Source organism: Megalobrama amblycephala, linkage group LG4 (genome assembly GCF_018812025.1).
Source record: "Megalobrama amblycephala isolate DHTTF-2021 linkage group LG4, ASM1881202v1, whole genome shotgun sequence".
Classification (NCBI taxonomy): Eukaryota; Metazoa; Chordata; class Actinopteri; order Cypriniformes; family Xenocyprididae; genus Megalobrama; species Megalobrama amblycephala.
In genome coordinates, this window is record NC_063047.1 from 56207783 (window position 1) to 56322751 (window position 114969).

General features: G+C 36.3%; 6 protein-coding genes and 2 long non-coding RNA genes across 16 annotated transcripts in view; 4 read left to right on the forward strand and 4 right to left on the reverse strand.

The window, feature by feature from the left end:
* Window positions 1–1013: 1013 nt before the first annotated feature.
* Window positions 1014–13255, reverse strand: coq4 (coenzyme Q4 homolog (S. cerevisiae)). 3 transcript variants are annotated; one of them, XM_048190136.1, is made up of 8 exons: window positions 13130–13255; window positions 9993–10139; window positions 9230–9326; window positions 8990–9092; window positions 8777–8906; window positions 8350–8443; window positions 5313–5504; window positions 1014–1365 (listed from the first exon to the last, which is right to left on the reverse strand). In XM_048190136.1, coding segments are annotated over exons 1-8 (882 nt in total). In that variant the 5' UTR covers window positions 13248–13255; the 3' UTR covers window positions 1014–1364. The 3 variants fall into 3 exon arrangements, with proteins under 3 accessions (XP_048046093.1, XP_048046094.1, XP_048046092.1); XM_048190137.1 differs by lacking the exon at window positions 5313–5504; XM_048190135.1 differs by lacking the exon at window positions 1014–1365 and having other exon boundaries at window positions 4936–5504.
* Window positions 13223–60515, forward strand: traf2b (Tnf receptor-associated factor 2b). 3 transcript variants are annotated; one of them, XM_048190125.1, is made up of 11 exons: window positions 13223–13353; window positions 41188–41408; window positions 48915–48993; window positions 49267–49365; window positions 51489–51650; window positions 52238–52312; window positions 52462–52536; window positions 54859–55212; window positions 56635–56812; window positions 58270–58439; window positions 58855–60515. In XM_048190125.1, exons 2-11 carry the CDS (start codon window positions 41188–41190, stop codon window positions 59071–59073), a joined length of 1632 nt encoding a protein of 543 aa, XP_048046082.1. In that variant the 5' UTR covers window positions 13223–13353; the 3' UTR covers window positions 59074–60515. The 3 variants fall into 3 exon arrangements, with proteins under 3 accessions (XP_048046082.1, XP_048046083.1, XP_048046085.1); XM_048190126.1 differs by lacking the exon at window positions 13223–13353 and adding an exon at window positions 13381–13529; XM_048190128.1 differs by lacking the exon at window positions 13223–13353 and adding an exon at window positions 18251–18399.
* On the reverse strand, window positions 21535–28100 carry LOC125268009. The gene is made up of 4 exons (XR_007184783.1): window positions 27785–28100; window positions 26556–26588; window positions 26335–26409; window positions 21535–21936 (listed from the first exon to the last, which is right to left on the reverse strand). It is a non-coding gene; the product is annotated as an uncharacterized LOC125268009 (long non-coding RNA).
* Window positions 60516–60618: 103 nt separating the features above from the next.
* On the reverse strand, window positions 60619–75182 carry fbxw5 (F-box and WD repeat domain containing 5). 2 transcript variants are annotated; one of them, XM_048190121.1, is made up of 10 exons: window positions 75035–75182; window positions 73242–73437; window positions 72847–73004; window positions 69544–69727; window positions 69306–69454; window positions 68635–68961; window positions 67203–67386; window positions 66943–67090; window positions 64648–64860; window positions 60619–62355 (listed from the first exon to the last, which is right to left on the reverse strand). In XM_048190121.1, exons 2-10 carry the CDS (start codon window positions 73426–73428, stop codon window positions 62085–62087), a joined length of 1821 nt encoding a protein of 606 aa, XP_048046078.1. In that variant the 5' UTR covers window positions 73429–73437; window positions 75035–75182; the 3' UTR covers window positions 60619–62084. The 2 variants fall into 2 exon arrangements, with proteins under 2 accessions (XP_048046078.1, XP_048046079.1); XM_048190122.1 differs by lacking the exon at window positions 75035–75182 and adding an exon at window positions 73965–74117.
* LOC125268007 lies at window positions 75165–76432 on the forward strand. Its single transcript, XR_007184781.1, has 3 exons — window positions 75165–75316; window positions 75949–76029; window positions 76126–76432. It is a non-coding gene; the product is annotated as an uncharacterized LOC125268007 (long non-coding RNA).
* Window positions 76433–78942: 2510 nt separating this feature from the next.
* alad (aminolevulinate dehydratase) lies at window positions 78943–90937 on the reverse strand. Its single transcript, XM_048190131.1, has 12 exons — window positions 90494–90937; window positions 89410–89532; window positions 89204–89254; window positions 86636–86732; window positions 86390–86525; window positions 83763–83846; window positions 83562–83650; window positions 83424–83479; window positions 83204–83291; window positions 82932–83018; window positions 79824–79953; window positions 78943–79667 (listed from the first exon to the last, which is right to left on the reverse strand). Exons 2-12 carry the CDS (start codon window positions 89526–89528, stop codon window positions 79609–79611), a joined length of 996 nt encoding a protein of 331 aa, XP_048046088.1. The 5' UTR covers window positions 89529–89532; window positions 90494–90937; the 3' UTR covers window positions 78943–79608.
* A 165-nt stretch (window positions 90938–91102) lies between these two features.
* On the forward strand, window positions 91103–92916 carry tmem203 (transmembrane protein 203). Of its 3 annotated transcripts, none has more exons than XM_048190153.1 (2): window positions 91103–91232; window positions 91909–92916. In XM_048190153.1, the coding sequence occupies exon 2, from the start codon at window positions 92135–92137 to the stop codon at window positions 92555–92557; it is 423 nt and encodes a 140-aa protein (XP_048046110.1). In that variant the 5' UTR covers window positions 91103–91232; window positions 91909–92134; the 3' UTR covers window positions 92558–92916. The 3 variants fall into 3 exon arrangements, with proteins under 3 accessions (XP_048046110.1, XP_048046108.1, XP_048046109.1); XM_048190151.1 differs by having other exon boundaries at window positions 91188–91377; XM_048190152.1 differs by having other exon boundaries at window positions 91228–91372.
* A 1284-nt stretch (window positions 92917–94200) lies between these two features.
* Window positions 94201–114969, forward strand: part of tprn (taperin) — a 33172-nt gene continuing 12403 nt past the window's right edge. The window contains exon 1 of one of the 2 annotated variants that reach the window (XR_007184786.1): window positions 94201–96460. Coding sequence is in view for 1 of the 2 variants with exons in the window: in XM_048190156.1 (XP_048046113.1) it covers window positions 94484–96460 (1977 nt within the window). In the remaining variant the exon portion in view is untranslated. The remainder of the gene's footprint in view (window positions 96461–114969) is intronic. The other variant, XM_048190156.1, reaches the window with a different exon arrangement.

The following is a 114969-nucleotide window of genomic DNA, read 5'->3' on the forward strand; positions in this document are numbered from 1 at the left end:
TGACAACCAAAAAGAATTCCAGTCAGCTCAGGCGGCGCGAGATTCAAGAAGCAGGGAGACGAAACATATAGACCTTATGTAGCCCCGCCCCTTTTCAGCGCTGCGCTCGTTGTCTTTTGACTTCCGGCTTGTATTTCCACAGCTATCTTATGTATTTATGAATGAACGGCTCATTTTAAAATCTTCCCGATCTACTGACATTTGTTAAGACATCTGCTTTACACATAACAACGCTCATGATAACTTTCATTAACTCCACTTCACCAGCTAATTATTCTTCAACAACTATGCCATAGAAATATACAGGGCTACCGCTAAAACGGAAGTTCAAAGACAATATTCTAAAGATGGCGGCGCACGTTTCTCTGGAAAATAAGGTCTATATAGAGCAAATAATAAAAATATTGTCTACCATCAAGGGGCATTGAAGTAAAAGAGTCCTGTACTCACATCGTGAAGCAAACCACCAAAATAACAGCAGAGAATCATTGTGTGTCATTAATCGCCGTTTGTAATCTTCCTATGAAGAGACTGTCGGATCAACGCTCTGCTACATTTCTCTCAGATAAGGTAAATACTTTACACAATCGGCGTCACTGTGATTGTGCATTGTTATTTTGGAGTGACGGTCGTGCGAGAGACGGGTAGATCAGATAGAGTTTGAAAGCTGCTGCCGTCGCTTCTCTATCGTCATCGTGTTATACCCGCCAATAGTGAGCAAGGTGGATAAGCCAGTCTGTGATTGGTTCCCGCAAAAGTGTAACAGCACAGCAGAAATGAATGCACGGGTTTCCAGACTGAGTTGCTGAGCGAAATCAAATCGTCGGCAGATCAGGCTGGGTTTACCCAGACTAATCTACAGCTATTTCTCAAAAGCTGCAAGTATAGGCTAATTTTATACCTTGAGTGTTCAATCAGTTACATCCATAATTGCATATACAACTTTAAATTGTTTAAAGTAAGTTATAGAATTGTTTGAAATGAAACAGAACAGAATGTTAAATGAGTACAACTTTTCAGGAATTTTGATTTTTTTTTAATGTAAAAGAGTCTAATGTACTCCATTCCAAACCAGTATGACTGTTCAGCTACAGTAGAGGAGAAGATTTTCATCAAATAACAACACAAAAGTGTTGCATGTCTTCAGAACACATATATTGCACATGAGTTGTATGGTCCATGGTACTTTGTTGTCAGTTTTGGGAACTCAATAGCCAAAGTCTAATAAATGTATTCTTTTATGTTCCGAAGACAATAAAAAACACATGGTGTAGAAAGTCCTGTGATGTACTGACCACCCTTCCACTGAATATTTTCCTGCCTTTGGTTCGAGATGCCAGGATAAGCTCCAGCACTTCCACAGCCCTTCAGGAGACACGGTATATAGAGAATACACGGATTAATGATTTGGCACAATAGTATTGAAGCTCATAAAGGAAAGCTGAATTTTTTTAAGTCTGTTTACAACCATATTCAAAAAACAATTCTGCTGTGTATAAAAATGGGCATTTAAAAAATACACAGGAAGGGAAACACAAGATAAGAAGAAAAGAAAAGCATGTACAGCCAATTTCAGACCATTGGGGAACACATTGATTTTTTTTTTTTTTTTTTTTTGTAAACAGGCAAAGTGCAAAATAAATTAATAAATTAATTTATATAGTAATAGTAATAGATTGATAAATTAAAAATAATAAATTAAAATATAGTAACTTTTGTTGTTTAACAATGTACACACAATGCATATAATAAGCTATTATGTAATTTCAATGTAATATTTACATTTTCTATTGTGAAACTGTTAATTGTGCCATCATTAGTAAAACAAAAAGTCTTGAAATTCCCAGCACAAATACTGCAGGTCTCTGTCACATTCCAGGAACTTTATGACTACAGCATAAAAAACCAAGCATATTCCAGCTTTGCAACAGATAAATAACTATTTACTCAACACTGCCCAGCAGGCACCTTCAGATTGAGACACTAGAGGGAAGCAGAGGACAATATTCTTTTTCTTCCGGTTCACAATCTGAGAACAGACTTCACTCATGCTGCAGCACATTTGAAATAGATGCAAAATAATACTCAGAAGGATATAGAGAAATTAACGAGAGTAAAATAATATGAAACAAAAATTAAAATATACAAATTACCAAAATACAAAATTGAACAGAGCATTGTATTGAGTAAAAATTAAAGATGCCACATGTACTGGTTAAACTCCAAAGTAAAAGCACCAATGAACACTCAAGAGGCCAGTGCTAATAGAATATTAATACAAATTCAATTTCCAGAAAAGTTGGGTGTCAGGACATTTTGTAAAATGCAATAAAATCAAGAATCTGTGATTTGTTAATTCTCTTCAACATTTATTTAACTGACACAAGTACAAAGAAAAGTTTTCCAATGTTTTCACTGAACAACTTTATTGTATTTTGTAAGTATAAACAAATTTTGATTTTGATGGCTGCAACACACTCCAAAAAAGTTGGGACAAAGGCATGTTTTTCATTGTGACACATCACCTTTCCTTTTAATTTTAATTTTTAAACATTTGGGAATTGAGGATACTAATTGTTGCAATTTGGCAAGTGGAATCTCGCCTGATCCTGAACAGTCTGTGGTCATCGTTGTCTGATTCTCCTTTTCATGATAAGCCATACATTTTCAATAAGAGACAGATCTGGACTGCAGGCAGACAGTCAGGTACATCCACTCTACTGTGCAGAGTGTCTAGAAACTACTCTGTTGTAGCATGTGCAGAATGAGGCCTGGCATTGTCTGGCTTCTCAGGAAAGATGTCATCTTGATAGTAGTATATGTCTCTGTACAATCCCAATATATACGCCTCCACATCAATGATTCCTTCACACATATGCAAGCCACCCATGCTGTTTGCACTGATGCATCTCCATACCATGACAGATGTTTGCTTTTGCACCTGTCGCTGATGAAAATCTGGATGAACTGAGAACTCGTTTTTCCAAAAACAGAACAGCTGAATCTCAGGCCCAGAGAACTCTGCAGCAACTCTGCAATGAACAGATGTATAGATTTCTCCTTGCGTAACAGACATTCGAGTTGCATTTCTTGATGCAGCGTCAGACTGTTAAGTGACAAAGGTTTTCCAAAGTACTCTTGAGCACATGTGGCTATATTTAACACAGCAGCATGACGGTTTCTCATGCAGTGAGTGCTCAAAGGTCATACAATTTCAGCGGAGGTCTCCTGCCTTGCCCTACATGGACTAAGATTTCACTGGATTCCCTGAATCTTTTTACAATATTATGTATGGTAGATGGTTAAAGATTCTCTCATGACATTTGGCACAAAGTGGTGTACCATGACTCATCTTTGCTTCCAAAGACTGAGAAGCTTTTACACCCAAACACGATACCCTCACCTATTACCAATTCATCTGCTAATTGTGGACTGTTTAAAAAAACAGTTTATTATATAATCTTTTCACTTTTATTTTGCCTCAGTCCCAACTTTTTTGGAGTATGCTGCAGCCATCAAAATTTGTTTATATTTACAAAATACAATTAAAGCTGCAAGCAGCGATGAAAGGGCCCTCACACCTGGGGCCACCGCCACCCGGTAGCCCCAGGTGAAAAAAAAGTACATTTCTATAATGTATTTACAGTGCTCTATTTTCGTGCACTAATTTTGTACTTAACATACTAAGAATCCGCCTTAGTACTTCTTAAGATAATCTTAAGAACATCTAAGTGTGCTCAACTGTACTATTTTGAGACAGCATGAAATATGGCAAAGTCATTTCGACGTGCCACACTTCCTGCTGCCAACAGGTAGCGAGGATGTAGATATATTCAGGTCAGGACTCTTACCAAACATGTGAAGTTTGGGGCAGATGGGACATTGTATGCCTGAGTTACAACAACTTCTTTTTTTTTCGTGGCGTTAATTGCATACTTTAGCACTTAGCCAAGTGTTGCATGATTTAACGTGTTTCTAGCATGTTTCGTACTTCATGGCATATTTAAATGTGTTTGTGGGAGTGAATTACAGTGCAAAGCAAGGCATTTCCTGTTGCCAGCAGGTGGCACTATGACTGTTACTGAATATTGCCATATAGATCTCTTCAGGTCATGACTCATAAAACATGTGAAGTTTGGGGCAGATCAGCCATTGTATGCCCGAGTTACAACAACTTCCTATTTCATGGCGAATCACCAGACTTTGTCAGGCCGCCACGGACACGCCCTTCAGCGAAAACTCTAGATCAGGGATGGGCAACTCCGGTCCTGGAGGGCCAGTGTCCTGCAGAGTTTATCTCCATCCCTGATAAAAACTCACTTGCCTATAACTTTCTACTAAAGACCTTGATTAGCTGGTTCAGGTGTGTTTGATTAGGGTTGGAGCTAAACTCTGCTGGGCAGTGGCCCTCCAGGACTGAAGTTGACCATCCCTGCTCTAGATCTTTGCAATTTAACGTCGAAAAGGCCTTTATGATGACCAAATATGATGTTTATCTGATAAAATCTCTAGGAGGAGTTCGTTAAAATACATCTGGAAATAGCAAAAACTGCAAAAATTTTGCATAGAAAACTCAAAATATCTCACTTCCTGTTGGATTTACAGATTTTGCACCCAGGGACTTTTTTGTAGGTATTGGACTGTTACATGTGTCTACTGAATTTCATACTTGTAGGTGGCGCTATCAAGCCATTTTGCCACACTTAATTCTTAAACCCATATCAGATGTAAATTTTCACCACTTCTGATGCGGGAGCAAAGTTTCATGAGTTTTCGAGCATGTTTAGGCCCTCAAAAATGTGATTCATTTCGGAGAAGAAGAATAATTGACTGAGCAATTAAAATAGGGTCCTCACACCATCACACCATTGGTCAGCAAAAACATTGGAAATCTTTTCTTTGTACTTTTGTCAGTTAAAAAAAGGTTCAAGAGAATTAACAAATCACAAATTGTGTTTTTTATTGCATTTTACAAAATGTCCCAACTTTTCTGGAAATGGGGTTTGTATTAATACCCTATAACAAATAGATGTTTACATTTTTTTTTTTATTAAACATCAGTATTAAACAGAATAACTTCCTTCATCTTCTTCCTGAATGAACTAATGAATTCACTATGCTTGCCATAGTATTTTCTCGTTACGTGACATTTATTTTTAGGCATCATTTCCCCTTGTAGGAGGAAGAAGGAAAAGAAAGGTGATCGTTGTTAACAATGGGATGTATGTAGGTTCCTTGTGGGGCTCTACAACAAGCTAAAATTTCCAACAGTTATTTCAGTTAGACAGGTACCGTCTATGAGTAGACCGTACTATGAGTTTGAAGAAGTATTCTTGCTGGATGGGATCAGATTGAGAGGGGGTGGCTCAATGTTCAGCTGGTCTCTGAGTTCATCGAGGTTCTGCTCCCAGCGCCGTTCATAAAAGATGCTCAGAACACATCGGGCACGACTGCCACTGCGCAGAGCCCAAGGTCCCAGAGACTGAACCAGCAACTGTAGACGACTGACTCCAAAAAATATCAAATTTGACACATTTATTCATTACTGTAACATGCTTTTTTATTAAAACAAGTTAAAGGCAATACAACAAATACTATCAAAATTTAAACATTTCTTGCATTACAGTAAATGTGCTTATATGTCATTAAAATTATGATTTTGGGGTGAAATATGATTGTGAAATATGATTGAAAGTTCTTATATTCATGCCAAACATTAAATATTTCCATGGTACATTACCTTTTAGACTAATGCAATGATACCTTAAAATCTAATTAAAATCAAATTAATGTACTAAAATAGCCATCATAATTAATTGCCCAGATACAGAAATATCTTTCTAAGGGTCTTTAGAAAAGACATCTTCTAAATTGGTTTACAGACATAATTTCCTGCATTAGGAGGAAGCAGAAAATTAACAGTAGGATGTATGTAATTTCCTTGTGGTGACATCAGAGCCAGTAAAGTGCTAGGAAGTCATCATAATGAAACCTTTCAAAATGACCATAATGAAACAAGAACTAAACCATAATGACACATGGACATAAGAATGGGAAATACTCAGCGAGGACAAATGTTGGTTGTAATCATGGAAAATTTCAGCAGATTTATGTATTCCTGTTATTTTACAACAACATTTCAATTAATAATTTCACTTCAAAATCAGTCCAAATGATCACTGTGCTATTTGAATACATTTATCTGATTTTAATTTGTTATTGGTTGTACATCTACATAAAGGAATTTTTGTGGTTTCATTACAACTTAAAGAGTTAGTTTACCTAAAATAAATAAATGAAAAAATTCTGTTACCAATTACTCACCCTCATGTCGTTCCAAACCCTTAAAACTTTGGTTTATCTTTAGAACACAAATGAATATATTTTTAATGAAATCTAAAGTCCCCGATATACTTCAAAAGAAATTGAAGAATGAACTGATGTGACATCATTTCGAACAAAATCAGGCCAAAACAAAGTTTGTTTTGTGTTCTTTTTGGAAGTTCGAAACGGCTTGCCAAAGCGAACTTTTAGGAAAAGTTCACTCCAGCGGCAAAACACCTTCGTACTACCAGTGGTCCATGACGATAACGCAATAGGAGGTGTGCGTTGAGGCTCCGCCTTCATTCGCGTGGAACTGTTCTCTGACTCATTTCGTTTGTAGAGTTTGTTGAAGTAAGATCTCCGCGGGTGAAAACATGAACACACTGGATAGCCTTATAGCACAAAATGAAGTTGTGCTTATGATAAAATGAGGCACCTACACCGTTTTTCTATATTTGATACTGTAAAGCTTCTTGCTTTTAAGCAATCTATTGAATGAAGTGCTATAAAAATAAAAGTGACTGGAGTGTTAACTTGCAGAGCTCGTGCTAACATACCAATGTTATTATGATCAGATGCTTTTCTTATGCTTTTTATAAAAAAAGGCTTGCCGTTTTTTCATTTTTGTTGGTTATTTTATTACTGAGTAGAAAGTATACAGCACGTATTTACATATATCTAACTGTCGCACTCAGCAGTGAGGGCGGCGTCAGATGTTCAATTACAGTATATCGCTGGTAACACATTTTGAACTTCGTTTTACTCCTAAACGAAGAACAAATAAGAACTTCGTTTGAAGTATACGGGGGCCTTAAGAGATTTCTGTCCTTCCATTGAAAGTCTATTTACCCATAACTCTGGTCTTCAGATGTTCATCAAAAGATCGCAAAATAAACCCTTATGAATTAAGTGGTTTAATGAAGTGTGAGAACCAGTGAGGTTTATTCTTGCGTGTCAAGCAGTACAGTTGACTTTTGTTTACCATATTTGATGTGCTCTAACTAACATGAACTTACAATGAGCAATACGTTTGTTACAGTATTTATTAATCTTTGTTAAAGGTGCTCTAAATGATGTCACGCGTTTTTAGGCCAAATCATTTTTTGTCACATACAGCAAACATCTCCTCACTATCCACTAGCTGCCTGTCCCCTGAACACACTGTAAAAAACACGGTCTCTGTAGTCGCCACAAGCTCCGAAAACAGCAATAAAAACAAACTGGTGCAGCCTGGACCACAAAACATAATAAACATGCTCCAGCCAATAACTGACAAGAATGATTTTAAATGCGCGTTCATGACTGTTTCAGGAAGCATGGAGGGTAGGGGGAGGAGGAAGAGGAGGGAGGGTCTAGCTAGCCTCTGTTTTGTTTGACAACACTTTGAACGTCAACAGGAAGTTACTCCACCCAGGATCACTTAGAGCAACTTTAATGTTAGTTAAAAATATAGTCATTCTTTGTTTGTTCATGTTAGTTTACAGTGCATTAACAAATGTTAACAAATTTAACTTTTGATTTTTAACAATGTATTAGTAAATGTTGAAATTAACATTAACTAAGATAACTAATAAATGCTGTAGAAACATTGTTCACTCTTAGTTAATATTAACTAAAGTAGTTCACTAATGTTAACTAATGAAACCTTATTGTAAAGTGTTACCAAAATATCTTAATTTGTGTTTCGAAGATGAACAAAAATCTTTGGAACGACATGAGTAATTCATGACAAAATTTTAATTTTGGGGGGAAAAAATCTCTTCAGAGAAAAAAGCACTTCAGACCTCTAACTTTCGGTCAGTTTCCACAGACAATAATGTTGACTCCCAATAATGTTAATCGCTTTGACAGTAACACACTTACAATGGAAGTCTATAGGACAAATAATTCTGGAGGGCTTATGTTAACAATTAAAGCACTTATGTTAATAATTATTACTTTTATTAATATTAATAATTGACAACATGTACAGTTGCTGTCCACACAGCTAGAAAATTTGTAATGAACTCAGAACATTGAACTCACCTGACAGACAATCGGAGGGGTCCAAGCGTTGCCCCAAGAACACACATGGGCAGGCCAGTCTGTGCAGCTTCAAACCATTTCACAGCAACCTCACCTGTGGGTAAAGAACAGCAAGAAAATCTTTCAAAAGATGAAAAATTCATTCTATTATTTGAAGCTTCCAGCATTTGTGTTGTGTACTGGCTGTCAGCCTGGAATATGGCTAATGGATGGTAAAGATCACAAAAAGAGATTTTATTGATGATGATCTAGGGAGCTCAATGTACCTCAGTGGCAAAACAGCTCCAATACAGCATTTTATTTACATAAAACCAAAAGCCTAAAACCTGAACTTACCTAAAACCTCTAAGGGGATGCATACAATAGATCAAATCTCTAAACACCTGTAAAAGTGGACATGTTTTGTGTTATCGTACAAAACTCTCACCAAGCATATTGGTGGGCATACCAAGCAAGGTATGCAACAGGTCATGGACTTCACGATATCGTTGCATGACATACGCTAGCTCTTCATTGTCAACAAACTTCACATCAGCCCTGGAGTCGGGGGTGACTCTCTGAAAAAAGGTGAGATGACAATGGTTAATTTGGCCTATTCGCAAATGTTACATGAAAATGTGTGTTTTTTCATTTGTCTTACATTTTCTTCTAAAAAACGGAGATACTCTCTTCCTAAAGTCCCATCTGGCAAAGCTGACATTTGTGTGAGGTCTAATGTAGATAAGCGGATCCTTGGACGCTCTCTAGAGACAAAATTTGAACACAAAGGTGCAGTATTAAAGTAGTATGGATTACCAAGGAGATTTGATGTCCGTTATGGATGATGATAATGTGCCATAAACAGTTTTAACAGTAGTCAAAGAAAACAAATGTGACATACACAAGAATAGTGCAACCTTCAGAGTCATTTTTCATCCGATCTCTTAACTTGATCAGGGCCTGGTGCCCTGTGGTTTCCCCGAGCACAGCAACCATATCTGTTTCGGTAAAATATGTTAATATACATGCAAGTATTGAATCATGGGGATTACAGTAATTCCAGTTCACATGATTTAGGAAATACCATCCACAAAAAACACCTTTCAACCTTTTCAAAGGCTACTGGGGAGTGATGTTTGGTTACATAAATGGCATGCTTACTGCCAACAATATGCTTATCCACAGAAAGCGTCGCAAATTTCCACAGAATTGGAATATCCGTCATACAATGTTCTACACATTACCCATCTCTTGTGTTTGTATATTAAATTTGTATATTGTCACTTTGAATGTACATTCAGTATAGGTACCAATAAAATGTCTCCCCATTCTACCATATTTAAATCCATTCCACAGAATGGATTCTGCAGGTTTTCCCTCAAAAAGGTCTGCAGATTCCATCTGGGTCTGGTGGTGTGTCAATTGCTAACATCACTGTAGCATTTCAGGTTCAAGACTCAGGGCACCCAGAAAATGAATGAAAATGAATGACAAAGTGTTGTTTTTGTTATTAAGTATTGATTTCACCAAAAAACTGTGGACTTTCCACCTACCAAGACTGAAAAAGAAACTAACTAGCTGTTCTTTACAGAAAGAGTGATCAAGAAGCCTGATATGCAGTCATCACTATAGGTTGACATCATGCAGGGTTATTACAGCCTCACCATGTCTGTAGGGATTCTTTAGAGCAGCCACTCCAGAACCTACAGCCAAAATAGCCTTTTGGACAGAGCTTGTTGGGATGTGGCTTGGATACAACCTTCCATCGTACTGCTGTGAGTCTGAGCTTGTGTACTGCTGTCCGGTGAGTACTGAGTACAGGAGAGAGAGAGAGATAGAGAGAAAGAGTGATGACTCTGAAGTTGAACAAATCCTGAGACAGTGATCATAGTTAACAGACTCAAGTACTCTAAATCCATAGTCCTGTCATTAAGTATCATGCCTGCAACTTTACTGTTGTCATTGACATGAAGCTTAAACTTCTCAGAAACCTACTTGCTGCTGAGGGTACATGGTATGCCCTAAAGAGTTACAGGTTGTAACAGATTACATTTCAAACCAAATTCAAAAGAAGGGGGAAAAACATATATTTTGTAGAAAGAAAATAAAGCCCATTTTAAAACAATTAATTTTTTTACATAGTAAAATAATTTTCATAACAATTAGTATATCCTCCAAATGTCATTACTGTAATGTGTCTGGATGTTTCTTTTTTTAAATGATTTTAATTTTTCTCAATAATTTGCATTACTTTCCAGTTACTGTAATGCAATAATGATAATCTTCCTCTTCCTCTCAACTTTTTTCAAAATTGAGCTTATATATTTTTTTAATTTCTTATTTTTCTTGTCAGGAAAATAATGACACTACACAAAAAAATCTTAATGGTCCACATCATCATTTCTTATTTTATTTTTTGATTTTGGTTAAATAATGACCCAGGCGTCTTCTTGACACACACAAAAAAGGTATCTGTCTCATATTCAAAATAAGATGTTGGTCGGTTACCATTTGGCTTGCTTAGTTGGGGACACTTAATATTCAGTAATATTACTGATTTGGCATCACTGTTTTCTGCAGAGATGCTTATAGCTGAATTGAACTCATTTCATAATTGTAGAACTTTACACAGTTATTGAACCGAGTCGAATCAACACTGAACTGACTAATGAATAATGACACTATTGTCTTTTTTAGCAGAGACTGTGTCTGTTCCCCAAACTAGTAAATACGAAAAACTCCTGAACCCATTTAAGTGTAATTATTTAATTGATGTTCAACAAATAAAAAAAGAATAGAGATAAAAATGATAAAGCTTGATTTGCTGAATATTAGATCATTTTCTAGAAAAGCTCTGTTTGTAAATCATATAATCACACACATACCATAACATAGATGTGCTCTGTTTGACAGATACCTGGCTAAAACCAGATGATTACATTACTTTAAATGAGTTTACCCCCTAAGATTACGGTTATAAACATGAGCCTCATCTGAAGGGCAAATGGGGATGTTGCGCTGCAATTTAATATTTTCAGTATTACTCATACGTCTTACTCAGTATAATACTTTTGAAGTGATGGTGTAATGTTTATGCAACATTATCTAGTGTAAGTAATAAATACTTTTTGAATTTTGTACTGGTTATACAGGCCAACAGGGCACCATAGAGACTTAGGAACTCAAAATCTTCATGGACAAAAAGTGCATCCCAAAACTTTGCATGACTTATAAAAATGAGTCAGTTACATCAGAGGTAATTTAAGTTTCAAATTAAATTGTTTTCTGTATAAATATATATTTTTTAGAAAATTGTTTTGATGATTCACAGATTTATTGGTGTTGTGAGGTATGACTATTTCCTAGTTGAATTGACTAGCATTTCCCAAAAACACTGTAACTCCAAACAGATCATAGAAACCACTGGCACCAAGTGTCATTATGATATACTTGGCCTTACAATGCTTTTGGGAAATGCAGCCTAGTCTGTTTTACCGAGCTACACTTTGGATTAAAAAAACAAATCCCTTGTAGTATAGTAAATAAAACACTTTGAAAACTTTTTTAATTCTTATAATTCAAAGTTTTCTTGAAAAGGTAAACTCTAGTATGATTACAGGTAGCTTTATATTAAAAAATGGATGTCTGCAGTATGCGTTCTGTATTAGGGTGGTAATGTGTTAACTTTTTTGAGGATCAAATTACAAAGTTATGTTGGAACACTTAGCAACAAATTTCTCAACAGAATTCATGGATTCTTTTCAGAAGCATGTGATGACACATTTCCGCAAATATTAACATTCTAAATCTAGCAAAGTTTTTAATATTTTCATTTTTCATTTTGTAATGTACAATTATAAGACTACACGTGTGTTGTTTTACATCATTGTTCCACACCTGTATGCATTTCCTCTGCAGAACACAAAAGAAGATATTTAATTTTGAAGAATGCTGGTAAAAGTTTGGGTGTGACTTCCTCTGGATGGACAAACACCACAGACCTTTCTCAAATATCTTCTTTTATTTTCCTCATAAGAAAGACACACATACAGGAAAGTCATGGAAACGCAAAACATTTTTTTTTTTTCCTTTTGATGTTAGAACAATTTGTTATGGTCTCCAATTAACCATAGACGTTTCCCCACCTACAACAAGAGACAGGCGTTGCTATAAACCGAAGCAAGTACCAAGGAAATATTAAGTCATTAGGAGATGAACAAAAATAAACGAATAAAATAGCTTAATGAAATCATTAAAAAAACCTAAAACATTACATTAAAAATCAGACATTTGCTTTTTAGATATTTGTAAACCAACGGCAGAACCAGCACAGATCGCTCAACACGTTTATATTCTATAACCGTGAAAATATAACATTTTTAGCTATAAGCGACGATCGCGCGAATGGTCTTAAAAGATAACTATCAAACAGCATGACAGACGTGGTCGTGCATATGCGGTTTGTTAGATGAAATAAATTATATGGTGCTAGCCGTCAACTGGTGTAGTTTAATCGGTACGATGCAGTTTAAAGCTGTCGCTTGTTGACATGAAAGGCAACCCCAAACACTGCATTTCAACTAGTACATTTTGTAGACGATCAAGTAAGTTGTGCTGGATGACAGACTGACCAGCATATTGTTGATCTAAACGCTTTCACAGTACTGCTTAGCCAGTGAGCTACTTGCAAGGTCAGACATTTTTGCAATAAAACACGCTTGCTACCCCATTACACCGTGCAATTTAACAGACTGCATTTAACTATGGACGTAGTTGAACTCTAAAAACGTATTAAAAATACCTCCATATGAACGTCGACAATAATATCCTCGAGAGGTTTTTAAAATACTAAGGAAAGAACCCGGGAGATACCGCATCATGGTTTGCAGGGGTTTTACTGTCTGCTTGCTTGTCACCATTGGCTTATGCGCACCGTGGGCGTGACTTTATAGGGCACAGCTATTTGTTCATAGCAAGAACACTGACGGTTAGTTTTTTTCCCCCACAGTATTTGGTAGTATTTTGGTGAGTAACTTTTACATCTTTTCTTGGTTGATTCTGTATTCACGTTGAGCGTATAGTGTGCCGAAATCGCGACAGTGTAGTTGGACAGTGTGTGCGCAAACTCAAGCCAGTTGCCATTTTACTCTCTCACTCGGAGAGTCAGGAAGCAGTCTTGATACACTGCTTTCAACTGCTAGGTCAGTTTTTTAAAAATTGGTTTATATGGTTTTTGTCGTAGCTATAAAGGCACTTAATAAATATAATATCTAGTATAATACGTTGGTTTTGATTATTAATACCGTTGAATGGATTAGTAGTTGCAACATATTTTGTTTAAACCAAGGTGAACACTCGCAGGCTACAATTGAGGCCTACACTAGATGACTTTTGACAAACACGGGATTATTTGGTGCGAGATGATTTAAACTGAATAAGGTTGGCGGTTTAAAGTTGCGCAAAATGTCTCAGTTGATATGTGGAGCTGATCATACTTCCTACTTTAACAGAGCTTCAGATAATAAAAGGATTAAAATGGAAGGTTTGAAGTTAATAACTAAAAGCAAATTGCAACTGGTAAAAACAGTTCTAAAAAGTGTTATTTATGTGTTTACTTTTTTTTTCTTCCATTGAACACAATATATTCTATTTTTAAGCAACTTATATTTGGAACAGTAGTAAGTCAGGTTAAATAATTAAATAAGATAAATAACTAAATTCTAAAATAACTTGCAAATGATAACACAAATACAATTTTTCATTGTCAGTTTGGTAATAATGAATGAACATGTTAACTAATGAAGCCTTATGTGTTACTGAACAATAACAAATTGTTCAGAACATCAGAACATTTTCAATTATTATAGGGCAAGTTGTAGTCCATTAAACTAGATGAGTAAAGTTCATAGACAAACTTTAAGTTGGCTTGAAAAAGCCTAGCCAGAAAGTTTGGAGTAGTTTTAAAAGCTTTTCAGTTTGAAATAGTTTCAGTTTGGTAGTTTAAAAGATAGATAGATAGATAGATAGATAGATAGATAGATAGATAGATAGATAGATAGATAGATAGATAGATAGATGGTTGCTAAGGTGTTGCTATGCGGTTGCTAGGGTATTTGGGGTGGTTGCTAAGGTGTTGCTATGCGGTTGCTAGGGTATTTGGGGTGGTTGCTAAGGTGTTGCTATGCAGTTGTTAGGGTACTCAGGGTGGTTGCTAGAGTGTTGCTATGTGGTCGCTAGGGTACTCAGGAATATACACTACAGTTTACTGTAGTAAAAAATAAAGTATACTACAGTATTTATTACAGTTTATCAGTTCACTGTAGTTAATATTACAGTATGCTGAAGGATTCTTTACCAAACTGTTGTAAATACTATAATTTATATAGTATACTACAATTTACCATATTAGTATGGTTCAAAAACACTATTTACTATAGTATTTTTTCACCTCGGACCTATTGGTAAAGTCATCGCGTCACTGCAGCGGCCATTAGAAGCTCTGGTTCCTATAGAAACAGTCAGACCCGCGCTTCCCATAGAGACGGTGCATGCGCAATAGCTTGAGCTAGCCTGAAAAATGCAGTTTTTTGTCATAATTCGAGTGTCTAGAAACAAAATTTTAGACAGTTGTTGTCAGATTTAATTGGTGATTTCAAATATGAAATTTAGTCAAAGCTTGGCGAACAGCTTTGAAGAATTTGATGTTTCCCCATTCAAAGAGATAGGAGCTGCTCTTGCATGCCTGAGAGGCTTTTCAAAGATGGCTGCCGAGTGAAATGACTTGTCTTAAAGGGACTTTGGTATGAGTGTGTGAATGAGTGTGTGTGTGTGTGTGTGCATTTTTGTGACATATCAGGACACAAATGTGTATAATGACATGGGTATGACATAGGTATTACAAGAAGAGTTGACTTATGAGGACATTTGTCCCACATGTCCCCACTTTTCAAAAGGCTTATAAATCATACAGAATGAGTTTTTGTGAGAAAGTTAAAATGTGCACAGTTTCCTGTGATGGTTAGGTTTAGGGGTAGGGGTAGTGTAGGAGGATAGAAAATACGGTTTGTACAGTATAAAAACCATTACGCCTATGGAATGTCCCCACAATTCACAAAAACAAACATGTGAGTGTGAGTATGTGAGTGTGATTGAGGGAGTGAGTGTGTAAGTATGCACGTGTGAGTAAGTGAGTGTGTGAGAGTTAGTATTGTAAGTGTGAGTGAGTGTGTGAGAATTAGGGGTGGGAATTACAGGGTACCTCACGATACATGGCTCACAATAATGATAATATTGGGATTTTGCGATAATCGATATCTATATAATCCTATAATGATACATCATGATATCTGTCTATCAAAACAAAATGCCAGTGAACAGGTTAAGTGCAGGTTTTCTCTCTTTATTCACAAAACAGATAAATCCGATCTTCGGTTCCCACGCTATGTGCAGATTTAATTGGGTTCAAGTCACCGAAAGCAACAAATATGAGGTGCATTTTATTGACCATCAGCTAATTTCAAAATCAAATACTGCAATAGGAGAGAGCGGCAACAGCACTGGTAAGGTGTCATTACTTTAACTCTCACACGTTTCAGTTTTAGTATTTTTGGGAGAAGTAAAATTTACATATGGAGCTTCAACAACCAGATGCATTTAGACTGATGCATATACAGTTTGACTGGAATGCATCCCAGACCACCTCCTGGGGTCTGTTCTTTGTACATTGCTTAATACATCTGAGATGATTTGACAAATGCTAGATCTTCTAATTGTGATAACTGAACTCAAGATTACTGCGCGTTCTCGTGTTCCCTGAAAAGGGTAGATGTATCGATACTCAAACCACGATCAGCAATGCAGCGATTGGCTAGAGTCAAGATGGCAATGTGACATCATATATTTAAAAAAAAAAAACACCTGATGAAAAACTTGACGAATTTTATAAACATTTATAAGGAAACAGCCATACGAATAAAATGACAGAAGAACGACATAAATGCTATAATAGATAAATGAAATGTGCACTGTTTTTAAAAAAATGATTACCCAATTATTTAGGCTATATTCACGATTTCTAGTATTTGTACAGGCATTTTTTATTTCAATGTTGTAATTAGCAATTAATTTACCTTTGAAACAGATTTGACAGCATTAAAGTTTCTTAAGGGTCAAGATCAAGTTATCTGCATCTCCTGCGCTTCAATAAGCTACTCCCATAGTAGCTGTCGCGATTCAAATTAATGCACGCACAGCATAGACTATCTGTTCATCATGTGTGTGAAACTCCAATAAAATTATTAGGTAATTATTTTTTTCCTCACGATTGAATCTCTCAATGAGTAAAACTGGCTGTGTCTATTATGATATACTACACAACATTATAATATTTACAAATTTATTTTTAAATCATTATTGTCTCTGGTTTACATTAGGGTACTCTTGTGGGAAAGTAGCAGTGGGTGGGACAAACTTTGAGCATCACTTCCGCTTAAAAAGATGCAATCTAATCCTGTTTGTGAAATAAGCCTGCTCCCGAGCAGGTTTAAGCTTACGGACCTGTTGCTATGACAGCAAGTCCAGGATGAGCATTGAAGAACCAAACAATCCAAGATAGTACCAAATCGTCATCAGTCAAATCCAGCTAACTGAGTTAGCAATGTATGAAGAACGGGGCCCTGAAGTGGTTTGAGCGATCGGATTTAAATCCATCTCAAATGCGTTTCGGAGAGCATTTAGAGTTTAGACCTGGTCTTTTCACGATTGGATAGCTATCCGATCAGAGAAAATGCATGAAGTGACCAGGTGCAAACAGACCCTTTGACGTTCTTCACTGAGCGCTTGCATAGATATACACGGGAGCGTTCGAAAGCAGGCATCTATCAGCGGATCCCTAATATATGCTTTCAAACGCTCTTATGTATATCTAAGTGCTCGGTGAAGAACGTCAAAGATGTCTTCGTTTGTCATAAAAGTTGTGTAAAAGTGTGTCAAGACTTTGAACTTAAACATGGCTGGGGCATCTATTTTACTCACACTGCTGTTGTCACGCTGGGTTGCAGGAAGGCAGACACAGATGAAGATAACAAATGCAAATACTAGTTTAATGAAGACTCCAACGGGCAGAAAAGCAGGTGCAACACAACATGCATGTATGGTGATCAGACAAAGAACTGAATATACACAAAGGGAAATTGACTAATGACTTGCAGCTGTGATGGTGGTTAGTGTCCATGGTGATTGATGAGTGGCAGGAACATGGAACAAGGAAGCACACATGACGACAGAACCAAAACAAACAGAACCTGAGGGTGACTGTGACGTTACATCCCCCCCCCCGGAGGGGGTTCTGGAGGTGGGCGAGGTGATGGTGACGAAGGAGTGGTGAAGGGAGGATGACAATCCCCTGGCGGCGTAGGTGGTAAACAGCTGATGGCACAGACCCAGAGCTCCCCAGTGCTGATAGCCTGCGGAGGAGATGAGGGAGGGAGGAGTCCAGATGGTGATGTGGCTGACGACAGCTGGGGGACGACCGACGGAGGCGTGGCCGATGGATCCGCAGGCGCAGACGGAGAGGTATTGAAGACCCAGGTACTGGAGACCCAGGCGATGCCGCGGCAACGACCGGAGTTGCCAGAGTACCCGAGGGCTGAGGTGGATTCTGAGGTGCAGCGGATGGACCGCAAGTCCGAGTCCTGAGCCAGGACGATCACTCTAGCCCTATCGTCCATTGTGGGCGGTCTGATCATCTGTCACGCTGGGTTGCAGGAACGCAGACACAGATGAAGATGAAGATAACAAATTCAAATACTAGTTTAATGAAGAATCCAACGGGCAGAAGAGCAGGTGCAACACAACATACATGGACGGTGATCGGACAAAGAACTGAACACAAACAGGAACTGATATACACAAAGGGAGATTAACTAGTGACATGCAGCTGTGATGGTGGTTAGTGTCCATGGTGATTGATGAGTGGCGGGAACATGGAACAAGGAAGCATGTATGACGACAGAACCAAAACAAACAGAACCTGAGGGTGACTGTGACAGCTGAATGCCATCCTGTTAAAGGGTAGTTTACTTATGTTCACATTTCCCCTCATTCATTCATGTGTTGAGCGCTGCCTTGAAGTAGTGACGCTTTGAGCAGAGAAATCTATTTATAGCGCCTTGTTTTATTAATTAAAATATTGATTTTTGGCGCAGCGTATCGGTTCTCATGTTGCACAGAAAAGGACGAAAATATATCGCCATATTGATATTTTGTCCCACCCCTAGTGAGTATGTGAGTGTATATGTGAGTGTGTGAGTAAGTATGTATGTGAGTGTGTGAGAGTGAATAAGTGAGTGTGTGAGTATGTGAGTGAGTGAGTGTGTGAGTGGTTGAATTTATGAGTTTATAAGTTTAAATTGCTTTAGAATGTAGGGGTGTAACGATACACAAAACTCATGGTTCGGTATGTACCTCGGTTTTGAAGTCATGGTTCGATAATGGTTCCGTACAGCAGGTGGGGACAAAACTAAACATAAAACTCCTTTTTTTTTTATTAAACAGTGGTTTACTGAACAAACTGCATTTTTGTCTTTGTATTAAATTAAATTATAACTAAAAGTTTCTTAAGGATAAAAAAAATGATCTCTGATAATGTTATAAACTATGTAGGGAGCCCTTACTTGAACATTATGCTACTATAATATTAAAGGTTAACAACTGAGCTTAAACTATTAGCCTAAATTCAGTTGCTTTTTATTTTTAGATAAAATAATCATCACTCAAATAACAAGTTGTAGGCCTATGCAAACATGTAAGCTGCACTTAAGGCAGTTTTTGCATTAACTTCTAAATATTTTTACTCCAATTCGTTGTTGAAATATAATCATTTCTACATAGTGGCTGTCATTTTCAACAGATTTATTTAAACATACATTATATAGGACATCACTAAAAGGTTAAGTAAAATATAATGATTATATAGGCTAATACAGTGCATATATTAAAGGTGTTCTATGTAAGTTTTTGACTGTACTAAAACATAAAAATACCATATGTTTGCAGATATTTATTAAACATGCTTAGTTCACATACTGGTTTCTCTGAAAACCATTGCTGCAGCCAGTTATTTTACTTGGAAATTTGTGTTCCGTGTCGAAATTTCTGTTTTTTTTTTTTTTGGTTTGTGCAAGACCGCACATTGCCAATTTACCCAATAGTATTTCGCCACCCCAGGTTGCCAGTTGGCGGAAAACACATGCAGCAAATTGCAGCCATGGAAGCCAGCGAACAAACTGGGTCAGAGATCGCAGATTCTACCTGACCTAAAAAGCCTTAGGACTAAAAATCTAAAAATCTCTATGAACCGGAGCATATTAAAACCACAGACTGTAAAAAAAATATGGACGTAGCGTCCGTGACGTCACCCATAGAGTTCTGAACAGCAGTTTTGACGCCTAAATGAGGCCGCGGCCATCTTAGCTGCGCGTCACCGCACGTCACTCCCGGATAACTGAAAATGGGCAAAGAGGCGGGGAGGTGGTTTGAGCTGATATGACTGGTTGCTGAAACCACGCCTGCCTAGCTCGACGTGACCATGTTAGCAGCAAAGGAGCTATATATCTATCTAAGATACGATCTAAAATATTAATGAAGATAAGTTTTATCATCAGAACGTTCTAAAGGTTTACTGTCAATCTACGGTGTTTTTTAAGATATAGATGCTCCAACAGCAGTAGTGTTGGTTGTGCAAATAACAACATGGAAAATCAAATGGGACTTCATACCTTTATAATGAAATAGAGATCGCGAGATGAATCCAATCCGTGGCACTTGGGTAAAATATGAATGTCCATTGCAAAACAAAAAAACATGTCACATTTCTTCTGAATGATCTGCTCTCTGTCATCGTTCTTCAAGAAAGGATGCAATCTGAGCAGCGATCGTATCTAACAAACAAATGAGCCTGTGTCCAAAGTATATTTTTTTAAAAAAAATTTAAAAACCGAACTGGAACGCAGCCTTATTTGTGCATCCTCGTTTCCTTTCCTCGCTTCCTTTCCTCGCGTCTTAGCTCCACCCCTTCAGGATGCGAGGGAAGGACGCAAGGAAAAGATGCGAGGATGGAGGAATTGAATCAAGTGAAATGATATATCCTCGCTCTCTTTAGCGTCACTTCAAAGCGTCATCAGTTGCACTCGAGGAATCTATCCACATGTTGTTAAAGTTTGGTTATTTAAAAAATTATAATAAATATTAATAAAGCAACCCAGCCAACATTTGTATGTGGGGCCCATATGGGTATGAAATGGGCTGAAAAATGGGCCCTATGTAGGATTGTCCGCGGGTTCCATAATGGCCCCATGTTAACTGCCCACATGGATTTCATGCAGGATTGCACCTGCCTCTAGGTGGGCCCCAAGTGGGCAACTTGTGCAAGACCCATCTCGGTCCCAGCTTTAACCCAGACACTATTTTTATGTGGGGCCCATGTGGGTTTGAAATGGGCTGAAAAATGGGCTCTATATGGGATTGTCCGTGGGTTCCATAATGGCCCCATGTTAATTGCCCACATGGATTTCATGCAGGATTGCACTTGTCAATAGGTGGGCCCCAAGTGGGCAACTTGTGCAAGACCCATCTCGGTCCCAGCTTTAACCCAGATACTACTTTTATGTGGGGCCCATGTGGGTTTGAAATGGGCTGAAAAATGGGCTCTATATGGGATTGTCCGTGGGTTCCATAATGGCCCCATGCCAATTGCCCAGATGGATTTCATGCAGGATTGCACTAGCCACAAGGTGGGCCATAACTGGGCAACTTGTGCAAGACCCATATGGGTCCCAGTTTTAAGTTTTATGTGGGTACTACATGGGCTTGAAATATGGGTTGTAAGTGGGATTGTCCATGGGTTCCATGTTGGCCCTTTGTCAATTTCCCATGTAGATTATATGCAGGATTTCACTGGGTGTTAGGTAGGGCCCAACTATTTAACATATGCAAAACCCATCCTGGTCCCATCTTCAATAAATCTTCAAAATAAGATAAATGCATTCCTCACTAAGACAAACTACCATGTTAACAATGCACAACTTTTATTTTTATGTTATTTTCTACCCGAATAGTAATCTGAATAGCAAAACCACACAAATAAAATAGCAAAAAATTACCAGGGCAGAATGCAGTAGAGAACACAGTGAGACTGAAATCCTTTCAATTTCAGTTTTATTTAATGGCACAAAACTACAACTATAATAAAGTACTTCAATACAAGAACTACAACAGAAGCCATACAACTCAACCATAAAGGGATAGTTCACCAAAAATGAAAAGTCTGTCATCATTTGCTATCATCTACTTTTGTCATCATTTACGAAACATCATTTCTGTACAGCAGAACAAAGAAATTTATACAGGTTTGGAACAACTTGATGTAGAGTAAATTATGACAGAATCTTCATTTTTGGGTGAACTATCCCTTTAAGCTACAGCCAACTTTTGGTGCATTCTCGCTGCCCTCTGTCTCTTGCTCCAGTAAACCACTTCGACAGTGCCCTCTCCGCTTCTTGCAAGTTAACCTTGGAGTTAACCCCATCAGGGGGTTGTTCTTAAGAGCCTCTGCAAAAACAAATAACAATATACATGCTAATTAATATTACAAATAGGGATGGTCTGGGGTGCGTTTCCTGAACAACGATGTTACTCGCTGCTGAACTACCATAGTATGATGCATCAATGAACAAACCAACTAGCTAGTCACGACTGTTTCCCGAAACCATATTGTCACAAACCTGTCGTTCAACCACGTAGGTGAATGACGTCACAAAGTTGGTGAGTTATAACTTCTTTAAATGAATCCGTTTGAGATTGAATTAATGCTAGATTTTCTGCTATAAACTAAAATATATAAATGACATTTGTATATATTCAAAATAAAATATATACATTGTACTTAATGTCAGCTTGCTTATTTTGCTCAAGATAACGATTTATTAAGTCCACATGTCATAAAAACAGGAAACTATGATTCTAACTGCAGCTCAAGAGCTGTCGTTTCAACCAACAAGTTCGCAATGCAGTTTGCGAATGTTCATTTGAACAATGGTTTCGGGAAACACCAAATCGTTGAACAATGTAAGTAACAACGGAACTTGTGATGTTAGTTGGCTAACGATGCTTTTGGGAAACGCACCCCTGATCGGTTGGCTGCAGTTCAGTGTTTGTAGATAATCACATTCAGTATGACTAAATCGGTAGTTACTAGGGGTGTGCAAGAAAAAGTGCAGTAAAATACACTTTATTTTAGTACACTTCCATAATGTACTTAAAGTGCTTTATTTTTGTGCACTTATTTTGTACTTAATATACTATAAGTTTTAGTTTATATTCATGGTGTCTCAAAATAGCACAGTTGAGTACACGTAGATGTTCTTAAGATTATCTTAAGAACTACTAAAGACGAAATTTTTGTATATTATGTACAAAATAAGTGCACGAAAATAGAGCACTTTAAGTATATTATGGAAGTGTACTAAAATAAAGTGTATTTTACTGCACTTTTTCACCTGGGTATAGAGTTTACTTAATTCATTTGTACTGTATTTTTCATGAAAATCCATTCAAATAGATCTTGTGACAGAATATATAAAAATACAGTAAATGTTTATGTAAAGCGTTCATAGCACACTTTTAAGTAATGCACTTATAAAACACTGTATATTTGGTATACTTTATCTGACTACACCTAAAATCATTTGAAGTGTTGGCGCTCAATTAGTGCATTTATATTAAATGTACTTAAGTAACACAGTTAGAAAATGTACTTAACTAGTACATTAGTAACTTATTTGAAAAACATTTAAACTTTTAGATAGTAAGTAATTTTTGTAAAGCTTAAAATTTTTTAACGTGTGTTCTGAGCGCAAAATTTAAATCATAAAAAAGAGCTAAGGAATATTCTACAATGTTTAACGTGTGAAAACATTTAATTGCCTCATGTACTTACTGGTTTTCTAAGTTGAAATTCAGTATACAAAACCGTTTTATTTTATTTACTTATTTATTTTAAATAATAATGGCGGGCCTCGTTTACCCTTCCAGGTGGACGTAGGAAAAAAAAAAAGAGGTTTTGGAGGCAAGTTCAGTGATTGGTTTAAAGTCTTAACAGGCTGTAAACCAATGGGCGACTGGCACTGCTGCAACCGATTTGACCCCCGGTTTCACAGAAAAGGCTTAACCCTCTGGAGTCTGAGGCTACGTTTACACATGGGCGGCTATTTTCATAAACAGATATTTCAACCTCTCCGGGTTTCAAAAATAACATTGTGCACACATGTCAGTTTTCAGAAAAGTGTTCATTTACACGTACCCGTGTATATATGACGTCAAGAGTGTAACGAGCAGCTCAAGCCCACGTAAGCCAATCAGAATCCCAAAAAAGAATCCCGAATTCCTCTTGAAGTGATTCGAAGTTGTTGCAAAATTGCTGATCTCCGAGCACTCATTCGTCTCTGCTCCTCGACATAATGGAACAGCTGTATTTGCAAATGCAAACACACGAGAAGAGTTTGCACCAACATAAATGCGACTGTTACTCTAAACGCTTTCATGATCACATGTAAACATAGGTCGCACTTTTTGACATAGGTGCGAGCTCTGGCGCATACTGTGACGTTGGCTGCCTAAACACCAGTTTGTCTCAGTTTACATGCAAACGTGCAAACGAAGATTTTCAAAATCTCCACTCTGGCCGGAGTTTTTAGAAAGACTCGTTTTCAGAGGCGAATTCTCCGTTTGCGTGTAAACGAAGGGCGCAAACGAAGGGAAATGTCTCCGTTTTTCAAAATAACCATGTACGTGTAAACGGGGCCTGAGGCTGATTTGGGGCTTGGAGAAGTTTTGACATGCCCTGACATTTGTGCTTTTTTCAGTTGTTCATAAACATATAAATGTCAAAAGTGTCATTACACTGTATTCAGCACAAACTAGGCTACAATAATATGTGAGGAACATGTATGTACATGTTTGTGTTTTTGAAGGAATAATGTTTATGCATGGTTATTGAAAAAACAAAAACTTAAGTCACTGAAATAAGGCCAAAAAAAGTATATTAAATCTGTGTTCACAAGACTTTTGGGTATTGGAGGTTGTAGACTAGAGTTTTTGCTTCAGAATTATGTAAAAATTATGCTGCCTACTCCTTCATATAAAACAATATATTGATTTAGTTTTTGTAAGACACTTTTTGTCAAGAAACACAGTATGCATGGGGGCGTGAATTTGCATGAATAATGGGCCATTTACACCTGAGAAGACAAAAGAATCACATAGTAATGATCTGAAATGACTTGCATATTAATGAGGCCTATCAGTCAGATAGGCTGTGAAAAAAACCCTCTGTAATAATGTCTCAGCTCATCATAAACAGCAATACTGTGAAATATACAATTTAAAATAATGGTATTCTATTATATTCTTTAAAATATAATGTATTTCTGTGGTGCAAAGTGTCTGAACAATTATATTATATATTTTATTATAATAATATATTTATGTAAATTTTCTATATTGAGAAATAATATTTATTGTCATCACTATGAGTGCTGGATACTGTGTTTTTAATTCATACTTGCAGCCGGAGGGCGCTCTTTACACCTTTAGTCCACAAATTCATAATATAAAGAAGAAAAGGAACTAGGAACTAACGGCATGTCTTCTAGAGATCACTAACCATTGCTTTAACATCCAAATAAACACTTTTCAAGACAATAAATACACGATTGAGACGATGAATGCATGTATTGCCTCTGAATTTGCGTCTGAATAGCGCTGGCTTTGTGAGCGTGACCGCATTAGCGGATAATGAGCTGAATCACAGACTTCTGACATGGCTCTCTTTTCATACAGATTACATAAACACAGAATGTTTGTTTTCGATTTGACTTGCACGATTTAAAACCTGACATTTCAACATTTCTTCAGACGTAAGTGTCATTTTTTTTTTTGTCATTAGTATTCATAAGTTACAGTTCATTTTCTGAGAACTATCAGATTGAACTTCGTTCAGAGGGAGAGGAGAGATCACGCATCATGTTAGTTTTCTTTATTTTACAAAAAGCACAACATTGTGTTTTTACTCTGAGTGTACACAAATAAAAGAAGATATTCTATAGTTTCAATTGATATATTACTTATGTCTCTATGACAAGAAATGACGGAGTATTTTAAGTCTGTTTTGCTGCAATGTGAAAAAAAACCTGCAAAACGCGACGGCGCGTTTTCAGACCTCAGGGAGTTAAGCTAGTCCTAGACTAAAATGCATGTTTGAGCCGTTTTAACTGACTGACATATCTTATATGTAAGCGCCATTGTTTTGTCTAAAGATGCACAAAAGTGATGATTTTTATCTAAGGTACTTTTATAAAAGCCACTTAAATGGCCTAATAGAACTAAGGCCGAATCTAAGCCCTGTCAGTGAAACCAGGCCTACATCTTGGCAAAGTAAATTATTTGTAAAACGTATGTTAAAATATGGTTTCACCACTTTAGTTTGACTGACAATGTTTTATGCTGGCTGTATACTTAGAAAGAGAGGTAAAAAAGGATATAAATACTGTTCGGTTTCTCGCACAAACCGATCGTTTCGTGTCTTAGGACATCAATGTGCCGCCACGAGCCACAGGGTTTCATTTGGATTCGTCTCTGCATGTTTATTGACTCTTATAATCTGTGTGACCATTGACTCGCATTATAAGACTGACAGACATCAACGGTTGGAGTTAAAAATCATCATTTATGTTCTGAAGAAACAAAGTCACCTACATCTTGGATGCCCTGGGGGTAAGCAGATAAACATCACATTTTCACTTTTGGGTGAACTATCCCTTTAATATTATAAAGAGACAAGACTATTTTTGGTGAGCCAAAAAAACCAAAATAACGACTTATTAAGTGACGGCCGATTTCAAAACACTGATTCAGGAAGCTTTGGATCATAAATGAATGAATGAGGTTTACCGTATTCAACCGGATCCGGGCCGTATCCAGCTGAGACGAAGGACCGGCGCCCTGACACGACCCCATGGCTTCTGACTACTCGTTACATAGACAATGGTGGACAATTTGCAACTTAATTTCTAACAAGATGTGATGCAACATGATTTACATCATCTGATTTTAATATCCTTAGCGAAACTTTATATTTGCATATGGCGAAATAATAAATTCAAATTACTTACATGGTAGAAGAACACCTGCCAGCTATTCAGGATCTGAAAAAAAATCCAGAGAAGTACATGTAATAATGATCATTGTAGAAAAGGTTTTTAAAGTTAAACTAATGTTTGTTTAGAAGTTAGGGTTGCCACCTTCAGTGGGGCAAAATAAAGGACACCCATAAATGGCCCTAAAATAATAAATAAAAATCATGACAGACTTTAAGGACACATATGCTCTCAATGAAACCAATGGAGCTACGATCAACTTAGGCTTACGATGCTTTTGGGAAATGCTGCCCTGGGCAATTAACATGGGGCCATTATGGAACCTGCATACAATCCTACATGGGCCCCATTTTTCAACCTTTTTTATATCCCATATGGGCTCCACATACAAATGTTGGCTAGGCTCCAATAATGTATGGGATATTATAGGTATTAATATTTGTCCACCGTTTGTGACTATGGTTTTTGGCAAACTGCAGTTCACCTTAATGGACAGGCGCATTGACAACTTATATTTGGAAAGGCTCCACTTCTATAACGGGCGGACGCGTTTCAAAAAAGCGCGGGTTTACAATGCATGATCTCCAGACTCTGTTGCTTTGGAAACAAAGACATTAAAATGCAATTACGTGCAAATGGGCTTCTCTACTACGTATTCTTATGTCGATTTATTTTTATTTGCTATTATTATTGTCCAAACTTCAAAATCCATGCGTTTATTCAGCTATGTGTAGGCCTATGTAAAAGGGATTGATACGGGACGCATATTTCACCTCTCAATGCGATTCCGTAAATAAAAAATAGAAAAATTTCGGAAAGGGTGTTTGCCTTAGAAGTCTATATCTCAACATGTAAAGTAGAATAAATATCTGTCTAAATAATGCAAATAAAGAAAAGAAATGTGCGCCAAAAAAGACAAAAGGGCATCAAATTAAATCATAAAAGGCTTAGAAGATCAAATGATATAAAGTAGCCTAATATTCTTCTGATAAACAAACGTTTTGTGTTTAAACTTTTAACTATTTGACCTGACTATTTCTCCGCGCCATGAGATAACGTAGCTTCAAATGACGTGTATTTTACATTTCACTAATCGATTAATCTAACCATTAGTTAATTAGCTAACTGACCACTTCCCCCTTACAGCTGAAGAAACGTATTATGAAATACCTGTATTCTATTCTGTTATGATTAGTTTAAAACACTTTTACATCATCACATCATATAATTAAAGATGTACTCACCGCAGTTGTAACTTAGCCCGCTGCAGCGCACTCCAGCACTCCTAGAAAAAGACTGCCAACTAAGCCATCACAAAATGGCGCAATATTTTTTTTTTTTTTTTTTTTTTTTGACGCATAATGCTGAACACATTTCTTACTAAATGTACAATATACTGCCTTTGGCAAACAGCAGAAATATATACTTTGTTGTTATTTAATTTTTATTGAAAGCTACAGAACACAAATAAATTGACCTTTTCACAGACTGTGATGATGCGTTTCAACCGTCATCAGCAATGTAAATCCAGCAAAGTTTTTTTTATATTTTCATTTTTTTTTTAAAGGTACGTACATTTATAAAACTATATAACTTTATATTACCTTTGCATAAATAAAAAAAAAAAAGTTTGGTTTTCTGCATTGTCATAAAATTGAGATCTTCAAAGTCAGACGAAACACAACGTGACACACTACAACACAAACAATAATTTTGAGAATGCATTTCACTGTTCTTATTAAATTTGACTAATATTGAATCTGTTTTTTTGTTTTGTTGTTTTTTGTTGTTTTTGCAAGTGAGATGAGTAAATGTCTGCTCAAATTTATTCTAAAATTACTAACCATCATATTTACACAGCGCACATAACGCCTCTGCACTTACTCCCGATTTCTATCAACACTGGGACAGCTGCCTGTCAATAAATGTGAAAAATTACTTATTTGAAAAAGTAACTCATATATTTTGTTGTAAATTTAAAAGTAGGCTAATGTGTTACTTTACTAGTTAGCCTGCTTGAAAAAAAGTTATCTGATTATGTTACTCAAATTAATGCATTACCCCCAACACTGATCTCACTGGTCTCAGATAATGAACCATGTGTGGTAGGTTTTCATGGAAATATTTTTTTCTAAATATTAACATTTATTCACTTCATAACTTAATTTGTGTCAGCTCCATCAGACACACTAAAAAGCATGCTGATTTAATTTAATCCATCAAACAATGAAAGTCTTCACTCATGTAAGAATGATGTTCAATAAAGGAGCTATAATGATAAAATAAATTCTGTTTTCCCCTGTTTTCACACTATGAACAATCCAGTTCCTGTTTTCCTTAATTCCCCTCCATCCTTTTAATATTACACATCTACCCAATGTTCTTAGGTAAATAATACATAATATCATGTAGTTCCATTGATGTTTTAACATTTTTACACAATAAATTGAAAAAAGATATCTTTCAAAATTAACAAAAACCTTCATCTGATAGTGTTAACTTGTAACTTGTTGACAAAGGTCCAGCTGGGGCCTAATATACAGTACATGTAAATAGAATCATGAAACAAAATTTGAAGAATTAAAACATAATAAAGGTCCTGCACAGAACACTTAGCGCACATACATAGATACATGATTCACAGCTTCTTCAAGGCTGAAGTTGATCTGAGCTCTGGTCTCAGCAGGAAACTTTCCCAAAACATACTTATAACATGTTCTTTTCTCTCAGTCAGAGGTAGACAATATTCAAAATTATTTTATAGTGTTTGAAAAAGAAAATAAATGGTTTAACATACATTGAAGAAGTCATTCAAATAATTTAACAGAAAGATACATTTTGATTAATAACTTAAAATATATATATTGACGCAGCAGTGGATTCATGAATCCATTCCTTCAATAGCGTTTTTGAGAGCACTTGTCAACCATCAGACAAAATCGGGAGTCGATAAAATATTTAGAATATGGGTTAGTTCACACAAAAATGAAGATTCTGTCATTAATTACTCACCTAACCTGTAAAACTTTCATTCATCTTTAGAAACACAAATTAAGTTAAATTAATCTTTTTGATGACAGCCTAAGCTAAGGAGCCCAGCACATGACATGAAGGAGAAAAATAGTAGGCTAAATCGTGTGCACGCTTAACTAATTAATTCCCTTGATTTACTAAATTGTGTGCACAATTTATAAATCGAAGGAACGAATTAGTAAATGTGCACACAATTTACTTTTTTCCCTGCATGCCATGTGTGGGGCCCCATACTAAGCAACTACCACTTCAACGCTTCAAAAAGTTCATAAAGAGATTATAAAACTAATCCATATGAATTGAGCAGTTTAGTCCAAATTTTCTGAAGAGAATCAGTAGCTTTATATGATGAACAAGTACGAGAACCAGTAAGGTTCATTCTCGTGTGTTACCCAGCACGTTTGAGCTTTCGGAGGAGGTTTGTTCTCGCGTGTGAAGCAGGTTCGGTTGAGCTTTTGTTTATGTTCGCTGATCAATGTTTATATGTGAATAAAAGCCTAAATTAAATTAGGTAATGAGGGTGAGTAATTCATAACAGAATTTTCAGTTTTGGCCGAACTATCCCTTTAACCATGCTGTCACAATCACGTTTGTTTGGATCTGTATATTTGTTTGGCTTTGTTTCAGTTCACTGTCCAGTGTCATCACTAAACAAATGTGTTGTACATGTATGTTGCTCTGTTCCTGTTCCACTAGGATTATGTGTTGGATTTATTAAATATTACCTATTTACCTTCATCATCATCTTCGTTTATGTGTATGCAACCACCCTCGTGACACACACGTTATACAGTGGAGAAATTTAGCTCCCCCCTCAGTTGTACCTGGCTTAATAAATATATTTAAAAAATGGCAAGATTATTTACAGAAACTATTGCAATGGGATGATGGAGTTGACATGTAAAAGCTGTGACTGCAGAGACTTCAACATTGTTTGTTTAAAATATAAATAATATATAACTTTCAGGGCTATGTGTCCTACTGTGAGATCCACAATGAGCAGGAATTAGGAAAGCGTTCCTCAGAGTTAAAGATGACCATGACATTTCCTGATTTATTCAGAATTATAAAAACTCCTGACGACGTTGACAAAGCAGGCCCCATATGTATTTCCCCATTCAGATCATATGTAGAGATTACCTATGTGGGTACTACCTTGGGCCCATGTAGACAGCCTACATGGGACTGATTGTGTTTGCCCATGTTTGACCCATATGGTTTGGCCATGCGGGCCCCATATGTATTTCCCCATTCAGATCCCATATAGAGATTACCTATATGGGTACTACCTTGGGCCCATGAAGACAGCCTACATGGGACTGAATGTGTTTGCCCATGTTTGACCCATATGGTTTGGCCATGCGGGCCCCATATGTATTTCCCTATTCAGATCCCATATAGAGATTACCTATGTGGGTTCTACCTTGGGCCCATGTAGACATCCTACATGGGACTGATTGTGTTTGCCCATGTTTGACCCATATGGTTTGGCCATGCGGGCCCCATATGTATTTCCCCATTCAGATCCCATATAGAGATTACCTATGTGGGTTCTACCTTGGGCCCATGAAGACATCCTACATGGGACTGATTGTGTTTGCCCATGTTTGACCCATATGGTTTGGCCATGCGGGCCCCATATGTATTTCCCCATTCAGATCCCATATAGAGATTACCTATGTGGGTTCTACCTTGGGCCCATGAAGACAGCCTACATGGGACTGATTGTGTTTGCCCATGTTTGACCTATATGGTTTGGCCATGCGGGCCCCATATGTATTTCCCTATTCAGATCCCATATAGAGATTACCTATGTGGGTTCTACCTTGGGCCCATGTAGACATCCTACATGGGACTGATTGTGTTTGCCCATGTTTGACCCATATGGTTTGGCCATGCGGGCCCCATATGTATTTCCCCATTCAGATCCCATATAGAGATTACCTATGTGGGTTCTACCTTGGGCCCATGAAGACATCCTACATGGGACTGATTGTGTTTGCCCATGTTTGACCCATATGGTTTGGCCATGCGGGCCCCATATGTATTTCCCCATACAGATCCCATATAGAGATTACCTATGTGGGTTCTACCTTGGGCCCATGAAGACAGCCTACATGGGACCGATTGTGTTTGCCCATGTTTGACCCATATGGTTTGGCCATGCGGGCCCCATATGTATATCCCTATTCAGATCCCATATAGAGATTACCTATGTGGGTTCTACCTTGGGCCCATGTAGACATCCTACATGGGACTGATTGTGTTTGCCCATGTTTGACCCATATGGTTTGGCCATGCGGGCCCCATATGTATTTCCCCTTTCAGATCCCATATAGAGATTACCTATGTGGGTTCTACCTTGGGCCCATGAAGACAGCCTACATGGGACTGATTGTGTTTGCCCATGTTTGACCCATATGGTTTGGCCATGCGGGCCCCATATGTATTTCCCTATTCAGATCCCATATAGAGATTAACTATGTGGGTACTACCTTGGGCCCATGAAGACAGCCTACATGGGACTGATTGTGTTTGCCCATGTTTGACCCATATGGTTTGGCCATGCGGGCCCCATATGTATTTCCCTATTCAGATCCCATATAGAGATTACCTATGTGGGTTCTACCTTGGGCCCATGAAGACAGCCTACATGGGACCGATTGTGTTTGCCCATGTTTGACCCATATGGTTTGGCCATGCGGGCCCCATATGTATTTCCCTATTCAGATCCCATATAGAGATTACCTATGTGGGTTCTACCTTGGGCCCATGTAGACATCCTACATGGGACTGATTGTGTTTGCCCATGTTTGACCCATATGGTTTGGCCATGCGGGCCCCATATGTATTTCCCTATTCAGATCCCATATAGAGATTACCTATGTGGGTTCTACCTTGGGCCCATGAAGACAGCCTACATGGGACCGATTGTGTTTGCCCATGTTTGACCCATATGGTTTGGCCATGCGGGCCCCATATGTATTTCCCCATTCAGATCCCATATAGAGATTAACTATGTGGGTACTACCTTGGGCCCATGTATTCAGCCTACATGGGACTGATTGTGTTTCCTCATGTTTGACCCATATGGTTTGGCCATGCGGGCCCATATGTATTTCCCCATTCAGATCCCCTATAGAGATTACCTATGTGGGTTCTACCTTGGGCCCATGAAGACAGCCTGCATGGGACCGATTGTGTTTGCCCATGTGTGACCCATATGGTTTGGCCATGCGGGCCCCATATGTATTTCCCCATTCAGATCCCATATAGAGATTACCTATGTGGGTACCACCTTGGGCCCATGTAGACATCCTACATGGGACTTATTGTGTTTGCCCATGTTTGACCCATATGGTTTGGCCAAGAGGGTCCCATTTGTGTTGCCCATTTTGTGCCCATGTACTCATTTCCCATTAATGACCCAGCTAGGACCTACATAGGGAGCCCACATGTTTTTGCCCATGTGCGACCTACTTGGCTGACCCATGTGGGCCCCAGATAAGATGCCCATTATGAGACCATGCCCACTTGGTACCCATGTAGCCCAAGCATATACCATGTGGGGCCCACATATACATGTTGGCTGGGAAGATGTCCCGTTGAAATATATGAGGTATAACGTTTATTTAAACTGTAAAAGTAAAGCATACATTTAAATTATTGTGACAGATATGAAGGGGGAGGAGAATTTATGCCTGCGTCAGGTTTCTCGACGAGAAGGACTTCCGCAAAGGATGCACCGGTGTATCCTCGCTCATGACTCCTCAGAAAGCCTCCTCACTCCTCGATCCTCGCCTCCTCGCGGTGCAATTAGAGAATTGGTATGTCCTTCAAGATGGCTGAGCTCGATCGTTTTCCGGGTCATAGGATGGAGGACGGAGGAGCGAGGAGACGAGGAGGGATATTGAGAAGCACCCACATATCCTCTTTCCTGTGGCCTCAGGGGATAATAAAAGGTGCGTTCCATTCGACCGTAAGTGGACTGCGAAATGGACTTCACAGGGTATTCTGCCATCTTAAGTGAGATTCCATTCCGAAGGGAGCGAACATGTTCAGTTCGAAGGGCACTGCGAACGGCATAGGGAATAAGGGAACATCGATACATCACTTCTCAGGAAGTAGAGAGGTCAAATTACCCAACTGTCATTTCGCACCACGTCACCAGTCAGAACTACGATGAAGCAGAGCCATTGAAAGAGTTTAACGGCTCTCTGGTTTTGAGTATTCATACATTTTATACGAACGAAAGTATGAATGGTTATGGCGATGAGTGTTACATATTTCATTGTATGAATAGGCATGACAAAGTAAAAGTGTTGAAAAGCAGCTAAGGCTCTATAATTTATTTTATTTTATTTAACGTTACCTCAGGAGTGTTTATGCGGCTGCGCGTGGAAAAGAAAGCGCACGAGACCATGGATTAAGAATACATTTATACAGTTAACCAAATGAGAATTTATTTTCATATGGCATGACAGTTACAGCTTCAAATCTGTTAAGAGTCAATTTTAAATTCGAAAGTAAATTAAAATATCTATTTATTTATTTATTTATTTATTTATGTTATCAATCTGTGCGACACTGTTGTTGACTTTCTTTGATGACGTTTGCAGGGCGTTCCAAATGAACGATTATTGTCAACGAAGTCCACTTCAACTGATATACCGTGCTCAGGGAGTAGGGAGCAGTGAACACTGCGTAGGGACCCTGTCGAATGGAACGCAGCTAAAGTGTCCATCGTATGCACATTTCAGAATCTCACCGGAATTAGTAAATCATCCGGGTACTTTTCGCCTACTGTTTTTCGAATACTAGGAATTCGGACATACTACTCTGTTCACATATATCATAAAGAAGTATTCGATTTCGGGCGCAGTTATAGCAACTCAAGTCAGAAGAATAGTCTGAAGGTCTGAGCCGAGTTTGGTGGTTGTAGCTTTAAAGCTCTAGAGATATAATCTAAAATTAGGCTCAGAAGAAGTAGTTTGTGAAGCTAGTTGATCAGTAAATTGTTGGCTTTTTCAAGCCAACTTAAATATAAAAATGTTTAAGTTTGAAATTAAATAACCTATTAAGTCTAACCTATTACGAGCCACCTCGTAATTCCTGTAATTATGAGATTGTAACTTGTAAAAAGTGTTCACGTCCTGTCAGAGCTCATAATTACAGTTTGTAAGTTGGGAGTTTTCTGAAAGCTCCCACGTGTACCACGTGGCCGCTGTACCACCTGACCGCTGTAGATTCATTTAGGCCGTGAACAGCTCCAAATATAACGTCACGTGTTGTCATCTCATCTCAAGATTCTGGTAAATATGAGGTGGCGTGAACGCAGCATAAGTATTTGGTGCTGTGATAAACAACATTGTGAATACAAAAAACTGAATGGCAGTTTGAAGCATTTTAAATACTGTTCAGTAGCACAGCTGTTGAACCAACCAGTCAGCTTCTGTCTTTCCGTAACAACATCGAAAGCTCAGCCGAACAGCTGATCATAGCTGTACAGGGCGGGTTTTATTTCTCATCTCCAATATATCTAGTAGTAAAGCTAATGCAAGGGCTAGAAATCACCGTTGACCGTTCGCAAAGACACGCCCCCTTCTGTTGCTGTTGCTCCAACAAGCCTTGCCACTCATGCCACACATCATGTCACACATCATGTTCTCACGCAGTGAAAAATACATCGTGGAACCGATCATCTCTTCCTACTAGTTAATTTATAGTATCAAATAAACATGAATGAACATCATAAGGAAATTAAGGAATGTTGTTTTAATTGCAGAAAGGCATCAGTACACACCTTTTTTTCAAGTTCAGATCCACATACATTAATCTGCTGACTTTTTTTTTATTTTTATTTTTATTTTTTTTATTGAAACAACAGTAGGGGAATACAAAGACATTTGAATCTATAAAACAATTAAATGTAAATTCTGTATCTTATATTACAAATCAATCATGTTTCTATTATATTAAGTATCACTTTTAATGTAAAAAGCGCAACGCTTTGGAAAGGATTGGCGCAGCCACGTTTTCCACGCCTTTTTAGACGTGACATGTGAACGGCCCCTTAAACACAGTGCATTCCTGCAAATTAATGCATAGTTGAAGCAAAAGTCATTGCCATTTGTAATGAACTGCGCATGTGCGTGATAAGATCTTTGTCTCAGGTCCTAGCAGATAGATACAACTGTAAAATGCTCACTGCCGTTCGCCGTGCGAGAATGACTGAAAAAAGTCAGTTTTTTTTTTTTTTTTTGGAGTCAGGGACCCCTAATAGGATAGAAATTTTTCCAAGGACCCCCTTGTAATTATTACATTGATTAAACCCAAAATTGATGTGGGTGAGAGTAATGTGCTTGTTTTATTGGTGAAAATGGTCCCCATTTGCAAATGTACTTTTTTAAAAATAGGCTACAGCTCAAGTTTATTATTTACCGTATTTTCAAGAAAATAAGTCGCACTTATAAGTCGAACCAGGTCAAACTTGCATTGTTGAGAGAAAAACACAGATAAGTTGATTCGTGTAGAAGTCACAATTTATTATTAGATTCAGAAATAATGTAAAATACTGGTAAATAAGACAAAACGTTAAAAAACTCTAAACACTGTAAACATGTATTTTACTTCAGGGTTCCACAAATCCGTTCCTGGAGAGCCACTGCCCTGCAGAGTTTTAACTCAAATCCTGATCAAACTCTGATCCTGAAGACTAGCTTGGTCAATTAGCTTGGTCAGGTGTGATTGATCAGAGTTGAAGCTAAACTCTGCAGGGCATTGGCCCTCCAGGGCAAGATTTGAGGAACCCTGCTCTAAATCCTAGGTAGGCCTATTCAGAACAGAGAAAAAATGAAAAATATATGTATAAAATAAACATAAATTATAGTGCCTTTCATTATAAACATTTATTTTAAATGCCGAGCCTATAACAAACTAGTCCCATTTAGAGCAAAACTGAAACTGAACCCCGTTGTGGGCTCATGTTCGGCATGAATTGTTTCCATGAATGAGTCATTAGTCGCGGTGTAACATATTGTACAAAACACAAATTAAATTCAGTAACCAAATAACTTTTCTCTGTTCAGTTGTCTCATAAGAGGCTACGATGTCAAGTTAACAATGTGAGAAGAACTGATATGTTTGTGTGCGCGTGAGGCGCCGACACGATCACTGGATTAAATCAGTGGAAATACTCCTTAAAATACTTAAAGATTTAATTCAACAAAAAATGAAAATTCTGTCATTTACTCACCCTCATGTCCTTTCAAAACAGCAAGACTTTAGTTCATCAAAGATCTTAAAGATCTTCTTGATGAACTCTAAGAGCTTTCTGTACTTTCCATGGACAGCTACTCAACTACCACTTTGATGCTTTAAAAAGTTCATAAAGAAAACATGAAACTAATTTATATGAATTTAAATGGTTTAGTCCTTGGAAATTTTCTGAAGAGGCTCAATTGCTTTATATGATAAACATTTACTTTCAAACATTGATCAGTGAACAAAATGAAAAGCTCAACTGAACCTGCTTGATGCGCGAAATCAAACCTCATTGGTTCTTCCGGAAGCGCAAACGTGCTGCATAATACACGAGAATGAACCTCATTGGTTTCTGCAAGTCAAGCAAACATGCTTGAGCTTCCATTTACCACAAGTGATGTGTGCGATAATGAATGTTTATATGTGAATAAAAGCCAAAATTCAATCTGTTAATCATATAAAGCGATTGTGTCTCTTCAGAAAATTTTGACTAAACCACTCAATTTATATTGCTTTAAAACTTTATGATCTCTTTATGAACTTTTTAAAGTTTAAAGTAGTAGTTGCGAAGTCAACGGAGGGACAGAAAGGTCTCAGGTTTCATCAAAAAGATCTTAATTTTTGTTCTGAAGATTAAAGAAAGTATTATGGCTGTGGAACGACATGAGAGTGAGTAATTAATGACAGAATTTTCATTTTTGGGTGAACTAACCCTTTAAAACTTAAAGGTCACGTTTTTCGTGTTTTTTTTGAAGCTTTGATTGTGTTTATAGTGTGCAATATAGCGTGTTCATGTTTCGCGTGTAAAAAAGACAGTATTTTTCACATAATTTACTTATCTGTATACTGCTGTTTCCACTGTCATAAAAACGGGCTGATGACTTCCTTGTTCTATGAAGTCCCTCCTTCAGAAATGCGTAACGAGTTCTGATTGTGCCAGCGGTTCCTGTGTTGTGGTTCGACAGCAGTTTGGCGCATCTTGCCCGGAAAGGTCACGCCTCTTACCATAACGTGGAGATGCATGCACTCAGTTTTATTGTAAACATGTCTTTAATTTTACCCTATCAATTTGATTGGACTTCGGGATGAAAATAACAGCGTTTCGACGACATGGCGACAAACACACTCTACAAACGCAACTCTTGTGTATTCCTGTGGGCGGAGGTTAGTCAAAAAACTGTTTTAGTGACGTCATTAAAGAAGGAAGTAGAGGGATGTGGTCCAAACTGGCCGTTCGATGTAGGCGACTTCTGTTAAATAAAATATCTCGCTTGGCATTGAACTTTGAGCTTTAAAATTTTACAGATTTTATTTATACTCTAACAACAACATTACACACTAACTAAAGTTTGAAACATGGGATCACGAAGAACGGGACCTTTAAAATACTCCCATCAGATAAGGGTAAGGCATCATTCAAAATGTTAAAAGTAGGGCTGTCAAATGATTAAAATTTTTAATCAAATTAATCAGAATTTTCAGTGGATTAATCAGGATTAATCACTATTTGCAATTACACCTGAATCCTAACCATTTTTTTTTCTGAAATGCATACCAAAAGATAAATAACATAAATAACAGTTAATTTAGTCTTAGTCTTGTGCCAAATGTCCTTGTTAGTTTTAGTCATATTTAGTCATTCACATATCTTTTTTTGTTAGTTTCTTGATAACAGACCGCTGCTAACTATAACACACCGTCGCCATGAAAAACAGAGCGTTGCCATGGACACACAGGATTCTAACCGTAGAGACGGAGCGCACTATTTTCTTTAGCGGAAGCAATACAATCGTTTTTAAATCAATAAACTCCTTTTTAAATCATAATTTTGTGTCAAATTATTGATTTATTTGGTAGGTAGCAATGTAATAAACGGGATCCGAACTCGTTCTGAATATTTTAAAGGTGTAACAGCTGATGAAAAAGCAGAGACGATTGTAGACGAAAATTAAGAGAGTAGTTATCTTAGTTTTTATTTTATGCAAAACATTTTCGTCTCGTCTTTTTTCGTCAAATTCATGTTAATTTAGTCTTAGTGAGCGTTTTTGGACAGTGGTGCAGTCTTGCCATCGTCTCGTTTTAGTCATGAAAAAAAAGGTCGTTGACGAACATATTTCGTCTTGTCTGACGAAATTAACACTTGACTTGGTTTAATTCATTCCAGAAAATAATCAAAGCAATGTTATTTGATAAGTTACAGACTGATTTACCTGCATGGGTAGGATTTACCATAGGCTACAAGCTTGAACAGCTCCGGTGAAATTGAAACTCCTTGTTACAAATCTTGCAAATAACCTAGTACTTGTTAACTGTACCATCATCATTCTTTTTATATTTGAATCCGTCAATAGGCCCACTTTGCTCACCTTACTCCATTTCGCCTCTAGCTCCCAACCACTTCCCTGACTTTCCGACTTTCCTGACCTGAATAATTTGTCACACTGCGCATGCGTGAAATGCGTTAAAACAATTTACGTAATTAACAACAAACAACTAATTAACGTCGTTAACGCGCTATTTTTGACAGCCCTAGTTAAAAGGCCTATTTTTATTTGTGTACCTTCAAAATAACAGCAAAATGTTGTAACATGTAACAAAAATGAACCAAAACTCAGCAGAGTTGCCTACTTTTCAAACAGGCATGAAAATATATCTACAGAAACCTTGAAGTTCCTACTTTTAAGTGTATACCTTTTGCTTTTTTGACATTAAATGCATTATAAGTGACTTTGGAATATAAAGAGTAGCACGTTTCAGATAAAAAAAAAAAAAAAGTGACTTGAAGTCGGTACGGTATAGCAAATTATTTTGCGGACCCCAGGCAATGGGTCACAGACACCACTTTGAAAATCCCAGAGAAATCCATGGTTGCATTACCTCAACAAATCAGCTAAAAGATTAACAATTGGGTGTTAAAGAAATTGTCAAAAATACATTTTCAAAGAAAATAGGGTGCTAAATAAAGCTTCAGTTTTAGTATATTATAAAACTAATAAAAAGTGTTAAAAACTAAAATATGTTATTCAAAAACCTGGCTAGCTGTACTCATCCTGGTAACACAACTGGAAAAAAGTAACATACATATACGTTTTATATGTACAACTTGGTCACAACTTAAATTAGGTGTCTTTAACTATATTTTTTAAATATAAGTACAATGTAAAAAAAAAAAAAAACATAAAACAATCATTTTTGCTTTTCATTTTTGCTCTGTAATGGTGACTTGTTTTTTTTTTATTTGTTTGTTTGTTTTGTTTTATTACTCATCAAAAGGTTGATTACATATGGTTGAACAATCCATGACGCATATCCTGTCCAGTTTTCTTTTAGTGTCTCTTTGCATTTTTGTCCATGCCAAAATTCTGATGGGCTTATATGATATATACACTGATGATAACAGAATTTGTGCTTGTTTGATTTTAATGTAATTATCTTCTTACATGCATTCAAGACAACATGAAATTAAAAGGGAGCCTATTTACTTTCTCAATACACCTTCTTGATCTTACTGTACACAATTAATCAGTTCACATTTTGTAACCTTTCATCAAAATTATTTAGGCTGATAAATAATTATTTTCTCTTACTTTGAAATCGCAGAGTAATCCTCCTCAATCAACTGTAAATTCACATTATGGTCTGACTTGTTGTATATACTCTTTCCCTCATTTGACATATTTCACAAAATATTTCATATAATGGAAGTAAAATGAGTTTTAAATGTAATTTTATGTTGTTTATCCACTTCAAAACAAACAAATTACTCTTCTTAAAAATAGTGCTTTAGCATACCTGCATGTTTGTGCTTTTGAACACTGACCAGCTTACAACATCATTAATACATCATATCTGATCATTTACTAAACTGATTATTTACTAATGGTTTGTTCATCATTTGTTCATGATGAACAATTGTTTATTGAGATAATGATACTAAAACAGTTTTGACAAATACTTAAATGATTTATAAGTTGTAAATAATGTATCAACTAATAATTTATAAACCATCTACTAATGATCTGTTTGATTTATTTCATGATTTACACATTTTTAAAGATAATTTACAACACATTAAATAGTTAGCTTGCCACTTAATCATTTTTGAAAGTATAGTCATGTTTCGTAAATGATTTGTTCATCATTAATAACTTATAAGTGACTTATAACTGAATTAATAAAACATTAATAAAATGTTAACATCACTTATTAAACATTTATGAATGTAAAGTCATGTTTTGTAAATGATTAGCTCATCATTTACTAATAATTTATAAATTACTTATAACTAAACGTTATTATAAAGTGTTACCAATTGTTCTGTTCTTATAAGTTGTGCTCTACATTTTTACAGATGATCAGCACTACTGCCACTGTGGGTAAATGGAAGGCAATGGCACGTCCATCTTTACCATCCTCATTGGACTCCACATTGCCTGGGATATCTCGAGAAGTGTTGTCAGTGTCCATGGAACCAAAATATCAATGCCAGCAATGCAAAGAGATTCTTAGGAAACCTTTCCAAGCACAGTGTGGACATCGCTTCTGTGTGTTCTGTTTCAAACAACTCACCAGGTACCCAGGGCAACCCTCTGCCTCATGCTCTGCATTAATTGCCACCCTCTCCATGGACATTCCCAATCTCTTTAATCTACTTCTGCACTGTAGCTAGATGGAAAATTATTCCACCTTTTGCTTGATGTTGATCCACTCTTTTGCATCTTAACCCAGAGGGTTCTACTTGCATCTGAATATACTTTCTCTGTGGATATGTCCTAGGATATTTTCAGTCTTTGGTGAGCTTTACCTGGGTGTCAGTCATTTGGCTATAATTATTGTCAACGTTTAGTTGTTATCCTTTTAGGACAAGTATTTATATGATATAACTAGGCCTTTCACTAACAGTTATTTTGGTAATTGAGTAAGTGATTGATTACTTTGACGATTAATCGAGTAATCTGATACTGTTTTTGTGGTAATAAAATACACCTAAGTGAACAATAGCCTTTATGCTGTGTTCACACCAAACGCGAATAGAGCGTCTGGCGCGAATGATTTCAATGTTAAGTCAATGTAAAGACGCGTTTACGCGCGTCTGGAGGTCTTGCGGCGCGAATGAGGCGTTTAGCGCGGCGCGAATGACGCGAATTGAGCGTTTCGCGCGATACGCGCGTTACGCGCGAATGGTGCTTTTTGTGCATTTAGCGTTTGACGCGAATTCGCGTCTGACGCCCGAGTTGAAAAATTTGAACTTTGGCGTAAATTCGCGCCGCGTTAACCAATCAGGAGCCTGCTTGCTGCTGTGGCGGCAGGCCCGCCCGGAGTCACTCATTCAAAATGGAGGAACGATTGATATTATCAGTGAGCAGTCACCCAGAGATTTATGACACAAGTTCATACTTCAGACAGGAATAAAAAGGACCTCGCTTGGAAGAGTGTCGGTGAGGAGATTGGGCTACATGGTAAGTTGTAAATACACATTTTACTTTTGAGTCACGTACACGTTTATCGACCCGCGGCCTTCCCGCGACGCTGACCCCTACGCCGCTGTTCTGCTCTCCAGAGCAAATACAAAGCGGTAGCTCTCTCGATGAACGCACGATCAACATCAGCCATCTTGCAAACAGACAACCGCCTAGCACTTGCCCCTCCCACAAGAAGCGGATTTCGCCTCAGACGCGCGTCAATTTCGCTTCAAACGCTTGTTTTTTACGCGCGTCTATTTCGCTCTAGACGCGCAAATGCATTCAAAATGTTCAAGCGGCAAACTAGACGCGGTAGACGCGAATTTGACGCTCTATTCGCGTTTGGTGTGAACGCAGCATTAAAATGACTTAATTTACATATATAATAACAATTAGGCAGTAATAATTGTTTCAAATAAAGTATCAAAAGCAAGTAATCATTTGGTTTTATTCAACAACACTTAAAATACATAATATATATCAGGGGTGCAACGGTTCTCGGTAAAAAATCGAACCGTACCATTCTCAACTTACGGTTTGGCACGCACTTGCACCGCGGTCCATCTCGAATTATGACGCATCTATAGGCTAATATGGTTTGTTTAAAATAGCAACGTGGAAAACTGACAGACAGAGTTCAGATAATGTATGTTTCAGTCGATGGATGCGCATTCTGGCTTCTAAAAATGTTACAACAACGATAATCAGAAAGCGTGGACAAAACAGTCACTCTTTGTAAACTTTGTTCAGTGTGAGTCCTGTGTGCTCTAATGTCCAGTCACTTACACCGTCATCACCCGGGTGTTGATAGCGCGCGAGCACAGGTGAGACTTGAACAGCACACGTTGCTATCTGTGTTTAAACTAAACTCATTTAAGCCTTGCTAATTTAAACATTAAAGAGCAAGACTTGAAAGAGAACTCGCGCGCGCTGTTAAAAGATTTGTGTGTGCGCTCATCCGAATCTTTCAAGTCTTGCGCTTGGCGAGTATCCTAGCAAACATAGTCGGTTATGTCTTGAGTGTAATAGTCGAGAGAAAGACAACGAATGTGTAACAGTATGTGTACTGGATCGTGCATGTCTTATTTGGAAAAAAACTATTCCTGCTGCCTGTGTTTTTAATGTTAAATCAAACAACAGATGACAAAGAAATCACTCACTGCTCTTGACTGAATAGCTTTTGTAACTAAATAATGATTAATATTTATTTAATTTATACAGTGAAGATAATATGCAGTGTTATTTTATATTTGATTACTTTATCCATTTTCTGTACCTGAAACCTACTGTTGGATACCTGAAAAACCTGAAAAGCACTGTTTTTGATGTTGCTTGTAGTTTGATTATTTGTTCTTATTTTCTTTATTTTTGTTTGACAGTAGTCCTATTTTCCCTGAACATTGCACATACCGAACTGTACCAAAACCATGGGCCTAAAACTGTGATGCAAACCGAACCGTGAGCAGTTTGAACCGTTGCACCCCTAATATATATAATATAAACATAATCAAGTTATGAAATGATGTAACACTTTACAGCATGATAAAATTCTTGTTTAATATTGGTCTTCAAACAATTCAAATGTCTACTTAATATTTATTGGTCCACTTCTTTATGATATAAATGCTACAGCCAATGTAATTTCTTAAACAAGAATATGTTGACACTGGACATCAAAACATGCAAATTAAGGTTTAAACTTTTATTTTAAAAATCGTGATAAACAACAACTGAACGATGAACAACCCAATCTCATAGCATATGCAGAGATGAAGTTTATTAACTGAGCTGCCGAGACATGCTCCACGCATGTAAATGATAACAGTGCAACACTTATGAAACACAAAGCAAGTCAGACTTAAAATGTGTTCCCAAATGCACATTATTGGAAACCCAAACAAACAGCACATGCAGAGACAGAGTTAATGAGGAGCAGCATTTACTGTGAATGGAGCCGCATGTAAATAATTAAAACTGTCGTGTTAATCGGCATGGGTTATTTGCAATCAAGGATTTTTTTTTTTTAGTTTAGCACTAAAATTTAATTGAGGCATCATGACAGCCCTAGATACAACTAATGCTGTGTTTATAGTTATTTATTTATGAATGGATATTTTATTACCCACTTTGTAGCCTTCATGCTGAAATTACAACCATTGCAAATAAAATAAATAATAATAATAATAAAAATTAAAAGTGGTTGAATTAATTGTCCATGACTGAATTAAATTAATTAAATTTAATTTAATTTAATTTGAAAAGCCTGTTATTTGTCTAGATCCTGGCAATATGTTGGATACATACATAATATGTATTATGTGGAGTAAAACAACTTTTTTAAATTAAGAGATTAATAAATCAAATGCAAACTGATAGGATTTTTTCTTGATGCTTCTTTTGATGCTTAACAACACATGAGCATGATGTCCCTGTCAAACCCATCCTAAGTCATCACCTGATGCATTACCTGACCACCACACATTTTTTTATGTCTTCCTCATCTGACACACCTGATTCCTGATTCAACATATCATCTCTGACAGTTTATTAATAGAGACTGAAAACCTGAATTGAGCATTATTGATAAGGGACATATTCAGGATCAATATGAGAAGTACTGCACTAAGCAATCTGAATGTAAACCCAGTTGCGAAGCTGTCTTACTCATAACATCTTACATACTGTAGGTCTGACATCAGCTTGGAGATGAATGGATTGGAATGTGTTTTAAGTACCTGTTGTCCGAATAAGGTGTGGTATGTCAGCGTCCTAATCCTAAAGAAAAAAAAAAAAAATGTGGTTCCTGTCTTGGCTCACAAGTTGCATTCAGAGTTTCTCTGATTTCCTGGATTCCAAATCCCCACTGCTTTGGAAGCGAGGAAGGATGAGGTAATTTTGCCAAAATCACCTGCTTCTGTGAGTTTGGTGAGAAATTGAGAAGCTGTTGAGCATTTCAAATTTAGATTTTAGATGCTTTTATCCAAAGCGACTTACAATAGATTGACAAAAGCAACAACAATATATTAGAGGCAGAGGCAAAATATTAACTGTATACAATGCCATGTTTATTAGAAAGCTAGATTAGGAAATAAATCAAAGCAGAGGAGAAATACAGAAAAGAGAGAAGAGGATTTTTTGTGCAAGTAAATTGGTTTAGAGTTGTGGAGTGGCTTAGTGCTGGCACAAAAAAAGTTGTGTCTACAGCTGCTTCTTGAAAAGTTTGAAGTTTCAGCAGTTTGGGTGGAGGTTAGCAGATCTACCAGAGAGGAGCAGAGAGGGGGAAGGTTTTGGAAAGTGACTTTGTGCCTTGTTGTGAAGGAACAAGTCATGACTTATTCAGTGTTAAGTGGGTAGGGTGGGAGTAGGGCTGGGCGATATATTGCATGTGATTGTCACGCGCATTTCGTCAGTAAAGCCGGTTCCCTGATTGCCGCTAAATCGCCATCACCTGCTTTCAAATGGAGCGGCATTTAATAGACAGAGCCGTAGTTCACTGACAAGCCACACAATATCGCGTTCATTATCGAAGGCGATTCATCTGCGATATGAACGCGATATTGCGTGGCTTGTCAGTACTACTTTACTGATGAAATGCGCGTGACAATCACATGCGATATATCGCCCAGCCCTAGGTGGGAGTTGGGCGGTGACGGGGCACATTGCGATATAGGTCATCTTTGGCTGATTGAAGACAAGATGTGCTTCTGCCATCAGACATTCACTGGTGTGCACGTCATGGTTTCAACTCATAACGCATGATCTCATGCGCCATCACCTTTTGGCCTGGTAACAAGATGCTTGGCCAGTTTCTTCTTGTGGAAAGTGATGTCAGCAAATTTACGAAATATTTCCATTGTGTAAGTTGCCCGCACTAGTTATAGTGGAGCAGATGAGGTGCAGACAATGAGATAATTTTGAATAAAACCAGAGGGGCACTTTATTAAAGAATATGGTTAAGGTATAGGTGAGGAATCCTGGTGAAGGGAATGGCCATCAAAAATCTGTGGTCTCCATTCATACCAGGATGAATGTGTAATGTTTGGGGCAGGAGCTTGTCTGAAGTCTGTGTGCTGGTGATTGTGGTTTCAAAGAGCAGTGCTGGTTTGTGCATGCATAGTCAGCACGGCACAGTCTCCTAAGAAAATTCCTGTCGGTTTTCTCCAGCTCTTGCCATTTTTGTGAACTAATTTGATCTGATTTCTTCGCTGAATTATTCAGTGACTTTCTGTAAGTTGCATGATTACACCAGTTGGTGGTGACCAAGTGTCATTCCAAAGAGTCGTTCAACTGACACAAATGTTATTAAAATGTCTACAGATCAAAAAACTCAAGAAACTGCGAAAGGAAACTGAAAAACATGCTATGACATCAGCTTACATTTAACATGCATATATCACATGCCCCCTTTCGTGCAGTCATTGGTTTTTGTTCACGAATAGAATTATTTAGTTCGTTGACATGCCTTGTTCAGTTGAATGACAAATATCAGTGTATTAACATATTAGAATCTGCATTTTAACAAAATGTCTATGTTCACTGTCCTTTTCAAAAATACAAAAAAGTCTTTAAATTTCAAGAAAAGTTTTTCAAAGTCTCATTTTCAATTGCAAGAAATGTCGGCATTAAATATATGCGTTTGTTTTACCCCTTTTATTGACTTTACTTGTGCCTGTGGACTACTATAGTCTGATAAATTTACTTATCTTTCGTTTACTTGTGGCTCAGATAAATGTCAGTTTGTATATAGCCCTTGAAGCCTTTTATAATATGTCAGCCAGAGGTGCATTTCCCAGAAGCATTGTTAGCCAACTATGGTCGCAAGTTCTGTTGTTATCAGCATAGTTCAATGAGTTGGTGATTCTTGAAACCATAGTTCCAATGAACATTTGCAAACAGCATCGCAAAGTTGTGTGGTTGGAATGACAGACCTGTGGTTAGAAGCATAGTTTCTTAAATCCTTAATAAATCCTTATCTGGAGCAAAATAAGCAAGCTGACATTCAGTACAATCTATATCATTCATTTCGAATATGTACAAATTTCATTTATGTCTTTTAGTTTGTCAAGAGATTTAAAGCGCTGTTTTTGAAGAGTGCACTAGTAAGTAAGAAGGAGCCTATGATTAAATCTGGAAATAAAGCAAAATAATTAGTCTGCAGATGCCAAATTAATTGAAAAAAGTTATTATAAATTTGCGGCAATGCGGATTCAAGAAACAGTCATAACTATCTAGTTAATTTCTTCAGCGATGCATTGTATTATGGTAGTTGAGCAGCGCATTACATCGTTGTATGGGAATGGGAAATGTACCCCAGTATAGGATGTGGCCAAAAAAGTATTGTTGTCATGATACCAGAATTATGACTTCGATAGTATGATAGCTACTTGACTAAAATGTCTTGATACTACTACTGAACCGATATGTATAAAGTGCACGGCCAGTGTGCCTGTATGGAGAGGAAGCAGAGCGCTGCACACACATTGCTTTGCTGTCGCACATCAATGCAACTCAGGAAATATGGCTCTTATTAAAATGCTGTCATTCTTAAAATACCGGTACAGTAAAATGAGGTATTGCGATATAAGCAGGGTATTTCGTACAACACTAATAAAAAGAGAAGATATGTAATATGGGTAAACATTCTTGAATGCTACACTACATTTCTTTTTTTTTATTCAAGGTTTTTTTATTGAAAGAAAAAAAACATTCACAACAAAACAGAACACTCCACCAATTTCAGAAGAGAAAATAAAGGACCCCACCCCAACCCCATGTAACATGTCAGACCATTAAGAAAAATAAATAAATAAAAGAGGAAAGTAATGTTAATAATACATAAACGTACATTCAGAACAATTCATTTGCAGTAGTGTTCTCCGCAAAGGTCAGAAAAGTTTGCCAAGTGGTAGAGAATCTCTTGCCTCCTGGCAAGAAGTTAACAGAAAGCAATAGCATCAGACTATTCTTCTTAATCTGCTTAAATTATAATTTTGACTAACAACTCCAAATATTACTGTCAACATGGCTGGAGCAATGGGTTTGCCAAACGTTTTAGAAAAGGTCTCAAAAACGAAACCCCAGTATTCTAGCAATTTAGGGCATGACCAAAACATATGATATAAAGTGGCAGGTGCTTGTTTACATTGGTCTCATGTAGTATCCACATCAATTTTAATCTTGGGCAATCTGTCCTTGGACCAATGAAGACGAAGTAAAATTTTAAACTGAACAATCGTGTGCCTAAGACTGACAGAAGACGAATGTATTCTCTGGATTGCTTCCTGCCAAGCATCATCTGATATTTGATCCTCCATTTCTTTTTCCCATTTTTGTTTTAAAGATTCTAAGGAAATGCTACACAACATTTCTTGCAAAACACTTAGGGTCTACCCTTCTTCAGAATTTTTTCACTTCTGTTTATTACTGCACACATGCTGCTTTCACTTCAATTTTACCATTATCAGAGCACTTCTTTTTTTTGTTTAAATAGCCTGAGGAAAGAGAAGGCTATATATTAATGGTTTCCCAAAATTGTGGCATTTAAAGTCTGCTTATTGTTTTCCCATGCTCTCCTTTGAGGCTGCACTGTTAAAGTAAAATCTTTCCTCTTCATTAGCTCAGGGCCCATACCCTGCGAAGCCTGTCGTGCTGAGGGTATATTTGAAGAGGCAATGTCTATGCTCAATATTACAGTGGTAAGCTATGTTTCTTAAATTATACCTCTTGGAAATCTATCATAGTTTTTACTTCCGCGTAACTCTTATTTAATGTTTACATTTCTGTTATTGCCAAATGTACATTGTGAAGGTAGAATTACTCAGTGGGGGGAAAAAAGAAAGAAAGAAAAAAAAAAAACTCCAAAATGACATGTACCTACTGGCTCTGGGAAAATGTTTAGCAGTTACCGGAATAAAATTTCAAAAGGTATTCATTAATGAAAAAATCCATGGTGTTTTACTCCCCCATAGGCATTTCCTGATAATGCAGCACGAAGAGAAATTGATAGCTTGCCTGCCAAATGCCCAAATGATGGTTGTAGTTGGTCTGGTACACTGAAAGACTATGAGGTAAGAACATAGTTCACCTGGCTTGTCATATTGAATGTTCTTTATTTCTAAATGCCAACTACTATGATAGGCTGCCTCACAGTGACTTTGAACATATTTCAAGCTAAACCCAGCAGTTAAGAAAATAACTTCACAATAACTAAGCAAATAACCTAATACTAATAAATATTTTGTCTGTTTACAAAAGAATAACGCCTGCTCACAACCGCGAGTTTGAAAGTCAGCAGGAAAGAGGGGGTTGGGCGGAAAGTCCCAAAGCTAGCTGGAAAGTACCAGCATTACCATATGAAAAGCCAGTTGTTTTCAAAAGCTTGTTATCTTGTTCAGTGTATTTTTGTTTTTTTAAAACCATAACAGATTTTGATTGCTAACAAAAATGCTTGCCAAGTTTACATTCTGACTTTCAGTCTTGTTTTTAAAGACCTGAAATCAGTTTAACTTTGTTAAAGTAATCAAGTTTAACCTTGTCTTGGTTTTTTACTTCCATTTAGCTGGTAGAATTATCAGTCTCATAGCATTTTTCCGTTCTGACTTATTTAGTGACTAAGTAACCTTAACCCTGACTAGAGCTGTTCTGACACATAACTCAGATGAGTCAGTGTTTCAGTGTGTGGAGAAATTCCCCTAAATGTTCTTGCAATAGATATCCCAGATATTAACAAGAATTGTTGTTAGCAACCCATTGGTTTTTATCCACTTGGAATTAATTAGATCAAGAAACTATTTATTTTCTTTTGAATAATGTGTAAAATTCAATGTTAAATTCATTATTCCTTATTGTCTATTGATCTTTGATACTGTGGTCTTTGATGTTTCACATAGAAATATGTCACATTATGGAAGTAAAATATGTTGCGAACAGCATTTCACATTAACTCTGAACATTAACATTAAATTGCACAATTTGCATCTAACGAAACATTTTTTTTGGTGTGTAGTTTGGTAAGTTGATACTTATCATCTTGTTTGCTTTTTCTGAGTAACAGATATAACTGCCATGACATGTACCACACCCTTTCTGCTTAACTCTAGCATTATCGTATATAATGTTCCATGAATAGGCAGCACATTTGCACGAGACATACGCAGTACAATTGTTTGACCTTTGATTTAGACAACTGAGAAGGGAAACTAAAAGTATGAAGAGGTAGTGAAGCATTAACTATAAAAAATTACATTGGTTGCCTGTAATGGTTGTAATGGCTTGAATAAATGTTCAAGTAAAACAAAATAATGAAATATAAAACAGCAACTATATATGCATATACAGATCAGATGTATTATTTCTGGAGTAATAAAAACTAAAATCCCGTTACAAAAAGCAGTAATGTCTCGCGCATAGAAAATATAGTAAATCAATGTTAAAATAATGTTTTAGAAATTTTTCTCACCCTCATGTTGTTCCAAACCATTTCACTTTCTTTCTTTTGTGAAACACAAAAGAAGAAATTTGTAAAAAATATACTGATCGCCCTTTTCTGTGCCGTTATCTTGAATGGGGAATGAAGCTTTTAGGATTTAAAGCTTTTAGCTTTTAGGATTTTTTTCATGCAACTTGAACTCTATATTCCAAGTCTTCTGAAGCCATGCGCTAACTTTGTACAAGGAACAGACCACATTTTGAAAACATTTTAAAAGCGAGACCAGTACATTATTAAAATATCTTTTTTTTGTTTCATGGAAGTCAGTCATGCTGGTTTGGAACAACATAAAGGGGAATAAACAATGACAGAATTTCAATTTTTTTTTTTTTTTTATAAATTATGCCTTTAAGCACATCTCAGAGATTTCTGAAAAAATTTAAATTAACAGGAATTCTGTTGGGTAATGCACACACACTTGTTCTGTCTTGTTCTAATCACAAGGTCAGTATGTGCTTTCAGCCAGTAATGTCTTGTGACCATTTACTAACTTGAAAACAGGAAATGCATACAAATCTCATGGGAATAAATGGCATGAACAACAGCTATTATATAAAAAGCTGTTTTAATGCTAAGATAATTGTAAATGAGGCACATGGAAGACAATTTAAGAGCTGACAATTAGTCATATACATTAAGCTAACTATGATATTGTTCCATTCAACAGTCCTGCTAGACATTTACAATTCTTTTCTTCACTAGGGTCAACATGAAGGTCGTTGTGACTTTGAACGTGTAAAATGTGAAGCATGCCAAGCAGTCATCTTGCTTAGCGAGAAAGATCGCCATAATGAGCGGGAATGCGAGGCCAGAACCCTGAACTGCAAATACTGCAAAGTCACATTCAACTTTAAGGAAATTAAGGTAAGCACCCTAGAAGTGGTCCATCCTCAAGTTTACTGCTGATGGTCTGTGGTTTGTGTACAGTACATTCTGTACTATACTATTAATCTTTGCTGTGCCAACAGACTCAATGTGTTGCAATATTACATTACCACTACTACCTTGCTATTAGGGCAAAGTGTAATGAACTTTTTTTTAATTTTCTTTGTTTTTAAACTCCTCTAAAAAATTGCATAAAACATCTGGCATTTGGCTGAATTCATGATGGAATTGTCTTATACAGGGTAGTTGAACCAAAATTGATCATTCTCTCTCTGAATGGCAACCAATGACTGGCATTTTTAGAGAGAAAAGGACAATAGCAACTTTCTTTATGTTCCTCACACAAAGTTATCATGCAAGTTATATGGACTATTTTTATGGTACTTTTTATTATTTATTACTGGAGCTTGAAAGCCGCTGATCACTTTCATATATGAAAGTAGCTTAAAAATGATGCATAGGTAATTCATAGGGTTTGAGCAACATACTAGAAAGGGTGAGCAAAATATTTGTTGTTTTATCATATTTACTGATTCTCCCTCTTGCACTACTCTTTTCTGTCTCAGGCTCATGATGAAATCTGTCAGAAATTTCCCATGCAATGCAAAGACTGTGGTAAAAAGAAAATCCCCAGAGAGAAGGTTAGTCTGTGTTCTCAGCCATAATTGTTTCTGATTGTCATCATAAAGTACATCTGCTATGTATGTCAGTTTTAATAGAGGAAGAGACATACCTTATTTCATTTTCATTCTTAAAATACTTTTTTATCTGACTTTTTTTTTTTTTGCAGTTTCAGGAGCACACCAAATCTTGTGCAAAGTCCAAGTCGGCATGCCAGTTCAGTGAGATTGGCTGCAGGGCAGTGGTGTGTATTTGTTTCTCATGAATGCATTTTAGATCAGAATAGACCTTGTGTCAGTTCTAAATAGAAGGGTGGATATGGTTTGTGCTTCTCACGAAAACCCCAAAGGGTGGATTTTAAAAATAATTACATGCTTATGTAACAGCATAACTGGCACATATCAGACTGTTGATTAAATGCTAAAGCTCTTTAAAGTAGGATGGATTCTAAATGGCTGTCAGTGTTTTATCTTTCATCTGCTGGAAAAAATCATTGTGAAACTGATTCCAACGATATTGTTTCTCTATTTTGTTACAGTTGTGGTGTAGACTCTGCTATTCTTTTACATTTAGAATGATTTTTAAAATTAGAGAAATATTTATTCTTATTGTTATTGTTATCGTCTTGGTGTGAATGGGCCTTTAGTCATTCTGAAATGCTTCATAACTTTCAAAAGCCTTCAGATTGTTTTGTCTGACTTAGTCAGACCAGTGGAATCTTTTTGAGTCTCTCAGTTTGCACTTTTCCCCACATGACTTTAAAATAAAATGAAACTATGTAAATAGTTTGGAGTGTGGGTTAGAAAAGTACCAAACTCTCAGTTACGACATATTTGTGTATTAAAATGTATGCAGTACATTTGTGAACATGCAAAGGTTGGTGAATCATTGAGGGAAATGCATTTCAGATGGAAACTTATGTAATATCATAAATTTACACCTCTGTTCTCTACGTTGAGTTCACAGTTAGTAAGTTAAAATAAAGTGTTGCCTACCTCTGAAGTCTTCAAGAAAAGTCAAAGGATTTCCCCAGTGCACCTCTTAAAAAGAAGGTGCCCTCTACTGGTCAGAGAATAAACTGGCACAAATGGAGAGCTGCAGTAGAAATATACCAATATGAAATGAAACTCACAACTTGAGTTTAATCATCGTCAGTTAGATCATCAAGAGGGTGGGCGCAGCCGTGGTGCAGTGGGTAGTGCCTGTGCTTATCACAGCTATTGTGCTCTGGGAATGGAGCAAGGGTGTGTCCAGGATTAACAGTGTTATTGAGCTCAGGCAGCATCAAATCAGGAAATGGAGCTAAACATTTGTTGAAAGTGCTAGATAAATGTAGAGTAATGACATCACAATATTAGTTCACTCTGACGTTTTAAGATGACACCTTAATGTTTGCTTATTTTTCTGCTAATATTGGAAATGTCAAAAAAAAAAGAAAAAAAAAAAAGAAAAGATTTGGCTAATGCAAGTTCTGTCTCCTGAAATCACAGTGATTGGAATGAGATTTTATATGATAACATTACACCTGCCAGAAAACACAACTCAACCTGTGGATACATGCTTTGATCAGACAGCTCATCTGGCAAACTAATAATATTATTCTGCCAAAAATAATATCAGACATTTACCAAAAGTATTGCATATCAGAAATGTGCTTTAAAAGTGAGTCAATCGCAGTAGATAATTATTTATCACAATTATTTATTTACATCAATATGCAGACTGTGATTTTGCAATCACCGTTGTTTGGGTGGATGCTGGGATGGCAGAGCTCATTTTTAGGGTGCGTTGTCATTAACCCTTTTTTAAGACAAGACACTACAGGCAAAACCATTGTTTTTTTTTCATGCACTGGTCAATTTTGAGATTTTGGGTTATTTTGCTTACATAACATGTCTTCTTTCAGACTGCAGTTTATATTTGTGTCTGTAGATTTCAATTACAATAAAGGCCATTTTTTTTCTCATGCAGTGAGCCTGAAATCTCCACTTTAGTAGTACACACATAAACCAAATGTTGCAGTTTCATTCCTATCAATTATCAGAGGGGTTTATTCATATATCATTAATGTGATTTATATAACATTTTATTTTTAAAAACATGGTATTTTTTCCCCTTTGGCTGTTGACAGTATTTTCTGATTTATGGAGTGATAAAAAGATCTATCCAAAACCCTCTTCTGTAAAATCCTTTAACCCTAATAATAACAAAATGAAACAAGAATGTTCAGATTTCTGTTTTGGAAATTAATACAATTTTAATTCGATAATTCCTCACTTGCACATTTAAACATTCAATTTCAGAAACTTTGTAATACAAAATTTAATATCCTAATGTACTGTGATTAATTAACTGGGGAAGCATAATGATATCTATTAGTTATAATATGTACCCTATTCACCTATGGTGTCTTGCTTTAATATTTTTAACCCTTTGTTTCTCTTTGATAACCATATGACATTTTTCAACATAAAGAATTTTAACAACAAAGAAATGACACCACTTTCATATTACAATTTTTTTAAAATTTAATGTAACCTTTTTAATAAAGTATTAATGTTTTTAGGTTGACAATGGTAAGCAGCAGGAGCATGAGCAGACCAGTGTGATGGAGCATTTGCGTCTTATGCTATCTGTGCTGTCCTCTATGCGCCTGCGAGCCGAGGGGGCTGGAGAGTGGCAGGAAGATTCCGGGCTGGGATTGTATCGTGGACCTGAAGATGCACCTCCGGCGGGACCTCATGCAGCCGCCCATAATGCAGGAAGAGGAGGTGGTCCTGGTGTGCAGCAGAAAGTCACAGCTTTGGAGAACATAGTGTGTGTGTTGAATAGAGAGGTGGAACGCTCAGCCCTCACCCTGGAGGCACTATCCCGGCAACATCGGCTAGACCAGGAAAAGATTGAGAATTTGTCAAATAAGGTACTATGCACACCTTGCAGGAAATTATACACTTAAATAGTTCAGAATAATAAAAAAGAAAAAAAACGCACGCTAAGTTGGATTTATAGGATTGTTTTTTCTTTCGGACAGCAGAGATGGTTTTGATGCTCTGCTATGTGTCCGAAGGTGATGTGAGGCTCTCACCTTGCAGGTAACCAAATAATGACGTATTGAACAATCTTGCTTTATAACAGGCTGGTGGAACATTTACTTCAAAAGAATAGTTTACACAAAAATGGCCTGATACCTTTTACTCACCCTCATGTCGTTACAAACCTGTATGGATATTTCTCTCTCCATGGATAACAAAAGAAGATATTTTGACGAATTCTCTACTTTTCCATAAAAATGAAAGTGAATGGGGGACAGATGTTATCAATTTCCAAAAATGACAGAAAGCACTATACATTGATGGTCCATACAACTTCTTAACCATATGATATGTTTGTGTAAGTGAATTTATAATTACTGAAGGTACAATTTTTGCACATTTTTTCTGATAGTGCTGGTATGTTATGGGCGCAACATGTTCTATGGAAGAAAAAAAGTCATGCAAGTTTGGAACAACATGGAGTGTGTAAATGACAGTGTTTTTATTTTTAGGCAAACTATCCTTTTTATTGAGAAGGTTAATAGTCAGTTTATCATTTTCAGTTCAGGTGTTTGATTGCCAGTGGAACCTTCACTACGAAACAGTTGTTAGTAAGATTTTTTTTCCATTCGACTGTTACTTGTGAAACACGGATGTGTGTTTTTCCTCCCTCAGCAGAAGAGCCTCCGCTGTCTCTGCCATGATCCTTAATTCACACGGGATATGAAGTGGGATCCATCCTGGACTTTCTGCTAATTGATCAGTTGATCATTGCTTTAAAAGAGTAGTTTAACCAAAAATTTAAATCAAATGATGACGTTTTTATTATTTAAAATTTTATTTGAAATATTATTTATTATTATTATTATATTATATTATATTAATTTATATTTTTCAACCTAAATTTTTCCTTTAATGACAGAACTACGCATTTAACAGTTACCATAGAACCAAAGACACCAATGAACTAAAAACCATGTACGGTACCAATGTTGTCAACTTTGAGATGGGGAAGAGGAACCCATGAAATTTCAAGAAAGACGCAATATTGTTTACTTATATTTCATATGTCAGTATATCATAATTTTACTACAGCTCCATTGCTGCTTAGGAGTTAATCGTTTTCATTTTCATTTTCATCTTCATTTTCATTTAATGACTGAACTACTCCATTAACATATCATAGAACCATAGACACCTGTGTAGGTGTAGATGTATCCTTCAAATGTTAGCATCAAATGTCAAATGCTACATTCCTGTTTGGCAGTTCCATAACCCTGTTTTTCATCTGTGTTTGTTGACTCTTGAAGGTGCGACAGCTGGAACGGACTTTAACTATGCGAGACCTGCAGTTAGCAGAATCTGAGCAGTCTTTGCGGGAGCTGCAGTTCTGCACATACGATGGAGTTTTCATTTGGAAAATTGCAGACTTCTCTCGACGCAGACAAGATGCAGTTGGGGGCCGAGCACCTGCCATGTTTTCACCTGGTAAGGTTAAGATCAGATTAAAGGGCTGTTACAGGTTCAATACTGGTTAAGCTCAATCAACAGTGTTTGCTGCATGTGCATTATTTCCAATCACCATTTGGTTTGTTTTTAATTTTTTTAAAGCAAAAATCAGGGTTACTATGAGACACAGCAGTGGTCATAAACAGTACCAGTGTCCGGATGGTTTAAAGGCAAAAATATGAATCGTGTATGTTTGATATGCTCTACTAAGAACCATAAAAGAAAGTTACGTCACCTCCCTTTTTGGAATCTATCGTATGAAAGTTCACTTCAGAATTCATCCAATCCTCCAAGATGTTTATGTCTTTCTTTTTTCAGTCGAAAAGAAATTATGGTTTTTGATGAAAGCATTCCAGGATTTTTCTCCATATAGTGGACTTCAACGGTTAACAGTGGGTTGCAGGTCCAAATTGCAGTTTCAATTTCAAACAAGGAATAAGGGTCTTATCTAGCGAAACGATTGGTCATTTTCTAAAAAAATAAAAATGTATACATTTTTTAATCACAAATGCTTATCTTGTACTAGCTCTGTGATACGCCACACAAAGGTGACGTGTGACGTAGGCGGAAATACCGCCTATATTAAAAAAAAAAAATGACCGATCGTTTCGCTAGATAAGACCCTTATTCCTCGGCTGGGATCATGTAGAGCCCTTTGAAGCTGCATTTAAACTGCAATTTGGACCTTCAACCCATTGGTAGCCGTTAAAAGTCCACTAATATGGAGAAAAATCCTGGAATGCTTTCCTCAAAATCCTTAATTTCTTTTCGACTGAAGAAAAAAAGGACAAACATCTTGGATGACATGGGGGTGTGTAAATTATCAGGAAATTTTAATTCTGAAGTGAACTTATCCTTTAACAGGTGCTTTACAGTTGTTTGCCATGATAACAAAATTAGGTTAGTAAGTCATTCTATCATGCTATTTAATATTTCCATTATAAGTGTGTTATTGTAAGCATTTATTATTTATTCATTTATCTATTTATTTTTTAATACCAAGGGGTGATTATAGGAGAATAATCTATATAATAATATAATTGTAAATTATTTTCTGTGGTATTCAACATCGTCACAAATGCTGTTGATTGAACTTGTGTCCTGGAATGTTCTTGGTTCAATATAAATGTAATCATACTTCGCATTTTGTAAATAGTAAATAGTGTTATGTAGAACTTGTCTGGAACTTGAGGGCCTTGATCCTTTGTGGGACTTAGAAAATGTCCTGACCTGGGAATTTTTCAAGCTTATGTGAAGGTTCAAATTTACAACATATGTGTCTGAGTAATAACAGTGTTGTTTGTATTTTATGTCAAATTTCAGTTAAATCTATTAATTAAAATATTTTTGAATGTTTCAAAATCATTTCATTGTTTTTGGAGCTGATTTTAGTGAAGTATTTTCATTTTGGTGATATTTCTGACCCTGCTGTTTAGCACCTTTCTTCTGTTCTTCAGCATTCTACTCCAGTAAATATGGGTATAAGATGTGTCTGAGACTCTACCTGAATGGTGATGGCACAGGTCGGGGCACTCACCTCTCCCTGTTTTTTGTGGTCATGAGGGGCAAATATGATGCACTGCTGAAGTGGCCCTTCAGCCAGAAGGTAAATAAATGAGCCGATACTCTTTCACTCTTCTTTCAGGCGTTCATTTACTCTTTTAATCATTTATTTAGGGTTTTTCTACCAACTAAAGCATCACAATACCACTTATGTTTATTTGGATGAATCACTTTTATAGCAGGGACTGAATGTTGTGACTGTTCTGTTGTATTTTACAGTTTATATAAAAATATTATATTGAATATTACATGTAGTTAGAATATTACATCTTATGAATAATTGACTATTAAATGTTAAATGGTTGAGAATTAATGTGGTGGTTGTAATAACTATTTTATCTAAGGCTTAGTACATGTATTCTGTCAAGAAATATACGATGTCCAATATAACCTTTAGAACAAGAGCTTGGCATTACATTGATTGTAATTCTTGCCACCCTCCTGTTCTTTCCTTCCAGGTGACATTGATGCTGTTGGACCAGAACAACAGAGAGCACATCATTGATGCCTTTAGGCCTGATGTAAGCTCCACATCCTTCCAGAGACCCATCAGTGAGATGAACATTGCAAGCGGTTGTCCTCTGTTCTGCCCCCTCGCCAAGCTGGCAGGCAAAAGCTCGTATCTGAGAGATGACACCATATTTATTAAAGCCATAGTCGACCTCACTGGCTTATAAAGCATTGGAATTATTCTTGATAACAATGGATGATAATATTATTATATCTCATATCTCAGCTGCGGAAGCCAAACTATTTAAATGATACAATATAAAGAATAATATAAATTATAATAGCATATATTTATTCATTGATTTATTTCAGGAAATATTTTCATTGATTATAATATTAATATGTGTATGGAGTGGCAATGCTCAAACAGACTTGGGCACCAATAACTACACAATTTTGATATAACTAAATATTTAATATGCACTATATATAATACATATTTCTATAATATATATGTATAGTACACATATTTGAACTATACCTATTTTCAATTGTCTATGTAATAACAAAATATTAATTATGAGATTGAGATTTTTGTTTTGTGTAACCTAAAGCTGGCAGGATTTTTCATGCTGTTAAATCTGGGATGTTGTTAGGATGCTAACTGCATTTTTGAGGACATTTTTAGGGGCATGGTCACTTTTGCTGTAAGTATAGTCTATAAATAGATACGTATGTCATCAGTCTATTTTTATCTTATGAACTTGACTACCTTAATAATAGAGCAACTTTAATATGCATAAACTGTTTATTCATTCATTCAGCTCATAGAAATGAATCATTGTTCCATTTGACAAGATCTTATATACAGCATGTGCATGAGGCTACAATATTTAATAAAATTTCACTAAAGTAAGTTAGGAAAATGTAAGAAACCTTAGCAAGATTGAAAGGATGTCCAAACATCTTGACTAACCAGTGCTTAAATTCACTGTAGTTCTAGCCTATTTGTAAACATCATCTGATCGTAGGTCTGGCTCTTTTTGTTTGGGCTTGAGAATTAAATGGCTTCAAAGAATAGAGCTGCAGACATTTAATCAGCTTCAAACCCTTATAAAAGGGACCAGGCATACTAATAGCTCCTTTTTTTATGTAACATCACTATACTTTAGGTTAGCATGGGATATTTCATCATCTGGTGAATTGGATGCAATATAAACCCTATTCAGTTAAATTACAGTCCACGTTATTTGGATCATTTGAAATTAGTTGTTTTTGCTGGAAAGAAATAGAGAAATGAAAGAGAAAAACATGATTTTGTCTGATTTTGATAAACGAATAAAAATTCAGATATGTCTTTTTATGTAGTTCATTTATCCATTTATATTAGTTTGTATTTTATTATTCATATAGCTATTTAATCAAGCAGTAAAAGTAATTTTTAGTATTTTTAGTTAGTAATATGCCCTTTATTTTATTTTACAGTACTATAATACAACACATGACGTAATCATTTTGTTGTTGTTGTTTTTTTTTTACCTTCGATTATTCATAGTGGCTGGTTTGGCAAATTTTTGTGAAATTTAGTTATTCTCTCTAATGTATAATTGTGTTGTGTGCTAACCATATATTTGTAAAACAAATAAAGTTCATTTAAGTGTTCTCTAAAGATGTATATATATTTTTTCCAGTCCTACTCTTCAGTAAAGGTAAAAACATGGGATATTAAGACATGGTACCTGCTTTGGGTAAAATAAGAAATTCCCACTGTATCTGGTAAAAGAAAAAGTTTAATGGGTCAAACAAATTATAAACATTCCACAATACAAAATCTAATGATGGCAAAAAGCCAAAGGGCAGGTGGGAATATCAGATTCACAAGCTCAAATAAATGTCACACAGAGATCTAGGTCCATTAAAAACAAAACAACTGATGTACTAACAACTACAGAGAAGAATGCTGCATATTGTAATCCAAACTTTGTCATGTGTTGCCATAACACAAGTAACAGATATTCCAGAGGAGCTTCACAGGTATTGATCATATATGTGAGCCATGGGGAGCATTTATTTTTTCATCTGTATGAGATAACAAATGAGCACCTTTGCTGAACATTTACTGCTGGTAAACAATGTAAGCTTATGACACAAGAAGGTGAAGTGCTGGAGGTGAGTTATGAGTATAAAGTAGCAAAGCACCCTTATGCTGCATAGTGTTTCAATGCTGTACAGTCATAGAGCTCATCTACATTAAATATATAACGGAGAATGAAATAGCCTGTGGTAAACCTGTTTGGTAGTTTTAACAATCCTATAGAAATAAATGTGAATCCAACCTGCACATCATGTCATGACATAAGTCATACTAGATGTAAATATAAAATAAATATGACACCATAACAGAGGTGTGTCACTGGTTCATTGTTAAAACTGAATGATTGTATAAAGGTGACGACTAAAGGTTCAACATAAAGGCTTTAAATTTCTTTGGAATTTTTACATTTTCAGTATAGTATGATTGTTAAATCCATATGCACATTGGATAAGATTGGTTTCAATAATAAAGGCATAGATGGAGTAGAAATAAACATGGTCATTCTGTAACTGAACTGCCCTTTCATTACATAAAACTGGACCACATATAAAACACCAGAGACACATAACTGTTGTAAATTTATAGCAGAATTTTGATTTTTCTCCCTTTTAGTGAGTATTTAAATACTCTGATCATGGTCTTGTTCTGATCATCAGGTTGTCAAGCTTTTTAATAATGTACAGAGAAAAAAATACTTATAAAATGTATGAACGTGCAGACATGCACAGGCGGTGTTTCACTCACCACAACTGGGTTAAATGGACTTACAACTGCACACGTGACACACACGTGAATGTGACCTTTACATCTTTCTTAAAATTCTTGGTTCTTTGCCCTTTGAAGTCACATATCCTGTTGATGTCCATCTTGTGCGTTTTCTTGCGCATCAGAACTGATCTTTCACAAATATGGTGATCCAAAAAGCCCATTTTCTTTTGTTTCTTTATGCAAAGATCACTTTTCATTTTTCAGTGATTTGTTGGTCACGGTACATCCTGCAGGAGGGCCACTAAGGAAATACATGTACCCTTGTTGTTGTCATAGACACCCATGTGCAAGTCCATAGTTTCTTGACCTCACACATGTCTCTCTGCTCATGGAGTGTCTTTCTGTAATGTTTTGATACACCTGCCAGAGTCCAGGTCAGGGTTTGCCATTCAGATTAGCTCTTCTGTGGCCGAGCAAGGAGGAGAGCAGTTTGTGAGCCCGTGGTGGGTGTCGGGGGGCCTGGGTGAGACGCACCATGCGTGGCGAGCGCCACACTTTAATGGTGGAGTCATCACTGGCAGACAGCAGCAGCTCCTGGTCTGCTGGGCTGAAGGCCACAGAGTTAACCACATCATCATGTTGCAGGCGTGCCAGGCAGATGTTGTAATGTCGGTCCCAGATGTAACCGTGCTTGTCCTCTGCGCCACTGCACAGACAATTACACCAATTAGATAATTAGAGAACACTTCTGGTGCGGCTATGACTTAATCCTTATGATCTTTTGTTTGTCAAGCGTTGAGAGAGAACTCTAATTGGTTCTTCAGCTTAGTGATCGAGTCAGAAAATAAAAGCATAAGTGATGAAAGCGAGCAAAAACATCAAGCTTTTGTCGCAACTAATCATTTTACGTTGGCCTGGCGTGTCATGGCCTCAAAAAAAAAATCATAAGATGCAACCATAAGATGTGATGTGGAAGAAAGGTATGACATTTATTGGAGAAATAAGAAATATACAACTGGCACAATATTCTTTCATTGCATTGAGCACATATAATTCACAATATTGTGAATATTGCCATGATTTTAATACGATTCCAAGTTTCCAAATAATTGTGCCAGTAGGGTAGTTTCACTGTCATTCCTTGACTCATAAGTATGAGAGAGATTTTGAATACCATCTCACCAAGAGAATATTTAGCTTAGTAGCAAAAATGTAAATGCAATTGGGAAGTTCAAATTCATTTCTGTGAATCAGTTATTCAAACTATCCATTCAATGAATCAGTCCAATGAACAGTTATTTAGTGTCATTCAAATATTGCTGAATATTACCATGTACTGTATTGCAGATGTAAATTTAAATATTCTTTTGTTCAACAATGAAAAACTGGTTATTAAATGCTTATAGTATTTTAAAACTATTTTAACTGTAATTTACTTCAAAAATAATGACTTGCATTAAATCATGTAAACTGGAATACACCACAACTTTTAAAATCTGAAAATAAATAAATAAAAATAAAACAATAGACATCTGTCATACGACTTTTGTAAATGGTTAAAGAAAAAAAGTCGTTCTGATCACAAACTCATCAACACAGAAACAAGTGGCTTGTTGCTAGTAGACGTGTAACAACTTAAAATAGCCTTAAAATATCAAACATGTTTGATATTCTCAGACTGGATGGAATCATAAGCTAGAAAATATCTGCAGAATGGCTCTGACTCGCCAACTAGCGTTGACTCCTCCAGACTGTACACTGGGCAAAAGTCATGTAGTGTATTTCAGCCTTAAAGGAGAAGTTCACTTCAGAATTAAAATTTCCTGATAATTTACTCACCCCATGTCATCCAAGATGTTTATGTCTTTCTTTCTTCAGTTGAAAATAAATGAAGGTTTTTGAGGAAAAACATTCCAGGAAGTAACGCAGTAGGGCAGAAAAACTCATCTCATTTTCTCCTCCAACTTCAAAATTGTCCGACATCGTTGTTTTGCCTTTTTTTGTAAAGGGCGTTTGACTTAGTCTTTGCGCATTTGCTTTATAGATACTGGAATGGTACTTCCACCTACGTCACGCGTGACCTTTCCAACGTTATTAAGTAATGCGTGGTGCATCGCAGAGCTAGTGCAAGATGAGCATTTGTGGTTAAAAAGTATATAAATAATTTTTTGTTTTAGAAAATGACAGATCGTTTTGCTAGATAAGACCCTTATTTCTCGGCTGGGGTCGTGTAGAGTCCTTTGAAGCTGCATTGAAACTGCAATTTGGACCTTTAACCTGTTGTACCGCAGTGAAGTCCACTATATGGAGAAAAATCCTGGAATGTTTTCCTCAAAAACTTTAATTTCTTTTCAACAGAAAAAAGAAAGACATAAACATCTTGGGATGATATGGTGGTGAGTAAATTATCAGGAAATTTTAATTCTGAAGTGAACTAATCCTTTTAAATCATTTTTACAGATTGTCTTTTTGTTTTTTAGAATGAATTTCACCAAAAATTATTCTCCTCTTGCAAATTATTGCAAAAAGAAAAAGGGGAAAATAAAAATATTACCCTTTAATGCCATTTCAGAGCCAATGCCTAAATATAGCAAAGTAATATCCAATATCCTCATATGGTCTGAAAAATACCAAGATATCCATTTTATCACAGAGCTGCAGTACTGTGTTGTCCTTGTTCATACATTCTGGCACAGACTTTATCTTATGTCTTTTTTATTTCTATTGACTTCAATATCATTATGGCTGGTACAGATCACTATCATACCCCGCCAAGTGGAAAACACTGACGTGTTGAAATTCATATTTGCTTTTTCATCATGTCAAAACATGAGGGTAATTACCAGCTTACAATTAATGTAAAAGCTTAATTAGTCATGCAACCAATTGATGGTTAATTTGGCAATTAACATTCCTGTTATTAAATACTAAAAAAAGCAAATGTGTGTGTCAGGGCCTTTCAGCAAATACAATGTGCTAGTACTGGGTTGTAAATTACCTGGCGACAAAGTCTCGGCTGACATCAAGGAAGATGAAGAAGCATTCATCGTTGGGTGTGAAGGCCCGGTGAGCTCGAAGGCTACGGCGCTCCTCTCTAAGACTCTTCAGATCAATCACATGCAGGTCGATCTCCTCCGCGATGGGAGGAGGGGACATAGGGTCAGAGATCACACAGCCCGCCGGCCACGCTCGACTGTTCACGTACAAGTACCTATGTGCAGACAAACACTGAATGACGGCAGCCACTTTAATTGATAATGCTTTAATTTCAGCAGGGTTTATACATTTTTAACCACTTTCTCATTTCAGCCATAAACCTTTTTTTTTTTTTTTTTTAAAAGGACGAGTCAAAATTATAAATTATTATATTTATATTAAACATAAATGTGTGGTATTCAAACTGCTCTGAAATCTGTGCAGTGTTTTTACTTTGGAATGTGCAGTGATTACATTTAATTAAATCATAGCCTTTTGAAGTTTAATAATCAGTTACATTAAAGGTGGGGTAAGCCATATTTCAAAAAAACTGGTAGTTAGTCGGACCAACACCAACAACAAACGTGTAGCCAATCAGCATTAGGGGCATATGACAGTCGAAGAGAGAGAATGAGCAAGAGGGAGATTTGATGAAAGACTGCAGAAAGAGAGATAACACACAATACAAAAGAGCTCAAAAGAATATCACTGGAATTAAGGTTTATGACTGGTCAAGCGTTTTAGGACCCGCATTAATATTAGAAAAGCTTTCCAGTGCTGGAGAGAGCTAAGTGGGAAAACCTTAAAACAGACACGGAGGCTGCTTTGATTCCGCTTCACACGTGAGTAACATTGGGTTTGAGCGTCATTGATTGTCTGGAGCTGCTGTTGGTGACTAACAACAAACTCCTGTTTGTATTTACTCTTGTGTATTGTACATATTTTGTGCTTCTTTGTCATTCGTTCATCATCTGCGCTTTATTTTTCATGAAGAATTATTTTGTTGCACGTCAGCTGTGATAACAGACATCCACTCTCGCATTGCGTGTGTAACAGTGGCCCAGCTAGTAAAAGTTGTGGAGGTAAACCACTGCGCACTGACGACCGCTATAGAAAATGCGGTGTTTAGCATCATTGTTAGCATTCGCCTCGCCTGCCAGCAGCGATCGGGGTTCGACTCGGAGCTGGGTGGATAGGATTGGAGGGTGAGTTTTGGAGGTGGAGCAATGAAGGGAGGGGTATGTTTGTTTTGGTTGATTTCAAATATCAATATGTCCAACAGTATTTTTGAAACATGGCTTAGCCCACCTAATCGTCATACAACGATTCTTATTTTTCTGTCCCCAAAATTTAAGACCTCTTGAAATAATAATTAAGACTTTTCTTATACCATTTAAGATATTTAAGGCTTTTTATGGCCTTAAAGGATTAATTCACTTTCAAATGAAAATTACCCCAAGCTGCTGATGAACACAATCGGAGAAATATTAATAAATATCCTGATGCATCCGAGCTTTATAATGGCAGTGAGCGGGATCAATGAGTATGAGCTGAAGAAAGTGCTTCCATCCATCATAAACATACTCCGGGAGGTTCATAACCACCTTCCTATTCAACTTACGGGACAAGTTTAACTGACGCAACACCAGTTCCATTTTTTTTGTAATTTGAATACGGAAGGCGGTCTGGTGGAAACTAGATATTTTGCTTCATAAATTCTTGAATATGGATTTTTTTTTTTACACAAATGCATCACTTCGCTTCAGAAGGCCTTTATTAACCCCCCGGAGCCATGTGGAATATGTTTATGATGGATGGATGTGGATGGAGACACTTTCTTCAGCTCATACTTGTTGATCCACGCTCACTGCCATTTTAAAGCTAAGATGCATCAGCATATTTATTAATATTTCTCCGACTGTGTTCAGCATAAAGAAGAAAGTCATATACACCTAGGATGGCTTGAGGGGGAGTAAAGCTTAGGGTAATTTTCATTTGAAAGTGAACTATTCCTTTAAATTTGAACACAGTACAGAATTCAGCTTTCTAAGTCTGCTTGTGCCCCCTGAAGGAAAACTTTGTGGTCTTGTATCCCATAGAAAGCAACATCCTGGCTCACATCACTCACAGCACTCTAGCTTTGTGGTTGCATGACTTGCAAGGTAAATTTAGCCAGATAATATTCTACACAAAAACCACAAATTTGTTCTCGATTAAATTTCGCTGGCCAAATGAACTTGCTGAGTAAACTGCTTTAGTCCAAAGTCAATTAAAAGCTCATGTATGTTAGTCATCTACTGCTGCACAGTACACATACCTATGGTCAGGTGACAGACCCATGCCGATAATGTGGCCGTGTATGTCGATCACATGATCCAACGAGTCAAAGAATTCCTCTGTACTGCGCTCCTCTCCTAACACAGGACCACACGTTGTCATTTGATCAGGCATTATCCGCTTGATACCTGAGACACACATAAACACATGAATTTACCATCCAGACATGTACTGTATGGAATTAGCAGATTAAGTAATCATTCGTACAGTGTCCCATCCAAAACACAAATGCAGACTCACCTATTTGGTGAGGCGAGTAGGTAAGGCTGCCAGTGGTGAAGAGGAGGTAGGTCTTGTCCTCTCCTTCTCCCGGAGCTGAGGGAGACACCAGGTTTGGATCAGGAGCTTTGGTGCGTCTGCTGCCCATCAGCCTGGCCACCTTTGTCTCCAACTCTCGATCACGAGCAGCTATGCTCTGACATCCCTAACAGCAGCAAATATAGCACACATAACTGACAACGTACAAGTTAAAGAGGAGTGCTCTCAATGCATGGTTCATTAAAAAGTTTTCCGTCAAAGTTGATCTTTTGCTAGGGTCTGTTATGCTGAGAAAATACACTTCAACAGGAAACTGCATTCCCAGTCCGTTTTACTTCCATAATGCAGGGATGCAAACAGGTAAGGCGGGAAAAAGTTGAGAACACTGCGTGGGGCAGGGGCATGCTCCGAACATTTTTTAAAGATATTTGCTTTACATGCTCATTTGTAGTTACTTTAAGGGATTTTTTTATTTATTTGTTATTACCTTGTATGTCAAAAACTGTAATTTTTCACACACACACACAAAAAAAAAACAATTGTTGCAACATTTCACCAAAATCAAGATTTAATAGGCTACATTTGGTCAAAAAAAGATGAAGTGCTATGGAGGCTATTTAAGACAATATTGGCTGATTAGACGGCAATACTGAGCTAAACTGCAAACTATTTGCCCTCTCTCTCTTCACTGTTCCCACATCTCAGACCCCTCTTTCTCTTTCTTTGGAATAACAAGGCCAGATGAGTAATTCACAATTAGGCCTCGAACATGTATCAAATACTGCAAATTTTGATTGCATGCAATGAAATTTCAATGAAATGTTAATTTTCAGTATTGAAAGGTGACTTTTTTTCAACAATGGAAAACTGACAGGTTATTTACCGGAATCTATAAATGAGGAACCAAAAATATTTTGGTCTTCATCAGGCATAATTGATTCTATATTGCATTATACTCACTGCTTTTGTATTCATAGTTTTGTTGCTGAAAGACTTTTTATAAAATTAAAACAAAATTCCCATTTTCAAAGAGAAGACTTTTTCCATCTATGTATTCTGTATCTTTACAAGCATGAGGGAATTGCCAAAATACTGGTTGTGTAAACTTAAAGAACTGTTCCTACATTTGAAATCTGATGCAAACAAACATTAAAATGCATATTTGCAATTATGCAGCAAATTGTATGTGCACATCTAACTAATTCCAATAGAATTTTAAATTTGAATTTTAACAATATAATGACTGCAGAAAGGTACAATTAAATTCAATTAAACACTAATCATTTTCAACGTATGCTGCTCTTTATGTCAAAGTTTTCCAAATTTACATTTATTAATTCAGCATTCTAGGCTTTCTTCATGATATCACTGGGATCATTTTTCACATGAGATGCTAGCGATTTCTAGATCTTACATGTATTACATGCTGCAGCCCAGATGGGTTAAATGTGGGCAGATGTGCTGACACTCTTTTTTCTCCTCGCTCCTCATCCTCCTCGTCCTCATTATCTTCTTCCTCCTCCTCCTCTTCACTGTCTGTGTTTCCTAGATCAAAGAAAAGAGGCTGGTGCTGCTGTGTCCGCTGAGCTTGTGCCTGTGACTGAGCTTCATAGTCCAGGAGGAGGTCAGGAGAGTCATGCCGACGGCAGTGGGCCACCATCACTGTGCGGATAGTGCTGGCATTGATGTTCTGGATCTTAAAGAGGCGCTTCACCACATTCACGTTTTCTGACTCAATGTCCTAAACATGGATGGGGTAACATTTGAGTAGTTAGGACAAAAATGTTGTCTATATCGTCTACAGCTAGGTAACTTCATAACCATTAAATTATTAGTTTTTTATTGTTAAAACTTAATGTGGTTACAGATATTTAATAAAGCACCACAATGAAAATATGTCAAAGATCACAATGGGTCTCATTAACATTTTTTTGTGAGAAAGACTATGGAATAACACAATAGAAACCACTGTTTTATCACTGGGTAAAAAGCCAGAAAGCAACATTTTCTCAATTCATCAATTACAGTTAATTTTGGACCCAGCACATCACTTTGAGACCATACAAGAACTGAACACATCTGGACCTGGAAGGCTTTGTTGAGCCAGAGCACAGAGCAGGAGGTCATGTTGCCAATCCAGTGCAGGTTACCAGAGATAAGGTGGGTCTCATTCAGCCAGCAGCCGAACACGTCATAGGGCTTATTTCTCACGCGAGACAGTAGAGTGTAGTTCTCTACGGATCCAAAACAACAATATCAATCAAAACTCAACTTAAAGTGACTGTGGGTGTGTTCAGTCGATGTATATAAAAACAGTATCTACCCAAACTGAAGACTGCAATCTCTCCAGAGGAGGAGTGATGTGGGCCCAGGTAGACCCCTGACACCAGCAGGAGTGTGTCATCCGCATTAAACTGGGAGAACTGAGTGTAGCCCCAGTTAAACTGTCGCATACTATAGCTGTGAACCAAAGAGATGGTGCCATCTGGTTTCTCTGTGTCCCAAATCTGTAAAAACACCAAACATATTATTCAGTGAATAGCACTGAATACAAACTTTTTATTTTCAACATTAAGATTTTAGTTTACATGTTATTTATATATGTGCTTAAAAGGAGCTAAAAGGAAGTATATTTATTGGTAATTGCTAAAGTGAGCATCACTGTCACCATTGCTCATGGAACAACGACATAAGAGTGTCAGAGATGAAGGTAAGGATTGTCTTGCTTTAAATATGCAGAAATGCACTCTGCATCATGTTGGTTTCATATGGTTGTAAAAACTTTTAAATGAACAAACATTTAATAATACTAACTTTAATAACATTAAAAATAGCATGTAGTGCAACCATCAATTAGTATATAATTTCCTTACACCTTGAAAACGTGAACCTACACATCAGAACCATTATTTAAAAAAATGTTTAAAAAAAATCCAAGGTAGAAAGTGGTAACACTTTAAGGTGTAGTTACATGTACTTACTATAGTAATTATGCATAATTACAAGCAACTATACCAAACCTTAAACCCAACCATAACCCTATAGCAAGTATATGTATATTTTTTATAAAATTAGTGCTTAATTGTGTAACAACCTCACCTTAAAATAAAGTGTAACCTAAAGCCAGGGACATACTTAATGACTAGCTGAAATATTCTAAGACTGAACTGAACACACTTAAAGACTGTTTACTTTGACTGGAGTAGATTTTAATCTTTCACAGTTGGAGAAGAGCACAAACGTTTACGACTGAGTCAGACTGCTACACAGCACATTCAACGATTAGTAAGTCACAAACATGGATATCAAGAGACAAGCACCACTACTTATTTGCAGTGCAATTTGTGCATAAAAACAGGGGGAAAAAACCCTGCCAACACTGGTGGTTTTATTTATGAAACATTAAACATAACTTGAATTAAAAAATGTTTTTCTCTATTAAGTTTTCTTTTTGTCTTTATTGCCTGAGTAGACATTTCATTATGCTTTTCCTTATTAATTTCATTAATTACAACATTTCTAGAGCTATTTTTAAACCTATAATCAAGCAATAATATACACTATTATTCTCAAATCAGGAATTAAAAATGAATTGGTTCGTTCTGAGCAAAAATGGTGGGCTATTTTTTTGTTCCATTTCCAGAGTTACCAGTTACCAGTTAGAACGAAATAAAATACTGCTTTATTTATTCCAAAACAGGAGTCATTCAAAATGTTATTTTAATTTTCATTTTATCAGTCTAAAGTAAATGTACAACGCTCCCAAATCTATTTAACGTGACTGACAACACTGGAAACACTGAAAGAATGGCTTCATTTGACAGAAGAGATGCAGAGATATTCAAGGAACTTTTACCTCATTATATTTCTTTAAATATAGGCTACTATTAGATATAATTAGTGTATATATAAAATTATTTTATTGACAAATGTCATGTTTGTATTTTTTTATTTGTTAGACTATTTAAATTAACATATACTTCCTGAACAAGCGCGCACCCTAGTCCGTGCCGCTTTCACATTCATGTGAATGGCGGCACAGCTCGAATGCAACCAAACCTCACAACACCTCCTCTCATGTTCGGTACCTTGGTGCGCACCCATGTCCATATGACAGCTTTCACATTTCCTCCATTTTTTCATGCGAATTGTTCCGAACAACTGTCAGTGTAAAAATGCCCTTCATGTTATTTTTAAAATATGCAAAATCACAGCTTATTCTGAATTTTTTTAGAATAAAGTTTCACTTTTTTTTTTGCAGTTTCACTTTTTTTCTGCAAAACAAAATGAATAGCCTAAAACAATTAACTTGTAGGCTAATGTTACCTTATGAAATAATACAAAAAAAACATCAAAAAAAAAAAAAAGATTGTGTTTGATAAAATTACAAGAATGATTTTTGACAGGGAACGCTAATCCTCAGCATAATCACTGACGCCAGTCGCAAAAATTATGTTAGAAACTTTGTGAGGACGACTGGCAACAGATGGTTCTTAAATTCTAAGACTAGCATCTGTAGACACCGTGACCGCACAGTACATGATTTTTAACACCGACTGTAAACACCGACTGAAAGCAACAGGCTCTGACTTGGTGTGTTTGGACATGATCAGTAGTATTAAATTATATTCATTATAGGCCTTTCAGTCATTAAGTGTGTCCCTGGCTTAAGAAGTTTTTTTTTTTTTTTTTTGAATATCATAATTTATTAATCCAAAAAGATCATTAAATGTTTTGGTGTGGCAACACATGACATTTTATCATTTAAACTTACCTTGCCTGTCATAAAAATGTCAAATTATATGATATTTTTGGCCCTGACACAGTCCTTTTATATCATCAACATCCTGTTCATATATTTTTTTCATGCATGTTGGTCAAAACATGTGACTGATTTGGTTGTGACTGGTTTGTCAAATATTTTTTGTATCAATATTTGATAAAAGATTATGCTGAACAAACGTACATGGTTTTGTTTCCAAGAAATTCATTCTTTTATTGAGGCTTTTTTTCTTCACTATGATATCAGAAGTTTTCAAGTCATTATACATTTATAAATACATTAAAAAAGCATCATGTCATTGGCCTTCATACTTACTGTTATTTGATTTGAAAAAGTATTAAATTCATAACTTGTCCTATATCATTTGCTCTAAGAACATGAAAATGTTATTTAATAAATTATGATTTTAATTAATAATAAGCAAAAAATATGATTATAAAACATTTTAGACATGCCATGACATGACATGACAGATGTCCCCTGCCCAGATGTCCCTTTTTTATATAAATATAACCAAAGATACTATATACTATAACTGGCAAATCAAATAATTTTTTTCATTCAGACATTTATTTGCTCATTATAAATCATGAAAATTAAGTAAACATTTGAAACGTGCATTTGCAAGTTTTTGTCATGATTTGAGCGTTTTGAAACAAAATTTATGAGACAGTAGTTGGCAGATTTTATTGGCGATTTCAAAAATGAAATTGAATCGTAAGCTTAGTGAACAGCTTTAGAGAATTTGATGTTTCCCCATTGAAATAGCTGCCGAGAGGCATTTCAAAGATGGCCGCAGAGTGAAATGACTTGCCTGAAAGGAACTGCAGTAGGCAGTCTTACCTTAACAGTACAGTCTTTGGAGCAGGAAGAGAAGCGATGTCCACGGTGAGAGAAGGCCAAATGCAGGACCTGATCATGATGTTCCTTCAAAATCTGAACCTCCACACAGGGGATGCAGTCATACAGCCGCTTGAACTCCCTGTACCATGACACAGCCGCTGCACACATGCAGGAATCGCATTGTTACTTTGTACTGCCACACAGTGTGGCATTCATACATGACAAAGAGAGTAAAAAAGTGGCAAACTTTAGACACTGTCACACATATTTTACTACTATCTGGATTATTAAAGGCCACATGTACACATTCCACTTTAGTTGATCTTCACAGAAGTGTAGGTGTGTGCTACTATATTTTGCACATGAATTCATTAACTGCGGTGCAGCTGCAGTACCTGGGTGGCGAGGTACAGAGCGTGGGATGCGGTAGTAGCTGTAGAAGAGTTCCTTCCAGAGGAACTCATCACGCGACACAGCAAACCACTGACGGCAGGTAAACCCAGCACTCAGCACTGCCTTATGAGGGAGATGCAAGAAGATTTCCAGCACCAGGCTGTCCGGCAAGCCAGGGCCACTTGCCATCCTGACATCCTGAGAGAACATAACATTAACAATGTTTCAATCCAAACACGTAAGAAACAACTCAGAAGTCTCAAATTGGAAATGTTCTGCAGCCACACTTCCCTTGAACTGAACTGAAAAATAGAACTGAGATTTGAACCCTTCCCTTTAGAAATTGCCCCTAAAAGTGGAATTTTGAACAATCTTGATCATCATTACATTTGGACTCAAGTGTAATGTGTCTAAGTGTCTTCTAAGTGTAAAGAACAAGAAAGTGTTAATATATGTCCATGTACCATGTGCTCTAGAGATCAACGAGCTGAGAATGAGATATTAAGGTTTCCATAAACACCTGTATAACCCAAATTTATTGTGTGCCAACATGACACAAAGTCAGTCGCAGTGGTTAAACCAAGTAACATAAAAATTACCACCAATACATAGAGTTAAACACACCAATTAGCTAAAAAATGTTTAATATAAATAATAAAACAAAGAAATAAAGCGATTTCGCACATAACAGACAATGTCCATCTCTAGCAAGTTTGGAAGCTTACCTTTCAAAGAATATCGTTTGACACCCTCTACCTGCAACTCCATCCACTTTAACGGGTAAAAAATTGTGGCTCACCCATCTCATTTTTCTGTTCTAATTTAAGATCTGACAGCTGTGAATTATTAGTAACAGAGTCTGGCCTTCTCCACCCATTTGTTTATTTTTAGAGGTAAAGAGTAAGGAAAGGAAACTATGTAGAAATTATTTTTCTCCATTTTTTTTTTTTTAAATATAAAAAGGTACCACTTTGGAATCTGTAGTTTGTTGTTTTGCTGATTTTTGAACACCTTCTTAAATGATAGTCAACTGATCTAAGAGCATTCAGCAAATAAAGAAAACTTTATTTGCACATAAAGAGAAGTTTCTGTGAATAAATGATTATGCATACTCTTTTAACTACTAAATGATTAGGAAAGCTAAAATAGTCTGTGTTCTAGGGATGTATTCATGTAGAAATTATGATCATTATTTTTGTTATTATTGATAACTGATAAGATGGCATAAATCTATATTGTCTATATTGTTGTTTTATGGGAAAAAAAACAGCATTCACACTAAAGTTCAAATCTACAATTCAGTCAATTTATACAACAAACTAAATAAAACAGGAAAGTATGAAATATACATAAGATAAAAATAACTACGTTATTTTTGTACACATGCAAAGATATAGACATTCTGGGTTACCAACCAATATAATTGATTTTTATTTATGACTAACGTTATCCCAGAACGTCCAGATCAGGTTAGATTTATAAGATTTATTGAAATTATTTCAAGCAGTGCATCCACCCACATACAAATTTGGTAACAAGTTTTGATGTTTTAATATTATGGCAGATATTGAACATCTGTACTGTACTGTCTGTCTTAAACTAAACTGCTTGAACGCACATAATAAGCCCGATATAATACCGATATATCGCTGTTAATTGTTATTTTTCGTTAGCAGCTAAAGCAGCTAATAACACAAGCTAATCTCATTACCAAAGCTGAAGACAAACAAATATCCACAGGACATGCTTTGTGAAACTATATTTCAGATAAATATTTAATTAATTTTTACATTACCTGCCAAAGGTCACAACCTATGGAATAAATAGCTGGTTTACAGGCAAGAAAAATATATCATTCTCAATTTGTTTCAGCTCCGGTTAAACGACTAGCACAATCCCCAGTCTACAAAAATCGAACTCCGATGCAATACGTGCTTGGAATAGCTCAGGTAAAAAAGTCGATCGCAGAAAATGTTTACTTCTGGTGTGTCGTAGGATGTTCTCATGTTGATTTTTAGAGCACCTCTTTGGATGAGACAAAGACAGGCAACAATGTTACTATGATTGATTATGAGCGGTAAGTTTAACCCAAAAATTTGAAGACAGTTTTTTTTTTTTCTATTTAATTATTAGAAACAGTATTTTGCTCTTTGGAATTAAAATGTACACGCAGTTACAACAAGGGAGTACACATAGTGAATATGTAAACAAATTGTTAAGAGCTTAATTGATGTTTTATTTTAAAAATGTTAGATAATGGCTCAAATTTAAGTTAATGGCTATGGATAAGAAAGCTGACTGGTCATATCATTTTACATCTTTTACGTTCTTTAAAGGTCAAAGAAAAAACCTGAATTCCTATTGTAATTTCTAATTTTCCTAAAAGATATTGTGTCATATTTATCATAACCCCACTATACTTATTGTATATCGTCTTTATACTGTATAATGTCCATTAAGAGTTCCTCCAAATTATGATAAAATATTTCTGTACATATTAATTTAGATAGTAGTTCAGTATTTGTTCATTTATTTGTTTATTTTGTTGTGAGAAGTCAGGGTTGGTGTATGTAAGTTACATATGCACCTACCAAACCATGTTTTTTCACTCTCCATCCAATGTAGGTGAACTTGAAGTAGTGCTAATGTAAGCAGACAGGAGATACTGTACAAGTGTTTAGTAATGTGAAATGTTATTTTTGGTTTTAGGACTGTCTTACTTGGCTGAGAGGTTGGCTTCATGTATTACATCTTCAAAAAGAGTCACAAACACAGGGTGACATGCTAACAGTAAGTAATATATGCAAAAAAAGAAAAAAGGATTTAATAAGGATTCAGCTTAGATTGTAGACACTAAATTTGAAATTCTTATTTCTTCTCCTGCAGGACAGCGAGTTTGGTCAGTCTCAAGGGCACCTCTATCAAGTGACCCCTCCTCATTCAATGTGGTTCCTATATAAAAAAGCATTTTTAATAATCAGTTAGGAACGAAAGCACTAATCATAAATCAATATTTTTTTCCTATACTGACAGCAATGATGAACTGCCTGTACACTCCGTTAAGGGGATGGGCATTTCTGATAACCCGTTCAGTGCATAAAGTATAATACAAAACTGAGTGGTCAATATATACAAATACAAACAATGTTCCTATATGACCCTATAATAAAAACAAATGATGGTTCAAGTTCAAGTTCAAGTTCAAGTTACTTTATTTATACCCGAAGGTAGATTTTGTTTGCAGTAGAGTCCTCATACACACATATGAAACAGAGCACATAAAAACTACAACATCAAAAAGTTCTTGTCGGTCCAGAATAAATAATACATACATGACTCCTCATACACAAATAGAAAATAAAATACATAAAAACCAAGTACACAATAAGCTTTAACTCATTCCTCAAAGTAATGGCTGCTGGAACAAAACAATTTTTGTATCTTTTTGTTCTACACCTGGGGATTCTAAACCTACGCCTTGACGGTAGAAGCTGGAATTCTGTGTGCAAAGGATGTGAACTGTCATTTAAAATCGAACTAGTTATGCGCTGTAACTGTTTTGTATACAAGGTCTCCACATTAAGCTGCGTATCACCTATCAGCCTGCTGGACCACTTTACTATTTTATTAAGTGAGTTTTTATTTTTCAAAGTGAGGTTCCCAAACCAGGCTGCTAGCACAAATGATAAAATTGACTCAATAAAAGCATGATAAAAAAGGATCATGATGGATTTATCAATATGAAATTGATTCAGTTTCCTCAAACAAAACAAACGCTGATGCCCTTTTTTACAGACTTGTTCACAGTTCGTTCCAAATGTAAGTTTAGAGTCTATTACCGTCCCCAGGTATTTATATGATTCGACACATTCAACAGTTTGACCTTTGATTGATGTAATTTCTTGTGTTTGAATTGTTTTTTTCCTAAAGTCAATAAGCATGTCCTTTGTTTTAACTACATTTAGTTGAAGGTGAGACCCCTCACACCATTCAACAAAGTCATTGATGACTGGACCGTGACCTGTTTCACTATCTTGGAGCAGGCTAACAATTACTGAGTCATCTGCATATTTAATTATAGTCCTGTTTTCCCACCTGCTCTGGCACATATTTGTGTACAGGATGAAAAGAAGAGGTGAGAGTACGCATCCTTGTGGGGAGCCTGTTTATGAACAGACTTTTTCTGAGAGACTGCCATTCACTCTCACTCTTTGTGTCCTGTCTGTTAAAAAGTTAAGGATCCAACCGACCAGATTATTACTTAGATCAAACTGTTCCAGCAGCCTTGTGGTTAAAATACGAGGTTGAATTGTATTAAAAGCCGATGAGAAATCAATGAATAAAAGTCTGGCATGAGAGCCATTATTATCTAAATGCTTAAAAAGTAAATTAAGTAAGGTGACTGTGGCGTCTTCCACCCCCCTACGGGGTCTATAAGCGAATTGCAGAGGGTCAAGTGAATGCTCCGTTTTCCTCAATATTTCAGACCTCACTTATTTTTAAAAAACTTTCATTACTATTGATGTGAGTGCCACTGGTCTGAAATCATTAAGATTTTTAGTGTTGTTAGATTTGAGGACAGGAATAACTACAGCATCTTTCCAGACCTCAGGTACTAATTGTGCCTCTAAAGATTTATTAAAAATGTAGTGGAAGGGAATACTCAATTGTTTTGCACAGGTTTTGAGTGTGCGCCCACAGATATTATCTGGACCATGACTTTTATTAACTCTTATAGAGAGGAATGCTTTGTGCACTTCTGTTTGTGTTATATTAAAATGTTGAGTGTCTGCAAGCTGTTTACTCAAATTATCGATCTCATCGCTAAAATCTAAAATATTAAAACTATTGTAAAATTGAATAAGAGCACTGGCCAGCTCAGTATCTGAGCTGAAGCCATCCAGGGTGACTGGGCTGCTGCTTTTTAGATTCTGGAGGCCTGCTATGGTTTTCATACTGTCCCAGGCTGATCCAAGATTGTTTGTTGCCATCTGGTTCTCCAGTTTATATTTATAGTCTCGTTTTGCTTTGAGAATTCCTATTTTTAAATCCTTTTTTGCTATTTGTAGTTCAGCAATGTCACCCCCCTTAAAACATGATTGTTTTTTCCGTAACCTATCTTTAACAGTTTTAGTTATCCATGGTTTGTTATTAGGATACATTTTCACCTGTTTATATGGGACAATCATGTCCCTACAAAAGGCAATATATGAGCATGTCACATCAGTCCATTCATTTAGGTCTATTATTTATTTAGTAATAAAAACAAATGATGGTTCACATGGCTCTAGCATTATTCTTATCTTTTTGGTTATAAACAGAAACATTTTGCATATGAACATGAAACAATGTAAAGCTTAAAATGGAGATGGCAAATGAACTTCCAATATTATTGTGATTATCAGTATATTAATTTGAGAACTTAACAGCTGTGATTACAAACCTGATATCTATTTTCAAATGCACATACAGCCAAAATTATGTTTCCTGCTATCACTGTAAATCTGCTTTGAAACAATCTGCATTGTAAAAAGTGCTATATAAATAAAGGATACGATTTGACATTAAAATTAAAACATGTACATGATGTACTCACAGATAAATGCCCATAAACCATTTCTGTTCACATCTGTATGCTACAAAAATGCTTTTTTCATGGAAAAAGTTTTCTCTTCTTTGTAAGAAATCACTCGAGTCACAAAGTTCCAGATGCCAAAACTTCGACTTTATTGGTATAGACAACAAAGCAGAGATGCTGGGGAACATCTAACAATCTCAGTCAAAACTCTCATTTTCTCTTACACCTTGCCCCCAGCTTTGCTCAACCAATGGGTGTTCGTCAGGTCTTTAATTTTTATTAACTCATCCTCTTCTTGTTCTCCCCAGTTAATCATCACTTTTCTTGGCTCCATTTCTAATAGTGGTGAGCCATCACTTGGTTTATCATCAAAGTAACATATAAAAACAATTTTTAATACATGGTTTACCGTGTCATTTGCATCATTGCTCTTGATATATGGATCTTCATATTAAAACACCTGATGTTCCACAGTGGCTGGAACAGATGGCTGGGTGTTTTGTTCAGAGCTGAACAGAGTTTACAATGTAGGCTGTTGAAACATATCTTAATGAAAACTCTTTTTTAAGAAATACACTAAACGTGGCAAAATTTGAAAAGTAGAAAAATCAAAAGCTGGCTGAATGCGTTTCTAACTAAATACATAAATCATATAAAAAAATCTTGTGAAAAGGCCGATTCAGATACTAATATTTGCTTGTGAGTTTTATTTCTAACCCTAAGTGTCACTCTCAGGGAGAGACAGTAGATTTGCTTTAATCCAAGTTTATTCACATAGGAGAACCAACAGATTATTCTGTTAACCATGAGAGCAATTGTGGAGTGTAGTAGGTGATAATGATGTCAGCTCCTGAAAATAAGAATACATTGAAAAATTACTTAAAAATTACTTAGACACCAAGGTCCTGCCCAAAGGCACTGCAATCATTAATTTTATACAATTTCAAAGAACCTGGCCTCAACAGATTCAGTTAATTTACTTTATCTTCCGTGTCTCCCTTCTCACCTGCTCGACGGAAGGCAGTCATAGCCTCCATAACTGCAGTGCGCAGCTCAAAAGCTCCAGCTTCAGCTCCATGCCACAACATGGCAAATTCACCTGATACATTGTACACTGCCAGCGGATAAGTAGGGTGCTGATGGAAGACAGAACAGGAAGACTGTGATAATGCGTTTTCACAGTTAGCCACATTGCAAATCTAATAAAGTTTTTCATATTTTCTTTTTTTTATGCTACACTTTGTGTGATATTACCTTGGCAGTAAATTGGCAGTAAAATAATAATAATAATAATACAAACAAATTAACACCACTGTGAGAGTGTTTCTACTGAAAAATAAAAGCTGGTTGAATGCGTAAATCATATGTATTTAGGGAGTGATGGCAAATTTCACAATTCTCTCTCCTGACTGCTGCAATCAATCTCTCTATATTTATTCCCTCTTTTGGGAAGTCGTGGAAACATTATCATAGAATTTTTATTTGGATATTGGAGCAAATGGGAATACAAAAATTATATTTGCTGTTGTCTCCCATTCACCACTATAGAAGTTTACCCAACTATGATGACTTCCGAGAACCCTGGAAATGTGAAGAGTCCAATGGAGGAGTTGTTTTTCTCGCTCCATCCTCCTGAGACGCAACAGGAACGAGCGCAATTGACAATGGAATGAGACGAGCCTTGAATTTAAGTTGATCAGCTAATGTATACGTTTGCAATGTTTTCATTGCTGATGCATCGGGTAGAATCTACATCGGGTAGAATCTGCAGGCAATACGCTGGCAACACTCACACAGTGACCCGTGCACCCGGGGTGTCAAAATACTATTGGGTAAATTGGCAGTGGGTGGGATCACACAGACGACAGACCAAAACAAAATCAGACATTCACGGAAAGCACATTTCAAAGTAGAATAATTGGCTGTAGCATTGTTTTTCAGAGAAACAAGCATTTGAACTTAGCATGTTTCCTAAATCTCTGCCAACCTACTATGGTATATTTATGCTTTAGTATATATAAGAACATCAGAAGCAAATTGTTTCAAAGTGACCCAAACAGTTGTAAAGGATATATATATATATATATATATATATATATATATATATATATATATATATATATATATATATATATAAAAATGAAATACAGCACCTTTACAACTGTTTGAGTCACTTTGAAACAATTTGCTTCTGATGTTCTTTATATGGTTAATTAACATTTCAAATTTCTTGATTTCTGATTGTTGGGTTTTTAATGTTTGTTCAGTTAAAGGGGAAGCTATATGCTAAGATATTGTTATGTAGATATTGTAAGATATGTTGGAAATTAACATTTATTAATATGTTTAATAAATGAACATTTATTAATAAGTTTAATGAATAATAATTAAACCTTTATTAAATTGCTTATTAATAAATGTTCACCATTTGATTATTATTACTGCATCTAGCAATTATGCATCTAATATTTAATTTCCAACATATTTTAGGTTAATTTTAAGCCAGCCATATAGTTAGTTTTAAACAGTAGTTGGGTTAAATAAAACTGCCCAGCATGTTGGGCAAACATTTAACCCAATCGCTGGTCTTGTCCATTTTCAGCTCAACTTGGTTTGTTTTTTTAGTGTGATTGAAATGTCTACAGTAAAGTATTTGATTTAATGGTTACTAATATGTCGAGGTGACTTTAACATACGTTTAAACTCCAAGTTAGACTGTTCTAGAAGTAATATGGAAGTAAAACCATTAAGTAATAAGGTGAATGGTTTGTTAAAAGAGACAGGAATAATAGATGTATGAAGAGAATTACATCCCAAAAGTCATGACTATACCCACTATTCTCATCTTCTTATGACATATCCTAGAATAGACTATTTTTTATCTTTAAAAAGGAGCTGCATTTGATTGATAACTGATTTGGGAACAATGGATATTTCTGATCATAGTTCTATATGTATAAACTAGAACTTTAAATAGAACTTTAAACAGGAAATCAAGGTCAACAGTTTGGAGAATGAATTGAGATATCTTAAATAATTCTCAAATCAAGAAATTAAAAAAAAAAAAAAAAAAAAAAAATGGAGATAAATGACAATGGAGAGGTCTCTCTGTTGACTTTTTGGGATGCTCTTAAGGAAGTAGTAAGAGAGTTAAAATCATAGCATGCACATCTAGCTTAAAGACACTTAGAAGGCAGAAATTACAAGACCTTGAAATTAAATTAAAAAGGTTACTTGAAGAACACAGGGCTACAATGAATCATGAGGTAATGTAAGATATTAAGAAAACAGTTAAAGAGATTGAGGAAATATACTCTAAAGAACAACAAAAAAACTCTTGTTCTTTAAACAAAGTTATTATAAAATGTGTGTGTGTGGGGGGGGGGGGGTCATTTAAAGAAACAACAAGCGGATAGGGCTATTAATAGAATTATACATAATTACATAATAATTTAGAGCAAATACAACAGAAATTTGTCCCAAACAGAGCAGACGATAGATTTCGAATTTGGGTTAAGCAAGGGATTTCTAATTATTACACTTTCTTTAGTAAAAGTAAAATCCAAAGTTTTGAATCATTAAAGGTTAAATATGGGCTCAAAATATTTTTTATAGATACCTTAAAGTAAGACATTATATTGATTGTAATACCAGACCAGTATTAGAAATTGCAGAGTCAGGAATATTAAAGGTATTCTTAGCAGTAAGTAAGGCTGAATCAAAAATTACAAAGGATTTCTCCAAGCAGTGCCTGATAATATGATTTGTTAAAGACAAATGGAGGAGGGAGGGAAATCTGAATATCTCAAATGATGACTGGGAGAAAAATTACAATGGAAATCTACAAGCTCAGCCATATGGGGAGAATTTTTATATATGATTGTGTTTAGATGAAGAAAGTCATATACATCTAGGATGGCTTGAGGGTGAGTAAATTATGTGATAACTTTCATTTTTGGGTGAACTATCCCTTTAAGTGTCCAAATACAGTTTTGGGACTACTGTAAATATCTACAATGTAAGATCAAATTTTCAAGCTGAAATGTAACATGAGGTATCAGAAAAGGATTCAAAATTCATAAATATAATTATACACTGACTCTACAATTATTACCTTATTCTTGACCTCTCTCACAATATCAAGGTATGGTAATCCAGGTTTCACCATCAGCATGTCAGCACCTTCTTTCACATCCCGGTCCTACCAGCAAAAAAAAAATTCTTTCCTTATACTTTTACTTCACTTGCAGTATCCCATAAAATATACAATAGGAACAAAACACAGGTCTAGTCAATGTGGCCATTTCTGTAATTCAAAATTTGCTTCAGTGTCCTGGATTGCTATATCATTGCTGTTTAAGTAGTTCAGATTCAACACTCTCTTACACAGGCCCGAAGTGCTAGTCCTCTGGCACCAGGGGGCAGCTGATAGCATCGTCTGTCTCCAAAAGCAGGTTTTGACTGGGCAGCATCCCTTCAAATGTTAAGTAAGGAGACATTTTTTCAATTTTGGTTTACAAAGAATAAACACATCCTGGTGATCTCATCTTATAAGAATGTATAAGAACTAAGAAGAAATTTGGTAAAGGGAATATTTGTACACTACCTGAATGGTCCATAGTAGCAGGAGGCAAATTTAGCACTGTAGCTCAGCACTGACACCTAAGAAAGGGGAAAGAACTTGAGTCTGTATCTGCTATATTCTATTTAACTATATTGTGTGACACAAGCGCGTTTTCTCTACCTTGTTGCCAAGATCATTAGAGATTAGTGCTTGCTTAATGGCTGCAATTCGTCCATCCATCATATCTGAAGGGGCGATGATGTGGCAGCCTAAGGGGAGAAAAAGTGTGATCTAATATGCTGATGACTTCTATAGACCTATTATTCAAAAATTCTAATATTATGTGTAATTGACTATAAATTATTATAATTTTGGACTAACCTGCTCGAGCATAAGCCAGAGCTACTTCAGCCAACCTCAAACAGCTTGCAGCATTATCCAAGCTGCCATTTTCACGCAGGATTCCTTAACGGTGCCACAGAGAAAGTAAAAAAAAAAAATAAAATAAAAAAAATCACACTGTGGTAGCTTCACTGTAAAAGGTTCATTTAAAAATACCAGGTAAAAAAACAGCACAGGATTGATAAAAGACAAGACTAAAGGTGTCTATGATAGTAGTCATCCCACCTCTGTTTATGATTAAAGGAGCATTTGTACATGTTCAGAGGTGTTCAAAGTTCTGTTCAAAGCTTAACATGAACATTGTTGGGGAAAGTAATTATTAGCAAAGTTCTATTTTTAGCAAATGTAAAGGCCCTTTCACACCAAAAGTGAATAAGCCTAAAGCCTAAAGTATACTTCACTTTTTACACGTACACGAGGGTCAGCGTAAATTTACTCCCAAGCGAATTTTGCCATCAGAAGAATATGCGTGTACTCTACATGTACTGCCGGATTTTTGTAAATCGGTCGCATATGCGCTTTTAATTTTTTTTGTTATTATTATTAATTAGTTTATCCACAAGATGGCAACTGTGCCCTGGGGGCGTGAATTCACAAGGTACTCGAATAAAACCTGCATAAACAGAACAGACCAGAAAGCATGCAAGCTACAGCGACAATGGATTCCTACACAGACGACAGACTGTGCGAAGAGGTTAGAAAGTACTTACTCATTTGTACAACTCTAGAATGAAAGAATACAAATATATTTGCATGGGTTGTAACTCGTGGTGAGAGATGCTCAAAACTGCACATGCGTCGAACACCTGTGTACACATACGAGTCAAGTGAAGTGTACTTTGCAAGGCTGTGCATTCGGCAGTGTGTAAAAAAAAACAAAAAAACAAAGTATTCCCAGGGCTTTAGGTAGAAGAAAATGCAAATTCACTCCTGCCCAGAAGAGGGCGCAGCTCAAACAAACCTTACAGCTGTGCTGCCATTCTGGTTTGCAGAAAAATAGGACACAGTAGAAGAAAGTTCAACACTCTTACTTAAAGGCAGGGTAGGTCATTTTCATAGAGGCTAGCAATAGCGAGCTAGCTTTGAAAGCAAAAGATCCCACCCTCCCTTCAGAGGGTCTCCAAAGCCACGCCTCCTCCAAAACATATGAACGCGCACAGCAGGGAGCAAAAGCGTCATGAGAGATGGTGTTAAACTAATATCTCATGTCTCAAAGCACGTAACGTCACTGCGGAGTCGTGAACGCGGACTGACAACAGACCCGGAAGAGAAGACAATGCTGAATAAAGTCATAGTTTTTGTTATTTTTGGACCAAAATGTATTTTCGATGCTTCAAAAAATTCTAACTAACCCACTGATGTCACATGGACTACTTTGATGATGTTTTTATTACCTTTCTGGACATGGACAGTATACCGTACATACATTTTCAATGGAGGGACAGAAAGCTCTCGGACTAAATCTAAAATATCTTAAACTGTGTTCCGAAGATGAACGGAGGTCTTATGGGTTTGGAGGGACATGAGGGTGAGTCATTAATGACATAATTTTAATTTTTGGGTGAACTAACCCTTTAAAGAGCACTGACCTGTACCACCTGACTGCTGCAGATTCATTTTGGCGTTGATTGCCATGTTGCCAGTGAAACATATAAATTCGAGTCACAACCCGCTCCGAATATAACGTCACAGGTTTCCAAATTTTGGTAGTTATGGCGTGAATGCAGCATAAAGTCATTGTTTTAATTCTGAAGGAACTGTAAAACGTGGCTGCTGTTTTGGTTGTAGTGCTTGTGACTGGCGTCTGTCTTAACTCTGCACATCATGAAATGCGCTGATGACGCGTGAGGTCTACGCGAACAGGGTGCGTGAGGGTATGTAAAATCATACGTTGACAAGCAGGTAGGATATCCTATCATATGCCTCGGATCGATACGCCTTCCATAGATGATATAAATACAAATAAATACAATTAGACTGCTCAACTTAGTGATTGCTATCGGGATGTGACGAGACTTTTAACCAGCATAACAAAAAAAATGTTTTTGAAGCTAATCACCTATACCCTGCCTTTAAGCAATAAACACACACAAAAAAAGAAACAAATGTGATGTTTAACTAAAGTCGTTGTTGCTTTTTTGTATGGTTGAATTGGATCATCGAAGGTCAGCAGCAAAGAAATTGGTTAATAAAGTGAGATTAAATACGTAAAGTATATTTGTGTGATTTAACATATTTCATTATTGCAGGCTTGCATAGTATTTAGTTTGCATTCCACTGTTTTTATTCATTTTGAGCAATACTGAATATGTTTTTGTGCAAGTGAGATGGTTAAATGCATGCTCACATTTAGTCTAGAAGTACAAACAGTGCACACAACACCTCTGCATTTACTCCTGATTTCTCTCAACATAGGTACAGGAGAGGTGTCATGCAATAAATTTGAAAACTTAGATTTAAATTTAAAAGTAATGAGTTACTTTACTAGTTACTTGAAAAAAGTAATCTGATTACATAACTCTCGTTACTTGTAATGCATTAACCCCCAAAACTAAACATGAAAACAATAAAAAAATTATGTAAGCAGATCCAATACAGAAACTAACCACAGTGGCCATGAGAGGTGTAGGGGCAAAGGCACACATCACAGGCCAACACAAGATCAGGGAATGTGCTCCTAAGTTTCTTCACAGCCAGGACTGCAGGAGTATCATCTGTGTCTGCACCAGAGCCCCTCTCATCCTAGGACAGGAAATGAGAAGACAAGGAAACAATATTTAACTCCCTCATAAAATTCTATGATTTAAATTAATTACAGCAATATTACTGAAACCATTTGACTTCTCTATGACCTTCGCAACATTTGCAGGAACTCCAAAAATCAGCACACACTTCAGGCCTTTATCCACAAGGGGACGAAGTAAACCCTCTATCTTATTAACGCCATATCTGAAATCAACAGAATAAACATTATGTGTCTTAAAGATTTCTTAACTACAATGCCATTCATTTTTGTTTATATGACACACTAACGCTATCTGTAGTCCTGAGTTTCATGACACTAACAGTTTCTTCTAACAGCAGCTGCAATGGCACAATGACTCTGTCAATTTTATTTAGAAACCAGGACTTACTTTACAAGAGCTTTCTTTATATTTCAAAATTCTCTCAGTTATAGTAACATAAGTGAACTATCATTGCTATTTAGCAATTTATTTGATCAGATTTCAAATAGTTAAGACATTTTTTTTTTTACACAAAATGTAAAGTTTCTAAGTCTGAGATAACTAGGCATCTCACTCTGAATGAAACATGCAGCATAATCAGGGCTCAACACTAAGGATTTTTTCTACTGGCCCAGTCGGGACAGTGGTTCAAATTTTTACTTGCCCCGCCAAAATTTTCACTGGCCCCACAACAAAAAATTAATAAAAGTAAAAGACTAGAAAATGGGCCTATAAAATAAGCATAGTTATTGTTTTTGTTGTCTTTGTTATATTTAACCTCAATAAATAAGGTTATGACACCAAAAGCTACTAGATGTAAGTTAAAGTAATAAAATATGAACAAATAATCAAATTACGAGTAATAGCACAAATAAACAGAACAAACATAAAAATGAAATAAATGGTGCTTTTCAAGCTTTTCATGTAAAAAAGTGGATGTATACAGTAGCTTTGCAGGTACAGAAATTGTAATCTTATGTATAACTATATAACTGTAGAATAGATTAAACTTTACAGTTAATCAGTCAGGAGCAGTTACAGATGCATAAAAATGTTTTTAATGTTGAAAATATAAAACGCTAAGTACTGTTATTTGAAATTATAAAAAAAAAATGAAGACACTTTAAATGTGAAATTAAACCCGCCAGTAGGTGGCAGCGAATCGCTGTTAATGAGCGAATCATTGAGATTCAACCGATTCATTCAAACGGCTGATTCATTCAGGAAGTGTTGCTCAGAGACGCTGTGGACTTTGGAACTATTTTAGTAGCGAAACAGTCGATTTGGTGTCTTAAACATAAGTCACTTGATATGAAGTGCTTGTTCATTAATCTGTACACTGAATAAAATCAATATCAGATTTGTAATCATGCTAATATTTGGAGAAAAATGGCGCTCTTTGTGTAATATTGGTTAACTATATTAAATTATATAAATATAAAAGATATACTGGGGCATTTTTGCCCCTAATCTTGAATTCTGGGGGCATTATAAAGGCATTTTAATAGACTAAATCACGCTGTGTGCACTCTAAAAATGCACGCACACTAGTCCAACCTTCCAGAAAATGTCATGTAGTGAATGCGTGCACTCAATGGGTGCGTTTTTGTTTTGTTTTTGTAAAGTGAGGACAATACATGATAATATCAGATCGTTAAATCAACAATTACGATATCATAGACGATATATAACGCACACCCGACAGCACTGGCCCGATCGGGCAAGTGACAGTTCCGTCTACTGTCCCGAGCGTCGTTCACACTGGCCCCGGGCCATCGGGCAGTCCTTATTATCAGCTCTGATAATGTTCTATTATGTCATTTAATAACAAAATACTGTTTATTACTAACTGATGCATAATGTGCTTTTTTCACGTCGTTTTTTTTTTTATTTTTTTTTTATTTTTTTAAGAAAGCAGCAACCAGCATGATAGTATTCGTTTTTGAATGCAGTCTATATTACATTACTATGTAACCAGACCTCACTTAGACTGCAAAAGCAACAAGAAGACTTAACCACCCAGAATAAACGGATCCTTTGCTTATCTTTGTTCTTTGTTGGCTACCTCCAGCTCCACCCTGCATGAATTTTATCTCAGACCACCAGCCCAAACTTTACATGCAAACTCCATCTTTGTTATATCAACTATGCACATATTGTATATTTCAATTTTTTTTGCCCACAGTCATTCTAGAGTCTCATGCAAGTTTTATGCAACACATCAAAGACTAAATTGATTAAACTAGTATAAAAATGTATATATTAATTAATAATAAAATAGGCAACTACAAATCAACCTCTGGCCCCAAACTAGGTACCCTATTGAATGACAGCTTAATTCTGCTAAACTCAGGGTTTTAAATAGAATTCGTCCTTGTCCCAAACTTTTATGACAGGGTTGAGGTCCTGAGCAAGATAAACACTTTCTGAAGGTTAAAGACTTTACACTTTGTTTAAAAAACAACAACAACACACTATTAGGAACATCATTAACGTCAAGTGCCAGTTTTCCTTTAAATGTTTAAAATTGATCATAACAGTCTAGCTTCATGTTAAATTCCATTAGTAATCCATTATATTCCTTAATCCAATGTCAATTCAATGATACTTGTTACTTTGGTAACAGTTAAGAAACGAAGATGAGAGGATAAAAACAAATTTAAAAAAAGAGTGTTTGACAATAAAGGATAATACCTCGCTTGACCAGGTAGACTTGCAATTGGTTCCACTGCATCAGGACTGTCACTGTTAAAATCAGTTGGAGAGAGACATAACTATTTGTCTTCAATCAAACAAACGGACAATAGTACCTTTAAACAAGCAAATTTAAACAACTTTAAACAAGCCTTTAACTCCTGAACCTATATACCATCAACAAATAAATATGAGGGGGGAATTACGTAATGAAGATAGGATATATGAGGTTATCTGGTCTAAGGTCTGCAGCACAGGTCTGCCAGTATCGGAGCGTGGGGTGAAAGTAACCGCTGTGTAGAATAGAGTCTGCCGGCTGTGTCATCGTCCTGTAGATTCAAATGGAAGACAAACACTTACACGATCTGTTCCACATGTGATGTAACTGCAAAATTATATATCATAGTTACATACACTGCAGAAAAAAAAAAAGATTATTAGTTTTGTTGTCTTGTTTCCCAGAAAACCATACCCACCCGCCTCCCCCCCCCACACATTTAATCATCCTTAAAATTAAAAATAAATGAATAAATAAAATAAATTCACCTGAAAAGCAAGTGCATTAGAGGACATATTAAGGCTATATATATACAGATAATATATGTGAATTTGAATATAGTGTTGTTCACCTGTAAGCCTACTACATTTAACATCTTACCTTATATAAAATCATTATAAAAATGCTTAAATTAGTTCATTATTATTAATTTAATTATTACTAATTATTATTCAATTATTAGAATATAAAACAATTAAATCATTTAGCATTTTATTTTGACATTTACATTATTAAAAATAAAAATGATAATCATAATTTAAATTATTTAAATATATTTTTTAAAAAGAAAAAATGATCTCAATTGAATGAACACATCCTGAGTGGTTGGGAACTTGATGGTAATTATGTTATTCTGTCCACTGATTTTATGAAAATAAATCTTCTAAACGAATGAGCAATGAGTGATTCTGACACATTCATGCCTGCCATACATCTGAAGCAGGCATGCAGAAATACTGGCGGACAAGACACTTTGAGATTTGATGCAATGAAAAACTTTCAAAAGCAGTCCTTAGATTACACACTCTAAAACATCTGAGAGGCAGATGTGCACAGCTGATTCTGGTAACATTTTGACAGGTTTTAGAAGCTAATAGTGACCGTACTTAATACTTAATAATACTGTATAATGTAAATGTCACGGAGACTTCAAACTTTCAAAAGGCGTAACAATTCAAGCATTTCATAAATATCAGAAAGCACGTCAGTATACACAACTGAGATGAACTTACTTTGTGTTTAGGATGGGAAACAGTAAATGACCAAGATCTTGCTAACTGAAGAGTTGCTCCTTGAACCTCAAACGGCATGAATGTGTGCGTTTCATTCTGAGAGGAAAATGTTGCTATCTGTCACTATTTCCTGCTAGACAAAACTCGTCTTCCTCCAGGTGGCGCTTTGTGGCTCAGAATGGCAAATTCTCCATTTAGCCACAATCAAATTTCAGTACGTTTTTTGTCTCATTGGGGGCATCAGCACTATAAGAAGTATAACCGTGTAAATATATAAATATCAGGCTCTTGTACATGAGATATACAAGTAAATATGTTCCTGTAAGCTTTACAAATTTTCAGAAACTTATCCTTTAATCACAAACGACTTTGATTGAGCCATCCTAAACAGCGCAAAGAAAAGTAACAGGTATCACTTGATAGCGCTGACTACGTTTTATTTTAGCGGTAACTTGAATAACGCTTCTTACAAACCATTCAGCCATACAATAGAAAATATAGAGTTAAAATAGGAAAATGTATGCTTATAGTAAGTGCTGAAAAGACTGGGGCCTATAAGCCCCGCCCGTTATATCAACTCTCCTTTTCATGCTAGTTGTCATTCTGGCGCTTATTCCATTTTTCTGTGATTTCATTAGTCTTGCTGCCTCTCGGCCTCCGTAGAAAATATCCAGTTTCAAGGGTTTCGCGATATTTTTTTGTGAAATCTCGCGATGTTTCCCCTGGCTCCTATTGGAAGGTAAATAGCTCGTCTCAGCTAGCTTGTGTTCATCACAGCTGCTTATCCACCGCTGTCAACCTATCCGCTCATTAACGACAATTTAAAAATGTAGGTTATCATTACTTGTTTGCCTTCAACCATCACTGCGAGCGATACATGTAAGGTAAAAGGTCTTTTTCAATATATCATTGACACATTTAGTACTCGTCATCATATGCTAACTGACAGCTCGCCTGTTTATACTTACAAATTAAATTCCGCAAAATGATGGACTTTAATTTACTAATAACATGTTTATCTGCACATTGTTAACCTAGATTATAATGTATATTTAGAATACAGAAGCTATGATGTTAAGGATGGTTAAATAATCTTTATTGAAGGTTGTATTGATGATTTAAATGTTATTCATATAGCCACATAATACAGTCAACCATGTTTTTGGACATGGTAGTAAATCCCATGCAAATACCATGGTAAGCTAATATAATAATAATAATAATAATAATAATAATAATAATAATAATAATAATTCACTACCATTATTTACATTAGAATAGCTATTTGACTCTATCTGTGTATCATGGTACCAGTGTTTTCCATACAATTAGAAACTTGCATTTTAGTTGAATTTTGTTTTATAGTTGCATCTTGATAATGAAGTCACCCCCCCCCCCTTTTTTTTTTTCTTCAGGTTTTGATAGAGCAGTCAAATGCATCAGAAGTCAGAAGGTGGACCTGATCCATCTCAAAAGAAGCATGATGCTGCCAAAATAGTGAAACACTCTTAAGTGGAGGATTCTTCATAGACTTGAATATCCATTAACTTATTTTAATGCTTCACTTCACTTCCAGTTTCTTAGGCTAGTGTTTGACCTTAGTCTCCCAAGTAAACATCGCTCAGTGTTACCCCATTAATAATGCTGTTCTCTCTGAGAGAGCTGGTGCAATGGCTGGGCTTTGCCACATTCGAGTTGTTCCTCCACTTGGGCGCACTGCTGGTCTTCAGCGTACTGGTTGCCCTGCACATGGACATGGACAAGCAGACTCTTGAGATGAGCTGGTGGCTTGTCTTCTCACCCTTATTCGCTGCTGATGGCCTCAGCACTTACTTCACTGCCATTGTATCCATCCGCCTCTATCAAGAAGGAGAGAAGCGGCTGGCAGTGCTGCGCTTGCTGTGGGTGCTGACTGTGCTCAGCCTCAAGCTGGTGTGTGAGGTGCTGCTATGCCAGAAATTGGCTGAACAGGATCAGGCACGTGATTTGTGGTTCGGGCTTATTGTTTCCCCGCTTTTCATTCTTCTGCAGCTGCTCATGATTCGTGCTTGTCGTGTCAATTAAAGGACAAATGGTCTGCACACATGCCAATGGACTTATGTGAATGAAATGGACTCCTGCAGTTGTCATTCAAACCAGGAGGAATGAATCATTGTGAACTGCAAAATCATTGTGACCTTGTTTTTTGTTTTTGTTTTTTTATATATGTATTCAACTGAATTTCTGGCTCAAGCATGTAAACATGTCATTTTAAACAATGCTTACAATAATGTGCAATTTTTGATTATTATTATTATTGTCCTTAAGTGCTATGAGAGATTTGGTATGGATTTTCTCTGAATACTGTAAATGTTGCTTTATCTGTGTTATTACCTTTTATTGTTGTTTGTACAATTGTAAATAAACCATCAACATTCAAACACGCACTGTTCCCTTGATCTTCCTCCTTGGTTTATGACCATGCCTTGAAGTGACCTAGAAATTTTAGTCATTAAGTGACCCCAAAAAGTTTTAGTAATTTTTGAAAGATTTATTAACTTTTTTTGTTGTTTGAAGTTTATGTTGGTAAAGAAAACAAAACAAAACAGAGTTGATGCATTAAAATAAATGTCATATAATAATCACTAGATGGCACTGTAGCTTCAACATCACATTTTCTCTTTTGTCTAATTAAACTGTAGAAGTAACAGATTATTTATTTTTTTGCATTAGATGTCCTTCACCACTTAGGTTATATATAATAGAGGCACAGAAAGCATTTCTATTTATGTCCTGTTAGCAAGGGCTGTGTTAAATAAGTCATGTCATTCTTGGTCTTTGCACTTTTATGCACTTATGCATCAAATATTTCCTTGAATATATGTTTAGGCATTTTTAAAAAATGAATTGCCTTAACTGGACATGCAGTGCTTATTGCAACCCATTGTGGCTGTAAATGGCAACAATTGTGTTAAAGGTCGCACACCCATATCTTAAATGAACATGTTTTCCTGTCCTCTCTTCCTGTCTTCAAAATGATTTTGAGGTCATCTAAATTCACAGCCTAGGTGCCTAATAGGCTACAGCCATATATTTGGATAAACTGCTCTATAAATAGCTTGACGCGCTGTACTTATGATGTCTTGCTATAATCCTTATTTATGTTCCATTTAATCTTAAAAGTGGATTATGACGTGGACAGTAGTTGTACCACGTCATCACATGACATTGCTGTACTTTTTAATAGATTTAATTAATCAAACATACCGTTTTTTGATCCCCCCAAAAATATATATATTAATATAGAGTTTTAAAATGTTTGTTAATTTAGTAATATAACTAAATTATAAAAATAAAAAACTAGTAATACAATATATTCATATAACTAATCAATAAGTTCAGCTTTACAATATTTTAAAAATGAATTGCTTATTATATTTCCTTCGAAAAACAGTAGCATATAGGCCTATACTTCTTTGCAGTTTAGATATTATTTATAATAAATAGATAATAGATTATTTATTATAATCAAAACGAGATTTATTCACCAAGTGTGCACAAACACACAAGGAATTATTTTATTTTTCACTTACTCAAGTTATCTTTCGTATTGTATTGCTCCAAACAGTTTGCAGTTTTGTCCATTCATAACGTAAATTCCGAAATAATGCGGAAAGGGTTAAAGCTATGAAATGGGCGGGTCTCGCTATGTTTGATTGACAGGGCTCGTTTTAATATTCACAGTAGTAAAGGGTAGGTGGGCGGGGCATATGTTAAAACAAAAGGTGTGCCTCAAGTCAAAATGACCAAATGAGGTGTCCACCCCGAGACGAAAGGGTGACGTCACTTTCCGAGGGCGGGGTCGTGTCGGTAGACTGGCACATCATCATCATGCAGGATACATTGTTGCGGCTGCAATGATGTACGAGGACGAATAAGAAGAGGCGCTGCAGGTACAGCGAGAGATTATTCTATTTCACACGTTTCCCCATAAACCCTGTTTCTCCCATAATGTCGGGCGGGGATCTTCGCGTTCTTCGCCAAGAGCCAGGGCAGGAGAGCCCGAGGATGCCGGCCTGGAAACGCGAGATCCTTGAGCGGAGAAAGGCGAAGGGCGGCGGGTCCGGAGCAGGTGCCGAGTCCGTCTCATCTCGACTTAACGGCGAGGTAACGGCCAGCAAAAGCAAGGATGATATTACCAGCGCACATTCTAGCAGGAACTATACCATTACTGCTGCCAAGCGCGCGACCAAAAGCCCGGATCTGTCACCGGTGAAAACAAAAGAGCATTGGCCATCCACGGACTCGTACGACTTGGAGGAGAGAACAGCAAGAGACAGCGGAGGGCAAGAGAGCTTGGTGCTGCAGGAGAGCTTGGGTCCTCTGCAGGAAAACCCATTCATTAAACTGGAGAAAGAACGCAAGAAGCGTCAGAGCCAAGAGAACGCCGCGCGACCCGTTCAGCACATCCTCGAGTTATATGGCAGCGTTCCCGGGATACGGACTATACGCGCTGAGAATATCATCATCATTGAATCCGACCCTGAGTATTTTCCGGAAGGATGTGGTTTGAAGCACGCATCGAAACTGCAGCAGAACGGCACGGTGAGTGGATATAGCTCTCTCAATGACCTTTTGGATCGAAGAGGTAGTCCGGTTACGGAGATACGCGCGAAGGAAGTAGTAATTTACGATACTGCGCTTAGTAAAAGCGAGGAAAACCTCAGCACGCTGGGACGACCGGCTTCCGCTCCGCCAGAGGGGCAAGGGAGGGTGAGTCGCATGCTACAGAAATTTGACAGGAATTATGGCAAGTTGCAGCCCAAATCGCGCAGCACAGAAAACCTCCTGGACTTGGACCCTACTCCTGTCAGGCCAAGCTCCAGACCCAAGCCAGATGTGGTGCCAAAATGCCCAGTGTCTCCGCAACCCGGCTCTCCACGCAGCAAAGTCTTCCAAAACGCCCAGTCTACCGTAGTCAATCATCTTGCCTCTCCTTGTGACTCAGGGAGCAGTACGCCTGTTTCCGGATCCCCTCAGTTAGTGTCTTCTGCACGTAGACGTTTTGAGGGGAGTGGGGGACGAAGTGTCACTGTGCATCCCAAGGAGGACGCTGAGATGTCCCCGTCCAAGCCTGTTAGAGAACGGGACTGGGACAGCACAGATGGGGCCTCCAAAGCCAAGGTGCCATGCTCCCCAGAGAGCCACCGTGCCCGTGCCGACTGTACTCCTAGCCCCACGTCACCCCCCTTATCGCCCAGCTTTGAGATCCGTCCTTCCCCTCGGCCGGATCTTTCTCTCCTTCCGGCCGGTGATCTACAGGCCCGTGCGCTCGCCAACTTGCGTCTTCAGTCTCGCAATTCCTTCACCGTCATTCCCAAGAGTCGTGCGGCCATCTCGTCACCTGGCAGCACCGCCCCGTCCAGCCCTGTCCTTTCCCCCCCATCCCCACGACCCCTGGTGGGTGTGGCAACTTCAGAGCCCGCTGTGCCAACCCCCTCACCTACTTCTTTCACACCCTTCGGACCAAAGCTTACAGAGAAGGTGACCATAGAAGCCAAAATAGGGTCTCCGCAGCACACCCCACCTGCCACACCAACCTCCCCAACCCCAGCTTCTCCACCCTCAATTGGCTCACCTGTCAAATCAGTCTCACCTCCGGAGGAACCTCCAGCTGATAAGCTGCCCATCACGAACATTGATGACGTAGTCGTGGAGCCCATGCCGCCCATCCTGAGCCCTGCAGTGCAGAGGCGCAAAGGGAATACATTTACAGTTGTTCCAAAACGGAGGCCCGAGGCCCAGACTGACCCTTCTGAGACCCCGGAGGTTGTCACTGAATCTCCGAGCACACCACAAGCCCCTTATGCCCATCTGGGCACCCTGATTAAAAAGCGTTACCCTGCTGCAGAAGAGATAGAGGTCATTGGGGGCTACCTTTCCCTTGGGCGATCTTGCCTCTCGAAGACTGGCTCAACAGGAAAAAAGGTAAATATGTTATATTTAACATAATATCTGATGAGTCTTCACTCACTAGACATGTATTAAAGAAATTTGATGTCTTTAAGCAGCGGCTTAAAATGATGGTTCACCCAAAAACAAATTTATTCACCCTCATTTCATTCAAAACCTGTATCACTTTCTTTATTTTGTGGAGCACACAAGGAAATATTAGGCACCTGCAGTCATCATTTATTTTTATTCTGCCTAATATCCTCTTTTGTGTTCCACTAAAGAAAAAAAGTCATATGGGTTTTGGCACCACATGAGGGTGAAGAACCCATGATGACAGAACTTTCAATTTTGAGTGAATTAATCATTTAAGAAGAATCTATAAAATTTAAGAAAGTGTTTCTTAAATCACTTTTTATGTTTTTAATGACTTGACAAATATGTTTTTTTAGTTGTGAAATCTGTGCAAATACACATTCAAATGTTCAAAAAAGGCTTTAAGGATATTTTTTCAGACACAGTTGTTAGGTGTTTATGACCTGTTCAAAGGTTTACTGTATTCTTTACACCTGCATAATTCAAGATGTGTCATCATAGTGCTGTACTTTATTGTTTTTTCTTGTACTAGAATGTCACTGACCTGTTAGCCTGAGTATTTTGATCTTGAAAAGCTGTTAAGATGTTCTACACACATCTTGTAAACTTGTGGATTTTGAGGTGTTCATGCCACATGCAGTTACACTGAGATACCTCCTGCTAGACATCAGTTCAAACAAGTTATAACTGTCTGAGATTCTGTGCTATACAGTGAAACTAATTTGGACACTTAAACAACACTAAACATTTCAAAGGGCAACTTAGAGTACAAAACTATAGAAAACAATATAAAAATGCTATATGCAAATTATACAGAAAATGTGAAATGTCAAAGACAGCCTTTATGCTCACATTGTGGCTTTAATTTATAACCAAATGTAAACAGCAGTAAAGAACTTGCTGAAGGAGGTCAGGTGATTTATGGTGGAAAAAGAGTCATGTGTTCTGTTTGGAGTTAAGTCTAGGATTTAGTGAGATCTAATAAAGATCTCTTAGATTTATCAGTGAATCCTGAAGGGAATGTGAAACTGCAAACATTAGGAAACCGGTTTATTCTCTCTTTCAAAAACTAATTTGGCACGTGCATTTTGCTAAAAGGTGACGTTTGATGTATATGTTTTTTGCCATCTCATTACTGTCAAGAAATCTATTTACAAAGTTAAGATTTGTATTTATAGAACTGATATCTATTCTATTTGTAACTTTACAAAGCCATACTTGAGATTTGTTTGACTTGTTACATAACATGCTGCTATTCACAGTTAAAATCAATCTCAAAACAGGAAACCAAACAAGCACCAATGATCTGTTTCACTTCCTCTACACAGTAGTGCTGTAAACTAGGTCTATCAAACTAGATTTAGATCTATAATGCATCTAAAGTAAGGATGGTTCCAGTTGTTTGATTTTTACTTTTTTTTTTTTCTTCAAATTTTTGTTTTAGCTTTATTCTTTTAGCGGTAAAGCTAATGGAGATGAATTTAGAGACACTATTTCTCTGCGAGGATTTTAGCATGCTGACAGCTACAGTAGTTGTGTTAGATTGTCGTTATCTCTGATAAGCATCACTACTGCCAAAGCAGCACTTTTGTACTTTAAAAAAAGTAAAGAATTTTGACCATTTTTTGATTACCGAAAACCAGGACACTCAGACCGGCAATGAGATACTCAAATGACACTCGAAGTTTACTCAAAGATGCCTTATAATTTCAACACATTTAAAGTATGCCTCCTCTGTATGGATAAAAAATTGTTATATTACAAAATACTATCTATAACCAAAGACACAAATTCAGATAGGCTTCTCAGAGGTTACTCAACATGTTTTATGACAAGTTTCAAAAATAACGAATGAAATAATGATAGAAATTATGTCTCTTCTGTATTAGAAAAAATAAATAAATAATAAATAATATTTAACAAAAATAGCTCTCACAAACTTACAAAAACTAACAAAAAATATCTATATCTTTAGTTTTCTTCTTCATCCTCATTTTCCTCTTCATCCTGTTTTTCGTCCTCATCCTCCTTGTTTGCCCATCTATATTTTGCTGTAGAGCTGATCTTTCCCAGCAGTTTTTTGTTGCTTAACAAACAAGCATGAAAGTTATAAAGAAACTTATATAGGCCTATCAGCTGTTACATCGCAAGGTACAAAGGAAGAGCACAACGAGCTGAACTCATTGTAGATGATAGCTGAAGGTTGCTCTGCTGTTACACAAAGTATCTGTTATTCAGTTACAGACGACTGCACAAATCGTGCAAACTAATGAAAACATTATAAACTGTTAGAAGTAAAAAACTGTAGTTTAGGCATAAGTAAGCCACGACGCTGAGAATATAGTTACCTTTATGGAATAATCCACTATTGTCTTGAGATCTCAAGATTGTATCTATACAATGTGATACTAATATTCTAAGTTGCACGTGCAATCGCGCTTGTCTGCGAAACTCATTTATATTAATGTATGCTCCGCCTTTGGAAACCAAAAATCTCAGAAACCGAAAATCTCGTAACACCGGTCAATTTAATGGCCCAATAAAAAACAATGAAAACCAGGACATTTTCAACACTTTATAAAAAACAACCAGGATGGCCAGGACAGGACGTTAAAACAGGACATGTCCTGGGAAAACAGGACGTTTGGTCACCCTAATATAATGTTAAAAAGTAGTTCAACTTTTCTGTTCCATTTTGTTGCATGATTCTGTTGAATATAAGAGCATTTCATGTGTGAACCCTCCTTAAAATCAAGCATGTAAATTGGCAGATGACATAAGTGGAGAAACAGAACGTTATCATCAGCTGGTGTGGACACAACTGTAGTTACCGTTATAGTTATCTTCATAGTTATTTGGCTTGGTGTGAACAGGCTTTTAAAGGGTTAGTTCACCCAAAAATGAAATTTCTGTTATTAATTACTGACCCTCATGTCGTTCCAAACCTGTAAGACCTTTGTTCATCTTCGGAACACAAATGAAGAAATTTTTGATGTAATCCACAGTTCATGAACCACAGTTCATAACATTAAGGTTGAACCACTGTATTCACATTGACTATTTTAATGATTTGATTTTGGATTTCATCAAAAATATCTTAATTTGTGTTCTGAAGATGAACGAAGCTCTTACAGGCTTGGAAAGACATGAAGGTGAGTAATTAATGACAGAAATTTCAGTTTTGGGTAAACTAACCCTTTAAATCATCCTAACTATACAGGGCTCAGACATAAGGTACACATCACTCACATTTTCTTGAACTACATCATTATGAAATGCATAATGGAATTATGCCAAGTTGATCATTGACAGAAATTTTTGATTTCATGTAACTTACAGTGCTGTTGCCTCACCTTTGTGAAGCATCCAGCCGACCAGGCCCAGCTTGGGTTAGGTTATGTGCTGCTTTTGTTCTTGTTCTCTGTTGTGTTTGAGGGTGATGTTAGTGATTGAGGATTGTCTCATGCCACACCTTTTGTTTTGTTGGGTTTTAGAGTTTTCATTGAAGCTCTTCCTGGTTCGGAGCTTAGACAGGGAAGCAGCAATTATGGCAACATCAAGGGCATGTCATTTGTTTGGAATTTACTGTGTCAATGTGCATCTCTCTCTCTCTCTCTCTCTCTCTCTCTCTCTCTCTCTCTCTCTCTCTCTCTCTGTGGTTTGTCTCTGTGGGTTCACAGTCTTTGCACTGAGAGGGGAGTCTTTATGGCCTACTTACTCCAAAAGCTCTTCAAATTCTTGAGGGCAGGGCTGTGTTAGGCTTTTGCAATTTTTGTTACCATTATTTTTTCTTTTCCAAATACATTTTTATATTTCAAAACAAAGTATAATTGGTTTCCCTTGCAAAACTCAATGCCATAATTCTATGACGATATGATTTTCAGGGTGTTACTCTTGGTAGTGGATGTTAGGATGTTTTTGGGTGGTTACTAGGGTGATGCTATGCAGTTATTCGTGGTGACTAGATTTTTGCTTTGCAATTGCCAAGGTCTTATGGATGGTTGCTAGGGTGTTGCTATGTAGTTGTTAAGGTGTTATGACTGGCTGCTAGGGCATTGCTATGCTGTAGTTGGTTGGATAGGTGTTGATTATTATCTTCTAGGATCATCTGGCATTGTCAAGCACCACTTATTAGGACTGCACAATATATTGAAATCAAATTGATCAAGATGGTGAAACTGCCAAAAAAAAAAATAATAATAATATTAAAGTGTAAATATTAGTATTGTAATTTTAAAGTTGTACTATCATTTTATTTTTATTAAATATTTCCTTTTTATTTCACAGTACAACAGTATTACAATATTTTGTTTAATATTTGTATTTAATAATAGTAATCACATTAAAAATGACAACAATAATTATTAAAACAGTAAACTAGGCATACGAGACTCAAGTGGAAAGAGATTTCTCAAAGAGAGTAGAAAAACAAACAAACAAAGCAAAACAACATCAACATCAACAAAAAACACCCAAATTTTTCTGTTTTTTCCCAAATAGCTTAGCCCTAAAAGAATGGTTTGCACTAAAAAAAAAAAAACATTTTCAGAATAAAACAAAATTCAGGTTTGTACATTTTTATTTTTTTTTAAATATATGCAGATATACTCCCCAACAAAATTACCCTAGAATGATTGATTCTTCTTGTCTTTTCTCTTGGGGTCTTGTGTGAACTGTGGTTGAGGGGGTTGGGCTAAAATTTCACCAATGCTCTTAGCATATTGTCTGCCCAGGGTCGGCTCATTATGCTCTGGGGCTTGACTGAATCCTGTTGTTGTGTAGGATAATCGTGATTATGGTATGACCTTTAATTTTGCATGTGCCTTGAGGTTACACCCCTACTGAGAACAGAGCAATGAGAGTGATTTACTTCAAGAACACGTCTACAGACCCAAGTCTGTGCCCAACCATTGTGAACATGTAAAAATACATATAATTAATATGAGTGGTTTTAGTTGCAGACTAAAAGATCTTATGTAAATCTGTGTGTAGCTGTGGGTAAGTTAGGTCTGATTTCATGGGAAAGATCATGAAGTATTTGCTGAATCAGAAGTCATATTTACTCTGTAATTATGGTATAGCAGAATGCAACATAGAATAGGAGATGATGGCCTTAAAAAATTTGTTGATTGTTGACATGAAATGATAAACTAGCAATATGTCTGACAATGTCTACTTGAAATAATGCTCTGTTCATACGGTAACACTAAGGTGTCTTTAGTTAACATTAGTTAACTACTTTAGTTAACATGACCTAAGAATGAACAATACTTCTACAGCATTTATTATTCATGCCATTTATTCTTTATCATTTACTAATACATTATTAAAATCAAAAGTTGTATTTGTTAACATTAGTTAATGCACTGTGAACTAACATGAACAAACAATGAACAACTGGATTTTTTCTTATTAACATTAACAAAGATTAATAGCTAAATACTGTAACAAATGTATTGCTCATTGTTATTTCATGTTGGTTAATACATTAACTAATGTTAATGAATGAGACCTTTTTGTAAAGTGTTACTAATATTACATTACAGCATTCCAGTCAGCGTGCAGTGAACATTTATAACTAGTAGGACTGCTTGATTATGACAAAATCATGATCACAGTTATTTTGGTCAATATTTTAATCACGATTATTTAAGATTATGAGTGGGCCATATGACCAAAACCTTATACGAGTAATTTATTTAATAATAGAGATATTTAAGTAAATATTTGCTGTAACTAATTTTGCTAGGATATCTAAATTTTAGATACCAGTGAAATACCAATTTCAGTACCACAGCAGAATAATATAATTAATGTAAATGACAAAATTCTCACAAATTATTAAAGACAAGACAATATGACAAATACAATTAAAAAAAGATCCAAATGAAATAAACAGTGCAAGTCTATAAGTATTCAGCTAACAGACATTGAATAATCTAATGTAAAATGAAACAGAATTAAAGGTTCTCTAAGCGATCCTGAGCGGAGTAACAAAAAATGTTTTGGCCTAAAAACGCGTGACATCGCTTAGAGGACCTTTAAAGTTGCTTTGATTTTTATTAAATCTGCAAAAGTTCATTCATTCAAGAGCAGTTATTTTTTTCTCATTTTCTTTTTTTTTATTCAGTAACAGTGAAATACAGTGCAAAAGTACAAAACAAAATACTTGATTAACATTAATGATGCAGACAACAGCAGGTTTATTGGCTGTTGTCACTTTAAGACCAAATGCACAGATCTAATACTGACAAGCATTCGATTACTTTACCAACTGTTTATGTTCACTTAAGACATAACCGACTGGGTTTAATTGAGAACTTGCCAAAACAGATATTTTGACTTATTTTTGTGTGTATTTGTCTATTTAAACACACGGCTGAAGCCCAATGTAGCCTATACTTGTTCGTGTTTCACTCCATCTCGGATTGCGCACACAGAAAGCCGCCCGGAGAACAGCGTCTCGTTTGCAGCTCAATACGCTTTTCACTTTTTTTTTTAGCATCATGCACGTCTGAGTGACACTAACGTTACATGATTTGACTTTTTCGTAGGAAGGTTGACCGCGCACCGCTTTAAAAGAAAGGAGATCCTACGCAACTTGCCTACTACTTTGCGTGTAGGGAGGACTGGCACTGCGTTTAAGTTTTGTGATGGAAAAATACATACTTTTAAGTGGATAGCACAAGAGTATCTTTGGGATGTATTACTTTATCATAATTACGTCTTTAACGGACAGCTCTGACGGTTAGTTACGTTCATCCTGTCACCGTTTAAACTGCCCTGTCAATCATCTTGTCCTGGGTTATCTTGCTTCACATTTTACGTGATTAGTTCTCTGTTGCTAAGCGTCTAGCTTAGGGCTGCACAATTAATTGAATTTCTAATAGTGATTACAATTAAGGATGCCACAATTACATAATTGTTCAAAGGTGCAATTACAAAAAAAGTCCAGTTAAATTATTCTGCATGCTTAAGATGTTTTTTTCTTTTCTTTTTATGGGTTAAGGGTTTTTTCCCATTGTTTTAATTTTAGTTTTAGTATAACATTATAATACCATGTATATTTTTACCTTTTTTTGTCTATTTAAAGAAGAAATCAAACCAATGTAGTTGACATTTGAGGCTTAATGCTATAGAAAAGCAATACAAGTTTTTTAGTGTTTACAGCTTGTTTATTTTCATATAAATATATGGCATGCCGTTGCTTCAAACAGTGGTATAAACTATTCAAAACATCATTCAATGTAAATTATGATAATCGTAATTAATAATCGCAATTACAATTTCAAGGGAATAATCGACAATTATGATTTTTGTCATAATCGTGCAGCCCTAGTCTAGCTGTAACATTTTAACACTGCATTGTTTCACACTGTACAAGTGGTTAACACTGCAAAAACCCTGCTTTTAAATTACAAGTGTGACATGCTGTGTGTTTGTAGTTCTAATCGAATCCTCATCTAATGCGCAATGGGTTGTGGCCAATATTAGCCATTAGCGTGTGCACAGATCTGCACTCGGATTCCAACCGGAGAAAGCAGACCATCTGGGTATCTTTGGAATATTCATTTCAACATACTACGATTTGGGACACACTAATTCTAATTTTGAATATTATTTAGGACGGATAGTGTGCGAATTGGGACGCAGCACAACTGTTTACATGACAACTTGCCAAGCCCAGCTGACATATTTTTATGTATTTTACCATTTAGGCATGCATGTGAAGCTCAAAGTACACTTTTATTTGTCACTGTTCAGCTCCTTCTTGAGGCGCATACAAAAAGAGACGTGGGGTATAGCATGAGTTCTCATTTGCGCTTTTAAGAACTCTTTTTATGATCAATCATGTCAGTAGACTGCATTTTATGAAAGTCACGTTCATGATTTTTCTGATTTGTATGTTATTTTTGGGCTTTTAAGGAGGAGCAAAAGCCGCACCACTGTAAAGGAAATTAACGGAATGAGTACAATAATCATGTTTTCATAATCGTTGGAAGCCAAAACTAAATTCAGTTAATCAAAATTCAGTTAATCACAGAGTCCTAATAACTAGATCTTTGATCTGTACATGAAAATGCTCATGTCTATGGTGTGTTTATAGAAAGTCAATATTATTAAAAGCTTGAGGCAGAATATGTCAAAGAGCTTTCGTCATGGTTTAAAATTAGCTTTTATGTCTCTGCTGCTCATTCTGAAGCGTTTGAAGAGGGAGTGTTTTAATGAACCACTAAAGGTTTAATTTGACATGGCCCAGCTTTTGAAAGTGTGCGGGGGCTTAACACAGGTGCTCTTGTCTGTCAGTACACTCTAGGCTTACTAGCCATCTCTGTTTGTCTTTGAGGCTGTTGAGAGTGGTTTTATTAGTGTATTATTCACTGGGAGTTGTATCATTCCCAGCCTTTCTGAACAAGAGTCAAAATCCTTCTCATACATGATTAGGGTTAGAGATTTAAACATCCCTAAATGTTATACTTTGCCCCACTTCCCGCAATATTTGTTAGCATAAAGCATGAATGACATGTTTAAAATTGTGAGGCTGGTTCAGGAATGATATGAGTTTACTCTTCTATGCAATCAGACTTAAAGGGATAGTTCTTCTGTCATCATTCACTCACCCTCATTGTTCTAAACCCGTAAAACTTTTATTCAGCTCCGAAAAACAAATGAAGGTATTTTTAATATCATAAGTCCTTTCCACCAAAACTGTGAAGATTCAAAATGTTCATTAAGACATTGTAAATTAAATCCATATGAATTGAACGATTTAATCCACTAGTGAGGTTTCTTGCACATCAAGCAAGATTACTTGTTTTTGGGGGCACATAGAGACAAAAGTTTCAGTGTGCAACTGTTCTGATATTATAATGAAGAAATGCCTCCTCCTTCAAATTAATTCTTGAAAAGAAAACTTTTTGGCATAAGTAGTTTGTCATAATGCTCTTTAATATAAAGAGAGGACCCTGCAGACCATATGTCAAGGAAGGACATTATGTCTCTTAAAATGTCAGATAATTTGACCTTTTTTTTGACAAGGCAAGGTTAGTTCAGGTTGTTAAATGTCTTATGGCACAAATCCCCCCAAATGTAATAACATTTATAAATTTATAATTCATGATAATTGTAAAAATACGTTTTGTCTTGTAAAATATTTTTAAAACTTTTTTTTAAAATAACGAGAATTAAAGGATTAGTTCACTTCAGAAACCCCCATGTCATCCAAGATGTTTATGTTTTTCTTTCTTCAGTTGAAAAGAAACAAAGGTTTTTGAGGTAAAATATTCCAAGATTTTCCAGGAGTTTCAATGCAGCTTCAAAGGGCTCTACACGATCCCAGCCTAGGAATAATCTAGCGAAACGATCGGTCATTTTCTAAAAAAAAAAAAGATATTAATATACTTTTTAACCACAAATGCTTGTCTTACGCTAGCTCTGCAATGCGCCACGCATTACGTAATCAAGTTGGAAAGGTCACACGTGATGTAGGCAGAAGTACCACAGTAGGGCAAAAAACTCAATCTCATTTTCTCCTCCATCTTCAAAATCGTCCAACATCATTTTTTTTACCTTTTTTTTTGTAAATGCTGTTTGACTAAGTCTTTGCACATTAGCTTTGTGAACACTTGCCCGGTACTTCTGTCTACGTCATGCGTGACCTTTCCAAGATTATGTAATGCGTGGTGCATCGCAGAGATAGTGCAAGACGAGCATTTGTGGGTAAAAAGTGTATAATTTAACATTTTTTTATAGAAAATGACAGGACCAATCGTTTCACTAGATAAGACCCTTATTCCTTGGCTGGGATCATGTAGAGCCCTTTAAAGCTGCATTGAAACTGCAGTTTGGACCTTTAACCCGTTGGTATTTTTGACTTAAGAAAGAAAGACATAAACATCTTAGATGACATGGGGGTGAGTAAATTATCAGGAAATTTTCATTCTGAAGTGAACTAATCCTTTAAGATGTCTACACTCTAAAAAATGCAATCATTTTGGCGACTCAGTCGGTTGGGTTAAATGTTTGACCTAACATGCTGGGCTGTTTTATTTAATTCAACAGTTGTTTAAAAATTACTATATTGCTGGAATAAAATGAACCCAAAATAAATGTGAACATTTATTAGTAAGCAAGAACAACCAGGAATGGACAAAAATATAGACAAGAGTAAAAACTACATGTACATGTGTATGTGAGAAAAAGTGCAGAAAAGAGACAACTCAACAGTTATACAGTTAAACGAAATTGCTTTTTAAAAGTGTAGTATTTAATAACATTTAAGAACAAATTTGACCATATTTCGCTTATTTTGACCCACCATTAAACACACTAATAGCACTATGGCCAAAACCATCAGGATGAATGCAGCCAAAAAACAGACTGAAAGCCCCTATGTGATTTGGATGTTAAAAGAAAACAGTCCGACGAAATCTTCCAGTTTTAAAGAACATGTTCCTCGCTGCAGTCACTTTCAAAGTTCTCTCTCCTCTCCGCTTCAATTAGTTTTCTTCTATTTTCCACATATATTCCTGTCATAATCGCAATGATGTTTTGTTGAAGTCTTCTGAGAAGGATGCAAAAAGCCAGCACAGTGTAACTCAACAGCTGGGTTGTAGTACCTCCGTTGCTGGGTTGTTGCGTCGGAGTGAGGGCGGGGGAGGGGTGTATTGTTTCAGCTGTGAGTGAGATTGACCGACCACTAACCCAATGGCTGGGTAACACAAAATCTACCCAACCATGGAAAAAATAACTAAAAAAAAACAACAACACCCAACAAGCTCAACCCAGCATTTGGGTAGAAAAAATAACCCAACATTTTTTAGAGTGTATACTTATTGAATATTTAAAGAAAAAATATATTGTATATTTTATTTGTAATGGACCTATAGTTTCAGATATATGTATTTTTTTTGTTTGGTCATCTTTTATTTTCCTATACTATGTTAACTTTTTAATCCATAATTTCCTTTCCACATGAGAGGATACTCTGGTTGCAGATTCTTTGAGCTTGCAAAATTTATTTCTGTCTGTAAAATGTCTAATTTTATGATGTGAGCCTTACAAACACACAAGGAGGCGGATGGAAACCCTCCTCTTTTCCTGTATGTCCTGCTACGAGTATGAAAGTCCACCATGTTTAATTATTGACCAGTCAGAATGCCGTCTCCTCCATGATGCACCACACCTCTCTCTCTCCTTATCCTCACTTACTCCTCCCCCTCCCCTCCCCTCCCCCTTCCCCTGCCTCCCTTATCTTAACCTTACTGGTGTCCTCCAGGAAGTTCTCCTTACAGGCGGAGACAGACACTGGCTCTTCAGCAGCTGTGTATTTGTGTGTTTACTTTGCCTTTGGTATGCATTATTGTGTTTGGACTTTGAAGTTCAGATAATTTAGTGATGTGTCCTACAATTTTGACGCCATTGTGTAATCCCATATGGACCACTTCTGTGTGTGTGTGAGAGAGTGTGTGTGCGCCTGTCACATGGCCGCAGTGTCTACAATAGAGTCGATGTAATTAGAATTCAGACTGCAAAGCGCCACTGTCACTGTCATGTTTAATTCAAGAGTCACTCCAGCATGTGTGTGAGAGACAGAGAGGATCATAGAGAGCTGTAGTGAGAGAGAGAGAGAGAGAGAGAGAGAGAGGGAGAGGGAGAGAGAGAAAGTTATAGTCAACGTGAATGTGAGAGTGTTTCAGCAGTCTCATTGTTGCTTTTTAAATTAATTATTTCCTTAAAGAAACAGTTTACCCAAAAATAAAAATTCTGTCTTCATTTTCTCACCCTCATATCATTTCAAACCCATATGCTATTAGTTTTTTATGAAACACATTTTGAATACTGTATTGTGTTTTCTTTTCTTTGCAGTGGCAATGAGTGAAACTGGTTGACAGTAAAGACATTTATAATATTAAAGATTTCTATTTCAAATAAATGCTGTTTCTATTCATCAAAGAATCCTGAAAAAAATATAGCATGGTTTCCATAAAAATATTAAGCAGCACAACTGTTTTCAACATTGATAATAATAAGAAATGATACTTAATCAGCATATTTGAATGAAGGATCATGTGACAGGTCCTCGGACTCTGAATCATGTGTTTTAATGGCAACACTATCAACACCAAAATGAATCTGCCGCAATTAGCTGTACACGTGGTACAAGTTGATGCTCCCAAAAAATTCAGAGTTTATAAGTTGCAGTTACAAGTTCTATGAGAATGTGAATGCTTTTTACAAGTCGGAATCTCATAATTGCGGTAATTCCAACATGGTGTGAACTCATGTGCATGCACTCTTATTGTGCATGATTATTATTTCCCCTGTTTTTACATTTAGATTAACTTTGCTGTTATCTAACACTCACAATCTTTAAAAACATTACCCATTTCTTCAAAAAAAAAGTATCATTTTAATAACACAGTTAAATATAATTTTTTTTTAAAATAAATATCCATTCTGTATATTTATAATGTAGTGATTCCCATATTCATTTGCATATTCATTTTTTAAAAGATTACATTAGAAGTCATATGAGAGTTTAGTCTCAAAAGTCAAACATTTTCCCTCATATTCAGACAGCGCAGCATTGTAACATGCAAGAATGTCGCTTGTCTCAGACCTGGCCAGAATTGCTGAAAACTGCCATATTTGATTTAGAACAAGAATGAGATTTGACAGACCAAACAATTATGTGACTAGCATATATAAATAAATTTCAGCCTGTTCCTTACACTAAGCTATTGGAATACGTAAAGAGTTGTAATAAGTAAATGATGACCATTTCATTTTATGGATGACCAATTCCTTGAATTAATTTTAACCCTGAATATTCTTTTAAATAACACAAACTGAATGACAAACATTTGTGGTAAATATTTGTGCTGGTGCTGACTAACATCGATGTTTGCACATATGCTAATTTGTTGTTTAAGAGTCAGGCTGAAATAGTCAATGCAAATCTTATTCAAATAAACCATAACCATAAGCTCAAGCTGCTCAAAAATACCAAATGACCACTGTAGGTCGTCACAGAAAGAATGATATGACTGTGTTTTTTATGTATGTCATGATACAGGCAGCCATGTGTTTTCCTGCCCTGGATTTCTGTGATAAGCCTGTTGATAGGAATCTTCTTTCTCTGTCTCTCCTGCCTGTTTTCCAATGAGAGTATAGCATACTTGTGTTTTCACTGTTTGCATGCTCTTTTGCTCTTGCTGTTGTTCCTCCTCTGCTCTTTTCTCTAAAAATAGCCATGGATCCTGTCGCTGAGCAACAGAGACCACAGCTTTTCTATCCTGTCATTAGAAATCCTAAATTAGGTATCTGTGCCTTTTTGTTTCCAAAACACTTCCTTCCCTCCTTCTGCCCTATACTTGCCAATGATTTATCAAACCGCCCAGATCAGGCAGTGTTACACACCTTTACACAGTGTTGTTCATGAGTGCTTGTGTTAGGCTTGATTAATATTTCAAGACTTTCTGTAAATGAGAGCATCAAATCTAGGCCCACATGAAATCTGTTTTCACATTTTCTATGCTGATTGTGAGGGAAAATCCATGTGTGCATATTTTTGTAATCTATAACATGTTAGTCTAATTTAACATTTTCATTTATTGTGCACAGTGAGGTTAAAATTTCTAAGTTATTTCTTACCTGAAAATAAAATAAAGTAAAACTGAAAAATTTTACTCAAACATTATGACATAAGCAGAAGCTCAACCAAATCTGCGACACGCATGATAACAAACCTCTTCCGGAAAGTCAAACGTGCTGCGTAACACACGAGAATTAACCTCATTGGTTACACAGCACGTTTGAGCTTCCGGAATAGGTTTGTTCTCATGCGTGAAACAGGTTTGGTTGAGCTTCTGCTTATGTTCGCTGATCAATGTTTACATGCGAGTAAAAGCCTAAATTAAATTTTTTCGTCATAACAAGCGATCGATTCTCTTCAGAAAATTTGGACTAAACCACTTGATTCATATGCCTTAGTTTTCCGATCTCTTTATGCACTTTTTGAAGTGTCAAAGTGGTAGTTACTGACAGTATTCTGTCATCAAAAAGATCTTCATTTGTGTTCTGAAGATGAACGAAAGTCCTACAGGTGTGGAACAACTTGAGGGCGAGCAATTAATGACAGAATTTTCATTTTGGGGTGAACTAACCCTTTAAATGGAAGTTCTAATTTCTGCAGTATTTCTAGGTCAATAATCAAATAATCACATGTTTAAAAATTTACAAAATTTAATTGTGATTTTTTTTTTTTTTTTTTTTTTTTTTTAGATAAAAATTGAGATTGTGATTTTAAAAAATGTAGTATTATTATTATTATTAACATCATCACTCTTGTAATATTCAGTTGTAAAAAAAAGTTAAGAAAAACAATACAGTACAATATAATAATTACAATACTGATATTTATGAGTCTTAATCTTGTTCATTTTCTAACATTACAAATTTCTAACATTACAACTCGAAAAAACCACAGAGAGCCTTTTAAATGTGCAGCACAACAAGTCCAGTATAGAGACATTCAGACTTCAGTTCATGAATTGTGTACATTTTTCTATTCAACGTTTCACTTTGTTATGGTAAAAATATAGTTTGAAATACTGAAATACTATTACAGTTTTAAATGCAAAATAGAAACAGACTTCCGGGCCTTTACTGATCATCATACATTTTCATTCTGTGGGAAAGAGCAGTTTTGACATTTTGATAATACTGTAACTCCTTATGTAGGACTGACCATCCATTTAGGCTGTTTCTTTACCTATGGAACACATCTCTACGGCCCTTTACAAACGTTTAATCACCCTTTATGATTATATGATGATAGAATTTTCAATTTAAAGCAAAAGCCAAAATAGTTATTTAATAAACACGTATAGCATTGTGCATTTGACTTTTGAAAATCAGAAATCTGCATATTCCATGCAGGCCTACTCATATTTTATTCATTTATATTGTGACTAATATGTAAAAAACAAAACAAAAAAACATTCTCCTTCTCCACAAACAAAACATATGTTGTAATTAATTTCTCATGCAGACTCAGACACTGTGTCCAAACCAAGCATGACAAGATAAAGTTATAAAATCTCTTCCATTTCCATCTTTTTGTTTTAACTATGACCTCAACAACACATTGGCTGGTTATGTCTATTTGCATAAATCTGTCCTAAATAGTATGTGTATGTAGTGTGTCCCAGTTCATACTTTATTGACTTTGACCAAAGGTACACAGATGCTGTTTTGTTTCAAAATGTGTACCTATACATTAATTTTCGGCTTATATTACCCACTACCCACTGTGCAATAGAAGATGAGCATATAGAATATACCCTTAGTATGTTCCTATTATATATGTCTTAATGTAATTTCCCACAAAGGCTGGGTTGAAAATATCAATTTCTCAATTTTAATTTCTCATTTTGATGAACTGATATTGATTATTAAATTGAAAGAATAAATCTTTAAGTTGATGCTATTTTCAGTTGATGCGTGAACAAAACTTCACTAAATGCTATTCGCAGCTTGCCTCTCGATCGGGGCAACCCTCCTTGTAATAGTCAATCAAAATAACTTCCCCACCCTCTCTTCTCTGATGATGTGTTTACTGGCGGGACAACCTGTCACTTACATGAGATTTGCAGCAATAGCAAATGACAACAATCCTATCAATTTCTGATGGACAAAATCAAGTCCCGTCCTACATTTTTTTTTTCTTGTTCAAGAAGCTGTTTCACTCAGATATATGTCACAATAGGGAATAAACGACTATCGTAACTTCCGTCATGCCGCCGTTCACTGTTCTTCAATATTTAACGTATGTTTAAATAAAACCGTCATGAAAATAAGTGTTTATGACAGCCACCTTTTAAATGTTTATAATTAAAATATGAAACATAATTTAACTAAAAAGTGTTATTATAATAAAAAAAAAATTGCATTTATATTAAATTCTAACTTTCAATATTACAATAATGGATTTCTAGAAAGCACTATATTGCAGTGAAATGATTCAGACGTGTCTGAAATATTCTAATTCCCTAGATTATGCAAGAATACACACGTCTGTTACTGGTTTGCCCACATTACACACTTATGAAACCATACGTGTGTGTTTGTTGTGTAGGTCTTACCAGCTGTACTGTGCTGAGGGATTGCTAATATTAAACACCCTGGCAGCAGATTAGCTCTAATCAGGCATCTGCTCAGTCTGCCCTACACATCAGTGAGAGGCTGTAACAATCTTTCCCCTCACGCACAATCAGACTGACAAAAAGATTCAGTGTTTGCTAGACAGCTTCTGCTTTACAGTGTGCTGCCAACCAAAGGTTGTAATTCAGAGAGAAACCCCCATGATATGTGTGTGTGTGTGTGTGTGTGTGTGTGTGTGTGTGTGTGTGTGTGTGTGTGTGTGTGTGTGTGTGTGTGTGTGTGTGTGTGTTCACATGAAGTCTCAGCCTGGTTCAAATAAGGACAGCGTCTCTAGTAAATTCTGCCCTGATAATTCTGCTAAACATGTTTACTCAGTTTTACGGGGAAAAGTAGTATCTGTTTTTTAAAAACGTTAAACTATTATTATTTTTATTATTATTATTATTATTATTATTATACTAAATTAACAATAATACATTTATTAAGAGGAAATACTTACCTATACTTGCAAATGTTAAATATATTTATTCATGGACGGAGCAAGAACATGATGTTTAAAATGCATGTGCACAATTCAGTTGAATGATAAAGTTGCCCTTAATGCTGTATAATTGAATATACAAATCAAACTGTTTGCTGAAATAACCAAACATTAACAACATGAGCGTGCTGTTTATCTGTCAATCAGATTAGTCTGAAAGTTGAATCAGTTACTAGCATAACAATAGATAAGACAATTAAATAGAATAGAATGAGACAATTAAATTGGCTTGTGTAAATTTCTACACATACCAATTCATTTTAATATTAAAATAAAATGATGTAACATCATTAAGAAAGAACTAACATGAAATAATGGGCAAAAATATATTTTTTTAAATTAATTAATTTATGATACATAATTTAGAATGTAGCATGTTAACTGTGCAAATGGTAATGTTTACAACCTTGTTATAAAGTGTTTAAAATCACAAGATCATAAAGCAGCAATTATACACAGTAAAATCATACAATTTTACCCCACCACTTTTGGAGTAGTGGTGCCACCCTTGACCTCATGCACTTTGGAGTCTTTAACATGCATTTTGCAGGGTTTTGATTAATTGATTATAAATTGAAATTGCAATTGATTATTGAAATTCTTGAAAATTAATATCTCTAGTTGTGGAAAAACATATTTGACTACTCATCCACATTTTGTACAACGCTCTGTGATGATCCAGACATTCAGGATGATTTGAGCTGCTATATTGACATGTGACTCACCTACTGTACAACCAGTGTTGGCGGTAACACATTACAAGTAACGCGAGTTACATAATCAGATTACTTTTTTCAAGTAACAAGTAAATTAACGCATTACGTTTAAATTTACAGTTATTTTATAAAAGTTATTTTTTCAAATAAGTAACGCAGGTTACTTAGTTTTCCCATTTATTGACTATCAACTCTCATGTCCCCATGTTGAGAGAAATCGGGAGTAAATGCAGAGGCGTTGTTTCCAAAAATGAAAATTACTTGACCTTCCAAACTTGTATGAGTTTCATTCTGCTGTTGAACAGAAAAGAAGATATTTAAAATAATGTTGGTAACCAAACAGTTGATGGCACCCAATGACTTCTATAGTATTTTTCCCCCCCCTACTATAGAAGTCAATGGCTATCCTCAACTGTTTAATTACCAACATTCTTAAAAATATTTTCTTTTGTGTTCAACAGAAGAAAGGAACTCATACAGGTTTAGAACAACATGAGGGCGAGTAATTTTCATTTTGGGGTTTACACAGTGCACACAACACCTCTGCACTTACTCCCGGTTTACCAGTTTGGAACAACGTGAGCGTGAGTAAGTAATGACAAAATATTTGGGTGAACTATCCCTTTAATAGGTGTAGAGAGCAAAATATGGAATGAATATGAAGAATCCTTTCCATTGGTGCTGTTTCCAATCTCTTCATCCAGAATGTGTTAGATGAGCGCTCTGAAAATATTTCTATATAATGATTGATCTGCTTGAATGGAATTTGACTTTTTTCTCACGCCAAAGAATATATTTTTTTAAATATTTGTTCAAATTGTGCTGGTGAATTGCGATGGGAAATGGTTGAAACTGCCAACATATCATGCTGTGCTCACATTTCTAACATTGGCTGAATAGTCAGGAAATATGTCAGCATGAGCCAAGAATGACCAAATAACTCCACACTGGAAACTTTGCTTGTTACTGCCAGTGACTTATTCAGAGTTTGGGTAAATCATGCCTCAGAAAGCAGTAGGTTAAAG

Excerpts from the sequence above, each read along its gene's own strand:
- alad (XM_048190131.1), bottom strand. The coding sequence starts at position 89,528 with ATGACACAGCCGGCAGACTCTATTCTACACAGCGGTTACTTTCACCCC. Across the intron at positions 86,733-89,203 it reads AGTCTACCTGGTCAAGCGAG|ATATGGCGTTAATAAGATAG; the intron begins GTATTATCCTTT and ends TGTTGATTTCAG. Across the intron at positions 83,651-83,762 it reads TCTGGCTTATGCTCGAGCAG|GCTGCCACATCATCGCCCCT; the intron begins GTTAGTCCAAAA and ends TTCTCCCCTTAG.
- fbxw5 (XM_048190121.1), bottom strand. The coding sequence starts at position 73,428 with ATGGCAAGTGGCCCTGGCTTGCCGGACAGCCTGGTGCTGGAAATCTTC. Across the intron at positions 69,455-69,543 it reads GATTGCAGTCTTCAGTTTGG|AGAACTACACTCTACTGTCT; the intron begins GTAGATACTGTT and ends TTGGATCCGTAG. Across the intron at positions 62,356-64,647 it reads AGCCGAGACTTTGTCGCCAG|TGGCGCAGAGGACAAGCACG; the intron begins GTAATTTACAAC and ends TTGTCTGTGCAG.
- traf2b (XM_048190125.1), top strand. The coding sequence starts at position 41,188 with ATGATCAGCACTACTGCCACTGTGGGTAAATGGAAGGCAATGGCACGT. Across the intron at positions 48,994-49,266 it reads CTATGCTCAATATTACAGTG|GCATTTCCTGATAATGCAGC; the intron begins GTAAGCTATGTT and ends ACTCCCCCATAG. Across the intron at positions 51,651-52,237 it reads TCAACTTTAAGGAAATTAAG|GCTCATGATGAAATCTGTCA; the intron begins GTAAGCACCCTA and ends TTTCTGTCTCAG.
- tmem203 (XM_048190153.1), top strand. The coding sequence starts at position 92,135 with ATGCTGTTCTCTCTGAGAGAGCTGGTGCAATGGCTGGGCTTTGCCACA.
- coq4 (XM_048190136.1), bottom strand. The coding sequence starts at position 13,247 with ATGGTGACAAGCAAGCAGACAGTAAAACCCCTGCAAACCATGATGCGG. Across the intron at positions 10,140-13,129 it reads TTGTCGACGTTCATATGGAG|TACTCACCGGACAGCAGTAC; the intron begins GTATTTTTAATA and ends TCCTGTACTCAG. Across the intron at positions 9,093-9,229 it reads GAAGGTTGCACTATTCTTGT|AGAGCGTCCAAGGATCCGCT; the intron begins GTATGTCACATT and ends TTTTGTCTCTAG.